The sequence below is a fragment of the Dendropsophus ebraccatus genome, chromosome 9 (assembly GCF_027789765.1).
Source record: "Dendropsophus ebraccatus isolate aDenEbr1 chromosome 9, aDenEbr1.pat, whole genome shotgun sequence".
NCBI classification, from domain to species: Eukaryota; Metazoa; Chordata; class Amphibia; order Anura; family Hylidae; genus Dendropsophus; species Dendropsophus ebraccatus.
In genome coordinates, this window is record NC_091462.1 from 99080494 (window position 1) to 99190330 (window position 109837).

Consider the following 109837-nt stretch of genomic DNA (forward strand, 5'->3'; position numbering starts at 1 on the left):
GTCCTTGTGTAATGCCTGGGACCCCTCTCAGCTATGAGACGCTCTGGAGGGCTCAATGCAGTGGTGTATGGCTACCATATGAGCTGGCCCTCCTCCTCCTCATGGGGGCGTTGTAACAAGGTCAGTGGCGACTAGGAGTTCACTAGAGAAGAAGCCAGGTAGTGGTTTATCTGCAGAGCCTGTTCAGTTGTATTCGTTAATGCCCAATACTAAACATATACATTACAGCCAACTCTGTCACCCTTAAAGCCCCAATTGCCCCTGGTATCCCCTCATCCTCTTGTGAATACTGTACACAGAGTATGTACAATATGCTTCCAGCCCAGCAAATGAAGCATGTAAAGAAGAAGATTTTCAACATAATTCCAATAAATATAATACCAGAGTACAATAAATAATATGGCTCTTACAGAAGACTGGAAAAGGACCTCCATTATTTGTTAGATAGAGCCAGTAGAAGTGGTCAGCTAAGCGCTTCACTCCCTGGGTCTCTGCCCTTGCTGCTGCAGAAGACAGGTTCCATTGTAAGTCTATGGAGACCATCCCCTGTAGTAATACAGGGATTACAGCATGCTGGGCAGTGAAGCACTTCCCTTTCTAAAGGATCTACTCTTCAACTTTAATCCCACCCGCACCTCACTAACTTCAAGGGTGATTCCCAACATGTTTTCAACATATATCTTTCCTGTTTGTTACTTTTGGTCATTTCAGCCATTGGTTTGGTTTATCTAATGATTTTCTCATTTTTTATTGTTTTAGGGCCCTATTACACCAGCAGATTATCTGACAGATTTGTTTTGAGCCGAAGCCAGGAATGGACTATAAACAGAGAAGAGGTAACAAAGAAAAGACTGAGATTTCTCCTCTCTTAAAATCCATTCCTGGCTTTGGCTTAAAAAATCAGTCAGATAATCTGTTGGTGTAATAGGACCCTTACTCTCTGGGTATCTGCTGATAAATATCATTATTTAATCATTCATTAGTTTGTATGTAGTTGTCTCGTCTGCTTTCCCCTAGTTCTACTTACCTGTGCTCCCTCCTGGGACAATGCCCTGTCACTCTTCTTAGGCAGGACATCTTCAGGTTCTTCAGTGGTACTGGTAATATATTCTCATTCTGATACACAGACTATATCCCTCTGTACTCTGGGGGCATCTTGTGGCAATTTCATGTACTGCAAGGAATAAAGTGACTATTCTGTGTTGTATTCACTGCTGCACTTCCTTCACTAAAGGAGTGTGGCAACAAGAAGCTTGGTTAATACCCTAACCTGGTTTCTAAATAGCCAAAACAGAAATGCTTCTTCTTCTCCCCTGGCAGTCTGTACACTATGTCCCCAGGGCTGTATTAACGGCTGCTGCTGCCCTAGGCACTAAACCTGAAAACGGCCCATCTACACGCACCTATTGGCGATACCAGACCTGACCAATACCACCATACCCCCCACCCCCCTGGAAAAGACACCAGATTTACTGGCAAGTCTGAATGGGAGGAGGAAAACTAAAAAAATAAAAACCAAAAAACTAGTTTTTTCTGTCCCCCTGCTCCCTGCTGCTGCCCCCCTGCAAGGTGCTGCCCTAGGCACCGGACCACGAGTGCCTAGTGGTAAATACGGCCCTGTATGTTCCCTGGCAGTCTGTACACTGTGTGCTAAGTGGGTTGGGGGATGTTTTTAATAATAAACTGATCACAAGAACAAGGTGAAACAGCCAGAAGTTATAAGGGTAAAGATCAAAAGCAAAATGAGAAAACATTACTTCACTGAAAGAGTAGTAGATGCTTGGAACAAGCTTCCAGCAGATAAATCAACAATAACAGAATGTAAACCTGGGACCACTAGCGTAACAACTTCTATGTCACTTACCTGTCCCAGTGAGAGCACAGCTTCCAGCCCCCAATCCTCTATTTGTGGGGGTCTAGTAACATCACATGTAATCACCAGCAAGATTACGGATGGAGGAGAACGGACGCACAACTCAAGATCCCAGGAAGAAAAGAGTGTATAGAAAAAAAATGGACTGGAGAGCAAAGAGAAAAAATCCTGGGTTCCATGAAGCTGAATGGTCTAGTATCACATGACTATAAGACCTGATGGAGAAGAAGGAAACACACAGGCACTCAGCAATCTATTTAGAGGAATGTATAGGTCACCAAAGATGATTAGAACAGACATTACACCTGGGGAATCTGACTGTGTTATGTTGCGTTTACACGGAACGATTATCGTGCGAATTTGCACGATAACGATTGAATTCGAACGATAATTATACGTGTAAACGCAACGAACGATCGAACGACGAGCGAGAAATCATTCATTTTGATCTTTGAACATGTTCTTAAATCGTCGTTCGCAAAAAATTCACAGATCGTTCCGTGTAAACAGTCGTTCACCTATTTTATCTACGTGTGAGATAGGATTAAGCGATCGCAAAACGAATTTTCCGTACGATATATCGTTCCGTCTAAACGCTGATTGTTAAAAAAAAAGAAAAATCGTTACTTCAAAGTCGTTAATCGTACGATCGGGCGAATTATCGTTCCATGTAAACGTAGCATTAGTAGCGCTGTGGCTGCAGCACAGTGTAGCAGAGTGAGTGAGGAGAACTGTTAATCAGCACTCGCTCTGATACAGTCTGACACAACTGCAGCGCTACTGACACAGACAGCTTCCCCAACTGTAATGTCTATTGTAATACTAACATATATAACATACACACCACAAGAAGCTGAATAAATGTTTGGTTTTGTTTCACTGAACTACCACTTTAAGGGGTTGCCCAATGAAGTCTAGCAAGCCAGCAGCAATTATGACATCACAGCATGATTGCGTCATAATGGAGGCATTGTCAGTGCTTGATTGTCATTGTGTCAAACTGTCCCTATGAATCCTTAATAAAATCCTGCATTCATACACAATGTTAAAGGTCAGGAAAAGTGCAGGATAGGATCACATGGCCAGTGTACAAGTATAGAGAGAATGCAGAGACCACCACAACAAACTGTAGGCTATAAAAGACATAATAAATCTTTTTTTTTTTTAATAAAGACCAATAGACAAAATGTTTTTATACTAAAAGTAATACACAGCAAGAATAAAACAGTGCTCTGCAAGTCCAGACTTGATGGATGGAACCACCAGACAAGCTAATACTGATTATGACATCACTGACTATGACAGTGATGTCACAATTCCAGCAGATAAATATAAGAGCCAGTGTGCGACATGGTGTCAGGTAAGTGCTGTCCTTTTTAATATCCTTATGTTCCCCATGAATGATTTTTGGTGGAATTAATGTAAACTTTATAAACAAGAAGGAAGAGGATAGCGCTGTAAACAACACAGGAGATGTAGGGATTAGGTTAGTTGGTGTCCTGTGTGGTGTCTTCTTTAGATGTCCGTCCAATATTGTCCCCCGGTAATATAGTAATGGAGCGCCAAAAGAATACTGCCCAATAAGCTAGGGGTACAGCTACATCCAGTGCAGCCACCAACCCATAGGAGACCACCAGGAACCTTAGGGCCCCCATAGCCCTGGGCTGATAACCACTGCTATATACATATATTGCAATTTGTATATACATAAAGCAAACAACTTTCTCTCTCTCTCCAGATTTGGGAGTGATTTTAATTATTATTAAGATTGTGGCCTTCTTAATGTTTATTGTCATAGGTATTAAACTGTATGACATATGCACAAGCCAAAAAGACAGAAATGGCTGCACATCGCACCCATGGCTGACACGAAAGCTTGTTCAGCTACATTTAAAACCAACATCAGAAGTTAGTATATAATTTGGCCAAACCATATTGCCTCATGTACCACGTGCAGGAGTCCCTAACCAAACCTCATCACTGTGCCGGTCAGCGACCACAATCCCCGCAAAACGTGCGCAAGCAGAGAAGAGGGGCCACGGAATGGCCCTGCAACCCCATTGTCACAGGACCAGACCCAAAAGGGCACCCCAAACTGTAAACTGTTAAACTGTATGACCACTGCGAGAGGAGAAGCTGGTACAAAAAGCACCCTGTCAATGTTGAGACAGGGATGTATGTGGGAGAGGACGCTGATGTGGAGGACATGGAGCAGGTGGTGCAAGACAATGTAGATTTAGTCCAGGAGGGTGAAGCGGCTCCATAGACCATCAGATATTCTGCTTGATGATCTTTCTGCTTGATGTTGTTTCTGTGAGAAACACCAATGCAGGAACAACATCCAGCACAAAGACCATCCATCAGAAAGACCATCTAGAACTAAGACCATCCATCAGAAAGACCTTCTAGAACTAAGACCATCCATCAGAAAGACCTTCTAGAACTAAGACTATCCATCAGAAAGACCATCTAAACTAAGACTATCCATCAGAAAGACCATCTAGAACTAAGACAATCTAGAACCAAGACCATCCATCAGAAAGAGCATCTAGAACTAAGACAATCTAGAACCAAGACCATCTATCAGAAAGATCATCTAGGACAGGGATGGGTGACCTTCGACCTTTCTAATGTTACAAAACCCCAAACAATTCCTTCATGCCTAGACAGCCGAAACTTTAGCTTCCCCATCCCTGATCTAGAACCACGACTATCCATCAGAAAGACCATCTAGAACACTAAGCAGGTAATGTTTCTGAAGGATGTCATAGATGTGGCTACATAGAGATTCACTTTAAGAACATCTTAGGCCCATTTTACATATTGTGATTAATATCATTGGCTCATTTTTCTCTTAATTACTATTTTTCTATCTCGATCTCTGAGCTTTAGGATTAGTGGTCAGGACCGGTGAGATACCTGACATCCAGCACCCACCCTGACTATGAGCCCTCCCAGGTTTGGGTCCTATTATAGGTCACATGTTTGCAAATACAAAAATGTGCCAATTTAATTCTCAGCATCTTCCTATACATGGGCCCTGGTGGGGCTGGCATCAGTGCAGTGGCGTGTAATAGGTACAGTAGATAGAAGGTAGAAGGAAATCACACTGAGCCTTAATACTAAGGATCTAATAAGAACTATTGCATTTAAAATGTATGTCTATATCAGTGATCCCAAACCTGTGGCTCTCCAGATTCAAAACCAAAGCTCCCAAGCCCCGCAACATCACTAGCCCAGTACAAGCCACCATTGCATGTGTGAGCGCTATGAGCCCTCTTGTGAGGCAATCTCCCTGTGCACATCTAGCATATAGTGCAGCCTAGAGCCACAAAAGTGCAAATAATGCACAGGGAGCTGGGTGCCCGCACTGTAATTGGCATAGCGTCCAGGTGCTACCTCTTGTAGTCGCTGCTGAAAATGCCCCCTGGTAGCTGGGTCCTGGCCATATTCAGGCTCTCCCAGACGGTCCCTCTTCTATTCGCTGTACCCAGTACTGGCGGACATGGCTAGCCACTGTGTTTGCAGATAGCAGCGGGCAGTATACCCAGCAATGAAATCGCCAAAAGAGGCAATTCCTTGCATATTTGCTAACAATTGAAAGTTCTTTCCAGGGACACTTTGAGTTTTACAACATGCGTGTTGGTTATTGTGGGTGTGGTTTGCAAGGGGTTTGGCTTGTCATCAGTGGGTTTTTGATAAATTTTCCTTATATTGTTCACTTTGTAACAGTTAGGACAATACAGAGGGATCATTACAGACCCCAGTATCACACCCACAGCATATTACACAGCCCACTATCAGGCCTCCAGCATATTACACACCCCACCATCAGGCCCCCAGTATATTACACAGCCCATCATCAGGGTACCAGTATAGTACAGATGCCAGCATCAGCCCCCAGCATATTACATGCCCCACCATCAGGCCGACAGCATATTACACAGCCCACCATTAGGCCCCCAGCATATAACACAGCCCACCATTAGGCCCCCATCATATTACACAGCCCACCATTAGGCCCTCAGCATATTACATACCCCACCATCAGGCCGCCAGCATATTACATACCCCACCATCAGGCCGCCAGCATATTACATACCCCACCATCAGGACGCCAGCATATTACACAGCCCACCATCAGGCCCTCAGCATATTACACAGCCCACCATTAGGCCCCCAGCATATTACACAGCCCACCATTAGGCCCCCAGCATATTACACAGCCCACCATCAGGCCCCCGGCATTTTACAGATCCCAGTATGACATAAAGAATGGAGAGAAGAGGATAAACTCTGCTTGATAATCAGTTATGTGGACAGAGACGATTACTCTCCCTATACCCTTCTCTATGCCGGCAAGCAGAGTTATTTTCTCTGTCCACATAACTGATTATCACTGCCAGTGGCAGCTTCAGAGGTCATCCTCTTCACTCTCACTATACCTTCTCTCACTTACAGCAAGCAGAGTGACAAGCATGATCTCTGAAGTCATTTACTGGCAGTGATGATTAAAGGAGTCCGGTGAAAATTTTTATTAAATTATTGTATTGCCCCCCAAAAGTTATACAAATCCCCAATATACACTTATTACGGGAAATGCACATAAAGAGCTTTTTTCCCTGCACTTACTAGGGCATCAAGGCTTCACTTCCTGGATAACATGGTGATGTCACTTCCTGGATAACATGGTGATGTCACTTCCTGGATAACATGGTGATGTCACTTCCTGGATAACATGGTGATGTCACGACCCGACTCCCAGAGCTGTGCGGGCTGTGGCTGCTGGAGAGGATGATGGCAGAGGGATGCTCAGTGTCCCTCCAGTGCCCTGTGTCCCTCAGTGTCCCCCTGCCATCATCCTCTCCAGCAGCCACAGCCCGCACAGCTCTGGGAGTCGGGTCGTGACATCACCATGTTATCCAGGAAGTGACATTACCATGTTATCCAGGAAGTGACATCACCATGATATCCAGGAAGTGAAGCCTTGATGCAGTGGTAAGTGCAGGGAAAAAAGCACTTTATAAGCATTTCCCTTAATAAGTCTATAGTGGTGATTTGTATAACTTTTGGGGGGCAATACAATACTTTAATAAAAATTTTTGCTGGATTTCTCCTTTAATTATATGGATAGAGAAGATGATTAAGATAAGGGATTACAGTGCAGTGACATCCAGAGACTCACAGGGGGCGTCTTGGCTGATTGTCACTAACTTTTTCTTTACCTTCCTCATCTGGCCCGGCCATGATGAAGATTTCCTCCCGGCCACAAATGATCTCCACAGAACCTGCCAGACAAACATTTTAGGCTCTATGAAAACATAAGTCTTCTAGCCTGCTTTTAATTTCCCTTTAAAGCTGCCCATACACTTTAGTCATCTGGAAGAGAATAAAAATCTCTTGAGGGGACCAAGGGGACTGGGGGAGGATAGAGGAATTTGAGGGACAGAGGGGTCTGGAGAAGAACAAAGGGGTCTGGGTAACAAAAGAGAAGTCTGGAGGGGACAGAGGGGCTTGGAGAAGGATAGACAGGTTTGAAGTGGACAGAGGAATCTGTAGGTCGATAAAAGCAGAATTGACATGTCAATTCTTTGGGCGGATGGCACAGTAAGCGTGAGACATCCTATTGAATCAATGGGACAGGCAGAACTTCAAGCAGAGTCTGCGGTGCGGAACCCACTTGTAACTCCGCACTGATTTCAAAGTGTGAACTGGAGACAAGAGTGGTGCTGTCTCTGGAAGAAAGTGGCCTTGTTTTTCTAACACTGGAGAACTCCTTTAACACGTATTAGAGACTTAAAGGGGTTATTCAGCGCTACAAAAACATGGCCACTTTCTTCCAGAGACAGCACCACTCTTGTCTCCAGCTTGGGCGGGTTTTTGCTGCTCAGTTCCATTGAAGTGAATGGAGCTTAATTGGAAACCGCACCTGAACTGGAGACAAGAGTCGTGTTGTCTCTGAAATAAAGTGGCCATGTTTTTGTAGCACTGGATAACCCCTTTAAGAGATTAACTTTATAAACCCCATTCCTCACCCTTGAGTCTTTGAAACTATAGTCAAATCTAAGCCGTGTGATGGCACCTCACCCTAATATCCACAGAACTGAAGCTGTTATATAATAGCAGAAGGCGTATATGTCTGTTCACCATGGAGGGGAAACTTGCACCTTGACTCCCCTTCTCAACAGGGGGCAGTATTACACTATGTCCTAGTACATAGCGCACATGGATGGAAATAGGGGGCAGAGCCTGGGGCCCCTCTCAGCTATATGCTGGTAACATGGACCAATATATTGGCTCTGTCACTCCATTAGGCTATGTTAAGACTGCGTAAGAGACCGGCCGTTCCGTGACCCGCACAGTATCGGCCGGATGATTTTTGTAGCTGCAGAGTTCTGATGCTGGCGCATCTGTGCGCGCCCGCATCAGAACTCCCCACTGCACACTATGGAGCGAGCCGCTTGCTCTATAGTGTGCACTGACAGGGTTTTCTACGGCCGATATTCACTGAATAGCGGCCGCAAAAAACTGACATGTCAGTTCTCTACGGCCGGTGCGTATACTATGTGTATACGCTCCGGACGGGATTCCATAAAAGACAAGGCAACGTATCTTTTCACAAAAAGTATGGCCGATTGCAACAACAGCCGTACTTTTACGAAAAGGTACGTTGTGTGAACATAGCCTTAGGTTGCAGTATATGTTGGTAGCCCCCTTTGACAGCTCTACTACAGGCCTTATAGGAGGATTCTTTTCTTTGCCCCAAGCAACCAATCACAGCTCAGCTTTCACTTCTCATATTGCTTTAGTGAAATACAAGCTGAGCTGTGATTGGTTACCATGGGCAACACGGAGCAGCTCACTGTAAGGCTGCTTGATCAATTCCCCCTTCTTAGACTTTACAGACTGCCGCCATTGTAATACAGACTTATCAACCCCAACTCATGAAACCTAAATAACAAGAACATCCTAATAACATGTTGCTCTGGGCTCGATTAATAAGCCTGGCTATCTGCAGCTTCGCTGACTGGTAATCAATAGGCTGCCTCGGCCCTCGGCTTAGCAGCCTGGACCCCTGCGTTCTGCCGCACACTGAAGCCTCGGCTCTGCTCTACTTCCGGGTGTACCAAGATGTCCGCGCCCGGCGGTCATGTGTGTGTCTGGCTGAGTACAGTGTGTATACAGGGGATGTGATGACAGCAGCGGGTGCACAGGGATACAGCTAAGTGCCTGTATGGCCTATGTATTCATATCACATGTTATAGTGTACTCTGTGTTATATTGTGCTTCTTGTGTTTGGTGATAGACACTATTGTAGCCTTCCATGTATTTGCTGTGTAGTGGTGTCTGTCACATCTGCTCTCACGTTTGGGATACAGTTTCCATGGAAACAGGATTCTCATAGAACTGCAAGTCCCAGCGTGACCTGATCGCTGTTGAGACGTGAGTGGCTGATTTCAAAGCGGGCAGCTTCTTCTTAAAGGGATTTTCCATTTCCAGTCTTATAATGTCATGGCTATGCTGTGCCTTTATGATTGGTGGGGATCTGGCCTCTGAATTAAAGGGGTACTCTAGCGAAAATCTCTTTCTTTCAAATCAACTGGTGTCAGAAAGTTATATAGATTTGTAATTTACTTCTACTTAAAAATCTCAAGTCTTCCCATACTTATCAGTTGCTGTATGTCATGCAGGAAGCGCTGTTTTATTTATATTCAGACCCAGTGCTCTCTTCTGACATCTCTGGCCGAGACACAAACTGTCCAGGAACTATAGAGGGTTTTCTATAGGTATCCCCATAGAAAACCTCTCCTGCTCTGGACAGTTTGTGTCTCGGCCAGAGATGTCAGAAGAGAGCACTGGGTCTGAATGAAAATAAAACAGCACTTCCTGCATGACATACAGCAACTGATAAGTATGGGAAGACTTGAGATTTTTAAGTAGAAGTAAATTACAAATCTATATAACTTTCTGACACCAGTTGATTTAAAAGAAAAAGGTTTTCGCTGGACAACCCCTTTAAACCCCCCCCCCCCCCCCCCCCCCCCCAGCGCTGATTCACAGATGTTACCTACATTGCGGCAGTGGATGATGGGATCGGGATCGGCTGTAGTTTTCTTCCCAGCAGAGAAGAGACGCAGCTCTATGGCCCCATTTAGCAGGATCGGTGGGGATCCCAAAAGTCTTCTCCCATAAATTGATGTCACATCCTAGCCATATCCCATCACTTTATGAGCTGGTATGTGCCCCTTTAAGTAGTTATTTTATACCAGTAAATATAGACACCCCCCTCTTACCCTTACCACTGTGTCAGCCAATGCAACAACGTTGCACAACGGCCTATGTTACACAGACAGTGTAATGTGCTATTACGTGGAGTTCCTATCAGATAAATGGTGATCCATGTTGGCCCATAGAGGGCGTTGCAGAGCAGGGGACCCCCTCAATAACATGACTTTGCCCTAATAGGGGATATGTACAGGGTGTCAGTGGGGATCTTTTTGTCTATGACAATCATGGCCTGTACGATGCTGCACACATTAACCTACATTGTCTTTTTATTCCAGGCCCAGCATGGAGTTTCTGTGGCTTTTTATCCTCTATGTGTTTTTCCTCGTCCTTATTGTTTCTATTTTCTGCTTCTTGTCCGGAAGATCTTCCAGCAGGCTGCACCACGTTCTTCATAGAGCAGAACAGGTGAGCTGCCTCTTCTTTAAGGGATTCTACCAGAGATCACATGATCCAAACAGCACTCCAGTATTATTGCCAAATCTTTTTCCATAGTTTGTAACAACACCTCATAGTCCCGGATTGTTGACTGTAAACTTTTGTATAAGGTCCCAATGTCCACAGGTGTGTCCAGGTGTGTGATTTGTCTCTTTAAATGGGTACTGTCACTCTAGAAATGTTTTTACATGACCTAAAGACGTAAAACGTTTTGTGAAACAGTTGGGGCCTGGGTTTTCCAACTACAACTGATCGCCGGATATAGCCAGGAGAAGCTCTCAGCTAAGCGCTTCACTCCCTGGCTTTCTGCCTTGCTGCAGATGTTTCATTTTAAGTCTATAGGAACCATTTCCTGCAATGAGACACAGATCACAGGGAGTGAAGAGCTGAGCTGAGCGCTTCTTTCAGCTTTTCCTAATGATTTTGTGGGGTTCTGGACACTTAGATGCTGACTGGTCGAATGTTTTTTAAAGTGACAGGGACACTTATTATTATTTAGTTAACCTCAGGTTTGCAGTTCTCTTCTTTCTGTACAGTCACATGAAGTGTTGCACATTGCAGGTTGCTTCCCTTGTGTTACCAGCATGGCTTCAGAGATGCCTCGGCAGCTGCTTCCATACCAGGTGGGGAACTTATTAAAGGGGTATTCCACTCAAACATAACTTTTGATATGTTGCTGCCCACTAGCAGGGGCTAGTATGATTCCATGCTGTCATTCTTCTCCCAGGAACCGTGCCTTTGTCATGTTACACCTGATCCTGGATACGCTGGTGTTTGCGGAGTATACCTGGGAGGTTCTGGACTACAGTCTGGAGCTGGAGATAAACTGGATGCTGGTTTTCCTGCCCTATATCCTCATCACCTTGAATCTGTACTGCTTCTACATATGCTGCACAACAGATCCAGGTAACAGATTGGCCAGAGGATTTGTATTATGCAGGTCGGTGGAGATAACCCAGATCCAGGCTTATTTGTATATATATGTTCTAGAACACAGGTGTCAAACCTCCGGCCCTCCAGCGGTTGCAAAACTACAGTTCCCACCATACATGTGAAGCCAAAGCTTTGACCTAAACTGTAGTTTTGCAACCGCTGGAGGACTGCAGGTGCACATTACAGATAAGCCTGATGTCTATATAATATATGAATAGGCATTACACTTGGGGAAGCTGTCTGTGTCAGTAGTGCTGCAGCCTCCGCAGAGTGAGCGAGGATAGCTGTCAATCACTGCTCGCTCTGGATTATCAGGAAGGAATTTCATGTATGCAAATGGGTGTCCAGCCCGCAGTCCTCCAGCTGTCCAGGCATGATGGGAATTGTAGTTTTGCAGCAGCTGGAGGGGCCACTGGTTGGACATCCATGGATGTATCATTTGCTCCTTTTTCAGCCCGCACTTTTTCCTTAATGCCAGGTCAGGTCAGGATAAAGTTGAAGTTCTTAAGTTTTTTTACTTCTTTCTATGTATTCTAGGAAGAGTCACCAGACAGAATGAATCGCTTTGTATCCAGGTCTATGAGTACGACGACATTATGTTTCACCACAACAACAAGTGTCCAACGTGTCACCTGATGAAACCGGCACGATCCAAGCATTGCGGTGAGATGTCACAGTTTACCCAGCACAACCCTGAGATGTCTTACTTTGTGGCAGAAATGTTTAAGAGGTCTATCTGCAATACCACACACAACCTCTAAATCAGTGTGGCACTATTTCTTGAAGAAAGCTGCCATGTGTTTGTCCTTTAACACACTTGTTACATTACATTGACCCAATTTTCTGTTGAATGGTGTGTTTACACAGACAGATTTATCTGACGGATTTTGGAAGCCAAAACCAGGAACATACTATAAACAGGGATCAGGTCATAAAGGAAAGACTGGGATCTCTCCCCTTTTCAAATCCATTCCTGGTTTTGGCTTCCAAAATCTGTCAGTTAAATCTCTGTGTAAACGCACCCGAAGTTGGCTCAATGATGAGCTCTTATAGCTGGGGAGTGCTGCAGGTGCCAATATGGGAGACATGTAATTACAAAGGATCCATCATACTATAACTAGATATATATTATATACTATGACTATAGTAAAACCTATTTCCAGTTGTTCCATTACATTGTCTCTAATTTTCTACCGTTTTTTGCTAAATCTGCCTTTTCCTGGCAGGTGTCTGTGGGAGCTGTATCCAGCGGTTTGACCATCACTGTGTTTGGGTGAATAACTGCATCGGAGCCCAGAACATCAGATACTTCCTGCTGTACCTGCTGAGCCTGACTCTCACAGCCGTCTCCTTAGCTGCTGTAATTACAGTGTTCCTCCTGCAGGTGGTGCTGCTCTCACATATGATGACTGCAGCCTATGTGGACAGCGAAGGACATGAAGATATTGCAAATTTAGCTTATGTTATACAGGTTGGTTGTGAGATGGTACGGAAATAAGAGTCATGTGATGCCACTTTAGACAACTGCACTTAGGAAGGTTCTAGCCCATTAAAACTGTATTCTCATCAGAAATTGTTCCCCTATCCAAAGGGTGGCCGGCGCTCCATTCATTCTCTGTGGGGGCCAACGAACTCCATGATCGGTGCTCCATCAATTGTGGGGCAATTGCGCCCTGATTCTAAGAATAATTGGGGGACCTATAGGTCAGACTATAGATGGGGACTAACAAGCTCAGATAGGAAAACCCCATTATGTAAATACTGGGTATCCTGGTGCTGGGACCCAGGGCCGGCTCCAGGTTTTTGCGGGCCCTTGGGCAACAGAGCCTCAGAGCCACAGCACTTACAGCTTAGTCTTTTCCCTCTTCTTCTCTGTTGGGCCGATCCCCACACTGCTCCTTCTCTGTCTTCTGATATTAAGGCTGCATTCCCACGTTCCGTGATCCTGACTGATCACGGACGTGGAATGCATGTACCGGAGTCCCCCCGCGCCCGGACAGCATCTGTAATTAGATGCTGGGAGCGGGGGAGACTGTATTCATAAGCCTCCCCCGCTCCCAGCATCTAATTACAGATGCTGTCCGGCCGCGGGGGGACTCCGGTACATGCAATCCACGTCCATGATCTGTCAGGATCACGGAACTTGGGAATGCAGCCTTAGGCAGGCCCCTCTCCCACTTTGGACCCCTAGAGGCCCTGTGGGCCCCGGCACTTGCCCAAGTAAGCCCTGTGCTGACGCCGGCCCTCCTGGGACTCCTGGCAAATCAGCAGCCAATATTCACATCCCCTGCCGCGCCACCACAGGACAAATTAAGTATGACACAGTTCCTGTTGAAATAAGTGCACTATTTATTCCACAGAGGTGTGTGGTGCTCCAGATAATAGAAAGGGATTTGAAAATTGCCCAATAGGGGACTTCAAGGGGAACTCTCAGCAGGTAAGACAAACCTCACCTGCTGATAGCTCCCTGTTGCGCACGGCACTGAGGATGAAGGTAGGTTTCTTACCTTTATGTTCTGTGCCTTTCCTGTGCAGTTTTAGGCTATGTTCTCACTACATATGTTATTAGCACGTAGTGGGAAAATAGCCTTAACGTAGTACTCTGTCTCATAAGGCCTCTTGGAGCACTGGCCCACCCCCAGAGCGCGGTATTACAGTGGAGTAATCACTATTCAGCGCTGCTCGCTTCAATAGGGCCGCAAAACCCATGCCCCCTTTATTGTTATATGAATTATGCTGCATTTACTAAATCTCAGTGTAAATGCAGAATATCAACCTTTCTGTACTGCATCCTACCTGCCTGCATTGGCATAAGGCTGTTGTCCTGTATACTACCAGCTTCACAGCTTCCTTTTGGAGCTGCCCAAGTATCTGTTCCTTAACGGTGAGTTCACATGTACAGGATCGCGGAGGATTTCACACTAAGTTCGACAGCAAAATTCCTGTCCTGTATGGTTTACATTTTCGCAGAGGATTTTTCATAATGTTAAGCCCCATCCCCCTTAACCTACCACTGCCCGGTGAATATTTTACCAGTCTGCGCTCCGGCCTGCTTCTGTGGCTCCTGGCATCCTGTTAAGCCAATCGGTGACTGCGGAGGGAGAGCACACTGATTGGCTGAGCAGGACACCAGGGAGCCGGGAACCACAGAAGCAGGCCGGAGCGCAGACAGGTAAAGTATTCACTGGGCAGTGGTAGGTTAAGGGGGATGGACGGGGCTTTACAGAATGAAAAATCTGCTGCGAGTATGTAAACCCATACAAAAAGTACACATGATCGCAGTGGATTTCACTGTAGAACTCGCAGCTATCCGGTACATGGGAACCCACCTTTAAAGGGGTTGTCCAGCGAAAATCTTTTTCTTTCAAATCAACTGATATCAGAAAGTTATATAGATTTGTAATTTACTTCTACTAAAAAAAAAAATTTAAAGTCTTCCCTTACTTATTTGCTACTATTTATCCTGCAGGAAATGTTGGTTTATTTTCAGTCTGACACAGTGCTCTCTGCTGCCACCTCTGGCAGAGACTGGAACTCTGTCTCGGTTTTCTATGAATCCCTATGAAAAACCTCTCCTGCTCTGGACAATTCCCGTCTCGGCCAGAGATGTCAGCAGAGAGCACTGTGTCAGTCTGAAAATAAACCAACATTTCCTGCAGGACATACAGCAGCTAATAGGTATGGGAAGACTTGAGATTTTTTAATAAAAGGAAATTACAAATCTATATAACTTTACTGACACCAGTTGATTTGAAAGAAAAAGATTTTTGCTGGACAACCCCTTTAAGGGGTTATCTAGGCTTAGTAAACCAGCTCCTCTCCTTGATCTGTCCGCCCTTTCTCGATACTCACATAGATCTCATTTTGTTTCCCCAGCACCTGTTCCTGACTTTTCCCCGGATTGTCTTCACCCTGGGGTTCCTGTTCCTCCTGATTTTGTTCCTGGGAGGATACACCTGCTTCCTGTGGTATCTGTCCATCACTAACCAGACCACCAATGAGTGGTACAAAGCTCGGAGGATTCCAGGGGCTCCCAAAGGCTACTCCAGGGGAATTCTGGGTAACCTGAAAGAAATATTCCAACCTTACAGCTGCTATAAGAAGGAGAGATGAGTTATTGACTGGAACATGTATAAAACATTGTAATATGTCTTTTCTGTTATAGGGTTTTTATTTATCTTGTTTATGGGGTAGTCAGTGGGAAACTGTAGAGAACCCATCATTACTTTAATGCTGCCCGAACCATAAGTGATCAGGGTCACCCCCTGTGGCTTCTGCCCTTCTTTTTAGCCTTGATTGACTGCTCCTTGTATAAGTATAGGGAGTGCTCTATCATACAAGGTTGTTGGGGCAGGGACCACCCTTATGACTTGTGATTCAGGCAGCATGAAAGTGATGACAGTTTCCCTTTCACAAACAGGCCTTATATTTTATTGGTAATAAGAGTTATACTATGTGGTGAAGGTACAGGCAGCTTCTTGTTGGTGCTTATCCCACCGTACAGGTTTAGGGCTTCTTCACGCAGATTCCCCCCCTGCTGCAGAGACGACAGGAGAGCATGCATTCACTTCAATAGTCCCTAGAATTGTCCGTGGTTGCGGATCTGCGACCATGGACAATTTTACGGGACGTGTGAATGCAGCCTTAGTAGTACATCATATATACTAACCATTAGGAGGCTGAAAGAACTAGAGCTAGGGACTTCTAGCAAATCTCAATGACGCATCACTGTGGTTTTCCCCTTCATCTGCCAGAGCAGGAAACAGATCTCAGCCCCTTAGTGGTTAAATGGTAGGTCGGTCATATTCACTAGACCTATGTCCTGGATCCATACAAGAGAATCACCCTGGTGGAGTTGTCTCAGCTTTTCAGATTTCCACAATGTAAACTGGTTAAACATAGATTATATTCAGCTCACAATCTAACATGTAGGGGGTCTTAAGACTCCCCACCCACAGATGTCAGGGAGATGGCTCGGGCATGTCCCTTTGTCTTCAGGATAATAAGCCATCACCAGGGGTGGTTGACAGCAGCTTTTTCCACATTTATCCAATCTCAGCGTGCATGTGGGTACAGTGTATGCTATACTGGGATAATATGCTCTTTTGGTAATGCTGGATGTGTTAATAGGAGAATTGGGGCCTATAGCCCTCATGCAGAGGGTGTTTAGTTAATGTGATAGTGTCATCCCTCTTACTCTATGTGTGGTTCTCCGCACCATCCACAAGCTTAGATGCTCTGTGCAGAGTCGACTAAGCGGGAAGAGGGGGCCCAACCCAACTGCTGTGATGCCCGCCCAGTTGACACTGTTAACTAATGAAGTGAAGCAAGAGTAATGGTGCGTTTACACAGAAAGATCTGACGAATCATTGAAACCAAAGCCAGGAACGGCCTATAAACAGAACAGGTCATAAAGGAAAGATGGCGATTTCTCTTCTCTTCAAATCCATTCCTGGCTTTGGCTTCAAAAATCTGTCAGATAAATCTCAGTGTAAAAGCACCCTTAAAGAGGATGTACCACCTGGTACATCCTCTTTAACCTGAACCCATGGATCGATCGGCGCCGGCACGGGGAAGCAGATGCCGTGGTCCGTTTTTCGGACCGTCGCCCGGTTACCGAGCTCGGCACCGTTCGATCCAGCGGTACCAGCCGGTGCATCCTCTTTAAGGGATTACAGTATCGCTTTAACAACTTTTATGTCAGTGGTCACCTTCCGACATTTGTTCACACCATGTAGACCAGGCTTGGGCCTCATTTAGAGGACCACTTTTTATCTTACATTCTATATCCTAGCCAGACTGTGGGTCTACTGACCCCCAAACACTTATAGGACACAGTTTGTATAATTGAAACAATGGTTGCTGGGCCAGAATGAGCGGCCACAATAATGGGATTTTCTGGGAATCAGCGGATGATGGGGGAGACGGATACCCAACAATTGCTATTGATCCATTACAAGTACCACTTTCACAGAACGCATCTGTATTATGCCTTGGACATTGTTAAGTTATAAAACTACACAGGAGAACAGTAGATAAAAGTCACAGATGTTCTATAAAAGAATGTTTATTAACACTACTAATACAGAGCCAGTAGTGACGTGTGCTCTTCACATTTCCTCCATGAATGAAGTGGAAGTTGGCCATTATGGGCTGGGTCCCAAAGGTCATGTAGAGGGGAGGGAGGTATAAAAACAGGTTAGGAAGCATTGCATAGGCATGTAAACCCTGTGGGAAACATCACGTTTAACAGAATGAAAAGTTAGAGAAGAAAATGTATCGTCCAATGTAGATGTGCAACTCCAACCTGCATATGCTACAGACCAGACAGCAGGGATGTGGAACCCTCAGCCCTTCAGCTGTTGCAAAACTACAATTCCTATCATGCCTATCCAGGTATAATGGGAATAGTAGTTTTTCAACAGCTGAAGGAGCAAAGGTTCCCCATCCCTGCCATACAGCTAGATACCTAGGGAGCGGCCCTTTACTACTCTGGTCATATACGGTGACAAAGGCCCTGTCCCGTGGGGTATTGTATCCACTGTCACTTCCAATAGGGTTAAACGGAGTAGACGATGGAGGTTTATTGATATCACTGGAATATGGCCGCCACAAATTCTATAACTTATTATTCCCTAACATTCTAAGGAGAAGAAAAAAAAAAATTAATCTTTGGAATAAATAGCTAAAAGAATTCTCTGTTTCTTTTTTCTGTCTCTTTCCCTTAAACCAGTTGATAGAAAACTACAGTACCCATCATGCCTGAGCAGACAAAGCTTTGGGTGTCCAGGCATGACGGGAAGAGTAGTTTGGTAACTGCTGGAACAGCTCATGTTCCCCTTAGTGTATCAGCTAGTGATGCCTACAGGGATTACCATCCAGTCACCATCACAAGTGTATGGGCAGTTGCTGCATACAATCATCAGGTCTTGTGTACTTAAAGAGTAACTCCATTAAAGCAATCTGAATTTTCCCCCATTGGAATTAGGCATCTGGTAATCCATCAGACCATCAGTTACTAATCGTAAAAGGTTTCAGTTTTATATAAACTTAATGAGAAATTGTACAACTTTGTTTTAATTCTGCAGTCAGTGAAAAGGAACATTTTTGTTAAAGTGAATAAGTTGCAATTTGGAACTGGGCCCCAGTTCCCGCACATGGTGCCAGTCTATTACAAAGCACTGGCCCGGGCCAGCCCATCCCCAGTGTGATAAAACCCCTTCCCCTCTGTGATGAAGCTCCATTAAAATCAATGGAGCTGTGTCACAGAAGGGCAGGGGTGTCATCACACTGAGGATGGGCCGGTCCGCCTCCAGTGCTTGATTATAAAAAGATACCATGTGTGGGAACTGGGCTGTGGTACCACCTTGCCAGCACCGTTCTATTCATGTGCAAACTGTTCCTCATGCTGTCCAGTGCTTACGGTAGGGTCCACAAAATGGCTGTGTTACATGTAGATTAACCACAGATTTTACCCTCTGCTTCACTAAAAGGTGCAAAATCAGTGAGACTGACATGGTGAGGAGTTCAGGATTTGCACATCAGGTCAGCGTCCTTACAGAGAATTCTCCAGAAAGTATCACATTTACTTGCCCGATACTGTAATCTACTACACAATTCACTTATGCAAGGCCACAGCTAAATCCAATTTCATTCTGTGTGAACCTAACCTCAGGGTGACTACTAGACACATGCAGTTTCTAAGCCACAACTAGGAATAGATTCAAAAGAATAGAAAAAAGGAGAATCTGTCCTTTATATTCCACATAGTTTGCATTGTGCACTGACACCAGGATATACTTGAAGGGGGTTGTCTCATCTGGCAGTGAATCAGCTTCACTTTGCAGTGTCTCTTAGTGAGGTTACACACATCTTCAGGGACAATTTAAGCCCTGGAGATGAGTGACACCGCAGTGGGAGACTGTGAAGGGAAGTAAAAACCATATTTGCCACTCCCCGAGGTCCCATCCACCTGATTGGCGTTTCAGAACTTAGGGCCCTATTCCACAGTAACGATAACCGGCCGGATCGGGCCCATTTGGCCCGATTCGGCCGATTATCATTCGGTGAAATAGAGAGAACGATCAGCCGATGATCGTGTCATCGGCTGATCGTTCATTTAGGGCCAGACCTAAAATCATCGTTCCCCCACCGCGCATCGGTAAGGTTGAGTAGCGGTGCACGGCGGGCGACCGACGATTACAAGCAGCAGCATCATACATTACCTGTAGGTCTTCTCCGCGCTATCTTCAGAACGACCGGTCAGCTGACGGAGCGCTCAGCCAATCACAGGCCGGGACCGCCGCGGCCTGTGATTGGCTGAGCGTGGCCTGTCAGCTGACCAGCCATTCTGAAGATAGAGCGCGCGGGACCCAGGGATGAAGACAGCACGGAGAAGAAGACTGGACAGGTAATGTATGATGCTGCAAAGACATCGGTAACGATGTCCCTGCAGCCCTCGCTCAACAATCATCAGGCCGTGGAATAGGCCCAGTAAACAAGCGGCGATCTAGCAGATTCGCCCCTCGTTTACATCGTTGATCGGGCCCTCCTCAGCCCGTGGAATAGGACCCTTAGGCAATGAGTTATCAACAGTACAGGGACATGAAGGTGCCAAACTTAAAAAGCAAGCAATTTTGTTTATGCAATTAATTTGCAAAATTTCTTTTTACATTGCCAAACAAAGGTTTAGGCGATTAGAGTACTTCTTTAAAGTATTGATGGCTTATGTAGATATTAGGCCATCAATATTTAGTTTGGTCAGGTGTCAAGCCTGGTGGCACCTCTGCCAATCGGCGAAATGAAGAGGCTGCAGTGCTTGGGCGAACACCAGAGCCTTCTTACTACTTATATGTGCACATCACCATACTACTAAATAGTGGTGGTACAAGGTACTGCAGCATTGCCACATTCACTTAAAGGGGACTACCATGCAATAGTATGGTGACTTCATGTACACAACACATGTAAAGATGGTCTCAGCTAATCGGCAGGGGTGCTGCTAATAGGACCCAGCCACTCAAATACTAATGATCTATCCTGATAAGCCATTAAAGTGTACCTGTCAGGTAGTACGCTGGAACCGGTGTTGCATGTAATCCATTAGCACACCACACTAGGTCCAGAGTACTCCAAGGCAGGTACTATTTAAAGCTCAGCTAACCTCTTTAAAGGGGTTATCCAGTGCTACAAAAACACGGCTATTTTTGCCCCACTCGTCTCCAGCTCTGGTGTAGTTTGCAATTAAGCTCCATTTACTTCAATGGAACAGAGTTTCCAAACCCCACCCAAATTGGAGACAAGAGAGGGGGAAAGTGGCCATGTTTTTGTAGCGCTGGATAACCCCTGTAACAAGCCCATGCACTTGTCTCAAGTAGACATGAATCAAAATAGTCAGCCTCTGACTTTTTTTTTTTTTTTAAACAATGTTCCTATTCACTGACAGCATGCACAGATTTTGAAATGTTCACAAAATTTACAAAAATCTGTACTTACTGGGTCTGGGGATTCTCTATTATTCCTTTAAGGCATGACCATATGAATTTTGCCATGGTTGTTCCTTACATAAAACCTAAGTTTCCAGTTATACTCAAAGCACACTCAGCAGACATGACTCCCATTAGGCCATCACTAACAGCGGGTGGCATAAACGCAGATACCGCCAATACTAAAAGAAAACTCATTCCGCATTGGCCGCTCTTACCACAGCATACACATTCTCACTGCAGGCGAAGAGACGATTCCTTGTAAAAGACCCCTTTAAAATGCCCTTTTCCAGGAATGTTTAGCTTATAAGGGGAATGCCTTCTGCTCGGGACCACGGAGCCATAACCAGAGTACTCTCTCATGAGCTTGTAGATGTACGTTATTACTGAGTTTAACACAGGCAATGGGTGGACTTTAAAACTAGTCAATTTTTTAAAACAATCCTCCGGTCGGTGCGGAGGCCGATCAGTCATCTAAAACTAAGAATTGCACTCTTATGGACTGATGGAGTAATGCTGGAGAACACTGGATGCAGCTTATTGTTTAGTGGCACAAGTCCTGACGGCCATTTATGAAGCGAGAGTGCACATGATGGTAACCGGACTCCCCTAGCGCCTCCAAAGGCTAAAAGCTGGAGTGGTGAAAGGCTTACTAAGGACAATCCTCCGCCGGATGCTGTGTAGGAGCAGTAACATACAACAACCCATGCATGGCATAGTCATTAAGTTTCCATGTGTGAGTGGAGAGCTGCAGCTTTCTCAATGTGAGAAGGATTTAGGGCGCAGCAACCCACAGAAATACAGACTTTAGAAGACACCAGCACGTCTGACACTGGGAGGTGACTGAGGACACAAAGGCACCAGCATTACTTTGAGCTTACCATCTCAGAACTAGCGATCACCTGGATATTATTGTAATAGAAGTTACAGGTCACAGTATAAGCCTCAAGCCTCCCAGCACCTCCATCTCATGACAGATTAATACTATAGTCAGGCTCATCTGTGGGCTCCTTCGTCAGTCCGCACTTACACTTGTGTATGCCAGTAGACCTGAGATATGGCGCCATAACAGCAGAGGCCGAAGTATGAAAATGTCTTGTTCATCACAGCAGACCAGTGTACGATTTTGGCTTCCTGTTTTAATCCGAAGTCATCACATAGGAGGTGCGGACGGGCTACACTATCACCGTCTGCACCTCCACCTCCCCTTCATGTGATGTTATGACAAACTCTCCAACTTGTTCCACCATTGCCACATCCTCTGGTACTATTACTTCCTCCACAGGAGAAACTTCATTGGTGATTACTGTTCCATCTCTGATGGCAGAGGCCAGAGTCAGGGCGACCTGCTCAGTCAGAGATTCTGGGGTAGCTATGGTTATTGTGTCCGTAGTGGGGACTTCCTCTATGCAGGGCTCAGTAGTGTCATCCAGTGTCATATTTTGTACAATGATCTGCTGTCCTGGGTTGGCGTTGCTTACCAACTGCTGTACTACATTCAGAATATGTCCGTCAACCTGTATAGACATGAAGTCTTGGTAAGCAAATGTGTTATATATCATTCATACATGTGCACTCTGTGCTGGTTACAATATTCCTCCTTACAAAAGGTTAACTAAACCTTTATAAAAGGTCAGCCTGTCTATTGAAATACCATGCATGAAAGCTGCTAGGTTGACCAGTGTTAGAGAGTCTGTAAACCAGCACCAATCTATAAAAGTCGGCAATTATTTTTTTAGCAGCTGGGGCTGTGTAGTACAGCATTTAGGTTAGACTCAGATCAGTGGCCTCCAACTTGTGGCTCTCTAGCTGTTGCAAAACTACAACTCCCATCATGTCCTTAAGCTGTCAAGGCATGCTGGAGTGCCAGGTTGGGGAACACTGTACTGGCTGATCATCTAATGCCTTTCTGTGTGTCCTAACCCTTCCTGATGGCAGATATTAGGCAAGAAGGGTATGACTGTGTGAATAGGCGTTTGCCTGACAGCTATATCATGCGTTACACTGACTCACCTCCTGGGCTCCTGTACTTTGCAGCAGTTCAGCAGCCTCACTGGTTTCTATTTCTTCAGAAGTCTGTGTATAAGGAGGAAAAGAAAAAGACAAACACAGTCACAATACATCAAAACTAAAAGACACTGCTGTGATAACAAGGTGACTCCACCGACATGTGCTGCCACCCTGCCCCTGCTGCTTGTAAATACCCTGGGGGTTGTGATGACGTGTACTCACTAGTCATTACCTCAATAATATATTCCTGAGTATCGGCGACCACTGAAGAGAACTCGACCAGCATGGTGTGCGGCTGCTCAGAGGCAGTTGTGCTGCTCATGGCTTCTGAGCTATTGCTGTTTTCTGTCGCTGTCTGATCTTCTTGTTGCTGAAGAACCACACAGCCCCCTAATGAGGACATGGAAGCTGTTACCCAAGATACTGGTCACTATACAGTAGTCTGTAGTAAGCACAGGCATGGCAGACAAAGGAAATTTCACATTATTAAAGTGGAGCTTATCCTAGCACATGCCCTCAGACTCCCTAAACACTATAAGGACATTACCATGTTCCCTATGAGAATGGGATGTAAGCTGCAGTCAGACCCCAATATACCTTACACTACTAATATAAATTGTATAGGCTCCTTAAGCCAATCAATAGTTAAACCTAACTTGGACTAGACAGTCTAAAGATGCACCAGATTACCAACAGCTTGAGTCACTCATAAATCTGGTGTTTTTAGACTGTCACTGTTATATTTTCACTGTATTAGGCAGTATTAGTAAATGTAATCCAGTGTCTGACAGAAGCTTTACGGCAGACATTGATGTGCTTAGTCTATACAATACCATGAACGCTATCAATGGCCTACTGTCCACTAACAAGGGGAGTCCCTCAGTGCATCCTGTATGTATTATCTGTACATGTAATAATGATGTTGCGCTATATCCTTAAAGGGGTTATCCAGCGCTACAAAAACATGGCCCCTTTCTTCCAGAGACAGACCCACTCTTGTCTCCTGCTTGGACGGGGTTTTGTTGCTCATTTCCATTGAAGTGAATGTAACTAAATTGCAAACCGCACCTGAGCTAGAGACAAGAGTCGTGTTGTCTCTGAAAGAAAGTGGCCATGTTTTTGTAGCAATGGATAAACCCTTTAACTAGGAGAATTAACTTTACCTTTGGTTTTCATGTGGCGATTTAAGGTTCCATGCTCTGCAAATCCTCGGCCACATCTGGGACATTTAAATGGTTTCTCACCCGTGTGATGTCTGATATGTCGCACCAAAGAGCCCTTCTCTCTAAAGCTATGAGGGCAGTACTGACACACGTAAGGCTTGTCTTCCAGGTGGGTGCGTAAGTGAACTTGCTGAGCGTTCTGTAACAAGAAAAAGATTGCAGTAGGTTTTAGTTTAGGTAGACTTGGGTAGAAGCAGCTAAGGTAGCATTGCTTACTCCAAAATAATGTACAGAAAATCTCCAGTCAGGAAACACAGGAATTTACACCATATCCACCTTAGTTTTGTATCTTTTTCCACATTTTGGACAGGGATAAGGCCGGTCATCAGAGTGCACTCTCATGTGGCCCTTGACGTGTGCTATCGTTTTGTACATCTTCCCACATTCTCCACATTTGTATTTCCGGATATTGCCATGGGATTCCTGATGCTTCTTGAGCATGTGAGCCTTTAGAAATTCCCGTCCACACTGATCACAGCGGAATAGCTTGCAGCCTGCAAAAGACAATCCTGATGACCTTTCTTTACTCTTGTACAGTATCGCAGTGTTTTATGCCTGTCTGGGTACAGACAGCAAACCAGTCAGCCTTCATTAAGACTCTGCCAGGAGAGTACCCCTTCCCTACGTAAACCACTTATGTCTGTGGAAAATCCAACCCATCACATTGCATCAACTAAGGATTGGAGCTCAGGTGTCAGGCATCTCAGTAACCACTGCAACTGGCATAGTATACCCATGTATGTTTTATGCATGGTAAACACATGGGACACAGCATGGTAAACACAGTGCACTGTGGCATAAGGGTCCTACTGAAGGATGTTTAAAAGGCGTATTTGGTGGCTAAAGGGTTAAAGAGAACTTAAAGGGGTTGTTCACCAATTTTTTTTTCTTTCAAATCAACTGGTCCCATAAAGTGCCTGAGATTTGTAATTCACTTCTATTAAAAAAATCTTAAGTCTCCCAGTACTTATCAGCTGCTGTGTGTCCTACAGGAAGTGGTATTTTCTTTCCTGTCTGACACAGTGCTCTCTGTTGCCTCCTCTGTCCATGTCAGGAACTGTCCAGAGCAGCAGCAAATCCACATAGAAAACATTTTCCTGCTACAGAAGCTGATAAGTACTGGAAGGCTTGAGATTTTTTAATAGAAGTAAATTACAAATCTCTGGCACTTTATGGCTGCAGTTTATTTGAAAGAAAAACATTTTTGGTGTACAACCCCTTTAAGAATTTAAGCAATAATCTTTCCATGTGTATGCAGGCAATGATCAAGCGACTAGCAAAAATTTGATCGTTGATCGCATCTTTTAAGCACACCATAAAATCATCACTTAACATTCGCAACTTTCAGTGTATGTGCACAGTTTGTTCGTCATCACAATCGTTTGTCTACTAGAGTATATGGTAACCAAAGACTATCTTTCTGTGTATTATGGTGAGCGATTCCAAGTTGTTCGCAAGAGCGCTTGTTTGCAATAATTAATCGTTAATTGGAGAAAACAAAAAATTACTTTGTCTAATAGGACCCTAAGACCATCACTGTGATCCTGTTATAGTAATTAGGCCATAATGAGTGCAGCCTCATTTACTGAATACCCCTCTAAAGTGCCAAATATGGGGACCATGGTGTACACATTCATCCCTCCAAAGTCAGCAATCTTGAAAATTATCATCTAATGGTTGATAAGGACCATGGAATATACCACCTTTTCATCAACCTTTTGGATACTTTGGGGTGACCATTCTTGTCCCCACTCTTTTAGGGTATCATACTGAAGTCCATATTTTATAGGTCCTAGCAGCAGATTAGTTATAACAACCACTGGTGCACTGTACTTTACCTTCATGTCCTTTCAGATGGACCTTCAAGGAGTTGCTACTCTTGCAAATTTCTCCACACTGAGAACACCTGAAATGTCCCGTGTCCTTATTCGCTATACCATCTATCTATTGAAAAAGAAAACCAGATATCAATGGAGAATAAACATTCAGACTGTGCCACTATCTAAATTAATGCAATGTATCCCTCTATACAATGACAGAACGTCTGACGACTTCATTTCTGTCTCCGCCTTCCCTAAACGTCAGTCAAACCTACTACCACATGGCTGCGTCTGTAGAACTACGGAAGCATCTTGAGGTCAGGAGACTTGATTTGACACTTTACAGCACAGGTGTGAAACTGGCCCTTCAGCTGTTGCAAAACTACGCCTCCCATCAGGCCTGGACAGCTAAAGCTTTGGCTGTCCAGGCACGATGGAGATTGTAGTTTTGCAACAGCTGGAGGGCCACAAATCTGACAGCTCTGTTTTACAGGAAAATCTCTACTCACCCCCGTTTCGAAAGCCACAGCTCGCACCTGGACATGAATCTCGTGTAGCAGGTTGCCCTTGTCATCTGTTACTAGCTGGATTACCGGACTACCATCGATATCATCTGTTCCCAAATGCGATGTGACGTCTGTAGACACTAAAACTGAAATAAGAATACTCAATTCTTATTGGAACAGAAGAAATGCCAAGCACACACAAGAACAGAAGCTTTCGCCATCAGACGCTGCAACCTATTGGGGGTCGCTATCTAATATACAAGCTTATAGTTGTAGTCTTTGCAGTGAACAGACCTGATGAGTTTGCATCACGTTTGAGCACGATGCTGCTCCCCAGGACGTGGCTGAGCTTTTCTGTGCACGGAGTGAGAGACCTCATATGCCTTGATAGTGCACCCGACTCCCGAAAACTCTTTCCACATTTTGAACAGCTGTATGGGCGCTCGTCTGGAGAGAAAACAGGAGATCAAATATTAATGATAAAATTTATATACACCCAAAAAAACACACAAGGTAGCAGTCAGTCATCTGTATCTCCTAATCCCTCCATAGAGATAAACATTGGGCTCAGCCAAGCATTTGTGTATTCTGGTGCCTTCTCTCTACAACAGGAGTGTCAAACTCAGGCCCTCCAGCTGTTTCAGAACTACAATTCCCATCATGCCTGGGAGAGCTAAAGCTTTGGCTCTCCAGGCATGATTGGAATTGTAGTTTTGTAACAGCTGGAGGGCCTGAGTTTGACACGTCTGCTCTACAAGAACAAAAGGATTGCACAGGTGAAATCCAACATTGCCCATGCGTCATGTCGGCTGATCGTTGTCTTCCATTACACGAGATGATTATCTGCCATAACGGCCGATAACCGTTTCGTGTAATAGGGCCTTTAGGCTGCAGATGGGATATTACAGGTGTTGCTGCACAAGGCTACAAAGACATCCAAAACCAGCGCCCCTCCTGTCTCTGTCTGACATTGCAGCTCAGCTCTTCTGAAGTAAATGTGGCTGCTTTGCAATATCAGACAGGTGTGGAGTGGTTTTGGACAAAAGCAGCCATATACTGCTGATGGTATCCCAACAATAAGGGTCCATTTACACAGAAAGATTATCTGACAGATTATTTGCCAAAGATTTGAAGCCAAAGCCAGAAACAGACTATAAACAGAGATCAGGTCATAAAAGCCTGAGATTTCTCCTCTTTTGAAATCCATTCCTGGATTTGGCTTTAAATCTTTGGCAGATAATCTGTCAGATAATCTTTCTGTGTAAATGGACCCTAAGAGGTCCTATTCCACGGGCCAATGGGGGCCTGAACAATAATGTAAACGAGCGCCGATCTGCTAGATCCGCACTCGTTTACTGGGCCTATTCCACGGCCAGATAATCGTTTAGCAAGGGCTGCAGGGACATCGTTACTGATGTCCTTGCAGCCCTTGTTTAGCATACATTACCTACTATGCTGCAGGGCTTTTCCTCCACTTCTCACCGGGTCCTGTGCGCAGCAGCAGCTTCGGAGCGGCCTGTCTGAGCTCACAGGCCGCTCAGCCAATCACTGGCCGTGGCGGCCCTCGCAAGTGATTGGCTGAGCGGCCTGTCAGCTCAGGCAGGCCGCTCCGAAGCTACTGCTGCGCGCGGGACCCAGTGAGAAGAAGCCCTGCAGCATAGTAGGTAATGTATGCTGTCGCCGGCCACACACAGCTATTCCATGCAGTGATGCGCGGTCGGTGACCGATGATTTTAGGTTTGTACCTAAATAAACGATCAGCCAATGACACGATCATCGGCTGATCGTTGTCTCTATTCCACGGAGCGATAATTATCGCTCCGTGGAATAGGCCCCTTAGACTAAAGCCAGCTCAGCGATTAACCAATCACCTTGGAGCAAGCATCTAAACACCCCGGAGAAACAGGTACATCTCGCTTCATGTTTTTTTTTTTTTGTTTTTTTTTTATGAATGGCCAACCATGTTAAGCTATGTTCACTTCCGTGTCACAAGAACAAAAGTTACATCATGACAGACTCATTACACAACAGACACCAAAGTAGACTGCTGCTGTGGTGTCTGACAGCAAGAATGGTGCTGAAGACACTACGCTACTCTTCCTGTGTCATATATGACTGAATCAGTGTCACTGGGGCGACCCCTGGCGGCTGTCACCTGTCCTGCCAGCCTTGATTGATAAATAGATTTTTCCTTGTCTGGGTAAAGGTCAAGGCTTGTGGGGTGGGGAGAAGCTGACAGGAATGCTTAGAAAATACAAACAAAGAAGAAGAAGCCCACCTGATCCATCTAGTCTGCCCCTCTATTTCATTTTTACATTCACTTATTGTGGATTTACAAATCGCATCTGCTGGATGTTTGTTACAGATCTCAGTTGTGTTACAGTGACACGACACTGAGGTACCAGGTGCTGAGACAACCGCTTGCTAAAATCTAGAAGCAGAAGTGACCGGCTCACCTCTTAGCCCATTCATTTCTGCTCTAGTCAGAGTCTAAGGGTCCTATTACACAGAGCGATTTTTAACGATTAAAGTTAAACGATTGCAAACGAGATTGTTTATCGTTCACTTGAAATAGTTCCCCATATTATACAGAATGATGGTCGTTAGTTAGGATTGTTACTATTATCGTTCATTCCTGCTGATTCCAGCAAAACAATGGACAATGTGCAGTTACACAGAACGATTATCGTTTAAATTAGAACGATATACCGATGTAATAGGGCCCTAAAACGTCTCATAAATCCGTACACTGCACATTCACCTCATAGTGTTGAGCAAAGCAGAAAGATGCAGGCACAGCCGAGTAAGTGCCCACCGAACGTTGGTGTTTGCATACCTGACATCTCACTGTACAATTAAAGGGGTACTCCAGCGTGGGGGCTATTTTGGGATCTGCCCGGGGAGGAGGTGGCTGAGAGAAAAGACGTCCACTCACCTCCTAGGTTCCAGCGGCGGGTCCCGTATTGCAGCGCTCTGGTCCCTGGTTCCCGGCCGCTTCCTGGTGTCTGACGCGGGCTCGAGACGTGACGTCTCAAGTCCACTCAGCCAGTCAGTGACAGAGGCGGGACCTGCGCAGACTTGAAACGGATCCCGCCTCTGTCACTGACTGGCTGAGCGGACTTGAGACGTCACGTCTCAAGCCCGAGCAGACACCAGGAAGCGGCCGGAAACCGGGGATATGGTTTGGTGTTAATGCCAGAAAAAACTATTCTGACTCTACTGTTTGAGACCTGAATGGGTACATAGGTTCACTATAGCCTCCTGGACAATACTGCACACATGCCACTGACTGAGCCGTGTTCCTTACCAGTGTGCCTCCTGATGTGACGTATTAGAGAGCCCTTTGTCCTGAATGAGTCTGAACAAATCTTGCACTCAAAGTCTTTCTTGGTGCTATGGGTGAGCATGTGAGCCTTCAGAATGGTGCACTAGGAACAAAGAGGAAGCCAATAAAACTGGGGTGCTCAGCAACAAACCACAACCATGTGATCCGCAGAACAGAAACACTTACACTTTTAAAGGTCTTCTCACATGTCTGACAAACAAAGCGCCCCTTCTCGTCCACGATCATCTTCACCATCTGTGCTTCATCAGTCTGCTCCATCTCCTCGGGGGCTCCATGCCACTCCATTTCCAATTCCCGATAGTCACTCCTTTGGCCGGCCAGCATGCTGTCCTCACTGGCGACGATCTTCACCTCTTCAGATACTGCTGGGATGGGGGGGAATAAAAGGTGTTAGTTTAAAAGGCCGACAGCAATATTTTGCACAACACACTAGTTTTCCCACAACAAAGCGACATTTGTGGTGTGGAAAATAACTCTTACAGTAGGTTGTACGGCACAGTACCTAGATCCGGAGCGGTGCCGATATCTTCTTGTAAGGAGGTAGTCTCCACAATAACATGAGAGATGTCCCCATTGTCATCTTCTATACACGGCACCACCTGCTGTTACAGACACTCATGAGATTTAAAACCACATACGGCAAAACATGAAGCTCACAGCAACATAATCCAAGAATCTAAAACTGACAGCAGTCTTATAGCTAAGAAAACAAGCTAACGTATAGTGGTACTAAGACACAATGACCAAACACATCATAATACTAAGGGCTGTACTACACGGCCTGATCACAAATGTAAGTGATCTGCTAGATTGGCAATCGCTAACTGAGCATATTATATGGCCCGATAAACGTTTAACAAGGGCTGCATGGACATCATAACCAATGTCCTTACAGCCCTTGCTTAAACTCTATACTTTACCTATCCATGCTGCAGGGCTCCTCTTGCGCTCTGCTTCTCCCCGGGTCCTGTGCGCTCCAGCTTCAGAGCGGCCTGTCTTAGCTGACAGACCACTCAGCCAATCACTGGCCGCAACGGTCCCGGCCAGTGATTGGCTGAGCGGCCTGTCAGCTAAGACAGGCCGCTCTGAAGCTGTAGCGTGCGTGACCCGGGGAGAAGCAGACCGCAGGGGGAGCCCTGCAGCATTGACAGGTAATGTATGCACTTTGCATATCGTCAGGCGCCGGCTGCACACTGCTAGTACATGTAGCGATGCGCAGTCGGCGCCCAACAATTATAGGTCCAAACCTATATCAACGATCGGCTGATGATCGTTGTCATCGGCTGATCGTTGTGTTTATTACACGGAGCAATAAGCAGCCTGATATGGCCGATTCGGCCAATTATCATTCTGTGTAATAGTACCCTTAAACCACAGTTACCATTCTTTAGATAAACTGGGGGGCAGAGAAGACCCCAGAGGCGTCGTAGGTCGAGGGCACAGACGCTCTGGGCTCCGCCACATTGACTCCGCTGCTAGAGAATAAAGGGTGATTTTTCACCACAAAGACCCAGGAGCATTGTGAAAACACATCCAGGGTGTATAATCTGCACTCGCTTTTAGAGTCTGCTAGACGGCTTGATAATCATGCGGCCAGGTCTGCATGAACGTCGTTAGCGATGTTCATGCAGCCCCTTCCTTTAATCGGCCACGCATCTCCTATTACGAGAGATATGCGGTTGACGATAGATTATTTGACATTATTGACATGCTGAAAGACAGCGATTGGCTGATGAGCATGCTGATTTGGCAGATAATCTGTGTAATAGGGCCTTAACCTGAGACTACCCAGGTATGATAGGAATTGTCGTCTTGCAACAGCTGGGGGGCCGAAGGTTCCCAATCCCTAGTGTAAACAATGGATGTTATTAGCCACACAAATGGTACTGCAATGGTTCGACTGGCACAGCCTGAAGATTTTAAAAGGTACTGCAAGCAGTCCAAACACAGCCCCATATTGGACTCGAAAGCTAAAGGTCCCCATAAACTTTAGACTTTCATCGGCCAAAACCCAGCGCTCGCCACAGACTCTGCTATCAGTCTAGCATGTATGGGGTCCCCCCAAACAACCACCTACAGATGATATCAGTTACTGAAGGTGTATGGGGACCTTTAAACAATGGCCGCTCCCTGTGGAATGACCTCTTGTTAGGTCACAGAGTACCCTCAATAATGTATCACATTCATCTCAAGGGGCAGGACCGGACTATTGTAGTCTATGTCCATGGGAATTGTTATAAAGCATGTCATTAAATGCTGTTACAAACAGCTCAGGCAAGATGGCAGCCCCCATGACAATATACAGAAATCTGTAATCCATAGAAGTTATAGAAAATATAGGAGATAAGACACTGCTAAGGTAGAAAGGCTGTTTACCTCTTGGTTGCTGAGGACAGACAAGGATGACTGGAAGGTCTGATCCAGGTCCTGCTGGCAAACCTTTTGTATCTTGTGCTGGACAAACTCTTCCAAGCTCGTGAATTCAGCCTGACAGCGACCACATCTATGCACATCTTCATCTGCAACCAGAAAGTTACAAGAGGCATCTCAATGAGGAGGCACAAAACTTACATTTTAAAGGGAACCTGTCACCAAGACCACCATCATGTTAAAGAGCTGAGCAGATTGATATATATCTTTGTGGGAAAAGATTCAGTATAACTTATAACATGTGGATTCAAATCCCTGCTCATTCTTTACTAAAGGGGTTGTTCACCATTTTATTTTCCTTTAAATCAACTGTTCAACAGCAAGGGCCAGAGATCTGTTATTTACTTTATTAAAATTGCCAGTCTTCCAGTATTTACCAGCTGCTGTATGTTCTGCAGGAAGTGGTGTATTCTTTCTAGTCTGACATAGCTCTCTCTGCTGCCACCTCTGTCCATGTCAGGAACTGTCCAGAGCAGTAGTGAATTCCCATAGAAAACCTCTCCTGCTCTTTAGACTGGAAAGAATACACTACTTCCTGCAGGACATACAGCAGCTGATAAGTACTGAAAGACTGGAGATTTTTTTAATAGAAGTAAATTACAAATCTCTGGCAACAGGAAAAAAAAAAAGTGAACTACCCCTTTAAGGAGTCCGGTGGGCGGTGTCACTCAATGGTCTGGACTCTTTAGCCTGGAAACATCAGAGATTTCAATCAATAAATTACAAGTTATACAGAATCTTTTCCCATATAGATATATATCACTCCGCTCAGCTCCTCCTGCTTAGGTAGCATCTTCATGGTTACGGGTTCGCTTTAATGAAAAACTTTTTCCCCATCTTCTCCGTTATCATCAACTCTGAAACGTCCACACTGTCTCTCAGGCTGGCGGATGATCCTATTATCACTAGAGGCGGTCACACTGACTGACAACACTATTGTACGGTAAAGACAGGATTACACCGCTGACAATAGCAGAGCTGGCAGTGTTTACTCTGCTGTGCGGGGGAGGGGTGCGGCACCAGGTTAGGCAGTAGTACTGACGTCCACTATTGCTGTACTCTTAGGGATACTTGGTATACATGGCTCACTGGTATATACCTACCAACAGATGAGCCAACTATCATATGTGTACTGATTCTTCCCCTACTGATGTGGGGTGCGAAGGATCAGGCATGCTTAATTTCCATATCTGATCCTTTTGTTCTGAAAAGAGAGAGAAGACACTGCCAGATGAGAATATAGGGTGTAGAGGTGTCTGGCAGCGGCTTATTTCCCTCTGACCACTGAACATGTGTACTTGCTGAGTGAACCAGGTGTGCATGTATATGATTGTTGCCTTCTATTTGATGAAGCGATTATCAGCCGTACTGGTCGATAATCGGCCAAATATGGCTGATATTTGCTTTGTGTGATAGGGCCTTAAAGTGTCATTGTCGTTTTTTGTTGTGTTGGTTTTTTTTCAGAAATCAATAGTCCAGGCGATTTTAAGAAACTTTGCAATTGGGTTTATTAGGCAAATATGTCATTATCTGCATTCAAAAAGACTTTCCCCAGGTCCTCACTCCCCCTCCTCTCTCTCATCCACTGCTCATTATCAGGAAATCTCGACTATTTTACATCAGTCAAGCCCTGTGTAACCTATGGAGAGGGGAGGGGAAAGAGGGAGAATAGTCGTCAGCAGAAAACAAAGAATTACACAGTGGGAGCTGTGTGAAAGCCGGTATTCAGAGGTCAGAGAGGTCAGTGCTGACTTAAGAGGAGATAGCACGTGATGTTGCTATAAATTAACTCTTTGATGTCCTGTTTTGGTGCCTCATCTCCCTTCACCCTTCCCCTCTCCATAGAAAACCATGAAGACAGGGGGAAAACTGCTTTTTCATGATAATAATGCATTTTTTCGGTTAATAACCCAATTACAAAAGTTTCTTAAAATCGCCTGGACTATGGATTTCTGCAAAAAAAAATTTAAACAATAGTGACACTTTAAGAGTCCTGTCCTGAAAGCAATGGCAAAGTCCTTTACAGACACCTCTGAATTTAATACCATGTCATACAGTGCTGAATCAAGAGGTATACAGGAAAGTGATTCTTAGGAGCTGCAGCAGCGCCCCCCTTCCACATGTCCCCTTTGAATAGGTGGCCCCATCCTGTGTCCTGCACCCTCCTCACCCCAGTCTGAATCTTATCACCAGTCGCTCCATCAGGCAGGGGCTGTGCTGATGGCATGACAGCTCTATTGTGCTGCAGGGGCCTAGATAGGCAGGATAATACCAGTGACAATAAGCAGGGGATAATGGGATGACCCTGCTGATAACACTCAGTCTGCAAACACAGATAGGCAAAGCAGGAAGAGTCAGCCTATTGTGTGCGCTCCATAGAGAAGCCAGACACACGCGGCTTATATACAGGAGAGATATAGGAAGGATACAGCCTGATGGGGAGGAATAGTCTACAGGTTACACTGTATATACAGCAGATCAGGGGGCTATATGCCAGGGCATTTTATTACTCTTCACACAAACATTGTATACAGCTAATGATAATACTTAATGATCACTAGGGGGTCTCATCTATGGGACGGGCGGCCGGGGCTGCAGGGGGGGCGATCGGGCGGCCGGGGCTGCAGGCGGCTGGCTGGAGCATATACTTCACCTGGTCCCCGCTCCGGCTTGCTGAAGACATCGGGAACCGCCGGAGCCGGGATCAGGTGAAGTATCAGCTCCCGCGGCCGGGGGGTTAATGGGGTGGGCTGCAGACAAACTCGCAGCAGGGATGTACATCCCTGCTGCGTGTTTGTCTGCTATTAAAAGTATAGGGCCGGGATCTGCAGCGAGTCTCGCTGCAAAAACGCAGCATGGAGACTCGCTGCAGACCCGCCAAGTGTGTTTGTAACCTTAAGAAGATTCTCAGGCGTTCGCCTTATACGCTGGAAAACTTTAACCCCTGCCTGACCGCAGCAGGGTTTACTAGCTGGAGCCCTGCTGTGGTCAGGCAGGGGTTAACTGCAGCTAAAGAAAAAAACAAACAACAACAACAACTCACCTGTCACCTGTTCCCGGTAGCCGCGCGTCTCCAGTCCCGTTCCTGGCGCAGGCAGCCTGCACCAGAGGAGAATCTCCTGTGATGCACACTGCCTGCTCCGGGAACGGAACTGCATACGCGCGGCTGCCGGGAACGGGTCACAGGTCAGTTAATGGTTTGGTTTTTTTATAGTGGTCGCCCCATACGGTGAGGATTTTTTAGCTCCCCAACTGTATAGGGCGAACATACCCGGCGTCTAAGACAACCCCCGACTTCTAAGATGATATAAGAGTCGTCTTATACGTTTGAAAATACAAAAACTGAACACAGGATCAAATCTGCTGCAGATCCTGTACGTGTGAACGCATCCTTAAAGAGAAGGAACTATTGGTTTTATGTTAAGCCTATTATGTTTTTTCTAATTTTCCATTTTTCTATTCATATTATAAAATAATCCAGAAATCTTGCAGTTTTCCTTCTCGCCGCTGGGGCTACACCTAAGCTGAGTCTCCCTCTGTGTCTGTGATAAGTCGGGGGCTGCTGTAAAGTGATCTGTACAGCACTGCAGCGAAAGGTGACACCAGTATATAGAGGAGACAACGGCAGCTCTGCCTCCCCTCCCTGAAGAATCACACAGCAGAGGTCACACAGCTGACAATCCAATCCCACCCGTACAAAGATGAGGGTCTGCAGATGACCACAAGGCTGGAAAGCATCTCCCTAAATGCTGGGAAAATAGCTCAGGCAATATGGCTGCCCCCATAGTAAAGAGAGAAAGAAAAATTTAGAATACATCACACACATCCGTACATAGAAGAGCAGTATATACACGCACAGTATAGCAGAACATGGAAGAGTATCACACAGTATACAGCAGCACTACACACACAAATATATATACACACACACGCCTTGGATTATGAGCATAATTTGTTCCGGGTCCGCGCTTGTAATCCAAATCCACTCTTATACCAAAGCAAATTTTCCCATAAGAAATCACTGATATGCAGAGAATTGGTTCCACACCCAAAATATAATGATTTTATATTCTAAATAACAGGTCAGACAAATTAAACAATGAGAAACAGCAGAATCTGTGATATTATAAGTTACTGTACAGTAATGGAGAGGATGGGAAACACAAGGGCGGACAGAGTATACAGCAGCACTACATGTATATATACACACACACACACACACAGTATACAGCAGCACTACATGTATATATACACACACACACACAGTATACAGCAGCACTACATGTATATATACACACACAGTATACAGCAGCACTACATGTATATACACACACAGTATACAGCAGCACTACATGTATATATACACACACAGTATACAGCAGCACTACATGTATATACACACACAGTATACAGGGAACACTACATGTATATATACACACAGTATACAGCAGCACTACATGTATATATACACACAGTATACAGCAGCACTACATGTATATATACACACAGTATACAGCAGCACTACATGTATATATACACACAGTATACAGCAGCACTACATGTATATATACACACAGTATACAGCAGCACTACATGTATATATACACACAGTATACAGCAGCACTACATGTATATATACACACAGTATACAGCAGCACTACATGTATATATACACACAGTATACAGCAGCACTACATGTATATATACACACAGTATACAGCAGCACTACATGTATATATACACACAGTATACAGCAGCACTACATGTATATATACACACAGTATACAGCAGCACTACATGTATATATACACACAGTATACAGCAGCACTACATGTATATATACACACAGTATACAGCAGCACTACATGTATATATACACACAGTATACAGCAGCACTACATGTATATATACACACAGTATACAGCAGCACTACATGTATATATACACACAGTATACAGCAGCACTACATGTATATATACACACAGTATACAGCAGCACTACATGTATATATACACACAGTATACAGGAGCACTACATGTATATATACACAAAGTATACAGGAGCACTACATGTATATATACACAAAGTATACAGGAGCACTACATGTATATATACACACAGTATACAGCAGCACTACATGTATACACACAGTATACAGCAGCACTACATGTATATATACACACACAGTATACAGCAGCACTACATGTATATATACACACACAGTATACAGCAGCACTACATGTATATATACACACACAGTATACAGCAGTACTACATGTATATATACACACACAGTATACAGCAGTACTACATCTATATATACACACACAGTATACAGCAGTACTACATCTATATACACACAGTATACAGCAGCACTACATGTATATATACACACAGTATACAGGAGCACTACATGTATATATACACACAGTATACAGCAGCACTACATGTATATATACACACAGTATACAGCAGTACTACATGTATATATACACACACAGTATACAGCAGTACTACATCTATATATACACACACAGTATACAGGAGCACTACATCTATATACACACAGTATACAGCAGCACTACATGTATATATACACACAGTATACAGGAGCACTACATGTATATATACACACACTATACAGCAGCACTACATGTATATATACACACAGTATACAGCAGCACTACATGTATATATACACACACACAGTATACAGCAGCACTACATGTATATACACACAGTATACAGCAGCACTACATGTATATATACACAGTATACAGCAGCACTACATGTATATATACACACAGTATACAGGAACACTACATGTATATATACACACAGTATACAGCAGCACTACATGTATATATACACACACAGTATACAGCAGCACTACATATATACACACACAGTATACAGCAGCACTACATGTATATATACACACAGTATACAGGAGCACTACATGTATATATACACACACAGTATACAGCAGCACTACATGTATATATACACACACAGTATACAGCAGTCAGGAGGAGGCTAGGTGAGAGGCCGCTATCTGCCCCGGCCGCCCCCTCCCCGCACACACGTGCTCTTGTTGTGACACTCCGGGGCAGCAGCAGCAGCAGGGGAGTTGGCCGCAGATCCCGGAGCTCCGGGTGTCATGGCTCTCACCTTCCTCCTTGAAGTGGGTGATGATGGGCACCACAGGCAGGCAGGGGATGACCAGACCGCTGGGAACAGCCACAGTCTCTCCCACCCCCGGCTCCAGCTCCGAGCTCATCCCCGCCTGGACTTCTCCTCCTCTGTCGCAACGAACGAGCGCACAGCGGCTACAACACAACACAAAATGGCGACTTTACGACCGTGTCGTCATAACAACGGAGCGAAAGATGGGCACGTACAGGAGAGCTGAAGGGAATGCGTGACGGTGCGACGCAAAGAACGTAGAGCGGCCATGTTGGCCAAGGGCATCATGCCAGTAGTGTCATACTAGGAAGGCATAAGTAATAGAAAGCTGAAGGTGTGTGTCTCCTCATCTACACTCATGTCACTTACCTTGTAATTCTCTCCTTGACACCTTTTAAAACGTATCTTTCACTGTTTTTTTTTTTAAAGAAATCTACAGGCATTGTGATTGCAAGCAGTTTTGCAATATACTTGCTTAATTTTTTTTAAACGTTTTCTATGTTTAAATCAATGTTATACATATAGCCGAATGTGGTCCATTCTCCCTCCATGCCCCTATTCAGTCTTTTCTCTGTTAAAAAAAAATAGAGACCAAACACAGGAAGTCCCAATCGTTTGTGCGCTCACAAGGAAAGACACCTGTTCATCATGCAGGTTGTATATCAACTGAGGGCAATGCATGCCTACCAGGAGACAATGCTCTTTGTTATGTAACAGTTCAGTCAGTATAATGACGTTTTGTGGTTACAGAAGTTTTGGTGGTGTGTGACAGGAGAGCTGACCATACAATGCAAGCAGCCCCAGGATTCTCTGCTACTGAATGTGAAGCAGCTGTTCACATGGCCAGTGAGTGAGCGCTCAGGAATGGCTGTCAATCAATACTAATATTTTCTGCTTTCTCTTTTATATCAGATTCATGTTTCATTGTTACTATGATAACGTTGGGCTTCCTTCTATCTAGGCGCCTCTGGGACGTCTTGTTCTATTGGACTTCTTGTTACATATGCTGAGATAGGCAGGGCCGTATTAACCCTTAGAGGACCCGGCCAATTTCAATTTTTGCATTTTCATTTTTTCCTCCTTGTGCTTAAAAGGCCATAGCACTTGCATTTTTTCACCTAGAAACCCACATGACCCCTTATTTTTTGCGTCACTAATTGTACTTTGCAATGACAGGCTGAGTTTTTGCATAAAGTACACTGCGAAACCAGAAAAAAATTCAAAGTAAATTGAAAAAAAAAAAACGCATTTCTTTTATTTGGGGGGTTTGTGTTTTTACGCCGTTCGCCCTGGGGTAAAACTGACTTGTTATATATATGTATGTTCCTCAAGTTGTTACGATTACAACAATAACATGTATAACGTTTATATTATCTAATGGCCTGTAAAAATTCAAACCATTGTTAACAAATATATGTTCCTTAAAATCGCTCTGTTCCCAAGCTTATAGCGCTTTTATCCTTTGGTCTATGGGGCTGTGTCAGGTGTCATTTTTTGAGCCATGATGTGTTCTTTCTATCGGTACCTTAATTGCGCATATACGACTTTTTGATCGCTTTTTATTACAATTTTTCTGGATTTGATGCGACCAAAAATCCACAATTTTGCACTTTGGGATTTTTTTGCGCTGACGCCGTTTACCGTACGAGATCAGGAATGTGATTAATTAATAGTTTGGGCGATTACGGACGCGGCGATAGCAAACATGTTTGTTTATTTATTTATTTTTATTTATAACATGGGAAAAGGGGGGTGATTCAGACTTTTATTAGGGGAGGGGGCTTTTTACTTATAACATCACTTTTATTTTTACTTTTACACATATATTACACTCAGATCTCTCATTGAGATCTTTGCTGTATACTTATACAGCAAAGATCAATGAGATCGGCACTCGTTTGCTTTCGGCTGCTGCAGCCGAAAACAAACGAGTGCCGAGCCGGGGACGGCGCCATCTTAAAGAGAGGTCCCCGGCCGGCAGCAGGTACGGAGATCGCTCCTCCGGGACAACGTCCCACTAGACACCAGGGATAAGCTGCGTCCGGTAATCGGAGGCAGCTGTCATCTTTGACAGCTGCCTCCGATTACCTGATTAGCTGGCACGGTAATCGGACCGTGCCCGCTAATAGCCGCGATCCCTGGCTACATGCGGCACACAGGATCGTGGCGGTCCAGAGCGCGGCCGCCGAGCGGCCCCGTTCTGAACTCGGGGAGGCGGCCCTGGACGTACGGGTACGTCCAGGGTCGCCTAAGGGTTAACAGCTGCTGCTGCCCTAGGCACGCCCCCATCTTCACTTACCGATAAGCATCATGATTTCCTAGTTTCTGAACATCATATTGGGCCGCGTTCCCACATTTACTGTACGTCATCACATGCAGCCGAAATCAGACCCTCAAGTGGTAACCAATAGGCGTATGGCCACTAATCCCGGTAACAGCACATGACTACTGGGGAAGAAATGGGAGCCTGGTTTCGGCCACATGCATTTCTCTACATGGAGAAACATTGTCTGAACATTTTACTTCCTTGGACAGTTTTGGTATGTAATAACCACTATATACCGGGAACACCACACATGACCGGCCATTCTGGAGATGCTCTGGAGTCTACTGATCACTATTTGGCTCTTATCACAGTCGCTTCACTATCGCTATCACACATCCTTACATTTCCCATTCTGAGGATATGTTCACACTACATAAAAGTACGGCTGTTGTTGCCATCGCTGATGAGTCCGCATCAGAACCCTTCAGCCGGAAAGATCATTTGGCCGGGATGATCCGGGCAGAGACTGGCCGTTCCGTGACCCGGCCGGGGTCACGGAATGGCCGGTCTCTTACGATGTGTGAACATAGCCTAATGGTGTTTACACAGACAGATTTATATGACAGACTTTGGAAGCCAAAGCCAGGAATGGATTTGAAAAGAGGAGACGTGTCACTCCTTTATGACCCGTTCTGTTTATAATCTGTTCCTGGCTTTGGCTTCAAAACTCTGTCAGAAAAATCTTTCTGTGTAATCGCACCCTAAGGGTACTATTACACAGAACGATAATCGGCTGATTATCGCTCTGTGTAATAAATACAACGATCAGCCGATGATCGTTGTCATCGGCTGATCGTTGATATAGGTTAGAAACTATATTTGTCGGGTGCCGGTCGGCGACTGACAATATACTTTACCTATCCACGGTCCAGGGCTGCTCCTGCGGGCCGCTTGGCTGACAGGTCGCTCAGCCAATCACAGGCCGCGGCAGTCCCGGCCTGTGATTGGCTGAGCGGCCTGTCAGCTGACAAGCCACTCTGTAGCTAGAGCGCGCGGGACCTGGAAAGAAGCGGACCGTAGGAGCAGCCCTGGAGCGTGGATAGGTAAAGTATATAGTTTAACGATGTCCTTGCAGCCCTTGTTAAACAATTACCAGGCCGTGTAAGGGTCCATTTACACAGAAAGATTATCTGACAGATTATCTGCCAAAGATTTGAAGCCAAAGCCAGGAATAGACTATAAGCAGAGATCAGGTCATAAAGGAAAGCCTGAGATTTCTCCTCTTTTCAAATCCATTCCTTGGCAGATAATCTGTAAAATAATCTTTCAGTGTAAATGGACCCTAATAGGCCCAGCCTAGCAGATCGGCGCTCGTTTACAGGTATTATCGGGCCCGTGTAATATCACCCTAAGGGTCCTACAGAGAAACCGCTTAATTGCTTGTTTAGCAAACAACAAGTGATGATTTTTTCTTTTAAATGATAGACATTTAGGCAAGGAGATATATCGCTATAAAAAGTCATTAATGCGACCGTAATTACATAATTAGGTTCAAAATTGCGTTCGTATCAATATACTAAGACCGATGAGTGTTTACATTGAAAGTCTTTAGAACGATTAACAATGATTATAATTTCAACTCAAAAGATGTGCTTAACGACGTATGATTACATTTTTTTGATCATTGCCGCATTTACACCTAGAGTCAGCCTAGGGTAATGTGGAAAGATTCCTATAATGTCCTTCTCTTATAGGATTGTTAGGGCCCTATTCCACCACACGATTATCGTTCGCATAATCGTTAACGATTAACGATTTCAAACGACCGCTATTGCGAAAGACCTGAAAACGTTCACTCATTTCCATGTAACGATAATCGATACTTATGATCGTATTTCCGATCGTTTTTTCTTCGCTATTGCGTTCGTATCTACTGCGAACGACTGAACAAAGTCTTATTCAATGCGAACGTTTTGTGAACAAGCAACGATAAAAATAGGTCCATGTCTTATAAAGCGATCAACGATTTCTCGTTCGGTCGTTAATCGTTAACTACATTTTAACCGAACAATTATCGTTTAGATTCGAACGATTTAACGATAATCTGAACGATAATCGTCCGGTGGAATAGGGCCCTTAGTTATGTCATTCTCTTATGACCCAAAACCTGGACCAGGAAGACTTGGAGAGGACGCCATGGGGTCAGCAGTGGAGAAGCAATGGCTCTCCTTGTCCCTGGTGAAGTCTCTGGCCTCTCCTATTACTGTAATAAGTCAGTGATCTGATGAATAAGTAACGCTCAAGGATCATGTATCCTCTCGGCCCTGTTTCTGAGTTAATCATCTATACTGCTTCCCTTGTGATCAGCGCTGTGACTCCGCCATGTGATACCCAGTGCCCTCCCTGATGTTTACTTGTGTTACCTGGTTGCCATCATCTGGCCCCCTCCTCCATGGGTTGCTATGGTAACATATGTTCTGCTCCTAATATCAGCATAGTAGCTTCTCTGGTGACCTATAGAGCATCCATCATGGCCTCTCGTAAGAGCCGGTCCTCTACACCGGGTCTCCCGCACATCTCCGCCCTGACTGTGCTCCTCGAGGCTCAGCACATGGTGCGTGCAGGCTGACCGCCTTTCTTTATAATGGCGGCTACTAAATATTATCACTTAGATATGTGTATGTCCATGAGCTTAGCATTGTATAATATATATATAACATTGTATAATAGGTAACATTGTATAATAGGAAATATTGTATAATAGGTAAAACTATATAATATATAACACTGTATAATAGGTAACATTGTATAATATATAACACTTTATAATAGGTAACACTGTATAATATATAACACTGTATAATAGGTAACATTGTATAATAGATAACACTTTATAATAGGTAACACTGTATAATATATAACACTGTATAATAGGTAACATTGTATAATATATAACTCTGTATAATAGGTATCATTGTATAATAGGTAACACTGTATAATATATAACACTGTATAATAGGTAACATTGTATAATAGGTAAAACTGTATAATATATAACACTGTATAATAGGTAACATTGTATAATATATAACACTTTATAATAGGCAACACTGTATAATATATAACTCTGTATAATAGGTAACACTGTATAATATATAAAACTGTATAATGGGTAACATTGTATAATATACAACACTGTATAATAGGTAACACTGCATAATATATAACACTGTATAATAGGTAACACTGCATAATATATAACACTGTATAATAGGTAACATTGTATAATAGGTAACATTGTATAATATATAACACTTTATAATAGGTAACACTGTATAATATATAACACTTTATAATAGGTAACACTGTATAATATATAACACTGTATAATAGGTAACATTGTATAATATATAACACTTTATAATAGGTAACACTGTATAATAGGTAACACTGTATAATAGTTAACATTGTATAATAGATAACTCTGTATAATAGGTAAAACTGTATAATATATCATACTGTATAATAGGTAACATTGTATAATATATAACACTTTATAATAGGCAACACTGTATAATATATAACTCTGTATAATAGGTAACGTTGTATAATAGGTAACACTGTATAATATATAAAACTGTATAATGGGCAACATTGTATAATATACAACACTGTATAATAGGTAACACTGCATAATATATAACACTGTATAATAGGTAGCATTGTATAATTGGCAACACTAGCATACATTTTGTGTTGATTATAATAAATCCTATCATTTGTTATATTATTCTTCCCATCCCTTTGTTGTTTCTGCAGAAGTCGATCATTCACAGGCTGATATATGTAGCACAAATATCTCCAGAGCAGGCGCACCGCAGGGATATACCAGGTAACTGCATCATGTGACCTCTTTTCTTCCTATATCACATACACCACCTTGTCCACCAAGTCCACTCTTTTTTTTTTTTTTTTTAAATTCTTTATTTTAAGGACAACAGGGAGGTGGCGCGGTAACACACCCACCAATCCTCCTGCATATAGTTCACAATAACGGAAAGTGCAGATGCAAAAGTAAAACATGACACATCGTCAGAATAACATTGCAAGGTAAGAGCAAGTGACCAATCGGTCATGAACCCGTCATGCAATGCACCCCAGTTATATACAGAGGACTCCAGTGTACCCCGGCCCCCCCACCGTCATCCAACTTTTCAATGTAACATAACCAAACTGCACCAGACGGTGCCGCTAACAACACCAGTAAGGTGTCCAACAGACAGAGAAAGAATAGAGGAGAAGAACTCAAAAAATAAGGGTTAAGAAAAAGAAAAAGGAAAGGGTAGGATCTGTGGGCAGTAAGGAAGGGGAAGGGTAAAATATATAAACCAAAGTAAAATCAACTAAGTAGTAAAAAGTAATAGTAAGCATATAGACACATATACATACAGTCACAAAGACGGACACAGAACACAAAAGGGGGAAAAGGGAGGGGGAGTAGCGCAGCGAATCAGTTTGTCTCACCAAAGGCCACCTCCATTTGCGGGTCAGGTTAAAGGCCAGGTACACTAGCCCTCTACTCCGAGGGTCCCAGTGGACCGAAGGCGAACAGCCCATAGCCCCCTATTCCCTTGTCTCGGCTCTCAGCAAGGAGCAATACTCTGGGGTTCCCTGAAAGGTCATCCAGGCAAACCAAGTTTTCCTAAATTTGTCATTGGTATTATGCAATGAAGAGGTCAGGTCCTCCATTCGCATAATGTCGTTCACCTTCGAGATCCACAGGGAAATCGGCGGAGGAGCAGTCCGTTTCCAATACAATGGTATACAGGCCCGTGCGGCCATGATCAAAAAGCGAAGAAGGGACTTCTTATATGCAGGGAGGGTGATCCCACAATGTTGCAAAAGAAACAGGGCGGGGGTAAGGGCCCTATTGGTAGCGGTCACTTGTCTGATAGTCTGCTGCACCATCTCCCAGAAGGAGGTGAGCACTGAGCAGGACCAGAATATGTGGAGGTGTGTTCCCTCTGCCGCACCGCATCGCCAACACACCGGGTCCACCTCAGGCCACATAACGTGTAGCTTAGATGGTACTCTATACCAACGGGTCAAGATCTTATAACCAGTCTCCTGAAAGGACGAGCTTACTGAAGATTTGTGTGCCAGGATAAGTATTTTCTCTCGTTGTTGGGGAGACAATGAGAGGTTGAGATCAGACTCCCATTTGAGCAGATATTCCGGCGGTGGTTGGTCGGGTGGCGACTGCAATGCTGCATACGTCAACGATAAAGAGTGGCGCAGTGGGCCCACATCAAGGCATAGGGCCTCAAAGGAGGTACTCGTAGTGTTGAACGAAGAAGGGGAGGGTAGGGAGTTTAGATAATGGCGGAGCTGGATTATTCTCCACGTGCCCAAAGGTGAAGGTTCCGATATAGCCCCCAAAGACGCAGACGTGAGCCAGGATGTGCCCGCCCGGAATGTACCCACCCTAAATTTATCGGCTTTGGACCATACCCTGAATATCGGATCCTGTAAACTCGCAGGGAAGGCTGGGTTACCCAAGACAGGGTAGCAAGCGGATCTGTGAGGCAAGATGTATGCCCGGCTAGTGGGGTTGGCACATGCAGCCAACGTGGGGCCAATAGTTGGATGGGTTCGCAAGGTCGGGACATTAGAGGGGTGTAGCCACGGCAAGCAGGTAAGAGGAACTGAGGACATGGATTGTTCTATCCCTACCCACATTTTACTCTTCTCGTGTCGGCACCAATCTATCACTCTAGTTAGGAGGGCCGCCATGTGATATAGGCGGATGTCTGGTAAGCCCACCCCGCCGCACCTCTTCGGGCGGGTAAGCAGTGTTCTACGGATACGGGGAGGTTTATCATTCCAGATTAACTTTACTTGGAGAGTCGTGATTGTTTTAAAAAATGATGGAGGAATCTTAGTTGGAATGCACTGAAAGGAAAGTCCACCCTTTTAGTATTTCCTTTCTTATCATCTTTGGATAGATGTTTGTCCCAAGCAGGTTTACATTCAGTCATTGTTGTCACGGCCGCGGCGGCGTCCCATGTTCCGGGCCACCGCCGCGACCTCCCCCTGCCCCATGCAGCCGCCGGCGTCCTTGTGCGGGGACCCGGCGCTGCTGCTAGTTCGGCCCCTGGGGGCGCCTCACCTCTCCTCCGCTCCTGTCTCCGTCTGTGCCGGCCGGCGCACGCGTCCCCGCCTCCTAGGGCGCGCGTGCGCCGGCTGTCTCAGATTTAAAGGGCCAGTCCGCCCTTAATTGGTTAATTGCACCTAGCACTCCCTATAAATCCCAGCATGCCCTGTCCCTTGTGTTGGAGCCTCTACATGCTTCCTATAGCGTTTGGCCCAGCCCCCTGTTGTTCCTGATACCTATCCGCTACCTGGTCCCTAGTCCTTGTTCCTGCTCCCCTGTCACTCCATTGCTCCTGTGTTCAGCCTGTCACCTGCGGTCACGCCTACTGACCTCTGCCAGTACCATCTCCTGCCTACTGCTCCTGCCACGCCTCGCCTGCCGTCACCAGCAACCAAGCCAGGGGTAGCGACCTGGGGGTCGCCTGCCGCAGCAAGTCCATCCCGCCTTGCGGCGGGCTCTGGTGAAAACCAGCGGCCCCTTAGACTCCGCTCCCTGGTGAGGTTAGTGCCATCACTGGTGACGGTCCAGTGGATCCACTACTCCAGGCGTTACAATTGTAGATTTACCTACCACATTTTCTGGAAGTTTCTGCCAGGTATCTACTATTCTTTCAGTAAAGAAATATTTTCTTGTGTTGTTTAATATACTTACACTTCTGAATCCTTCTTATTCTTGTCCCGGCAATAACTATCTTTAAGGGGTCTTCAGATTAAAAGCATAGGGGATAAGTAAGAGATTGTGAGGGGTCTGGCCTCCGTGCCCTACGGTGATCTCCGGATCAGCCCCCAGCTTCATTGTTTAAGCAGCTATTGAGCTTTCACTAAAGCCCCTATTACATGGGGAGACCACTTTCCCCGGCCACTGGAGGGGGGGAGGGGGGGGGCTGCCCGCTAGATCTTCCAGGTAGCCCATAGAATATAGCAGCGGTCCTATTCCACATAGCGACAGCTGCAGATTGCTGCTATATTAGTCGTTTGTCTGTCAACATGTAAGACAAACGCTAGCCACAATCAGCCGACATTGTTCATGTCGGCTAATCGTTGTTGCCAAATATGGATTATCTGCCAAAGATTTCAAGCCAAAGCCAGAAACAGACTATAAACAGAAATCATGTCTTTAGGTCCTGACCTAAAATCAGCATTAGCCGGGTCGCTACATGTAATAGCGATGCACGGCCGATGACTGAAGAATAAATTGTGTATGTTACCTCTCCACACTCCCCACTGCCACCAGTACAACTTCAAAGCCAGTCACTGGCCGCGGCGAGATGGACACTGGGGAGTGTGGAGAGGTAACATTAAGGGGGGGATTTATGAAGACCGGCATAAAAGTACAACGGTCTTATATTAAGCTTCGCCCCTTTTTCGTGGCAGGAGTCACTAAAAGGCATATGCCTCATCACGCCCCCACAAGCTCCGCCAGCCGAGTGGGGCATACGCCAGGGAGAAGGGGCGAATCTGCACCTTCTCCCTGGCATACCGTTCGTAAATCCCCCCCATAGTTTATTTACTATATACAACAAGGGCTGCACGAATATTGCTTATCGGATATTGCTTCACGATAATCGAGCCATATAATAGGTTTAGTAATAGGCTCAGTTTACTAAAGTGAACAGGCCAGATAGAAAATCCTGGCAGTATAGGCCCAAATTGGCTGAGTTCTCGTCTGCATTAAAGACCTCTTGCAAGTTCATCCAGTGCACAAAAATGAAGACAGTCCATTGCACAAAAGAAACAAATGGATCCGACAGACCACATTGACTTTAATGGAGTCCGCCTTCTGTGTCAGAGGTCCCCAAATGTAGCTGGATCTGTGCATACTATGGATCTGTGCATACTACTACAATCATATACATAACACTTCATATAGCCTGTGTATCCTTACCAGATCCAAGCTTTGTAAATGTTGGTGTGACGTCTGATTAATTCTTCCATCCCAGCACTCTGTTGCAGATTTTGTATTGCGACATATAGTTCTCACATAAAGAATGTGATATATGGATCAATTTGTAATTCTTTGTTCACAGACCATTATGACAAACTATTCCATCAGCTGATAAAGTCCAACCTTGGAGAATCCATCTCAGGATTACTTCTGCTCTATCCCAGCTGTGTCATCCATATGATCGAGGTAAGTGCTGTCAAATGGAAATGTACTGGTAAAATTGGGACAGCTCTATTATCTTAAAGGGGTAATACCCTCTTTACCCAGTAAATGCATATCACTATATGTTTAGTTGGGGTCCCTGTGAGAATTAAAGGGCTGGTTGTGCCCATTCACCTGATTCCAAACTGCAGTTCCCTGAACAGCGGGTCACTGGGGCGTTACTGTAGAACTATACCAAAACAAAAGCTTCTTCATTCTCACCATCCTAAGGGGCCCCAAGGGTCAGACCCTTACCAATCATATTCCAAACCTGTGAAACAAAACTCTAGACCCATGGAACAGAGAAACAATAGAAGTGTTTAATTTTTAGGTTGTATTTCTTACATTAATGTTCCTGTTGCCCATTGCTTCTGCAGGCCACTTCTGAAATCCTGACTGGGATAATTCAAGATCTTGTCCAGATCCAGAAACAGGGTGCAAAGTATGTTCTCTTTACTATAGCTGTATGTTCTCTTTACTCTGTACTATATCTGTATGTTCTCTTTACTCTGTACTACAGCTGTATGTTCTCTTTACTCTGCACTATAGTGGAAATGGTGATAGGAAAGTGATTATAGATTATACAGGTCTGCTCTCCACAACTCATTGTTTTCTAGCTCACTTCTGCAGGACGTCAAAATTCTCGTGGTCTCCCACAATATCCCATGCAGACTCCTTCCAAAGTGGTACTTCCGCACGGTGAGATTGCCCACAATCTACTTGGATGACTTCGGGCAGTCAGTGGAGACTGTGGTGGAGGAATGTCTCACCCGCATGATGAAGCTAGGGATGTTCTTGTCTCAGATACTTGAGGTAAGGTTCTGAGGAGGACTGAGGCATTGGCTTTAGTAATGAGCAAAATGTATTAGATCAAATAGTACGCTATTCGATTGCGTTCAAATAACGCAGTAAACATTCGATTCGCCCTCCCACATCTCCTGGCACTTTTATTCTGGGGGGGACAGGCACTAGGAATAGGCAGGACTTTAAAAAAATGGCCCTTTCATTTTATTATTGTAAAAAAACAATTATATATCAGGTATACGGCTGTATACTGCGATTGTGGGATAATACCTGTTTTCTTGCTACTACTGATTTATAGTTATCGTTTATTTTCGTTATTACAGATTTTAGATCAGCTAGTCAAAAGTGGTACAGCTAGATCCTAGTGGTCAAATATTGATTTCCATGTCCCAAGTATTTTTCTCCCATAGACTATAATGGGATTCGATATTCGTTCAAATATACGAATATCGGGATCCATTCTATCAAACTTTCAGGCCAGATGCTTTTCTCAATGAATATGTATTGAACACCTTAGAGAGCCAACTTGGAATGAATCCATTAGGTTGCATTTCTTATCTGTGCTTAGAGAGGACCTGTGAAGTGCCAGCACACGTCGCTCGCTGCACTACAGGACGGTGTGGCTCCCTGGAAGATGTCCCTGACAGTTGTTAGGGGCCCGCCGACAGCATCCCTGAGGACCAGCTGGCTGGCTCTTAGGGGCACGCTGATGGCATCCCTGGTTCTTGCTGCGGCTAGGGTCTCGCCGCCCCCCAGACGGCTAAGATGTCTGCAATTAAATATAATGCTGATTGACGGACAGCACCGCTAGTCAGCTCTTGTTGGTGGCTGGGGTCTCCGCCCCTATCACTCCCTGGGGCTCGGACTTCAGCCTCCATATTCCCCCCCGTGCAATATCTACAGTTCACCTTAAGTACTGCAGTTATAGGGCCTTCTACCCACTTTATACAAGCTCATCTATAGTAGCCAAATTAGCCCCATAAATAAGTTGCCCCCCCCACAGTAGTTACCCCATTATTTCCCCCACTCAGTAGGTAATCCCATATCAGTGCCCCGTAGAGTAATTAGTCCCTAATAGTACCCCATATACTGTAATAAATTCCCCATATAATTAGTAGTTAATTCTTCTAAGTGTTCCATATAATTCCACAATCCTCTGGCATGGAGACTGGGCTGGATTAACCTTTTCTTACTTACCTTACTCTGGCTGCACGACATGCACAGCATAGGACCATGTTGCCTGAACCGGGGTGCGACTCATTACTAAGATTATGATACAGAGCACCGGCCTCTCTGATTATTTAAAGAGCCCATACACAGCTAAGTGATAGTGCAAGCAGGGCTGCATGAACAACAGTTGGATCTTTTATTAAAAGTGTTAGCCAGGCTTAGAAAAACTTTCTTTCAGAAACAGAACCACTCTAAGTCCTCAGTTTGGGTGTGGTTGTGCAGCTCAGTTCCAACGAAATGCTGCTCTGTAGTCATCTGAAGTTTGTGTTTAGGCAACAATTTACCTTAAATTTACAAAGAATTTGAAAAAAAGTCTCAAGACTTGGAAATGTCTTTTTTGTTTATACTTGTGACCAGATACTGATATTCCTTTTCTTCGTAACTGTTTTATTTTTCTGTACATGATCTTTCCCGAGCCAGTGTTTAGAGATATACTATACAGCAGTCATGGGAACTTGGGCATGCTGGGCATGCCCTATGACCTGTGCAGAGGTCAATAGCACAAAATAAATAGGATGCCAAAGCAGTAAAACTTTGTTCCTGATTATATTTGTGCAGCCTGGCAGCAAAGGTCCGGGAGAAGATCTGTATGAGGTAGCCCCAGAACTGCTGGTGAGAGAGGAGATCATCTGCTTCCTTATTCAGTCGGGGAGCTTTCTCAAGCCACAACAATTCCTCACAATGTATAACCGTCCAGTCAACAGCTCTGTTGCTTCAGGTAAAAGGAAGAAAAAAAGGATTTTGTGCAAAAATAGGCAGCAGAATTGTCATGATTGTGCCTGAAAAGACATCTGTGCCACCCTCTGCGGTGAAGATCCGACCTCTGCGCCAAAGACTGCGCTTTTGGCATTAAGTCAGTGCCTGGTTTTGTTCTGGTCTTTTGCTTATGTCTTCTGTGATCCAGTCCATATTTTCTTAGTTCTCCCTGCACTTTCCTTGCTGTGGTCTATTCACTTATTGTGTCTGCTGTGTTCTGATTGACAGGTCTCTTCACCTCTGGCATTCTGTGATTCTCTTCTGTTTCTCCTGCTCTACCTATCAGCTTGGAGTCTGGGACTTCTGTTCCCTTATAGCTTGGTCTCTCCCTTCACTCTGGGCTCTTGATAGCTTTGTCCAGCTTGATCCAGCCTTTTTTGCCTGCAGTCTGTATTCCTGGTTTCCTTATCCCTTTGTTTCTTGCCATTCTTTTGCTCTCGTTCTCCATTGGTTTGGTCCCGTTCCTCCCCGCCTTCTTGGTCCTGCCCTTCTGTGTGACTTTACCTTGTCTACTGTCATTGTACCTTGTTTGCCTGTGTTTTGCACTTATTTCAGTGCAGAGACTGACGCCGAGTTGCGGACGGTCATTTAGGACCTGCACTGCAAGTAGGTAGGGAGTGTGGGGGGTGTTAGCCATAGGGCCCACTTGTCCAAGTGTACCCCCTAGATGTGCATAGATCACTGATACATACAAAAATGCATATATTCATGGTGTGTGTCTCATGAGGCACAATATATTCACACTGAAATGTAATATAAGTGGAAAAATAACAATTTTCCCTGTACAACGTCCATTGTATACATTTCTGGAGAGCCCCTATTAGGTTCAAACTCTTACTACACCAGTAGATGAATGCCTCCAGGGGTGTTCTTTACTGTACTGGTGCCTTGGGGATCAGCAAATCAACATGACTTCCGAAAATCATTACAGCAAAACTGATGCTGGAAAATCCAAATGCCCTCCAGGGACTGCTGTGTTCCCTACAGCTTTTACATCCACAGATAGGTTATTCCTCTACAGCTCACATACCTAAACAGAACTTTCACATCAAATATTGTTACGGATTGCCACAACTGGGAGAAATGTCCTCTTCTTTCCTTCTTCTTCTATAATCCCTTATTTAATTAAACTATGTATCACTGAAACATTTATTATTCTTATGACATTTCTGAAAAAAAAACAAACACTTTTGGAGTCAAAATGTCACTGTATCCATTAACCCCTTCCCTCCTAGGCTTACTTTCGTCCCCCTTCGTGTTTAAAAGGCCATAGCGCTTGGACTTTTACCTACAGATCCACATAAGCCCTTATTTTTTGGGCCCCTAATTGTACTTTGCAATGACAGGCCTAATTTTTGCATAAAATATGCTGCGAAACCAGAAAAAAATTATATGCGCTGTGAAATTGAAAATAAAATGCAGTGTTTCTTATTTGGGGTGGTATTGTGTTAACGCCATTTGCCCTATGGTAAAACTGACTTGTTATATTAGTTGGTATGATTAAAATGATAGGCAACTTGCATAACTTTTACGCGGCAATACCAAACATGTTGGTATTATTTATTTTTATTTGTAAAATGGGAAAAGGGGGTAATTCAAACTTTTATTAGGGGAGGGGATTTTTTATTAATAAAAAAAAAACTTTTTTTTTCACATACATTAATTAGAAGCCCCAGTGGGGGACTTCTATCTACACAGCACTGATCTTGCATTGATATCAATGCTGTGTATATAATAGAGCACTGATCTATTAGTCAGTGCTATATTACTCTGCTCTGCTGCAGACCAGATACATGGATTGCAGAGCCGGGATCAGCGTCATTCCGATGCAGAGTCCCAGCCTGGCCAGTACAACGGATCCCCCCTCCGCAATCGCATCACAGGGAGGATCCAGCCACTAGATACTGGGGAGAGGGACTACAATGGACATTTAAATGCAGCTGTCTTGTTTGACAGCTGCATTTAACTGTCCTAATTAGTGGGTGCAGCGATCTGCTATTCCCGCTAATACCCGCGGTCTCGGGCTGCAGACTGCAGACTGCAGCTGGGATCGTGGCGCAACCCCTCTCTGAGCCTCCCCACCTGCAGCAGGACATACAAGTATGTCCTTTTGCGGGGTTAAGGACCAGGCTAATTTTCATTTTTGCGTTTGTTTCTTCCTCCTCGCCTTTTTAGGAATCGTAACTTTTTTATTCTTCTATCTGCAGGGCCATGTAAGGGCTTGCTTTTGTCAGGAAGAAGGGTTGGGCGCAAAAGCCCACACACCAAGGGCATACACGTACGCCCTCTGTTGTTAAGGGATCAATGTCATAGGGACATGTCACATTCACACGATCCATGCCATGACCTGTTCTGCCATCTCTGCGGCTGCATTTGTATTGGGGAATCTGTGCTGTAATCCTCCTCCGGTCACTGCAGAACGGATTATGTGAATAAGGCCCAAGTCCCAGCAACCCTGTAGACAATGGAGCCACTGGACTGAGATCTCCTAAAACTCTAAAAACTTTAAAGTGACTGTACCACCAGGCCCAGGCAGAAGCACTGGAGGCGGGCCGACCCACCCTTAGTGGGAGGAAACCCTAGCCCCTCTATGGTAGGGTTCCATTGATTCTAATGGAGTCACGTCATGGAGAGGCTGGGGTTTCTTCCTACTAAGGGTGGGTCGGCCCGCCTCCAGTGCTTCTGCCTGGTGGTACAGTCATTTTAAATGGTGATTAATAAACAAATTGAATAGAAGGCCTCCTTCATTCTGAGTCAGAATCGGGGTGATAAATATCAAGCTGTGATGTTAAACTTGCCATATTCTAGAGTCTAAACCAGCCCAATTTCTGAAGGCATAGGTATTTTTTAGTTCAGAAAATTAAATAGGACCAAAATATTTAACAGGCTTATGGCAAAATTATGTTTCTTTCTTTGCAGATCTTCTGTGGCCATCTCCTCAGCATCTGTATCTGCAGCAGCCACTGTGAACCCATCTCAGAGTCAATGCTAATAAATCATCTTATTCTTTCAAACACATTACTTGTATTTCTGTTTGACATTTCACTTTAGGTTTTCACTTAGCATTTTACTTTACCGTTTATAGTGAGAAAGAGAGAGACAGGGGGCGCTTCCTCATGTGATAAAAGATGACCAGGTAAATGGTAGCAGGGTCTTACAGGATCCACTCACCTGGATAGGTTGTGCAAAATTTAGGCACAACTCTATATGCAGCATAAGGCTGGGTTCACACTACGTATATTTCAGTCAGTATTGTGGTCCTCATATTGCAACCAAAACCAGGAGTGGATTGAAAACACAGAAAGGATCTGTTCACACAATGTTGAAATTGAGTGGATGGCCGCTATTTAATGGCAAATATTTGCTGTTATTTTCAAACAACGGCTGTTATATTGAAATAATGGAAGTTATTTACTGTTATATGGCGGCCATCCACTCAATTTCAACATTGTGTGGACAGATCCTTTCTGTGTTTTTAATCCACTCCTGGTTTGGTTGCAATATGAGGACCACAATACTGACTGAAATATACGTAGTGTGAACCCAGCCTAAAGGGGCGTACTCTGCAGCTGTACTGGGGGACGTCACCCCCGATGGTGGGAGAAGCAAATGCAGATGTGTAATCAGCTGATTACAGGACCAAGAGTCGAATCCACACCAGGTATAATAAGCGCAGGAGTATTCAGATTTGCACACAGCTGTGTAACCAGGGATCATCCAGAGGTAGATGGCACAGTAAACATATACTCTTTATTGCAACGCGTTTTGGCCCTATGTTGTCTAACATGGGCCTTTATCAAGCAAGTATATAGGCCCATTGATAAAGGCCCATGTTAGACAATATAGGGTTCTCAGAGAGATAAGCCTCCACCAGAGCCATCTGGCTGTGGCTTAGGGCATACCTCCCAAGTGTCCCTCTTTTGGAGGGACAGTCCCTACTTTTGACACGTCCCTTTTTACCCTTTACATGTCCCTCTTTTTGAACTAGGAATTAGATTTGCATTAATAAACTTTCTATGTTGCTCTAGAAAGTCTCTGGTTTCTTACTTTATAACTGTATCGGTATAGCCTCCATCCCTCCCCTGTATCGGTATAGCCTCCATCCATCCCTCCCTTGTATCAGTATAGCCTCCATCCCTCCCCTGTATCTGTATAGCCGGTGGGGCACATGTCACACCTGTATGGCCTCCACCCCTCCCCTGTATCTGTGTGGCCTCCATCCCTCCCCTGTATCTGTGTGGCCCCCATCCCTCCCCTGTATCTGTGTGGCCTCCATCCCTCCCTTGTATCGGTATAGCCGGTGGGCCACATGTCACACCTGTATGGCCTCCATCCCTCCCCTGTATGTGTGGCCTCCATCCCTCCCCTGTATGTGTGGCCTCCATCCCTCCCCTGTATCTGTGTGGCCTCCATCCCTCCCTTGTATCGGTATAGACTCCATGCCTCCCCTGTATCTGTATAGCCGGTGGGCCACATGTCACACCTGTATGGCCCCCATATCCGTGTGGCCTCCCTCCCTCCCCTGTATCGGTATAGCCTCCATCCCTCCCCTGTATCGGTATAGCCCCCACCCCTCCCCTGTATATGTATAGCCCCCATCCATCCCCTGTATCTGTATAGCCTCCACTGCTCCCCTGTATAGCCCCCATCCCTCCCCTGTATCTGTATAGCCGGTGGGGCACATGTCACACCTGTATCAGTGTGGCTCCCATCCCTCCCCTGTATCTGTGTGGCGTCCATCCCTCCCCTGTATCTGTATAGCCTCCATCCCTCCCCTGTATGTGTGGCCTTCATCCCTCCCCTGTATCGGTATAGCCTCCATCCCTCCCCTGTATCTGTGTGGCCTCCATCCCTCCCTTGTATCGGTATAGACTCCATGCCTCCCCTGTATAGCCGGTGGGGCACATGTCACACCTGTATGGCCCCCATATCTGTGTGGCCTCCCTCCCCTGTATCTGTATAGCCTCCACCCCTCCCCTGTACCTGTATAGCCCCCATCCCTCCCCTGTATAGCCCCCTCCCCTGTATAGCCTCCATCCCTCCCCTGTATCTGTATAGCCCCCACCCCTCCCCTGTATCTGTATAGCCTCCATCCCTCCCCTGTATCTGTATAGCCCCCACCCCTCCCCTGTATCAGTATAGCCCCCACCCCTCCCCTGTATCTGTATAGCCTCCATCCCTCCCCTGTATCTGTATAGCCCCCACCCCTCCCCTGTATAGCCGGTGGGCCACATGTCACACCTGTATGGCCTCCACCCCTCCCCTGTATAGCCCCCATCCCTCCCCTGTATCTGTATAGCCCCCCTCCCTCCCCTGTATCTGTATAGCCCCCATCCCTCCCCTGTATCTGTATAGCCCCCATCACTCCCCTGTATCTGTATAGCCTCCACTCCTCCCCTGTATAGCCTCCCTCCCCTGTATCTGTATAGCCCCCATCCCTCCACTGTATCTGTATAGCCTCCACTCCTCCCCTGTATAGCCTCCCTCCCCTGTATCTGTATAGCCCCCATCCCTCCCCTGTATCTGTATAGCCTTCATCCCTCCCCTGTATCTGTATAGCCCCCATCCCTCCCCTGTATAGCCTCCCTCCCTTGTATCTGTATAGCCTCCACTCCTCCCCTGTATAGCCCCCACTCCTCCCCTGTATCTGTATAGCATCCATCCCTCCCCTGTATCTGTATAGCCCCCATCCCTCCCCTGTATCTGTATAGCCTCCATCCCTCCCCTGTATCTGTATAGCCTCCCTCCCCTGTATCTGTATAGCCTCCACTCCTCCCCTGTATAGCCCCCATCCCTCCCCTGTATCTGTATAGCCCCCATCCCTCCCCTGTATCTGTATAGCCTCCACCCCTCCCCTGTATCTGTATAGCCCCCATCCCTCCCCTGTATAGCCTCCATCCCTCCCCTGTATCTGTATAGCCCCCACCCCTCCCCTGTATAGCCCCCATCCCTCCCCTGTATCTGTATAGCCTCCACCCCTCCCCTGTATCTGTATAGCCCCCATCCCTCCCCTGTATCTGTATAGCCTCCATCCCTCCCCTGTATCTGTATAGCCTCCATCCCTCCCCTGTATCTGTATAGCCCCCATCCCTCCCTGTATCTGTATAGCCCCCACCCCTCCCCTGTATCTGTATAGCCCCCACCCCTCCCCTGTATCTGTATAGCCCCCACCCCTCCCCTGTATCTGTATAGCCCCCACCCCTCCCCTGTATCTGTATAGCCCCCACCCCTCCCCTGTATCTGTATAGCCCATACCTCCCAACTGTCCTGGATTCCGCGGGACAGTCCCGTTTTCGGGGTGCTGTCCCGCGGTCCCAGAACGCCCCCCCTTGTCCCGCATTATATGTGGCCCCAGCGAAAAAAACAATAAACCAGTAACTCACCTGTCCGCCGGTCCCAGCAGCTCCTCTCCCGGCAGAGCGCGCACTCCCGTCATCCTCCGGGGCGGGCAGCGGGGTATACAGACACTGACTGTACCGGAAGTGACCTGCAGCCTCTGTCATGACTCACTTCCGACACAGTCAGTGACTGTACCCCGCTGCCCGCCCCAGAGGATGACGGGAGTGCGCGCTCTGCCGGGAGAGGAGCTGCTGGGGCCGACGGACAGGTGAGTTACTGGTTTATTGTTTTTTTAGCTGGGGCCACACTATATGGGGGATTGGCTACTATGTGGGGCATATATGGGGGCATTGGCTACTATGTGGGGCACTATATGGGGGCATTGGCTACTATGTGGGGCACTCTATGGGGGGATTGGCTGCTATGTGGGGCATTGGCTACTATGTGGGAACTATATGGGGGATTGGCTACTTTGTGGGGCATTGGCTACTATGTGGGCACTATATGGGGCATTGGCTACTATGTGGGCACTATATGGGGGCATTGGCTACTATGTGGGGCACTCTATGGGGGCATTGGCTACTATGTGGGGCACTCTATGGGGGGATTGGCTGCTATGTGGGGCACTATATGGGGGATTGGCTACTATGTGGGGCACTCTATGGGGGGATTGGCTGCTATGTGGGGCACTATATGGGGGATTGGCTACTATGTGGGGCACTCTATGGGGGGATTGGCTGCTATGTGGGGCACTATATGGGGATTGACTACAATGTGGGGCACTATATGGGGATTGGCTACTATGTGGGGCACTATATGGGGGGATTGGCTACTATGTGGGGTACTATATGGGGATTGGTTACTATGTGGGGCACTATATGGGGATTGGCTACTATGTGGGGCACTATATGGGGGGATTGGCTACTATGTGGGGTACTATATGGGGATTGGTTACTATGTGGGGCACTATATGGGGATTGGCTACTATGTGGGGCACTATATGGGGATTGGCTACTATGTGGGGCACTATATGGGGTGATTGGCTACTATGTGGGGTACTATATGGGGATTGGCTACTACGTGGGGCACTATATGGGGATTGGCTACTATGTGGGGCACTGTATGGGGGGATTGGCTACTATGTGGGGTACTATATGGGGATTGGCTACTATGTGGGGCCCTATATGGGGATTGGCTACTATGTGGGGCACTATATGGGGGCATAGGCTACTATGTGGGGCATATATGGGGGGGATTGGCTACTATGTGGGGCACTATATGGGGGCATTGGCTACTATGTGGGGCACTATATGGGGATTGGCTACTATATGGGGCACTATATGGGGGCATAGGCTACTATGTGGGGCACTATATGGGGGCATTGGCTACTATGTGGGCATTGGCTACTATGTGGGGCACTATATGGGGGCATAGACTACTATGTGGGGCACTATATGGGGGCATAGGCTACTATGTGGGGTACTATAATGGGGGATTGGATACTATATAGGGCATTTTTGGGAGGATTGGATACTGTATAGGGCACTATTCAGTCAGCAGCATGTGGTGACTGTAGGGGAGTGGCTATGGAGGGTTGCTATGGGGGCGTGGCTATGGGGACCGCGGCACACATGTCCCTCTTTGCTCTTTGTAAAAGTTGGGAGGTATGGTATAGCCCCCATCCCTCCCCTGTATCGGTATAGCCCCCATCCCCCCCCTGTATCTGTGTAGCCCCCATCCCTCCCCTGTATCTGTATAGCCTCCATCCCTCCCCTTTATCTGTATAGCCTCCATCCCTCCCCTGTATCGGTATAGCCTCCATCCCTCCCCTGTATCGGTATAGCCTCCATCCCTCCCCTGTATCGGTATAGCCCCCACCCCTCCCCTGTATATGTATAGCCCCCATCCATCCCCTGTATCTGTATAGCCTCCACTCCTCCCCTGTATAGCCCCCATCCATCCCCTGTATCTGTATAGCCTCCACTCCTCCCCTGTATAGCCCCCATCCCTCCCCTATATCGGTATAGCCTCCACCCCTCCCCTGTATCTGTATAGACCCCATCCCTCCCCTGTATCTGTATAGCCTCCATCCCTCCCCTGTATCTGTATATCCTCCCTCCCCTGTATCTGTATAGCCTCCACTCCTCCCCTGTATAGCCCCCATCCCTCCCCTGTATCTGTATAGCCCCCATCCCTCCCCTGTATCTGTATATCCTCCCTCCCCTGTATCAGTATAGCCTCCATCCCTCCACTGTATAGCCCCCATCCCTCCCCTGTATCAGTATAGCCTCCATCCCTCCCCTGTATCTGTATAGCCCCCATCCCTCCCCTGTATCTGTATAGCCCCCATCCCTCCCCTGTATAGCCCCCATCCCTCCCCTGTATCTGTATAGCCCCCATCCCTCCCCTGTATCTGTATAGCCTCCATCCCTCCCCTGTATCGGTATAGCCCCCATCCCTCCCCTGTATCTGTATATCCTCCCTCCCCTGTATCGGTATAGCCCCCACCCCTCCCCTGTATCTGTATAGCCCCCATCCCTCCCCTGTATCTGTATAGCCTCCCTCCCCTGTATCGGTATAGCCCCCATCCCTCCCCTGTATCTGTATAGCCTCCCTCCCCTGTATCGGTATAGCCCCCATCCCTCCCCTGTATCTGTATAGCCCCCACCCCTCCCCTGTATCGGTATAGCCCCCATCCCTCCCCTGTATCTGTATAGCCCCCACCCCTCCCCTGTATCGGTATAGCCCCCATCCCTCCCCTGTATCTGTATAGCCCCCCTCCCTCCCCTGTATCTGTATAGCCCCCACCCCTCCCCTGTATCGGTATAGCCCCCATCCCTCCCCTGTATCTGTATAGCCCCCATCCCTCCCCTGTATCTGTATAGCCCCCATCCCTCCCCTGTATCGGTATAGCCCCCATCCCTCCCCTGTATCGGTATAGCCTCCTCCCCTCCCCTGTATCTGTATAGCCCCCACCCCTCCCCTGTATCGGTATAGCCCCCACCCCTCCCCTGTATCGGTATAGCCCCCACCCCTCCCCTGTATCTGTATAGCCTCCATCCCTCCCCTGTATCTGTATAGCCCCCATCCCTCCCCTGTATCTGTATAGCCCCCATCCCTCCCCTGTATCTGTATAGCCCCCACCCCTCCCCTGTATCTGTATAGCCCCCATCCCTCCCCTGTATCGGTAACGCCGGTGGGGCACATGTCACCCGTCCCGCCCGGTCCCTCCCAGTCTCCTCCTCTGACAGGAGAGCCGGGGTGAGGTGAAGCCGGGTGAGTATATTGGTCACACAAGATGGCGGCGTCCAAGTGCTCGCGTCTGACAGGAGAGGTTTCCCGCCGCTTCCTGGCCTCGGTGGACACGGTGCTCTTTGACTGTGATGGAGTGCTGTGGCGGGGGGACGAGGCGGTCCCGGGGGCCCCGGAGCTGGTCACCGGCCTTCGGAGGAGCGGGAAGCGGGTCTTCTACCTGACCAATAACAGCACCAAGACCCGGGACATGTACGCCGAGAAGCTGGGGCGGCTGGGCTTCGGTGCGGAGCCCGGGGAGGTGTTCGGCACCGCGTACTGCACCGCCAGGTATCTGCGGGACGTAGCCCAGCTGCGCGGTAAGGTCTATCTGATCGGCGGGAAGGCGCTGAGCCGGGAGCTGGAGGCGGCGGGCATCCCGCATGTGGGCAGCGGCCCGGAGCCCGTGAGCGGCGGCATGAAGGAATGGGCGTCCCTGGAGAAGGACCCGGACGTGAAGGCGGTGGTGGTCGGCTTCGACGAGCACTTCAGTTACATGAAGCTGACCCGGGCGCTCCACTACCTGCAGGACCCGGACTGCCTGTTCATCGCCACCAACACGGACACCAGGCTGCCCCTGGAGGGGGGCCGCGTCATCCCCGGTACTGACCACACAAACCTGGACGGCGAGATTTATAGTATATGGTAGCAACCAATCACAGCGCGGATTTCTGTTTCAAAAATGAAACCTGCTCCGTGATTGGTTGATATGGGCAGTAATGACAGAAGGGGATATTTCTGTTGCTAGCCCCTCCTAACCTATCACAGCTCAGCTTTAATTTTACCTGAGCAATGTGAGAACAGAAAGCTGAGCTGTGATTGGTTGCTGATATGGGCAACAAAGATAGTACGATATTTATTTATTTTTTTTTACACAGTGGGTGGGAGAGGTTGCTAGGCAATATAAAGATGGTCAAGGCCTGTTAAAGTGGTTGTCAGACCCCTCATCGGCACCAGATCTAACAAGGTGTGGAGAGATGCTGCTTCACCAGGCAGCTTTCTGTCACCCAGCAGTGATAAGGCACATGGCTGCTTATATATAACATACGCATGATAGGAGCTGTCCTGCCTGGTGTGCCGCAGTATCTCTCCATGCTCCGTGTCAGGCCTCGTTCCCACTGAGCAAAACTAGCGGAATTCCGCGGCAGAATTGTTTGCCGCGGAATGCAGTTAGCCTCCCTCTCATAATGGGAGTCTATGGGAGGCGCGCGCTCCTGTTCTGTCCGCACTGAAGAATGAACATGAATTCCCCTAGTTTTGCTCAGTGGGAACGAAGCCTCAGATGGACAATCCCTTTAATGCATCCCTGTCACTTTAAAAACCTTTTATCATGTCACACAGACATGTGAAAAGTTTTGACGCATTGAGGTGTTCAGGTCCCTACCGATTGTTAGAGCCAAGACGAGCGCTTCAACTCCCGACTTACTGCAGGAGGCAGTCTACATAGACTTAGGGTACTATTACACGAAGCGATTATTGGCCGTACTTAGCTGATAATTGCTTTGTGTAATAGCTCATGTTGTAAAACAACAATTAGCCAACATGCACAATGTCAGCAGATCGCTGGTTTACAACAGGAACCAAAAGCCTGATGCCAACAGTGGCGGTCTTCCGGCCATCGCTCCATGTAATGGGAGTAAAGGCAGCAGATTGCTATCTCCTATGAGCCCCTCCTGCAGCCCCCCGCGGGCCCCTTCGCTTTTACCCACTCACTGTTGGCACGTGTAATATCGCCGTCAGTGAGCAGGGAACGAGGAGCAAGCGAGCGCTGACCTGACAGATCGGCTCCTCCAGATTGGGCTGTATAATAGGGCCCATACAATAGAGAGCGCCTCCTGCTGCAAGCTCGGGCGTGAAAGGCTTAGCCAAGCACTTCTCTCAGCTGTGTCTAGTAATCGGTGCTAGGTGTGAACATAAACCGCATTCACGTGTTCCGCACTTTGAATGCCTGTACCGGAGTCTGTCCCCCGCACGGAAGCATCTCAGATATGTTGCTGGGAGCCAGGGAACTGTACAGATATGTGCCACGCTGTAATGACAGAGGGGTGCGACTCTATCATTACAGTGCAGCACATATCCGGACGTCTGGTACAGGCCTTCCACGTTTAGTTTTTTTTTAATTAGCAGTGTCCATTTGAATAGATATCTGACAGCTGCACCAGTGATAAATGATATAAGATTATCATGACAGTCCTATTTTAGCTGATGGTAATGATCAAATTGTTCTGATTCGATAGGGTTTTACATGGTATGATATAGTGAGGAAGTGACAAGATAAGACGGGATGTATACAGTATGTCCCATACAAGTTTGGTTGGTGGGGGTCTGACCAGTTTTGAGAATAAATTGGGGGGTGTATAGCATAATATACGGTATACACAATACTGAAAATCGTGATTGTGTATATGACACCTAAGAAAGCTTACATGACCTCTGCGAAATCATGAATTTACCCTGACCTAGACCCTGACTATACTTAGTGACTGCTGATCTATAGGAGGAAGAAAATGTCCTATTGCCAAGCCATAAATAGGGAAAGGTCAAATGTGCTAAATCATGCTCACAGCGCAGGAAGTGGCTTCTTTCACCACCCAGCCTGTCGGGGCAGGGCATCTGCTGGGTGCTGTCATGTAACCGTCGCTCAGCTAGTTACCACATACATTACATAAGATTGCTGGTGGGTAATGTACAGGCTGTAGCAGCCGGCACTGGGTGTAGGGTCGGCCTTGTCTTATTCCAGTTAGAACACAAAACTTTATTGCTCTGTTCACACTTGTACAGATTAAAGTTAGCGCCATGCCTCAGAGCAGGCTGCACAAAACAGATGAGATTCAGGTACAAACTTGCTGACTGATTCACCCAGTGACATAAATGATCAGTCCTGCTGTGGAGCGGTGTAGTCACCAGCTGATCCAGAGCCGGGGATGAGTAGTTTGGGGATTTTTTAGGGCCCTATTACACTGAGCAATAATCTGCTGAATTATTGCTCTGTGTAATAAAGACTACGATCAGCCGATGACACGATCAGCCGATGATCGATTTCATTTAATCCTGACGAAAAGTCATCAGCCGCTAGGCACACATTGCTACGTGTAATAGCGATGCATAGCACACAGCTGATAAATCAGTAAAAAAAAAAACTTTACATACCTGTCCACGCTCCCAGGTGTCTTCTAGCTTCTGCCCCCTCCTGCAGCTGCTACTGGAACTTCTGAGCCAGTCTCTGAAGTGACAGGCCACTCAGCCAATCACTGGCTGCAAAGGAAAAGTGCTGTGGCCAGTGATTGGCTGAGTGGCCTGTCACTTCAGAGACCGGCTCAGAAGTTCCAACAGCTGGGAGTGGGCCAAAGCTAGAACAACACTGGGAGCATGGACAGGTATGTTTAAAGCTTTTTATTTTACACTTAAGACACTGCATGGACATCGCTAACAATATAGATGGGTAGAGATATATATATATATATATATATATATATATATATATATATATATATATATATATATATATATATATATATATATATATACAGCCCTTGCTGCACAATAGTCGCTCCATGTAATAGGCTTAGTAAGCGAGCAATGATCTAGCAGAACGGCACTAGCTTACACTGCCCATCAGGCCATGTAATGGCCCTTATTGTTACTCAAACTTAAAGGGGTAGTGCAGCGTTAAAAAATTATTCACAGAATAACACACATTACAAAGTTATACAACTTTGTAATGTATGTTATGTCTGTGAATCGCCCCCTTCCCGTGCCCCACCACCCCCGCCCATGTACCCGGAAGTGTGTGGTGCATTATACATTACCTGATCCGTGTCGAGGGCCGTCCGCCATTTTGTGCCAAACGTCCTCTTCGGACGGACGGCCGAATCGCTGCCGCCGTCCCCCCTCCGCCGCGTCACAACTGTGCTCAGCCGCGATTGGCTGAGCACAGTTATGCTCAGCCACGTCATCAGCTGCTCAGCCGCGATTGGCTCAGCATAACTGAGCGGCGGAGGGGGGACGGCGGCAGGGATTCGTCCGTCCGAAGATGACGTTTGGCACAAAATGGCGGACGGTCCTCGACACGGATCAGGTAATGTATAATGCACCACACAATTCTGGGTACACGTGCGGGGGTGGTGGGACACGGGAAGGGGGCGATTCACAGACATAACATACATTACAAAGTTGTATAACTTTGTAATGTGTGTTATTCTGTGAATAAATTTTTAGCGCCGCACTACCCCTTTAAGTAAAATAAAAAAAAATAACTTTTGATCAGTCAGGGTCTGCGTGTTCAGATCCTCACTATTGGATAAACAAGCGCTAGCTAAACTCTTCGCTTTCAATTTCCCTACATTTTCTGCTGTAGGAGATGTCTCCATAGACTTACAATGGAGATTATCTTCTGGACACGGTCAAAAGGGCAGAGAGTAAAAAGAAGAAAAGCCTATACAAAGCAGGGCTATGGAGTCGGTAAGCCGCAGCTCCGACTCCGACTCCTGAATTTGATCAGGACCGACTCCGACTCCTGCTTCATAAATGGCCAGTCATATACCAGGGGAGTTATTTATCACACTGGCTCAGCAGCTTCTCCCTAATGTCCTACATGATCCTGGGGCGACTTCTAAATGAATAAAGGAATACTGTATATAAAGCAGATTCTCCTGTGTGTGCAGTGGATGCAGCCAGTCTCCAGCCTCCATGTCCTGAACTACGCACAACTAGACTAGATGGAGCAGGTGGCCTTTTCCTGCTGACAGTCTTTTATGTTTCTAACTAAATATTCACCATACTTAAAGAAACACTGCTAACTATGCCAGATACTTGTAATTAGGGATGGTCTGAACAGAGTTCAGTTCGGGTTCGTACGAACCCGAACTCTCGGTAATGATTCCCCACTGTCTGCTCGCTCCGTGCAGCGGGCAGATCCAGCAGGAGGACCGCCTGGAAAACTGGCATATAGCCATAGGCTGTATCCCAGTTTTCCAGGCGGTCCTCCCGCTGTATCCACCCGCTCCACGGAGTGGGCAGACAGCGGGAATCTGATGCCGAGCGTTCGGGTTCATACCATCCCTACTTGTAATATAGAGGTCAGCCATAGTGATATACAGGGGGTCACACAGTGAAGGTCACTGTGGGGGCCCGCATGCACACACACACACACACCCCGCACAGCCTGCTGCAGCCATAGCACACACACACACACACACAGCTTGCTGCAGCCATAGCGCACACCACACACACACTGCTTGCTGCGGCCATAGCACACATACACACAGTCTGCTGCAGCCAGAGCATACACACACAGCCTGCTGCAGTCATAGCACACACACACAACCTACTGCAGCCATAGTACACACACAGCTGCAGCCATAGAACACTGAAGAAAAACACACAATCTTCTCCCAGAGAGAAAACACCACACTGAGGACAGAGGTTACTGCTACACTACTTATGTCTTCTCCTCCTCCTCCTCTATATTACACAGGAAATCTTCATATTACACTGCTGCTCATATACAGTCATCCAGCATCCAGGAAGAGAACAGCACAGATCTCCCCCCACACAATGGCCTCTTCCAGCTCAGAAACAAACTGCGAAATAGTGACCGATAACTTTTCCATGACCCCCCTTATCTAATAGGGCCAGTGTCCTATTACAATATTGCTCATAATATATATATTCATAAGCAAAATTTGTAAAATTCATACCAAAATTCAATTAATTTTTTAAAGATTTTTTTTACAGCTAGAGTCGGTACATTTTTTTTCCGACTCCAGCCAAAACTAGCTCTGACTCCACAACTCCGACTGCACAGCCCTGATACATAGCCTCCTAGCTTCCCTCCTGTTGCCATTTTGAGTTCTGGTCCTTTTGTGCAACACTTCCGAGGTCGGGGAAGGCTCAAGGACTTGCCTGTTTAGTGGTTAGACTAGGATGGAGGGGCCACGAAATTTAAGTTTTTTTTCTTTTCACCTCGCTGTCTGAGCATGAGTCATGAGCAAATTGCATCCTGAAATATCCCTTTATTTTCTGGATAGTTCGGATCCCAATGGTCAGTCCCCACCAGTCACTGTTATGGTATAGCTTATTAATAAGCTGTATGTAGAGCTAGTTAGGCACTGAAAGTGTTCAACTTTTTAACCATCTGTCATCTTTTACTTAGGAACCGGCTGCTTGGTGCGAGCAGTGGAAACGGCAGCTCATCGCAAAGCTCAGGTCATTGGAAAGCCCAACTCTTTTCTCTATGACTGTGTAGTCAAAGAATGTGGCTTGGATCCGGCAAGAACTGTGATGGTGGGAGACCGCCTGGACACAGACATTCAGATGGGTTCTACATGTGGGATCCGCACACTCTTGACACTCACCGGATTCTCCAGTCTGGAGGACGCAAAGTCCCACCAAGAAAATGGCTCCCTCTCCATGGTCCCAGACTTCTACGTGGACTCTGTTGCCGATCTCCTGCCGGCATTGTCTGCTGATCAATGACCCTTCCAGCCATACAAGAAAGCCGAATAACTGACTAGCTTTATCCTATGCAGGCTTACTGTTCTTTATAATGCTTGTGACATGGTTATCTAGTCAGTCTGCGGTCTGTGTACCTGGCTACACACTGGCCCTCATTTTAATTATATATTTTATCAGAAGTAACTGTTACGTACTGCCGCCCTGTCCTGTGGGCGATACGTTCGTTGCAGAATTAACGTTTATTGAGAAATTTTCAGTCTAATTTATTTTATGATATAACATGAGTTATTTTACAGAAACTGCTCTGAAACGTCTTGCGTTGTTTTTTTCCCCTCCCTTTTATGCTGGGGTTAGATGGACATGAGCCATATCCGGATGGGTAGATCACAAGAATACATATATCCTGGTTCCTTCAAGAGGCAAAAGGATGAAAACCCAAAGTGGACTTCTCCTTTTACATAGTTACTCCTCTCACTTGTGTTAGTAAAATACTTTCAAAAGGAAGGCAGGGGCCTTGATACGGAGCTGCATTATGAGTGGGTCCTTCACTGAATGTGTAGGCTACATGGAAGTGGTGTACTGGGTCAAAGGGTTGTTTCCACTAAGGACATGACATATTCACTTAAGAGCTCACCTTGTACACAGCCCTATTGTCCTAGGAATGCACATTTACCCGCTATTCAGCCCATTAAAAAAAAAAGGCCAGCAGACGATGCAGTCATTCATTGGCAGCTCGAATCTTATGTGCGACCATATAAACTATATATTGGCCACACGTCTCCTTGTCTACGCAGTATGTGCAGTCAATGACAATGCATTAAATGGCCACTTATTTAATCGAGCCTTGTAAAGTATTGATCCCCGATCTCTAGGCTAGCGGATAACTGATCAGGGAGAATCCAACTGCTGGGCCTCGAATCGCTCCTAACAATGGGGCAGCAGCTCTCTTACATAACCAGGGGATTAGGCCCCATAATGAATGAATGGAGTTTCATCGTACACATGTGACCATCGCTCCATTCTGACAGAAAACTCCGGTTCCAATTTTCAATATTGCAGGAATTCCAACCATTGGATTTTAAACCACAAATATCTAACAAAGATAACGTCTAATGGTGGAACAATCCCTTTAAGGGTAGAGGAAATGAAGAACTGGTCACGCAGGTGCCCATCACTCTCAGTTGTAGCCTGTAGGATTAGAGAGGTGGGGTCTGAGGGGTGATATCAATATCACACATACTGTTCACTATCCACAGGATGGGGAAAAGGTATAAGATCGCAGAGATCTGACCTCATGCCCCCCGCTCATCTCTAGATCGCTTCTTTGTTATGAATAGAGCCGCAGGTACAGCACGTGACCCGCAGCTCTTTGCCTTCTTATGGAGCCGCTAGAAAGAGATGAATGCTGCACTCTTGGTTTACTCTACTGTTTCTGGCACCTCCATAGGAACTAATAGAGCCGCGGGTCAGGTGCCGTACCTGCGGCTCTACTCATAACAAAGAAGCCATGTCATGTCACGTGATCACTACAATAGACGTCTCATGTAAAATGTCCACAAGGCTGGAATCGCATTCAGGTTTTTTTTTAAATTAATATTATTTATTAAAGAAATGTCCAGTTTTGCCAGTTACGGATATTCCTGCACACTCCTCATCTATAAAAAAAAAAAGAGAGCAGCTACAAATAGTACCTGTTACACTTCAGGACCCAGCACCTCACAGTGGGTGGCATCTATAATGCTTTGCTTCCCGTGGTGGAATGCAGCTAATGCGATTTATTCCTGGACTGTATCTGCCATGAGGCGAGGTGAGTATCTTGCTTCAGGTGGTAGAGGGGCAGCATGTTCCACAAAGTGCTCAGAACCAGAGTGGATTTAGAATGATTTCATATATATTTGAGGACCTGATCCTGATCACACCCCAGTAAATCTTATGGTGTGCCAGAGCTGACACTGGATGAAACACATTTAGCTTTTTGCACCTGGTGTCTCCATCTCCTGATCCTGGATATATGTGAACGGAGTCTTATAGATGCTATTCCATTATACTATCTACTCTCTGACCGCTTCTATATAATGGCTGCAAGCAACAGAATCATTGTAGTATGAGAGTATGTGCACATTACGAAATACGTGCGGAATTTTCAAGTGTAGTCTGCATGGCGGTCTCTGCTTGAAGTTCAGCCTGTCCTATTGTCTCTTTGATATTCTCAAACGAAATCCGACCCTGCCCAAATAATTGACAAGTCACTTCTTTGGGCGGATTTAGCTTCAGAATATCATTGAGTCTATGGGACAAGCGGAAACCGCTTGAAAGTCCTGCGCGTATTCCATAGTGTGCACATACCCTTATTCCTTATAGCATGGCCCAACTTGTCTTGCTGAAAACCCCAAATCATTAGGCGCAGTTTTCTTTCTTACCTCATGTTTTGGGCCACAAAGTAAAGAAAACATATGCAAGGCTAAAAAATAGCTGTAGATATATTGAGAAGCTTTGTCTCTGGCTTTATGATGGTGGTTCTTGTTCTAAGCTCCTGGTGTCCCCTAGAGGGCAGTATGATCGAGCATTTGCAGACAAGAGTGAGGAGCTTAAAAACATTCTCCAATACTTTACTGCACCTAGCTGGCTGGCTCTGTATATGCTGTATATGTTATATTTTCTATAAATACAAGATCATATAAACAAGTCATTCTATGCTAATTGACCTCTTAAAGGGGGTCATCCTTCCAAAATGCAGCCCCTAGATAATTTGAGCTTGGTACCCTACACCAGGCAGGCATTCACCTTGTAGCGGGGGAATAGCAGTATTACATGAGTCCATTCAGATAAAGGGCTGTCTGTGTAATACAAGAATGACTACATCAGAACAGCTCTCATATAGTTCTCTATTGTGGCTCATAGAGGAAGGTCCTACCCCCTGATAGGATGTTATATGGCACATGGAAAAGGTTTTCTTAACAAGACAACTTGATAGGGTTTGGATTTCTGCTTCTTTTTCTGACAGAACTTCAAGCCCTCTGCATTATTAGGCCACATTCACACAACGTATGTTATTAAACAACGGCCGTTGTTTAATGACAGCGGCTAATTACATTATAGCCTATAGAACCACAGCCGTAGTGTAAAGTGCGGCTCCCGGCCAAACTTTACATTGTGCTCTGTGGCTAATTGGAGTGCGGGCACATCCGAATGTGCCCGCATTCCAGTTAAAATTAAGTGATGTTCCCACTGGCCAGGTGAACATTACAGACAGCGGCCGCTGTTTTGCCATGTGTGAAAATGGCCTAATACAGTAAAGTAATATCATTACATTCTGTATGCAGACACCGCTACCAGAAGCTGAAAGTGTTACAGTCAAATAAATTAGGAGCTTACTTATGGTTGAGATTATAGACAGTATACAGTATGCCTTTGAGCTTCCCCTAGTGATGCAGACATATTAAAATTATATATTTTGAGAACTAAGGCTACCACTGTTCTTGGGGATGATAAACACAGTACACTACTATAGATTTTGTACATAAACATCTATCTACTGGTGTCGTCTTTTACTGTGATCTTCTCTATGATGATAAGGATGACACTGTTGGAAAGTAATCTGCACAGAACAGGAAGTCTAAGTTTAGGTTTAGGCTTAGTGGCCAGGATGGAAACTGCAGGATATCAAAATTATTTTAAAAGATCATAAAATGGAAAAAAAAACACACCAGCAAATCTTAAGATAAACATACCATAAACATATTTTTAAACAACTGATTTAAACAATATGTAGAGAAACATGATTTGATAAAGCAGAGCCACATTTCTGTGGAAAAACATGGCCCAGGTAGATGGATCTAGATCTCTGTAGAGAAACAGAGCCTGGTCGGATAGATGCAGATCTCTGTAGAGAAACATTGCCTGATCAGATGGATCCAGATCTCTGTGGAGAAACAGGGCCTGGTCTGATAGATCCAGATTAGAGATGAGCGAACCTCGAGCATGCTCGAGTCTATCCAAACCCGAGCATTCGGCATAGCAGGGGCTGCTGAACTTGGATAAAGCCCCAAGGCTATGTGGAAAACATATCCATGTATTAATGTTTTCCAGACAGCTTAAGAGCTTTATCCAACTTCAGCAGCCCCCGCTATGCCGAATGATTGGGTTTGGATAGACTCGAGCATGCTCGAGGTTCGCTCATCTCTAATCCAGATCTCTGGAGAAACATGTCCTGGTCAAATGGATCCAGATCTCTGTAAGGAAACATAGTCCAGTAAGATGGATCCAGATCTCTGTGAAGAAACATGGTCCTGTCAGATGGATCCAGATCTCTGTAGAGAAATATGGCCTAGTCAGATGGATCCAGATCTCTGTAGAGAAATATGGCCTAGTCAGATGGATCCAGATCGCTGTAGAGAAATATGGCCTAGTCAGATGGATCCAGGTCTCAGAATAAACATAGCCTGGTCTGATAAATCCAGATCTTTGTGGAGAAACATGGCTTATTCTGATGGATCCAGACCTCTGTATAGAAACAGTGCCTGGGCAGATGGATCCAGATCTTTATAGAGAAACAGAGCCTGGTCAGATAGATCCAGATATCTGGAGAAACATGGCCTGGTCTGATGAATAAAGATGTCTGTATGGAAACATGTCCTGGTCAAATGGGTCCAGATCTCTGTAAGAAAACAGGGCACAGTCAGATGGATTCAGATCTCTGTGGAGAAACATGGCCCAGTCAGATGGATCCAGTTCTCTGTAGAGAAACATGGCCTAGTCAGATGGATCCAGATCTCTGAAGAAACATGGCCTGGTCCGATGGATCCAAATCGCTGTGGAGAAACATGGCCTGGCCAGCTGGATCCAGATCTCTGTATAGAAACAAGGCCTGGTCAGATGGATCCAGATCTCTGTATAAAAATATGGCCCGGTAAAATTGATCACATTGTTTGGCAGATGTATTGATAACTCTTTCCTGTTAGTTGTGAACAGTTCAGACTTTGTTTTCATGATGCACAATAGACCATTTACAAGGAGCATATGGTCATGGATTGATTCTAGGTACATGACAGAGTTTCCCTTCATTCTGTGGCCTTGACAGTCCCCAGACTGAGGTCCAACACGCTATAAGATGGGGGCTCTAATAAAGCGCCCATTCTTATGGACGGATGTTCTCCTCTCTGGTGGGTGTGAGGATAAGCACATATCTTCATTATTGTCAGGCTGAGTCCCTGTCCATTTTTGGCTACCCTTCACTACAGATGACCCCTGTGATTCTGACTGGCAGATAGCCTACTAGGTTCTGCCTTGTTCCTTGAAGTTCGGTTTCTTTTCTTCAGTCCGCGGTTTCCCGCACACTATGTCTTTTGTGACTCGTTGAGAGCCAGGAATGTGTGCACTTGGCGTCCTCTCCATCCTGCCACTGATAAAGTCCTTTTTTTAACTTTTCACCCCCTTAGTACAAAGCCCAGGTTTGTGTTTCCATCTCACTGGTTCCAGTTCCAGGAGGGCTCATTCTTTTCCCGTCTTCCAGTTTCTCATCACAGCCCTGTCATTGTTACATTCCTGCCTCTCGAGTTTCTCAGGTGGAGCCTGGCTGAGAAGGTGGCTCTGGAGGTGCTAGCTGCCTGGGTGCTGATGGACGCGCCCTTTACCCTGTGCTGTCCCTGGACCATGCACAATCTTCCCATTGCGAGGACTCGCAGAGATTGGGACTGCAGCACAGTATGGAGGGGAGTGGAGACTCAACGGTAAGAGAGGCACTATCTATATAGGCTGGACACCTTGCAAAGTGTAGGCAGTCATTTGACCTTATATTTTTATTATTAGACCTTTATTTGTTGGAATATTGTATTATTATAATCATAGCTAGTATTGCTGTCTTTGGTAGAAGGTCTCTTATTGACCAGTTGCCTGCTGGTTTTAGAGAATATTTTTGGTGTTTTCCGTTACGAATTTCCTATCATTATTGATGAACTATTGGAAACCTGCCACTAATATTTATTATTGTAGATATATACCATATATATTTCCATAGAATATCAACCCTTCTGTGTACTAACGTAAACATGATCAAAATTTTTGGACAACCCAATGCAATAATTGATGGAGAACTTGGTGGTGTGTATTGGGGACTAGAATATAGCAATGGGTGATCCCAATGAAACGTATTGATTGCCAGTATTTTCTGACATGATGGGTGAGTATCTGACTTAGTGACGTACCAAGGGTCTTATGGGAGGGAAGGTTTGCTCGGCTTTTATGTCAATGAGACATCCTGTCCCCTTAGTTCATGTATCATTTAAAACAAATGCTTAACTTTTGTTTCCATGATGTAAAGGGGGTTTTCTAACTTTTGAAGTCCAGTGGATAGGCTATAACAAGCTGATTGTCGGGGATCCGACTCCTGAGACCCCCTCCGAATCAGGGAAGAGGGGACAAAATGTGCAACCAAAAGAATGGAGCACACCACCATGTGGGTGGCCAGTACTATATTCACTCTCCCTGGGGCTTCTAACCATTGCCCAATTTTGTGAATTGGGAATACCCCAAGTTTAAAGATTATTATTCATCTGGAAGGCTGGATAGATTGTCTTAGCCGATGCAGCTGATATATTGTCGACTGATGCACTTAATTAAGGAATTCTCATAGTGTATCTGATGATATTAGTTATAGTGAATGGAGCAGCTGTCAAGCATGTGCACTGCTGCTCCGTTCATTATCAATGGGGCTGACGTTCATAGCCAAGTACAGCACTCTATTATCTGTAATAGACCCATAGCAAGTGAACAGAGGGGCAGCACATAGGCTCCATTCCATTTACTTATTACTTAACTTATGGAAAGGTGGTAACTTTTTGGGATAACACTTTTATCTACATGATAAGAGTATAACAAGCTGATCAGCAGAGGGGCCGGACTGCTGGGAACCCCTCTAATCATGTGAAGAGAGAAAATACATCCCTAAATAAATGGTTCCACCACACGACATGCATGGCCACTGCTTCATTCATTCTCTTTGGGGCTTTCGAGCATTTATAAGTTTGCGAGTTGCAAATCCCCTTTAAGTTTAAAGAAGTTATCCCAACATTATAAGTTATCTGGATCAGTGATAGGTATCTGATCAGTGAGGGTCCGATAGGGTCTCATGTTCAACGGGTGAATGGGTGCTGTTGCATTTACATTCAATGGGAATGACGGCACTTGCCTTTCTTCAGAGTGACTGCGTGCATGCTCAACAGCCCCCACCTCATTCACTTAGAGAAGAGGGATCCCTATTCTCATAATAAGAGGGGAAGTCTTGCTGGTCAGACCCCGATCAATCATACTTATCACCTATCCCGTGGATAGGTCATAATTTATAATGTTGAGATAACCTCCTTAGCACTTTGCTTATAAATTTCTTAAAGGGGTTATCTAGGCTTAGAAAAACAAACTGCACCTCTCATGTTTTGTAGCTCAGTTCCATTAAAGTAAATGAAGCTGAATTGTAATATCACACAACCTGAGGAAAGGGTTAGTGCTGTTTTTTCAAGAAAGTAGCTGTGTTTTTTCTAATCCTAGATAACCCCCTTACTACAACTTCATAGTGTTATAGTGCACAGTTATATGATAAAACCCTGTCCGTCAGCAGTGTCCACCAGAGGGAGCTTATGAGCTCAAATTTCAGTGTATAACCTGTATGTGGTAAGTCCCTCAGAGGTTTATCGGGGTAAAACCAGTGCAGAGAAAAAGTGAAGTCCATAACCACAAGGTATAATTTTCCAAAGAACCACTGGAGAATGAGAACTGGAATCTAACTGGCTGCTATAGGCAACTGCATGCTTGGCCTGGGAGTTGCTGGAGTTGTACTTTCTTGGTATCAGAAAGATGTCTCCTGAAGAATATGGCAAGGATGACCATTACTAAGAACACTAATCCCAATCTAATTTCCTGCAGCCTCCCACCGAGCGAGGACCTCGAGGAAGATCGAAAGCTGCTACTAGGATATTCTGGGGCTTCCTGGCGGTTGCGCTGCTCTTCTCCATCGTGGGGATAAGTGTGGTTGGAGTTTTAGGATGGAAGGATAATAAAACAAAGGTATAGACTGGTACAAGTGCTACATTATGTTTCGGAAGAACAAATGTATCTACAAAGCTATGGTTGCTGTTTTAGACATGTAACAATAGGGATGGTCCGAACCCGCTGAGGTTCGGGTTCGGCTGAACCCGAATGCTCGGCATCGGATTCCCGCTGTCTGCCCGCTCCGTGCAGCGGGCGGATACAGCGGGAGGACCGCCTGGAAAACTGGGATACAGCCTATGGCTATGGCTGTATCCCAGTTTTCCAGGCGTTCCTCCCGCTGGATCCGCCCGCTGCACGGAGCAGGCAGACAGCGGTAATCATTGCGGAGGGTTTAGGTTCGTATGAACCCCGTCCGAACCAGGTTCTCTGCTCTGCAAATTACCATACAAGACATTCGGTTGGCAGCCTAAACCACAATCCACATACATGGTGGCCATCCTGTAAAGAGACTCCTGATGGAAGGTTCCATTGCTGCTTCATGGGCTGAGATACAAGCGAGCGGTACAGTACTGTATGAATCGCTGCTTGCTCAAGGCTAAAGTGCCCATGAATATAGAGAGTGTATGCATTGCTGCCATTGCCAAAGCCTTGCTGTTTCCTGCATGACATAAACAGAAAGGGGCAGAAGGAAGAAGGTGCTGAAGTGACCTACAACACTTCCTGTTGTGCATAAAAATCCACTAAAAAACCCCATATATATGTATGTTACAAATCTAGGTTTATTTAAAAAAAAATAATATTTCTTTATAACAAGCTGACTAGGGAGGGGCCCAGATGACCATAAACCTGTGAAGACCAATTGTCTGGTGAATAAGCTGTACTAGGAACACTGTTCCCGATACTGTAATTGGCCCATGTGAAAAAGGTCCAGCCATAGGCCAATGAACCAATCACCGGAACCGATAATCATCTGCACCCAGTTCTCATGCCTAAAAGGGCCCCTACAGCTCTCAGACAACAGCTATTCCTCCTGCCTCACTATACATGTGCACACTTGGCTCAGCTGACTGTACTTGTGTTCTCCACAGAATTACATTCAACATGCCCAATCCAGACTACCATAGGTATAAGATGATCCTGGTTCTGCTGATATATTTATAGACACCTTATGTCTGCATTACATATAGCGATAGATATATTTACACATTAGGTAATTAGTACAATGTAATGGTGTCTTATCTGACAGATCTTTGAAGACAAAGCCAGGAACAAACTATAAACAGGGAACAGGTCATAAAGGAAATACTGAGATTTCTCCTCTTTTCAGATCCATCCCTGGCTTTGGCTTCAAAAATCTGTCAGGTAAATCTCTCTGTGTAAAGGCACCCTTAGGTCACTCCACCCAAAAACTACCACTGCAGTTTTTCTGCCAAAGCCAGTGGATTCACGTGGGATGGAAAATATAAATAGGGAGGACATGTACTTCTCTTTCCTATTGGATCCACTTCCGGTGGGTTAAACGGGTTATCCAGCGCTACAAAAACATGGCCATTTTCTTCCAGAAACATCATGACTCTTGTCTCCAGTTCAGGTGCGGTTTGCAATTAAGCTCCATTCACTTCAATGGAACCGAGTTACAAAACCCCACCCAAACTGGAAACAAGAGTGGTGCTGTCTCTGGAAGAAAGTGGCCATTTTTTTGTGTAGAGCTGGATAACCCCTTTAATTTTTCAAAAAACTGCCTTCTGTAAACCAGAACAGCATGAGGTCACGTATAAATATAGAAGGGGTAGGCGAGGTCTTATCAGTAGCACAAAAGGGATCAGGTCAGTAAAATTCTACATCATATTGGATAATGCATTTACCTTATGTATAGATGATTTATATCTATTATATTTTATAGCTGGTGGCCATGAAACAATAGACAATAACAATAAACAGACACCACCAAATACATAAGACTTGTATAAAAGAAAATTAGCGGCACTCACCACCTTGTAGCAGTTCCATTCTTCCTTTATTGAAAAAACGAAAACATTATCATCGCAGGTGAGATGCCAGTGCTTAAACTGTGAGATGCCAAACTGTGTTGAAGCGTCGGAAGGGGCGTAAAACAGCTGTAACAGGCAACACAGTTTGGCTAAGCACTGGCGTCTCACCTGCGATGATAATGTTTTAGTTTTTTCAATAAAGGAGCGATGGAACTGCTACAAGGTGGTGAGTGCTGCTAATTTTCTTTTATAAGATATTACAAACTGAGAGACTATATACTAGTAGCTGAGCACCCCACATAGCTTAATACCTATTCCATCTGCCTGCAAGGATCCATACCTTATGAGCTGTAAAATAGAGCGCGCTCCATGGGAAGGTACTTCTGCTGTGCCAGTACTGTTTCTAATTACTGTAAATACATAAGACTGGTTGGATATGCTATATCAGCGGAGGGGTAGGGATAAGTGGCGTCCCCTCATGCCGCTTATCTAGGTGGTAAAGAAAGGACCTGATAGGTTATATAAGCTGCAATACTAGATACTCCCTGCAAGCCTAATGTTCTAGGAGACCATGAACTTTATATTGTGAAATCCTTAAGGCCTTTATTTTCAGCCTCTGTTACAGGTTGTCCGGCTGACCTACAAGAACCTGCAGGGATCCTCAGTAAACCAGTCGGCCATCACAGACAAGCGGAGGAATACAGTCACCTACCGAGTGACCTCCAGAAACCAGACCTCCGTGGTGTTATTCGACAGCAAACATGTAAGCTAATCTGAGCGCTTCTGCCCCTTCATTATAGCGACTAGCGGAGGTCTCAGTCACCGACCACAACTTCTGACGCCTCTCTATAACACGGAAAAAGTTTTATGAAATAATCAAAAAAAGGATCTCGTTATTCCTATAAATGTCATAGTGCACTGGATTAGGGACAGAGAAACGGTCCATTTTTTCCCATTGGTTTTTGCAGCCATTTTTAGCTTTTTTTTTCGACACAGCAAAAGCTATACCCCAGAAATGGTTATTTTAATTTGAGCCACAATTTGGGAAAGTTGTAGCCAAAACACAAGATATGCCACTTAATTTTGTACAGCCATGAAATGTGTAAAAATGGTTGTTTTACCATTAAAGAGGGAGTGTCGTAATGTGATTGCAAGCAGTTTTACATACTTTTTTTTTCCTTTAACGTTTTCTATGTTTAAATCAATGTTACATATGGCCACTAGGTGTCTCCCGCCACTGTGCATGTGTACAGCAGCTGCGTGTTTACATTTAGTACCAGAGAATCCTTGGGGTGCTCACATTGTACGGTCAGTTCTCCTGTCACACAGCACCAAAACCTCTGTAACCACACAGTGGTTGACTGAATTGTTGCATAACAAAGAGCATTGTCTTCTGGTAAGCTGCAGAGCTGATAATATAATTGGCAAAAGTTAATAATATAATTAGCCTTAATTGTCCTCAGCTGATATACAAGCTGCATGATGGACAGGTGTCTTTCCTTGTGTGAGCGCACAAAGAACTAAGACTTCCTTCGTTTGCTCTCTTTAACCCCTAAACGACCTAGGATGTACCTGTACGCCCTGGCTGCCTGTCACCAGACGATCCTGGGTGTAGAGAAGGGGAGGAAGAAAAAACGAAAGCGCAAAAATGAAAATTGGCGCAGTTTACTGGGTCATTTTGGGTTTGGTCCTCAAAGGATAAAAGGAGAAGTCTGACGAAAATTATTAAAGTATTGTATTTCCCCCCAAAAGTTATATAAATCTCCAAAATACACTTATTACGGGAAATGCTTATAAAGTGCTTTTTTCCCTGCACTTACTACTGCATCAAGGCTTCACTTCCTGGATAACATGGTGATGTCACTTCCTGGATAAACATGGTGATGTCACTTCCTGGATAACATGGTGATGTCACTTCCTGGATAAACATGGTGATGTCACTTCCTGGATAAACATGGTGATGTCATGACCCGACTCCCAGAGCTGTGCGGGCTGTGGCTGCTGGAGAGGATGATGGCAGAGGGATGCTCAGTGTCCCTCCAGTGCCCTGTGTCCCTCAGTGTCCCCCTTCCATCATCCTCTCCATCAGCCACAGCCCGCACAGCTCTGGGAGTCGGGTCGTGGCATCACCGTGTTATTCAGGAAGTGACATCACCGTGTTATCCAGGAAGTGACATCACAGTGTTATCCAGGAAGTGAAGCCTTGATGCAGTAGTAAGTGCAGGGAAAAAAAGCACTTTATGTGTATTTCCCGTAATAAGTGTATATTGGTGATTTGTATAACTTTTGAGGAGCAATATAATACTTTTAAAAAATTTTGCTGGATGTCTCCTTAAAACATAGGAAAAAACAAAAACAAAACAAGACTATTGCAAAACTTCTTGGGATCACAACTCTTTGATTTCTTTAAAAAGAAAAATTCATGGCAGAGAACTTACCATCTAAGTGTGATTGGTGGTGGTCCGGCTGTTCGGACTCTCCCTAATCCTGAAACTGAAGGGATCTCCAATCACATTTATTATATGCCATATATGCCTTAGCATGTTAGCGTACATCTACTCTATTACCCTTCCATATACTTCCTACAGGGGCTGGTTTGCTATAGGGCTGCTGGAGAGAAATCCTGTTTCCTTCGCCGCATGGAGATGAGAGATATGGAAAACATACAGTCTTTCCTGAACATGTCTGTAGCCAAGGTCAGATATTACATCATGTTCGCCCTTCTCATATATGTATTTATTCACATTACACTGATTTTCTGAATCCATTTACAAGCCATGTATCTCTCTATAGTGAATGTCCGGCCATCATGCTATACTGAGCCCGTTTATTACATAGGTGCTTTCACCCTCCAGCTACTGTATTCTACTTGCTTCTATTATGTCTGTTTGCTATGTTACAACAGGATGGCATCCTCTTCCTGCAGAACAACAGGACACGCTACTATCGCGAGTTCCTCGGTGTAATAGGAGGTCGAAAAGTCAATCATGAACTTGTAGGAGAACCTGTACAGATGCTGTGTGACCAGCTGCCTATATACTGGGTAAAAAAGAGTGAAGGTGAGTTGGCTATAAATGGGAATTTTTTTTTTTTTTTTTAATGAGAAGTAATGACATGGTCAGGTCTGGGTGTTAAGACAAAGCACATATGCTCTCCCTGGTCTGTCCTTGTGGCAGGAAATGGATATCCATAGTAAGTCTATGAGACCACTGCCTGTGGAAGGAAGCAGATACTGGGAGAGAAGGGTTCAGCCATGTGCTTCTCCCTGACAGTTTTACCCCAGACCTTATCCGTTCAAAACTTTTGACATGTCTATAGGATGGGGGTGCACAACCTTCGACCTTCCAGCTGTTGCAAAACTGCAATTCCTATCATGTCAGGACAGCCTTCGGCTTTTCAGGAACAATGGGAATTACAGTTTTGGAACAGCTGGAGGGCCAATAGGTATATAAGAGTTACACTTTAAGGATGGGTTCAGACTACGGAATCTGCACAGATAAATTTCGGCGGATTCCGTCGCTTGCGGCCACGCGCCTCTCCACCCGTGCCATAGACATCATTATATGCATGGGCAGATTCCGCATTCCGCCAAAAGAATTGACATGTCATGCGGAATCGGCTCGCCCATAGAATGGTGTCTATGGAGCCGACGGAAAGGCGGTGGGATCCAACGGAATTTATCCGTGCGGATTCCGTAATGTGACCTTACCCTAAGGGGGCATACCTGAAAAGTGCAAGTCCAATAGACAATACCTGCACATCTTTCCTAAACCAATTATATATGTTGGATTCTGTCTCTACCCATCATGTACACCTACAAAACTCTGAATGACAAGTAGAATAGGACTCATGGGGGAAAGGCGTCAGGTTGCCAACTATCCCTATGGAGCAACTTATACAATTGCCTTGAGTCATCGCATACACTCTCTCTCTCTCTCATATATATATATATATATATATATATATATATATATATATATATATATATATATATATATATATATATATATATATATATATAGAGCACATACCTATGTATCTAAAAAGTGACCTCCCCCTCTCTGCACCCTGTACATAAAATATTCTTCTCTGGTTGCTGCAGGCCCAACAAGACGCCTCATCTATCTCTGCATCGACATCTGCTTCCCTAACAACATCTGTGTGTCCGTCTGCTTCTACTACCTGCCTGACTAGGCTGAGCATCCGCCGACAGATTCCTCCCAGCGCCGCCCGGACAATCCCTCCAAAGCAAATTTTGCACAAAGTGTGGGAGGAGTTAATTTAGGATTGATTGGTACGGTTCCTTGTTAACCCTTTTGTGACAGCTGGACTGTGCAGTGTATCATACGTCTTTCGCAAAGAAAAAAAAATACCATCTGTCTTCAGTAACGCCAGCCCGTGCATCGTTTTGCTGACAACAGGGACAACTGATCAACAGCAATAGGGGACTGAATACCAGATACACGTTGCCTAAACAGTTTACGGATATAGTGTAACCCCTACGTCCAGTTCTAGCCACAGTCTAGACTGGCACTGGGAACGAGTATACACAAAGATGCCAGATTCCTGTATGTATAATCCACTTTATGATGTATTAAATATACTTTTGAGTATGGGACTCCATTGATTTAGCATTTTAATAAAAAAACCATAGACAGAACCTCCATGTACAATGTCTGGTAGAAAAAAGAAATCTGGAGTCTAAGGCTAGGCTTACACCTGCATTTGTCTCATTCATGAACTGGAGGCCGCCCTAGGGCTGCCAGGAAAACATGGGCATGAGCATAGGTTGTATCCATGTTTTCCTGGCAGCCTTAAAGAGGATGTCCCTTAGAATGAACGGAGCCGCGTCATACAGGGGGGGGGGGGGGGAATTCCCTCCCACTGGGGCGGGCCGGCCTTCAGTGCTTGAGCACCGGCCGGTTCCCGTGCATAGAACGGCGCCGTGCACAGGAACGGGGCCTCGTCCGAAAAACGGACCGCGGCATCGGCTTCCCCGTGCCGGTGCCGTTTGATAGGTGGGTTCAGGTTAAAGAGGATGCACCAGGTGGTACATCCTCTTTAAGGTGGCATCCAATTTCTGCAGCCACCAGTAATCAAGTGCCGAGCATTCCAGCTGCCAAACTTTAACATTCTGACAGATTAGCTCAACACTAGAACTGACCCGTCCATACTAAATGAATCGATAAGCCCAAACTGATGCTAACCGACTGCAAAATTATCAGGTTTTTTTTTTAATGGCCCATTTGCATTTTGGCTTAAAAAACTGACTTTTGACCATCCATTTGCTTATCAGTATATATCCCTTTCTGGCTTCTCTCTAATTCTGTGCACGCTCAGTGACAAACAAAACTGATAAACTGTTAAACCGGCAAATGGAATTGAACAGAAACACCTTTAGTTTAGATCAGTCATCATTGAATGTCCAAGGAGCAGAACAAAGCACTTACTGGGGTTTAGAGTATTCCATAATCAAAATCAACAAAACATCGGCCATTAATAATTTCCTTCTGTGTGTATGAAGCAAGTTCTATGAAGCCAAGAGGTTCAGGTTCTGTGTCATATCCATTTTTAGTATAAAGACCCTAATACACAAAGAGATTATCTGCCATATCACATAGATATCTCCCTGTGTAACACAGCCAGCGATCAGCTGATGAACAAGCAAACACTCGGCTGACTGCTGCCGCCACGCTTATTACACAGAGTCTCGTACTGCAGAGCGTAGTTGTACAAATCATGCTCTTCCGGCACGTTGAAAGACCACAATCAGCCGACGTTGTGCATGATCATTGCCTTTCAACATGCGCTATTGTACTAACTGATTATCGGCCTGAACGGGCGGTATTCGGCCAAGTAAGGTCGATAATCGCTTTGTGTAATAGGGACTTTAGACAGTAGTCTAATACGGCCTAAAAGCCGGGTGACTATCCTGATGTAAGAACTCTGTGCCTGGGGTGGTAGTTTTACCTGTGATAACAGAGATTTCATGAGGAGCCGTTTCCTTATCTGCCGCATGAAACAGCGTGGGAGAAAAGTTTTTTTTAGACCATTGTCCTACATAATCTGCAGCTGACAGGTAATGTCTTTTTAATAAGTAATCCTACAGATGTCTGCAGCCAGTCCATGTTACCCCAGGACACTGTCGTTGAATGCTAAGCAGACCACTGCCTTCTGGTGACCACTGTACTCCCTCTTGATCTCTCCAGTCTCCACACACCACAGCCGGGCCAGGTTATCAGATGAAGCTGGAGGAGAGAGGAAGAGGAGGTTAATCATTGTACATATACCCTTTACCTTTCTCGGCCACACAAACCCCTGTTTACACAGGAAAAAGTGCAGCTGATAAAGATAAATCTTGAGCAGGCTCAAAAGATGCGCTCAGCCAATAATCAGGCATTTGTTTGGTCTTTTTCTGACCGCTGTATCTTTTACATGGGCCGTTTATCAGCTGCAGGAGTGTTTCTAGCAATGTTTCTACACGGCCCATGTAAAAGGACCTACTTTTACTGTAGGAACGAAGTGAAGTATTCTTCTCATCTGGCTGCGGGCTTTGAAGTCTGCCACGCTCCCTGCCGCTCCTCCCCAGGTGCTGGGAAAAGATGGATTCAGTCCTGGGAAATTTTTCCCAGCTCCCGAGGGCTGGATCCATCTTTTCCCAGCACCCAGGAAATGAGAAGAATACAGATAGGAACGAAGCGCTTCATTCCTACTGTAGATTTGCTCATCTCTAATTACCTGTAATAACTGCACCTGTTTGAACTCATTAACTTTATAAAAAACACCTGTCCACACACACTCAAATCACACTGAGCTGTCTAAGGACACCAGGGACAAAATCGTAGACCTGTACATGGCTGGGATGGGCTACAGGACAATAGGCAAACAGTTTATTAGAAAATGGAAGAAACACATGCAAGATCTCGCCTCGCAGGGTAAGGATGATTCTGAAAAAGGTCAGGAACTACACAGGAGAAACCGGTCAATGCCCAGAAGAAAGTTGGGACCACAGTCTCAAAGATTACTGTTTGTAAGGATCCTTTTACACACACAGATTTATTTCACAGATTATTGAAGCCAAAGCCAGGAACAGACTTAACAGGGAACAGGTCATAAAGGAAAGACTGAGATTTTTCCTTCTTCAAATCCATTCCTGGCTTTGGCTTCAATAATCTCTCAGATAATCTATACTGTCGTGGATTAAAATCCTACTGAGACCTTCTCCTCCTCACAGGAGCTCTACGGTCCATGGACAGTATATTGCGGATGTGTGAGGATGCCTCTTTAGTCAAATGAAGCTGGCAGGTTCATGTATATAGGGATATTTCTGTAGCCTCCCATCTTATTCACTCACTATGCCATGTACATATATAAGAAAGACCATATTATTACCTGTCACTATGTACTGTGAATCCCCAGAAAAGGCGCAGTCCCACATCCATCCCCGGGACGTCTCTCCAGGGTTATTGCTCTTAATACTTAGTTCTGTCATCAGAGAGAAGTTGGAGGTCCTCCATATCTTACAGGTCTGGTCAGCTGAACATGTGGCTAGAAGTCTGGAGAAGAAAAGGGGACAATGTAAAATACACTTCTATAGTTATTACTATACATGAAGCATTTCCACTTCCATACTGTGCTGCTATGTGATGAGAGGAGGGCACACTCACGTGGAATCTGGGCTGAATTTACACCGGAGAGCGTAGCGCTTGTGTGAAGGGATTTTTGTTTTGGGGATGAGCTGTGTGAGATCTTCTCCAAGGCCTCCTGTCAGGTTCCAGACAAAGCAATTTCCCTAAGATTAAGTATATAGGAGATAAGACAATGGCAGCTCTAAACGCTCCTCGTCAAAATTCACCGGCTACATTATATGAAGAAGAAGACAGATGACCCATAGAGTACACATCTAAGGTCCTAAGTTAAGGGATTGTCGTACTAAGGCAGCGGTGGGGAACCTTTGCCCCCCCCCCCAACCGTTGTAAAACTACCATCCCAATGATGCCAAAGATTTAGATGTCCACCAGGCATGATTGGAGTTGTAGTTTTGCAACAGATGAAGGGTTGAAAGTTCCCTACCCCTGCACTAAAGGCTTATAAACCCCCAGGATCCCCCTCTAGAAGCCAGAATGGAAGAGGAGGAGAGACATATGAAGACAGGACTGCAAACTCAACACAGCTCAGGTCAAACCCCTTTATCCTGCAGCTTCTTGACAGTTCCTTACACAGACAGTGGGGGCAGCAGCGAGCACTCTGTCTGGTCATACAGAAGGACACACAGGATTTCATTGTACTAGAAGGCTGTCATTTTTAAAGTAAAGATAAATGACAGATCTATACAAGGGTATTTAAGGGTCTTCTACACAAGCTGATTATTGGCCAGGAGCGTTGCTAGAAACACACCTGTGGCCATTAATCCCATGTAAAACTGAAAGCAATCAGCCGAGGAGCTGGAGTGGGAGCCTGATACTCGATAACGATAAAGGGGAACTGACAGCATGAATATGTATACTTACTATCAGCGCTGCTTGTGATCTGGCATCCAGCTCTCCGGTCTTCGGCTGTGGCTGCTGTATCTTTGGGTCACCACCTCCTCCAGAATTAATGACATCTAGAGGCGGCGGCGGCCTGAAGATACATCCGGGGGATTGGAGAGCCAGGTGCCGGATCATAAGCAGTGCAGATGGTAAGTATACACTCCTGGAAAAAATGATAAAATTTGACCATTTCTATTTTTTTCATTTTTTACATTCATCCCTCGGTACAGGGCAGACCATTGACCTCAGGTGCATTACTGTTTAGTGAGCTCCACTACCCCCCCCCCCCCTTTTCACTACCAAGTATACACTTCTACTTGTGATCTGGAAAATGACAGCACGGAGCTATACATATCTGTGCTGTCAGTTTCCAGGGCTGCACAAACAATACAAGGATCGCTCAATTTGTCGTACCATGTAAAGGCACTGCAAATGAGCACTGATCTCGCTGATTGGTGCTCGTTTGTGTCCACCCATGGCCGAAAAATCGTTAAGTGTAAAAGGACCCTTACTGAGACACACTGACTGCCATTTTTCTTTTTTACCACCTTTAACTGGCTTCAGGACCATACAGTTTAGGCCTTAGAGCGTCTTCAGTCTTCCTTCTTGGACGCTCGGCAGTGTCAGCAGCTCCTCGGTGCCAACATCAACCTGAATAATCTTAGGTAAATATACACTGGCATGGGAAAAAAGGATCAGGAACGTTCCTTTATTATTACACAGTGTGCAGCTATTACATTTAAAGGGCAACTCCAGCAAAAAAAATTAAAAATTTCAAATTAACTGATGATAGAAAGTGACAGAGATTTGCAATTTACTTCTATTAAAAAAATCTCAAGTCTTCCAGTACTTATCAGCTGCTGTATGTCATAGGCAAAGGACATAGATATGTAGGATATTCAGCAGATGATAAGTACTGGAAGACTGGAGATTTTTTTAATAGAAGTAAAGTACAAATCTCTTACACTTTCTGACCCCAGTTGATTTGAAGGAACAAAATTTTCCCTGGAGTTGCCCTTTAACTGAAGTACAGCGGCGGATACTCACAGAGCTGTTGACGGCGGCCATGTAGCTGGCATCTGGATCTATGTGTACAGAATTGACGGACGCATCGGCCTCGGGGATAAGCTGCTCATTCTGATCGGTTTTCAGGTCCCATATGTGAATGGCTCCGCTCTGGTCGCCTACTATGAGCTCAGCCTGAGGAGAGAATTTCATACCCAATGAATGGCTATCAAACATCCGGCTTAAGCTTATGAATGAAGAACTCTTATGAAGCTTCACTGTGTCTGTGTAATAGAGACTCTCCTTAGTTAAAGGATTTGCTATCTGTACTTCCTCGGCATGGCCGCTTGCTGAGGAATTTTCGTATATTACAATATATTTATATTTCACAATTTTTTATATATTTTACATAGATCGCTCCTCCACTGCATGCTTCTTACAATTTCTTATTTATCCTATACATTCCTCTTCCAGACCTATTAGAGGGGCACTCTGGAAAAAAAATAAAGTACTGGAAGCATTCCAGTACTTATGAGCTGCTGTATGTCCTGCAGGAAGTGGTGTATTCTTTCCAGTCTGACACAGCGATCTCTGCTGCCACCTCTGTCCATGACAGGAACTGTCCAGAGCAGGAGAGGTTTTCTATGGGGATTTTCTATTACTTTGGACAGTTCCTGTCATGGACAGAGGTGGCAGCAGAGAGCACTGTGTTAGACTGGAGAGAATGCACCACTTCCTGCAAGGCATACAGCAGCTGGCAAGTGCTGGAAGAAGATTTTTACATAGAAGTAATTTACAAATCTGTATACCATTTTGACAGCTGATGTTTTCTAGGTAAATAGGTTGTACTGTATCCTAAGTGGCATTGCGGATAGGAGTTTTTATACATTATACCTTGGAAAAGGAATACATGGGGTCACATCTTTTTCGTCACTATGTACTGTTTGGTTTTCCCAATTTAATTACGGACACAATATTGTGTGACATTTAGTGACATTTAATGGTAGATAGTTCAGATATACTGACACCTCAGGCTTTCCAAACTTGGGTGTAGCCTTGCAGTTTAAATATAGGCTATATTCACACAGGGAGGTGTGCATAGTGCATTGTTCACATGAATAGGTTTGCACTCAGGCAGTGGTGCCTGCTTTTTTTTCTATTGTTAGCCAGTCCTTAGGATAGGCCACATAGCACTATATTTTGCAGTGGTTGTGCCTGGTACTGCAGCTTACTACAGCTCAATACTATTCAAGCAAATGGGAATGGGTTGGAATGGCAGGCGAAACCAGTAGCAGATGTACAGCACTGTGTCTAGAAGAGGCCCTGTAAGCTAATGGGTGCAAGAGCTTAGAGGGAGACCCTCACTGATCTGATGTTATACTATAAGCTATACTGTATTATCATACTTTTATATGACCAAGCATCATTCAAAAATGCTGATACTCTGCCCTAACTGATGCCAGATTGTTGGATACACGTCACACCAACGCCAGATTACTGGATACACGGCACAATGATGCAGGATTAAGGGAAGGTGACTACGTACATTATTTACTGTAGATTTCTAAAATCTACCAACCAACCAAAACAAAAAAACAAACAAACACTATCTTGTAAATAGGACACACTTTCCCTTTAAATGGTCTGGTCACAAGACGTCCTTCATGTGTAAGATAAGTTCCCAGCCGCTGGGGGCTCGGAGAAAGTATTACATTTTTGTTCTGTTCAGACACAAAAGAGCTTTGTATGAGGGGAAGTCTCCCAAATAACAAGGTGGCATTGTGTCTATGGGCTTATCTACCATGTAAAACCCAGCTGCTGGCACACACCTGACCTAAACCAGAGGACAACATACCTCCCGAAACAACAACTATCACAGCGCTGCAAAAACATTATGTGCACGTGTCGAAAGAAAGGGGAACTCTGATCTGTACAGAGAGACCGCAATCCCAACCGAACACATAGGAAAGGCTTAGTCATCCGGAGGATAAAATAACAGTGTAAGCTGCACCTGAGACTCTACAAAAGTTTCAAGGAGTTTTTGAAGAGTTTAGCAACTTTCTACCAGACTTTAGTGGAATGTATGGTGACCGGCATTTCTTATGCTGATCTACAGTAAAAGTGCAGGGTGAGCAACATCTATGATGAGGTGTGAGCCGGAACACTTTGAAATCAACACCAGCTACTAGTAAAAGACAAGTTAGACCATAGGCCACCCCCTAAGCCTCATCTACTATTTCAATAATGACAAGAGCGGGAAAAAAGGTGGTTATGCATTTGCTTTTGGACATTTGTAGCATAAACCCTAACTAGCATAAAGATTAAAGGGAATCTTTCCCTAGGTTTATTCCACCTTAAGAGAGGGCAGCAAAAACTAGTGATATAAATGCTGAACAGATCGGTGGATCACTTACATCATTCTGTTTAGAAGTTCTCCTAATATGCAGGAGAAAAGGATTCTTGCCACACCCCTTCCCCCAGCTACTGATTGACAGGTGACTGCCTATACAAAGCATGGATAGATAACTGCCAATCAGCAGCTGGTGAGCGGAGTTTTCTGCTTCTTATGAATATCTAGGACTACTGGGCTCATGCACATAATGGAGAGGACTACTTATTGTCCATGTTATTGAGGAGGATATCTCCGCATCAGCTGCACAGAACAATGTAAGTGATAAATCTAATCAGGTAAATTGCGTTCAGCTTCTCTGTGACCATCCTACCCTTAGATAGAACAGCATAGATCTACTGAAAGAGTCTCTTTAAACTCTTAATAGCACGGAAACGACGCCGAGGATAAAAGTAAGAAACGTATCTTTATCCTCAGTACCCTATGCGCTATAGTGACATAGCAGCAGGTTAGAGTTTTCTAACCTGCTGATAGTCCTTTAAAGGAAAAGTCTCACAAAAATAAATCGCTTATAGGCAGAAGGATGTGCCAGGATGTCTGGAGAATGAGATATCCAAGGTTGTCCTAGAACAGTGAGAGTGACGCTATGGGGGCACAGTGATGGGTAAGTATACATTGTTTATTATGTTCCTGTAAGCCCATGCCTGCTGGTGATTTTTGATTTTCGCAGGACTTCTCCTTCAAAGAGTACCGGTCGTTAGTTATTCAAGGTGTATGGAGACCTGTAAATAATACATAGGTAATAAAGATTCTAACGATTATTATGTGTGAATACGCAACATGGCTTATTGAAGCGCCATTACCTGGTTGGGGTGGAGAAATACACAATTGATCGGTGCATTTACTTGGAAGATTCGCTGACACTGTAGATTCCTTGACCTGTGGGGAAAAAAATGACAGAACCCAATGGAGTTAAAGAAAATGGTTAAAGGCGTTTTCTTCAACACCATTTTTTTTTGCATTGTTAGGGCATATGGGCAGTACAGAAGATGTCCAAAGTTAAAGTGTCACCTAAATTTTCTTTTGCCGATTAGAGTAAGAAACTAAAACTTGTTCTTTTATTCTAATCTGTTTCTATTTTCTGACTAATTTTTTTATTTCACTTTTTATAAATTGTTATGGGGGCTGCCATCTTGTCTGGCTGTTTTTAACAGCATTTAGTGACATGCTTTACAGCAAGACTAATGGACATAGACGACAATATATAGAGTCTGTCCCCTTGGGATGGGTATGAAACATTACTTAGCACGCTCTGTGACCTTTGAAAAGGTCATTCCACAGGGAGCTGCTATTGTCTTGTACTGATGTTATCTCTCTACAGGTGTCACATGTAGTTGCAATGCTATACAGATCACTTTACAGCAGCCTTCTCTTATCACAACAGACACAACAGGAAGTCTCAGCTTAGTTTTTGCCCCAGTGGCAGGGCTCCAGATGGCGACCAAAATGGTCGCCAATGCGACTAACATCTTGCAAATGGCGCCCAGATTTATTAATCTGGACGCCATTTGCGACTGGCCCCGGCGGCGGCTGTCTCTTTAAGGACTTCCGCCTTCCGCACGCTGCACAGAAGCACGTGGCGCCTCTGCGGCCGTCCGTCCAATGAATGACGGACGTGCTGGATGACGTGTGCGGGGACAAGCTTCTCCAGTGACGTCATCCAGCACGTCCGTCATTCATTGGACGGACGGCCGCAGAGGCGCCACACTCCTCCAGCGCCTCTCACCAGCACCGCCTCCTGAATCCTGCCTGCCCAGCCGACCAGATAACCTGAACGTATGTGTTGCCGTCACCAACTTGTGGGTTTACATAACTACAGCTCCCATTAAGCCCTAGCAGTCTTCAAGAGCCTTGCGGGAGCTGTAATGGAGGACCGATGACCCTGCTTTCCGGTAGCTCAGTGAAGCATAACCCATGTAGATTGTATCCACATGCCACTCATGACCCTGGAAAAGCTGGGTGAAGTTAGCAAGGAGCCTGTGTAGGTTATCTGTCGTTCAGGGCTCTAGGAAAGCTGGATGACAGCCCTTGTGGGAGCTGTAATGGAGGACGTAGGGCCCTATTAAACGGGACAATTATCGTGCAAATTATCGTTATATTGTTCGAATTTAAGCGATCATCATTTTGTGTAAATGCAGCAACAATCAGACGACCAATAAGAAATCATTCATCGTTCTTTTGGTGCTGACGGCAAAATCATTGTTAAACTTCACTGTAAGAGTCATATGCGATGAAGCGATTTTTAACGATTGCAAATGAGACGGTGAACGATTTCAGGTTAACGATAAATGATCTTGTTTGCCATTGTTTAAAAAAAATCACTTTGTCTAATATGTCCCTTACTGGTGTTCATCCAGCTTTCCAAGCGTTCAGAGCAGCTTATCCCAATGTGATGTGTCTACCTGCATGTAGAGCTGCCATTCAGGACTCCCGGAAAGCTGTGGGGACATGTAGAGCAGTGAACCCACTATCATCAGTGTCTGTATATATAGACTGCACAGTACCACTTCCCTCAGTGTCTGTATATATAGACTGCACAGTACCACTTCCCTCAGTGTCTGTATATAGACTGCACAGTACCACTTCCCTCAGTGTCTGTATATATAGACTGCACAGTACCACTTCCCTCAGTGTCTGTATGTATATTCACTGCACAGTACCACTTCCCTCAGTGTGTGTGTATGTATACACTGCACAGTACCACTTCCCTCAGTGTCTGTATATATAGACTGCACAGTACCACTTCCCTCAGTGTCTGTATATATAGACTGCACAGTACCACTTCCCTCAGTGTCTGTATATATTGACTGCACAGTACCACTTCCCTCAGTGTCTGTATGTATATTCACTGCACAGTACCACTTCCCTCAGTGTGTGTGTATGTATACACTGCAAGTTGCAAGTTTCCATGTTGAACATTTTCAAACTAAGAAAAGAAAGGATCTAAAGGAGGAGGAGGCTGCCGCGGCCTCTGCACACAGTAAGTCCCATTTAACATAACATTAATTTTACATGTTTTAAAATGTTGGCGACCAAATATTCTATTTGGCGCCTAAATTTTTCAGGTTAGGAGCCAATGGCTCCTAGGTAAATTTTTTAGTCTGGAGCCCTGAGTGGTGAGAATGAAAACTACAAGATATCAGGATTATTTTATAATATAGATAGTAAAATGGAAAAAAAAAATGTTTAAACATAAAAACATTGTTTAAACAATAAGTCATTTTTTGATGACACATTCCCTTTCAGGAACTTCCTTTACAGGGGGTTTCTGCAGACAATTCCTGCTTGTTTGAAGAATCCCTTAACAAAAAAATAAAAACACTGATTACAAAGCGACCCCCAGAGATCAGCTGTGATCACAGAGAAACCCGGCAATACATGTGTAAATTCCCTGCAGCGCCACCAGGAAGCAAATGAAGTATTACACCAAGCACATCACTAGGTTGTCTGTATAATGCAAAACAGGAGAGGTCCTCCAGGGTGAGAGATGCTCTTTGTAACCTGGCTCCATTCTGAGAAGAGGATGAGGAGAGCTGGAAGATGGAAAACCCCCTTTAATAGCCGTTTTGCAAGAACAGTTCATGCTGTGGTGGGCCTGGGGTAATGTCCCATAGACAACTATTAGAGAATCTGGATGATCAGCTGCTCATTATCCATCAACCACTCATTAAGGAATTGTCTTTTATTACATTTATTGCTCTTAATATAATCCAATATTTGCCCAAAAGCACAAATCTCCAGATGATCTGTCATGTCCAAAGCAAGAAAAAAAAATCCTCTTGAGACTTCATACCTTAGATCCCATATCCTGGCCATACAATCTTCTCCACCTGTATACATCCAGCGCCCGTCCTCGTGGAAGCCCACTGAGGTGATGTTCTTGCTGACGCCATCATAGTTTATAACAGGATTAGGGTTGTTGGAGTTCAGATCATACATGCGGATGTGCTGATATCCTAAGAACAAAAAACAGTCAGAGGCAGCTTAGGGAACTAGAAAAAAAGTAGATCCCTGGATGAAGCCTAACGTGAATAGTGTAGAACAAAAGGTATGTCATGAAGAGGTTTTACGGGATGCCCATCGATTAGCTCCTTTGTTGCAGTGCAGAGCAGCTAAAGCAAAGAAGTGAGAGCTTGCACCATCACACTTTGATGGTTTACTTTTGGCATAGGACACCAATGTTAAAGGGGTTATCCAGCACTACAAAAAACATGGCCACTTTTCCTCCTACTGTTGTCTCCTGTTCAGGTGTGATTTGCAAATAAAGTGACTGTACCACCAGGCCCAGGCTGAAGCACTGGAGACGGGCCGACCCACCCTTAGTGGGAGGAAAGCCTAGCCCCTCTATGGTAGGGTTCCATTGATTCTAATGGAGTCACGTCATGGAGGGGCTGGAGTTTCTTCCTACTAAGGGTGGGTCGGCCCGCCTCCAGTGCTTCAGCCTGGGCCTGGTGGTACAGTCACTTTAAGCTCCATTTACTTCAATGGAACGGAGTTTCAAAACCCCACCCAATCTGGAGACAACAGTAGGGGAAAAGTGGCCATGTTTTTGTAGCGCTGGATAACCCCGTTAAATTGGTGTGGAAGTTGAGACTTTAACACGGTCTCATCCTTTGTTAAGGCAAATTTCTACACGAACAGACACCGCGCCGACGCGGTGCCACTGTCCTTCTCTTTCAAACACTGCCCAGTTCCCGTGCACATCGCCGGTCTATTCCCAAGCTCCAGCCCGGCATGAAGCACTGACGGAAACCTCCTCCCCCCATGACACGGCTCCATTAGAATCAATGGAGATCATCACACTGGGGGCCGACACTGTGCGTGGGAAACGGGCGGTGGTGCAAAAAGAGGACTGCAGCAACGGCATGCAAAAAAAAAAAAAAAAAAAAGTGATGTTCCTAGTGGTACATTCGTTTTAAACTATTACATAGCGAGAACTATGTACATAAAGCACATGTAAGCGCACATAATAGTGCAGTGACACCACCTTTAGCCAACTACATCTTACAGCGGACAGCCCATTCTGACCACTGACTAATAATAAGCAGACACATAGTGGAAAATTACAATCATAAAATAGAAACAGATGAGAAAAGGAACATTTTAGTATCTGTACTTCAGTTTTAAAAAATCTAGGTAATAACTTTTAACATGTCATTTGTTTTTATATGAGAAAGTATAAGAGAGTGGCTCACCTGCAGCTGCAATCATGCTTCGATCTGGGGTCACTTCCAGTGCATTCACTTGCTAAAACAATGAGTTAAAGGTGTATTCCAGATTCTGAAAATTGTATTCAAATAAAACCCAAAGACATATAACGTTATCGATAATAGTACTGGCTTCAGCATGTTTTTAGCAGGAAGTTGTGTAGTTCCTCCATTTCCAAAGAGGTATTGTCTCCAGCTTTTCCCTTTCCCCTAAGACAGAGCAGCCCCTCTAAGCTATATCACCATCTCTCTCTCAAATACACTTACACTACAACACATCTTTTTTTTGGACATGTAGGTAACAATGAAGTATGTAAGAGTGAATTTACACAGAAAGATTATAACTAGAGATGAGCGAAACCGGGTTCGGGTTGATCCGAACCTGAACGTTCGGCATTTGATTAGCGGGGGCTGCTGAACTTGGATAAAGCTCTAAGGTTGTCTGGAAAACATGGATACAGCCAATGACTATATCCATGTTTTCCACATAGCCCTAGGGCTTTATCCAAGTTCAGCAGCCACCACTAATCAAATGCCGAAAGTTCGGGTTCGGCTCGACTCGAGCATGCTCCAGGTTCACTCATCTCTAATTATAACAGATTACCTGCCAAAGATTTGAAGCCAAAGCCAGAAAGACTATAAACAGAGATCAGGTCATAAAGGAAAGCCTGAGATTTCTCCTCTCTTTAAACCCATTTCTGACTTTGGCTTCAAATATTTGGCAGATAATCTGTCAGATAATCTTTCTGTGTAAATGGACCCTTAGGGCCCTATTCCACCGGACGATTATCGTTCAGATTGTCGTTAAATCGTTCGAATCTAAACGATAATTGTTCGGTTGAAATGCAGTTAACGATTAACGACCGAATGAGAAATCGTTGATCGCTTTATAAGACCTGGACCTATTTTTATCGTTGCTCGCTCGCAAAACGTTCGCATTAAATAAGACATCGTTCAATCGTTCGCAATAGATATGAACGCAATAGCGAATAAATAGCAAAGAAAAAACAATTGCAATTACGATCATAAGTAACGATTATCGTTCCATGGAAATGAGTGAACGTTCTCAGGTCTTTCACAATAGCGGTCGTTTGAGTTTGTTAATCATTAACGATTATGCAAACGATAATCGTCCGGTGGAATAGGGCCCTTAGTGTGAGCTGCATTGTTTTGAGGCAGAGGAGCAAACAGATAATGGATGCAACATGTGCTGCATAGAGCAATGTTCTGAAGCAGGAGTGCTGTGGGAGGGGAGTAGGCAGGGTGTGGTAAAGATATGCATTTTGGGAAATAAATAGTTAATGGATAAAATACCGACAAAATAAATGGATTAGTGGTGAATTCAAAATTGGGACAGAAAGGTAAGCAATGCTATCTGCGGCTTTTTATTTATTTATTTATTTTTTTTTTTACTAGCCCTTTAAAAGATAACAAACACACAGCAGGATACCTTTTCGAAACTCCCATTGCTCTGCCATCTGCTTCTATATACTCCTTTCCTGCCAGAAGCTCCATAGACTGCATTGTAAGTATATATATATATAATTATAAAAGTCCCTTAGTACATATGTATAATACACTGCAACCTATGAAGCTTCCAGCAGGTCCATACAACATACGCTTTAGAAGAGGACGGCAGAGCAAAGGAAGTTTTGAAAAGGTAACCTGCCGCACGTTTGAAATGGTAGGTACCCTTTAAGGAGTGCAATATTCTACATAAAAGCACTAAGAGGGTCACATCTAACATCGACTACAAGTGTCACCTACAAACACTGGAGGGTTAGCTTATAGCCTGGATTATCCAACAGTCACAAGGAAGTATATAAACACTTAAAGAACTACTATTATACCATACAGAGATACCACTGTTGGCTCACTAAAAGAACTATATGTTATAATGTTTTCCCTCCCTCTGGTAAAATAAAAGTAAAGGATACAGAGTCCTGGTGCTGGACGGTCCGCGTGCAGATTCCGCTATGGGCTTGCCAGAAGCGCACTGTGTGATCGTATCCGGCCGTGGCAAGGATGACTGGATCGCTGCCCACCGTGCCTTGGGATGAGTTCATCATGTTTCCTGAAAACAAAAGAAAGAAGTACATATAATATATAAATGGGGTTAACCTGAAATAAAAGTACTATAACTTGTTGTTTATAGTGCCATCATTTATAATAGTAATATGGAGGTCGGTTGTACCCTGGGTGTGACCCTCCAGGAATGGCGCAGTACAAGCACTTCATTCACTTGGGGGGCAATGGACCTCTGCTCTCAGGCTCTATAGGCAAACTCCACCAATCATCTGGCTATACACTATCCTGTGGACAGAACCTTGGGATAAACCTTTTAAGGTCATGTTCACATGATGCAGCTTTTCTGCATTGGATGTATGTATCAGTTCTGTTCACATTCAGGGACTGTAACCCCCCACCCCACCTACTTCTCACAGCTGAATTAGCAGCAGCCATCACAGCAGCAATGTAAACAACTCCAGGGTACACCCTAGCTGAAGAACTATAGGTCCCAGCAGGTCGCACCAAGCTAGTAGCTCGCTATCTCTACCCTCCTGCACAGCTACACAGCAGCCAGGCTTCTTATGCCCGGAATAACACAGATATATCCACATTCTCACCTCCTTTAATTCTAGTCTTCCTGGCCTGCAGTGCACTGCTGCACAGAGCGATGACGTCAGGCGGACGTGTCTGGCGTAAAGCGCTTTCCAAAATGTCCTCAACTACGGAGCCATTTTTACGAAGTCCATTGCAGGAAGGTTGGAAGTGACTCAGGGAAAATGGCCGCCGCTCGTCTAAACAGTGACGCGCTGGAACTTTTTCTCTAGTGTATGCGGCGGCTGTTGCCTGGCAACGAGTTAATTAGCCTGTAAAGAATAGGGAGGAGAATATAGAGGGTTGTAATGGGATTCAGGGTGTATTCTATTAAGTAAATACCTATTATATCTATAATTCATACTTTTATTAGTTTATGGTTTCTGTTTCTCTTAATGATCAATAAATATTTTAACTCCTTAGTACCAAGATATATTTGTTTTTTTTTCTTCCTCGCGTTCTGATCACAGTAACTTTATTGTAGTTTTTTGTACTTTTTTTTTTTTTAGTTGAATGGCACCCTAGATAGTCTATAGCGAAACTACAGTGCAATTACAGTGATACCCAGTATATATAGTTTTTGTTTTGTTTTGTCATTTTTACAAAATAGAAAAAAAAGTGTTTCGTTGCTATATTCTGGTCGTATAACTTTTACAGTTTGTTTGTTTTTGTCCAGAACATTTTTTTTATTTAAAAGGTGGCAAAACTGGGTTAATTTTAATTTTTATTATGGCCTTTTTGGTGCTAATTTACTACATAGGCTGGAAGGGCTACAATCATGGCAGGATGGAGGGTTTTGGAAGGCCTCTGACTGCCATGACAACTGCTTGCCCCCCCCGGAAAAAAAAAATTGTAGGGGGGTTGGGGGACAGGAGGAAGAGGGTGTTCAGATCTCAAAATTGGTCAGCAAACAGCATCTACCTAGATGTCATTGTTGCCCATTAAATATGGCATCTAGATGGTTAAATGGCTGGGATCAGAGTTAACTCAGACCCTAGCAGGCGGCATCTGCCACATATGCAGCGTACTCAGCTTTATATATCGCCTGCACACATCCAGCGTACATGTACCCCCAGGGAAGTACTTTAAAATGGCTGTGCCCCATAGGGAACTTTTAATTCCCCCTTCCGATTGACCACTGAGCCGTCAAGTGTAGTCATAACTGCAAATGCTGGTCAGTAGTACTTGCTGTTAAAGGAACATTTGCAGAACCCAGGAGGCCCGCACGGCTATGGCTGCTACAGTGGAGTTATGCCCCTGTGTACCCCTAATGTCATTAGGCTCACAATCAGTGGGGGTCCCATTGTTCGGACGCCAGCGGATTATAATAGCTGTCAGCTGAAGTCCCTCCCGATCCCCATATACACATGCATGCTCAGCTCAGCCAAGTATGCATGTATTCTGAAGAGTGGAAAAGGTTGCTGCCCTAGGGTGGGTTCATACTGAGGAATTCTTGCGGATAATGTCACATGTCACTTCTTTCGGCGGATAGCGGAATACGCCGGCCCATAGAATGGTGTCTATGGAGCCGGCGGAAAGGCGCACGGCCGTGCGTGCGGACATACTGCGGAATTCGGCGGACATTGTCCGCGAGAATTCTGTAGTATGCACCCACCCTTATTCCTCTAGTGGTGGTTTATTTTACTAAGAACAAGGGGATTGGTCATGTTGAAATTCAACCATTCTGTACTGGTGGAAAGAGTTGGGAGGTTGCCATATACATAGCAGGTGAAGCTGACTTTATTGTGTACCTTACACATTGAGGGCCTTTCACAGTGGCCGATTATCGAGCAATAAATCATTATAATGTTTGAATTTAAGCGATACTCTGCTGATGTAAAACGCGGCAATGATCAAATGGCGAGCAAGAAATCGCTCATATGCTGTTGATCTTTTGAGCTGACCCTAAAATCATTGCTAATCGTTCACAAGTCTTTCGGTGTAAACAATCATTGTTCAGTTTTTTGCAGGCATCAGTATTATATTATATTGAAAATATCGTACAATATTAATGACTTTTTGTAGTGATTTATCTTGTCATCTAAATCATTTAAAGGAGAAAAATCATTGCTAGTTATTCGCTAAACAAGCGCTTAAGCGATTTATCTGTATGTGTAAAAGGACCTGTACTGTCCATGTATTGCACACACCTAGGTTCTGTGCACAAGGAAGGTATGATGGGTAATACTACTGCCCTGATGTTATCTCCGGTACAGCCCTGTGTGTTTTCTGCGCCCATTATTGTTTAGAATAAATATACATAATCACTGCAGCTTGCTGCCAGGCTTTTCTTTGGCAATGAAGGTCAATTTCTGCCACTTAAGTCGGATTCCTATGATTCTCTGCAGCTCCTCATCCAAAATCACTTAGTCCTGTTCCAGGAAAATGCTGAGCACAGACTTGGCAGGAGTTCAGATTCTAAATAACCATGAGCATATGGTTGTCTTTTTTTTTTCCAGCAAGGCTGAAGATCACAAGGTGGGCGGCTGGAGCTAGAGTGCACCACTTCACTATCATCCATAGAAGAAAGGGTTAACAGGCATCAATAAGAATGGCCTCTGACAGTCCATGGTAAGTGATAATGCAGAGACGACCCACCTCTACCACTCATCTGAAAAAGGAGCGGTGCCCCAATACCCAAATCCATCACATTAATATACGAATTATGGTGAATATGAATATATGAATGGATATTTCAGAGATCTTTATAGAGATCTTTTTACACCTGGGCCTGTAACAATAACAAGGGGGCATCCTCTACACCAGGAGAGGACTGGGACTAAAAAGCAGCCCTGACACGTGTAGCACCCTTCCACACCCACATAAAATATCATCCAACCCCATAGACAATCAAGCTGTAGTCAATTGTAACCTCACCCCCCCCCCCCCCCCCCCCCCACACACACACAGGCAATAGGTAACACCCACCCTATAGGCGGCCCCCCTGTAGGAAAACCCTCACTTGTAGACAATCCAGTCCCCCCTGTAGGTAACCCCCCCATAGGATCACACCCCTCATGTGTAGTCATCCCCCCTGTAGTAAGCCTCCTCCACCCCTGTAGGCATCCAACCTGTAATAAGCCTCTCCCACCCCTGTAGGCAACTCGGTGTAAAAAAAAAAATTTAATATATATATATATATATATATCTATATACGCTCTAATGGCGTCACCTGTGTGCCAGGGAACTGGGGGAAAGAGTGGCCTCTTGTGGCCGAGCATACGGCCTGCCACATGAGGGATTGGTAGAGTAGCCCAGAGTGGGGAGCCAATGGCTTCCCGTTCTGTCAGTAGTCTACATTTAACTATTAATGCTCATTAGGAGTGCCTATACTTAAAGGCAAAGGCGCAGCAGTGGCCTAAAGCATCTGGCTAGGGGGCAAATGCCAGTCTTGCCCCAGGCTGGCCCGCCCCTGGTGATGTGACATGACTGGCCCATGGAGGGGACCACCACATCTGGCATTTGCCAGAAATTCCAGATGGCCAGTCTGGCCCTTCTCTACGTCTAGAGGAAAGAAGGTTTCACCATCAGCACAGACTGGGATTCTTTACTGTAAGAGCAGCAAGACTATGGGACTCTCTTCCACATGATGTTGTCATGATTGATTCTTTAGATAATTTCAAGGAAGACCTGGATGCTTTTCTTAATAGATATAATATTACAGGTTATGGGCACTAGATTATGTGTGATAGATTGTTGATCAAGGGATTTATTCTGATTGCCATTTTGATGTTAGGAAGGAATTTTCTCCCTATGATGGGGCAATTGACATTTGCCTCATATGGGTTTTTGCTTTTCTCTGAATCAACACAGTAAGGTTACAGGTTAAACTTGATGGTCTCTCTTTAACCTTATTAACAATAGGTATGGAAAAGTTTTTGTATAGATTGTACTCCATATACCATTATTCCATAGCAACATTTTACTAGATGAACACAAAATGTTTGGCAAATGCTCACATTGGTTAGTCAAGCCTATAGAATAATGGCAATTATTATTATTATTATTATTATTATTATTATTATTATTATTATTATTATTAGTAGTAGTAGTAGTAGTAGTAGTAGTATATAAAGAACATGGTGCCGGCCTGCAAAATCTGTAATAGGGCTCCTCACTTACCATGTGCTACTGGTGTACCATGAGCTCCTAAGCTCCCTCTAGTGGCCACTGCAGGCAGCCATGATTTTATCATATTACTATGAAGATCTATTAAAGGGGTTATTCAGGATTACAAAAAGCACAGCTCCACCCCTGTCCCCAGGTTGTGTGTGTTATTACAATTCAGCTTCACTTCAATGGAGCTGAGCTGTAAAACCACACTAAAATTGAGGACAGGAGAGGTGCTGAGCCTGGACGAACACTTTAAGTGACAAGATGCCAATGGGTCCTCTCATGCAGGGCTTGGTTGTGACTGCCGCTACCTCTGCACTGCCTATGGTTATGGTGCCATCATGGTAGATAGAAATACACAAACATTAGTCACCACAGCAATCCAATTCCCAGTATTTCTCCCTGTTCAGGTAAACATTGTGGTTTCAATTGGGCGTAGTAATAGAATTAGCAAAGACCCATAAGAGGAGATCTGTTGCAAACCCTCTTAGGCCCCCTTCACACGTCCGGAAAATCTGTCCGGATTTCCTATCAGGAAATCCGGACGGATTTCCGGACTCATAGACTAACATTAGACACGGACACCCTTCCGGATTTTTCCGGAAGGGTGTCCGTTCCGGAAAATAGGACCGGATTTTTTAGATCCTGTCCTATTTTCGTCCGGAAATCCGGCACGGACGCCCCCATAGAAGTCTATGGGAGCGCCGGAATCACGGGCATTTTCCTGATGTATATCAGGAAAGTGCCCGCGATTCCGGACTGGTAGAGAGCCAGCCCCGGCCGCCGTCCGATCACCCGCACACCCCCATCCCCCCCGCACCGCACCGCACACTCTGCCCGGCACTACAGGGCTGGCCGGCCAGAGTGCGGTGCAGATCCCCCCCGCTGCCTAACCCCCAGTACCCGCTAGTCGCCGCCGCCGCCGCCCCCCCGCCGCCGCCGCCGCCGCCGCCGGGAACTCACCACCGGGCCGCTCGCCGGATGCTCCGCACCTCCCCCCCCTCCCCCCCCCCCCCCGGGAACTCACCACCGGGCCGCTCGCCGGATGCTCCGCACCTCCGACCGCCGCCGCCGCCCGGACCTCAGCACTGCACTCTGACCCGGACCCCAACCTCGCGGCCCCGACAGAGCAGGATCCAGGACAGGTGAGATTACCCCTTAGGACTACTACTCCCACCATGCTGTGCTGGCAGGCCATGATGGGAGTTGTAGTTCTGCAGCCTGTGGCCATCCAGGTTGCAGAAGTACAACTCCCATCATGGCTCTGCTGGCAGGCCATGATGGGAGTTGTAGTTCTGCAGCCTGTGGCCATCCAGGTTGCAGAAGTACAACTCCCATCATGGCTCTGCTGGCAGGCCATGATGGGAGTTGTAGTTCTGCAGCCTGTGGCCATCCAGGTTGCAGAAGTACAACTCCCATCATGGCTCTGCTGGCAGGCCATGATGGGAGTTGTAGTTCTGCAGCCTGTGGCCATCCAGGTTGCAGAAGTACAACTCCCATCATGGCTCTGCTGGCAGGCCATGATGGGAGTTGTACTTCTGCAGTCTGTGGCCATCCAGGTTGCAGAAGTACAACTCCCATCATGGCTCTGCTGGCAGGCCATGATGGGAGTTGTACTTCTGCAGCCTGTGGCCATCCAGGTTGCAGAAGTACAACTCCCACCATGCCTTGCTGACAGGTCATGATGGGAGTTGTACTTCTGCAACCTGGATGGCCACAGGCTGCAGAGGTACAACTCCCATCATGTACTGCAACCTGGGTGACCACAGACTGCAGAACTACAACTTCCATCATGACCTGTCAGCCAAGCATGATGGGAGTTGTAATTCTGCAAGCTGTGACCATCCAGTTTGCAGAAATACATGTCCTATTTTTTTTTTTCTCATCAGGAAATCCTGAAGGTTTTTCCTGATGGTTTCCTGATGGTAAAAACGGATTACTGTCAGGAAATCCTGATACTATCCTGATGACATTTAAGGCCTCCTGATCAGGATTTCCTGACAGTAAAAACTGACACGGACGTGTGAAGGGGGCCTTAGTGACTTTAAAGGGGTTATCCGGCGGAAATTATTATAATTATTATTATTAATATTTATTTATTTATTTTCAAATCAATTGGTTTAAGAAAATTATATAGATTTGTAATTTGCTTCTATTTAAAAATCTCAAGTCTTCCCATATTTATAAGCTGCTGTATGTCCTGCAGGAAGTGGTGTTTTCTTTTCAGTCTGACACAGTGCTCTCTGCTGCCACCTCTGTCCAAGACAGGAACTGCCCATTGCAGTAGCAAATCCCCATAGAAAACATCTCCTGCTCTGGACAGTTCCTGCCAGAGATTACTGTGTCAGACTGAAAGGAAAACAAAATTTCCTGCAGCACATACAGCAGCTCATAAGTATGGGAAGACTTTTGGTAAGACTTTTTAAATAGAAGTAAATTACAAATATATATATATAACTTTCTGAAACCAGTTGATTTGAAATAAAACGATTTTTTGCTGGATAAGCCAAGACATTGAAAAGACATTGGAGCAAGTAAATCCCCTTTTATACAGGCTGATTATCAGCCAGGGGAGTTGCCAGAAATGGTCCTTTGGCTGATAATCAGCCTGTGTAAAAGTGTCACTGATCAGCCGAGCAGCGGGATCATCAGCTGATTGCATCTTTTATGCGGCGTCAACATGTATCGATATCTTCCACAAATCTCCCTGTGTAAACAAGGGGTGTTCAGCTGATAGCAATATATTTACATAGCCACACAAACAATACAACAACTGTTTGTGCGGCCAGGAAGCGCAATCAATATTTGACCTGGGGCAATAGCTACCATATTTGACCTATAAAACCTAGCTGCCGAGATTGCCAGAATCTGATAGATCAGACTGAAAATATATTTCTGTATAGTATCCATCTATTTAAAGTCACTGCTGCAGGTTATAAATCTCTTCATGCAGTTACAGAACATCACGTAAGGCGATAATTTACGGTCCGTAATATCTACCTTTACCGTAATCATCAGGTTGTGCACAATCACTGACATGATTTTTGGCACTTCAGTCTCAATCCTGTGATTATTCAGCTGTTGCAAAACTACGACTTCCAGCATGTAGTCTGCCAAAGCATGCTGAGAGCTGTAGTTCTGTAGCTGGTGGAGGAGAACAGTTTCTAGGGCATTGCTGTGTACAATGTTAGTACAGAATGTTTGCAGGAGGTTTTATTGCTTTGCATTTATTGACATCTGAATGTCATAAAAAGTTATATAACTGTTTTATTCTTCTACGTTGTGGGTCCTGTCTGTGTCTGAATTCAGCAGCCATTTTGGTGTTTATCTTTTGGTTGCCCCAGAGCCCTGTCCATGTCACGTGTAGTGTCACACTGTTGTAGCTGTGCGACGTGACAGCATTAGACAGTGTGGTAGGCAAATAAAAAGCCTTGGTTTAGATGTTGTTAGGAAGGTTTAAAGGGGTTATCCAGTGCTACAAAAACATGGCCACTTTCTTTCAGAGACAACACGACTGTTGTCTCCAGTTCAGGAGCGGTTTGCAAGTAAGCTCCATTCACTTCGAAGGAACTAAGCAGCAAGACCCCGCCCAAGCTGGAGACAAGAGTGGTGCTGTCTCTAAAGAAAGTGGCCATGTTTTTGTAGCGCTGGATAACCCCTTTAAGTCAGCAGAATTGTCATAGAGCTAGAGAGGCAGAGAAGTGATCCTATCGGCCTTACAGAGCCTGAACGGTGACAAATCTGAGGCCTGTCCAGTGCTATCGGCTAAGAATATCCTGGGGGAGCAAACCAGAGGAAGATAGATGCCCTGCACCACCTTAGTAGGTATCTTGAACAAATTTGATCATCTTCATGGACTGAAATATAAATTCCTGTTGGGGGTCTCATTCCAGTTTAGAAAGAAAGATAAAAGGTGACAGGGTTCCCCTTCCCTGAAGAAGAAGGCATGGACATCAACTGAATGTCGGAATTGTGACTTGTGGAAAATTTTATATAAGGTGGTTCCTGATCATAGAAGGACTGCCAGGGCTGTGGTCTGTTGACAGCTAGGCCTAGAGCTTACATCCATTGGGCCTAGTCAAGGCCCAGAGCCTGTGTTGCTGTAACCTTTTATCCTAAGGTGGCCATACACCTTAATAGCTGTCTGCCTTTCTCTTAGCTAATCATTCCGATTCATCATATACATGAACATCTGGTTCGGCCAATTGTTTATGTGTTTTTATGGTAGAAAGCTTCTGCAACACTCCTCTAATGGCAGCTTATCTCTTGGGAAAACAAAAGGGTCAGGCTCTGAAATTAAGCACGCATGATCCTGCACCTTCCCAACATCATCTCTAGGGGAAGAATTGGGAGGTCCCCATACACATTAGACATTAGAGCCCCTCATCCTAGTTCCTGATGTTAAAGATATGCACAGTCAAGCCAAATAATCAGTATGGTCATCGATGTAGGTGGCCACAGGTATCTGGAGTCATGCTGACTGCAGTGAACCCCACAGCTGATGGACATGGGGGCGGGTCCATAGAGCGACATGACGATTAAGGTGGTCCCGTAGATACCTAACTGGGTTCGAGTGTGGGCAATTTAGATGGCCAAGGTAGTACTTAAAAGTCTTGGTCATGCTCTTCAAACCAATATCAGACATTTTAAGCCATGTGATATGTTGCATTGTTTAGCTGGGAGATCCTACTAGCCCCCAATATGGGTTTAGGGGGATATGCAAGGATGGATTTATACCCACATCGGATGAGAGTGCCTCACCATGGATGAGCAACCCCCAAAACTATAATGCTGCCACCAGCTTGTGTTCTTCCAGCAATGGTTCCGGGTGTTTGGTCTCTGATGTTTCTCACCTGACCTGACAACATCCTTCTGTTCAGTGAAGCAGGAAACAGGAGTCTAAAGAGAAGACAACCCATTACTGACCAGTGGAGGTCCAATTCTGATACAGCTGTGATAATGTAATCCATTTCTGCTGATGCAGCTTGGTTAGCAAAGGTGCAATGACCACCCATCTTATTGAAGCCCCATACGCAGTAAAGTTCACTAAGCTGTTGTAGACAAGTCTGGTAGCCCAAGGTCCATGTTGGTGAGCTACTTACCTGTTTTGTGTTGGTCCACCCTCACACACCTTTGTAGCTGACATTCACCTCTCACACACCTCATCTACCCACCAAGCTGGCTCAAAGCATGCGTCTTCCTTCATGAGATACATACTGCCAACGTTGAAAAGAAGGAAGTGGTCATAATAATGTCACTCCACTGTGTATATTAAGGCTACAGCTGTAGATTTGTGGGGTGGAACATAGCATTATTTGCTATGGGATCCCGGCCGGAGCGTACACACATCGTATACGCTCCGTCCGGTTCCCATACGGTGCCGCAAACAACTGACAGGTCCATTATTTGCGGACGGAATTCAATGAATTCCGCCCGCAGATGAACCTGTCAGTTCACACAGTGAAGCGAGTGGCTCCGGCTGCTTGCTTTACTCTGTGCTATGGGAAGCTCTGATGGGGGCGCGCGCTGATGCGCCCGCATCAGAGCTCCACGGAGGAAAGATCATCCGACCGGTACTTAAGTACCGGCCGTGATGATCCGGGCTGAGACCGGCCGTTCCATGACCCGGCCGGAGTCACGGAAAGGCCGGTCTCATACGTAGTGTGAACATAGCCTTAGACAGGTTGTAATGTCACTCCACTGTGTATATTAAGACAGGTTGTATACCTTTTTGGGGAGAATATTACTTGATTCTTTTAGGATTTTTAAGCATATAAAATCTGAGAAAAATAAAAAAAGTCCTACAGCTGCTTCTTAAAGGAGAAGATCTTGCTATTTTTAATCCTGTTGTAACTTAAAAAGCAGGATGAATACACACGACCCGGTATGGCCATAACAGTGTTACATTGCTGAACATGTTTTGCCAACTTTCTAGTGCCTGGGGTGTGTCTGGCACTCCCAAATGTCCATTCCCTTTGTAAAATGTGTGATGGGATGAGCCAGTCCGACTTGTGTGTCTTGCTTACATGGACAATAAAGGGATTCTCCAGCACTGTAAACATACTATATAATGGAGAAGACAATTGCGACCAGGCCAGTCTGGTAAGAGCTTTTCTATACTAACCACATCAGTAGGGTATAAGAGGCCAAAATGTATCCTGTATTGAAGACAGTAGCTAATGTAGTCAGCTGTATACCCCTTACCAGCTATATACACTAGAAGTGTAAATTGTTGCCTGACAGGTACTAGATGTGTACATGATCAGGTTTCACATATGACCCCCTGGTCAAAAGTCCTCTGACATACAAAGTCAGTATTTGGCAGCTCCCCCGACACTCCCTTAGTCCGTGTGCTCGGACGAGTCTAAGATGTGGCTCTCCAACAAAACTATGCCTTTTTTCAGTCCAGCACCACAGAGGCAAGATAGAGCTTTGTATCCAAAAAAATGTATTGTAGATCCATATATCACCAGGAATAAAAAAAAGAGACAGTTGACGCGTTTCGGCGTAGGCACACGCCTTGTTCACAACTTGGTCTGAAGTCCTCTGACGTTTTATTTGTCTTTGGCTCCCTATGTATGGAATAAGCTGCTATACATGCTCTGCAAACACAGGCAGTAAATACTTACATCACATGGTGTGTGCGTAACAATGACTTCCATAGCCCCGGCATCTTTAAGTGATATCATGACCAACCTCTAATGTGGAGTTCACATGGGAGAAAGTTCATGTAGATTATTACGTAGATTCTGAACGTAAACATTTTGCAGTTATATTCATTTGTAGCCAAAGCTTTAGTGGGTTCAATTGACTGTCTAAAGCATATGGTGGCCTCCCAACTCTCCCTGATGGATGATTATGGTGGCGAGAAGTGTCAGCCTGACCGTATTGTTGTGGGAGAGAAACCACCGCCAAAGCTTTCTGACTGTGTCCATTAAGGACACGTGCCAAATGTGCATGGAGAGGTCAATTATCCAACAGCTATTAAAAGTCTATAGGTACTTCAGAAGACATAGGTGGATTATCAAACAATTGTTAAATAAATGATCGTCTGGTGAACGATCATAACACTTAAGCAGCCATTCAAGTTTTAGTCCATAATGAAATATGATTACAGTATACAGTATACACTGTATATAGTTAAGTATTGGCAACTACTATTGGACAAACATTTTGCACATGGTTGACTCCTCTCCAGTTGAAGATTTCTCATGGCTCGACTAAAATGATGGTCGTTAAATTTCATCAGTTGAACGATCGTTTTTGTTCATAATCTGTTTTGATCAACTTTAGACTAAAGCAACCTTTGATAGAACTCTTTTGGGTGAAAGCTATTTCTTCCCATCCCTGTACACATCCATGTTAAATTAGCATGTTGCTTCCACCATGTGGAGATCAATTCACCCCAACATTTGTTATTGATGGAGAGTCTGGAGGCGGTCATACATATCAGATGGCTGGCTTCTCCCGATAACATTGGTGAGTTTGGTCAACATGACTTTAAAGTATATGGCCGGCCTATAGGTATTCATACAATCAGCTATCCCTCCTGATTCCTCCATACACACAAACAGTCTACTTTACTTAGTTAATCGATGCATACCCCTTCCCTTAATCCATCTTCTCTCCTCCCTTGGTTGAACTTGATGGACACGTACTTCAACCGTGCTATGTTTTCTGAAAGGAGAAGAAGGTAAGATGTTGGCAGACTTCTCTGGCAGTGCCTTATCTTTATCTCCCCAAGAATAAGAGGATCAGGCAATTGATATTGAACATGCTCAATCCTTCTCTTCCCCAACATCATCTCAGAAGGAAGGTAGAAAATGGCAATGGCTGTATGGCTAGTGGTGCTAGGAGGTCTGCGGTGTAAAAGGCTTTATTTCTGTCTTTTAACTGTAAACGGTACAAAGCAAAAGCAACCAAATACAAAGCATACAACATACAACAGAAATAGTTATACCATGACATATAATAACATTCCATACATAGCGCAGAATATGAAGTATTATACATAACCTT

At 45.2% G+C, this 109837-nt stretch overlaps 6 protein-coding genes across 18 annotated transcripts; 4 read left to right on the forward strand and 2 right to left on the reverse strand.

Moving 5' to 3' along the window:
• The first annotated feature begins 8710 nt into the window (after positions 1-8710).
• Positions 8711-15682, forward strand: ZDHHC4 (zinc finger DHHC-type palmitoyltransferase 4). 7 transcript variants are annotated; one of them, XM_069984012.1, is made up of 8 exons: positions 8750-9105; positions 9215-9316; positions 10438-10567; positions 11134-11220; positions 11325-11503; positions 12068-12193; positions 12757-13001; positions 15407-15682. In XM_069984012.1, exons 3-8 carry the CDS (start codon positions 10473-10475, stop codon positions 15641-15643), a joined length of 969 nt encoding a protein of 322 aa, XP_069840113.1. In that variant the 5' UTR covers positions 8750-9105; positions 9215-9316; positions 10438-10472; the 3' UTR covers positions 15644-15682. The 7 variants fall into 7 exon arrangements, with proteins under 7 accessions (XP_069840110.1, XP_069840113.1, XP_069840109.1 ...); XM_069984008.1 differs by having other exon boundaries at positions 11159-11220; XM_069984009.1 differs by lacking the exons at positions 8750-9105; positions 9215-9316 and adding an exon at positions 8711-8737 and having other exon boundaries at positions 11159-11220.
• A 1895-nt stretch (positions 15683-17577) lies between these two features.
• On the reverse strand, positions 17578-38762 carry E4F1 (E4F transcription factor 1). 5 transcript variants are annotated; one of them, XM_069984003.1, is made up of 13 exons: positions 38522-38762; positions 32297-32439; positions 30423-30519; positions 30086-30285; positions 29882-30002; positions 26869-27021; positions 26578-26720; positions 26087-26192; positions 24525-24742; positions 24189-24387; positions 23258-23415; positions 23029-23091; positions 17578-22532 (listed from the first exon to the last, which is right to left on the reverse strand). In XM_069984003.1, exons 1-13 carry the CDS (start codon positions 38628-38630, stop codon positions 22191-22193), a joined length of 2052 nt encoding a protein of 683 aa, XP_069840104.1. In that variant the 5' UTR covers positions 38631-38762; the 3' UTR covers positions 17578-22190. The 5 variants fall into 5 exon arrangements, with proteins under 5 accessions (XP_069840104.1, XP_069840103.1, XP_069840106.1 ...); XM_069984002.1 differs by having other exon boundaries at positions 30086-30282; positions 30423-30522; XM_069984005.1 differs by having other exon boundaries at positions 26578-26705; positions 30423-30522.
• Positions 38763-43073: 4311 nt separating this feature from the next.
• Positions 43074-55068, forward strand: LOC138801317 (testis-expressed protein 47-like). 2 transcript variants are annotated; one of them, XM_069984014.1, is made up of 7 exons: positions 43082-43416; positions 44622-44694; positions 48983-49086; positions 49479-49543; positions 49719-49914; positions 51694-51853; positions 54811-54909. In XM_069984014.1, exons 1-7 carry the CDS (start codon positions 43255-43257, stop codon positions 54858-54860), a joined length of 810 nt encoding a protein of 269 aa, XP_069840115.1. In that variant the 5' UTR covers positions 43082-43254; the 3' UTR covers positions 54861-54909. The 2 variants fall into 2 exon arrangements, with proteins under 2 accessions (XP_069840116.1, XP_069840115.1); XM_069984015.1 differs by lacking the exon at positions 51694-51853 and having other exon boundaries at positions 43074-43416; positions 54811-55068.
• Positions 55069-61459: 6391 nt separating this feature from the next.
• PGP (phosphoglycolate phosphatase) lies at positions 61460-68276 on the forward strand. Its single transcript, XM_069982073.1, has 2 exons — positions 61460-62123; positions 67676-68276. The coding sequence occupies exons 1-2, from the start codon at positions 61529-61531 to the stop codon at positions 67996-67998; spliced, it is 918 nt and encodes a 305-aa protein (XP_069838174.1). The 5' UTR covers positions 61460-61528; the 3' UTR covers positions 67999-68276.
• Positions 68277-73523: 5247 nt separating this feature from the next.
• BRICD5 (BRICHOS domain containing 5) lies at positions 73524-82536 on the forward strand. 2 transcript variants are annotated; one of them, XM_069984017.1, is made up of 6 exons: positions 73524-73706; positions 75895-76035; positions 78565-78714; positions 80540-80647; positions 80857-81010; positions 82054-82536. In XM_069984017.1, exons 1-6 carry the CDS (start codon positions 73683-73685, stop codon positions 82143-82145), a joined length of 669 nt encoding a protein of 222 aa, XP_069840118.1. In that variant the 5' UTR covers positions 73524-73682; the 3' UTR covers positions 82146-82536. The 2 variants fall into 2 exon arrangements, with proteins under 2 accessions (XP_069840118.1, XP_069840119.1); XM_069984018.1 differs by having other exon boundaries at positions 78577-78714.
• MLST8 (MTOR associated protein, LST8 homolog) lies at positions 82515-97840 on the reverse strand. The gene is made up of 9 exons (XM_069984016.1): positions 97732-97840; positions 97042-97178; positions 95093-95144; positions 93691-93853; positions 90701-90776; positions 87530-87682; positions 85619-85743; positions 85344-85507; positions 82515-84199 (listed from the first exon to the last, which is right to left on the reverse strand). Exons 2-9 carry the CDS (start codon positions 97171-97173, stop codon positions 84081-84083), a joined length of 984 nt encoding a protein of 327 aa, XP_069840117.1. The 5' UTR covers positions 97174-97178; positions 97732-97840; the 3' UTR covers positions 82515-84080.
• Between the last annotated feature and the right edge of the window lie 11997 nt (positions 97841-109837).

What these genes read in the sequence shown, in the direction of transcription:
- ZDHHC4 (XM_069984006.1), top strand. An exon ending in GGCAGCTGCTTCCATACCAG is followed by an intron (nt 11,221 to 11,324) that starts GTGGGGAACTTA and finishes TTCTTCTCCCAG; the next exon opens with GAACCGTGCCTTTGTCATGT. An exon ending in ATTTAGCTTATGTTATACAG is followed by an intron (nt 13,002 to 15,406) that starts GTTGGTTGTGAG and finishes TTGTTTCCCCAG; the next exon opens with CACCTGTTCCTGACTTTTCC.
- E4F1 (XM_069984000.1), bottom strand. Translation starts at nt 38,630, where the DNA reads ATGAGCTCGGAGCTGGAGCCGGGGGTGGGAGAGACTGTGGCTGTTCCC. An exon ending in CTCAGGAATATATTATTGAG is followed by an intron (nt 23,092 to 23,257) that starts GTAATGACTAGT and finishes CCTTATACACAG; the next exon opens with ACTTCTGAAGAAATAGAAAC. An exon ending in AAAGTACAGGAGCCCAGGAG is followed by an intron (nt 22,533 to 23,028) that starts GTGAGTCAGTGT and finishes ATGTCTATACAG; the next exon opens with GTTGACGGACATATTCTGAA.
- MLST8 (XM_069984016.1), bottom strand. Translation starts at nt 97,173, where the DNA reads ATGATGAACTCATCCCAAGGCACGGTGGGCAGCGATCCAGTCATCCTT. An exon ending in CCGTCCAGCACCAGGACTCT is followed by an intron (nt 95,145 to 97,041) that starts GTATCCTTTACT and finishes TCATTGTTTTAG; the next exon opens with CAAGTGAATGCACTGGAAGT. An exon ending in TATTTCTCCACCCCAACCAG is followed by an intron (nt 87,683 to 90,700) that starts GTAATGGCGCTT and finishes TTCTCTCCTCAG; the next exon opens with GCTGAGCTCATAGTAGGCGA.
- PGP (XM_069982073.1), top strand. Translation starts at nt 61,529, where the DNA reads ATGGCGGCGTCCAAGTGCTCGCGTCTGACAGGAGAGGTTTCCCGCCGC. An exon ending in GGGGGGCCGCGTCATCCCCG is followed by an intron (nt 62,124 to 67,675) that starts GTACTGACCACA and finishes TCTTTTACTTAG; the next exon opens with GAACCGGCTGCTTGGTGCGA.
- LOC138801317 (XM_069984014.1), top strand. Translation starts at nt 43,255, where the DNA reads ATGGGTTGCTATGGTAACATATGTTCTGCTCCTAATATCAGCATAGTA. An exon ending in TCCTCGAGGCTCAGCACATG is followed by an intron (nt 43,417 to 44,621) that starts GTGCGTGCAGGC and finishes TTGTTTCTGCAG; the next exon opens with AAGTCGATCATTCACAGGCT. An exon ending in GCACCGCAGGGATATACCAG is followed by an intron (nt 44,695 to 48,982) that starts GTAACTGCATCA and finishes CTTTGTTCACAG; the next exon opens with ACCATTATGACAAACTATTC.
- BRICD5 (XM_069984017.1), top strand. Translation starts at nt 73,683, where the DNA reads ATGGAGGGGAGTGGAGACTCAACG. An exon ending in AGGGGAGTGGAGACTCAACG is followed by an intron (nt 73,707 to 75,894) that starts GTAAGAGAGGCA and finishes AATTTCCTGCAG; the next exon opens with CCTCCCACCGAGCGAGGACC. An exon ending in TGAACATGTCTGTAGCCAAG is followed by an intron (nt 80,648 to 80,856) that starts GTCAGATATTAC and finishes ATGTTACAACAG; the next exon opens with GATGGCATCCTCTTCCTGCA.